The sequence below is a fragment of the Clarias gariepinus genome, chromosome 4 (assembly GCF_024256425.1).
Source record: "Clarias gariepinus isolate MV-2021 ecotype Netherlands chromosome 4, CGAR_prim_01v2, whole genome shotgun sequence".
Taxonomy (NCBI): domain Eukaryota; kingdom Metazoa; phylum Chordata; class Actinopteri; order Siluriformes; family Clariidae; genus Clarias; species Clarias gariepinus.
In genome coordinates this window covers 3,705,224-3,808,938 of record NC_071103.1, presented here as the reverse complement: position 1 = coordinate 3,808,938, position 103,715 = coordinate 3,705,224, and the positions used below count along the sequence as shown (strand labels likewise).

General features: G+C 38.7%; 2 protein-coding genes across 3 annotated transcripts; one reads left to right on the top strand and one right to left on the bottom strand.

Moving 5' to 3' along the window:
- The first annotated feature begins 3,189 nt into the window (after positions 1-3,189).
- Positions 3,190-14,999, top strand: atg9b (autophagy related 9B). The gene is made up of 15 exons (XM_053494967.1): positions 3,190-3,264; positions 4,033-4,189; positions 6,062-6,109; positions 6,200-6,260; positions 6,403-6,573; positions 8,601-8,742; positions 8,847-9,595; positions 9,749-9,902; positions 11,157-11,336; positions 11,466-11,711; positions 11,799-12,037; positions 12,259-12,361; positions 12,511-12,595; positions 12,772-12,932; positions 13,418-14,999. Exons 2-14 carry the CDS (start codon positions 4,081-4,083, stop codon positions 12,918-12,920), a joined length of 2,436 nt encoding a protein of 811 aa, XP_053350942.1. The 5' UTR covers positions 3,190-3,264; positions 4,033-4,080; the 3' UTR covers positions 12,921-12,932; positions 13,418-14,999.
- Positions 15,000-17,096: 2,097 nt separating this feature from the next.
- asic1c (acid-sensing (proton-gated) ion channel 1c) lies at positions 17,097-99,693 on the bottom strand. Of its 2 annotated transcripts, XM_053495460.1 has the most exons (12): positions 98,557-99,693; positions 38,089-38,239; positions 37,494-37,621; positions 33,885-34,035; positions 33,709-33,765; positions 32,543-32,696; positions 31,269-31,360; positions 31,099-31,178; positions 27,893-27,964; positions 25,646-25,698; positions 25,404-25,439; positions 17,097-20,264 (listed from the first exon to the last, which is right to left on the bottom strand). In XM_053495460.1, the coding sequence occupies exons 1-12, from the start codon at positions 99,118-99,120 to the stop codon at positions 20,186-20,188; spliced, it is 1,617 nt and encodes a 538-aa protein (XP_053351435.1). In that variant the 5' UTR covers positions 99,121-99,693; the 3' UTR covers positions 17,097-20,185. The 2 variants fall into 2 exon arrangements, with proteins under 2 accessions (XP_053351435.1, XP_053351436.1); XM_053495461.1 differs by lacking the exons at positions 25,404-25,439; positions 25,646-25,698.
- Between the last annotated feature and the right edge of the window lie 4,022 nt (positions 99,694-103,715).

Here is a 103,715-nt window from a genome sequence, read left to right as displayed (position 1 = left end):
CTACTCCGGTTTGACGGTCAGGAGGTTATTTTATTTAACTGCCGCTAGAGGGCGGAAGAAGGTGAAGGTTAAAATATAATTATTAAAACTATTAACTATTATATTAAATATACTAAAAATCCATTGCAGGGCACACACTTACCCCCACTTACATACACACACATACACCCACTTACACACTATGGGCAATTTGGGAACGCCAATTAACCTAATCTGCATGTCTATGGACTGCGGGAGGAAACCGGTGTACCTGGAGAAAATCCACCAAGCACGGGGAGAACATGCAAACTCCATGCATACAGAGATGAGAATCGATTCTGCCTGGGAATCGAACCCGGACCCTGGCGGTGCGAGGCGACTAACCACTACACCACCGTGCCACCTATTATGAAAACTAACAAATAGATAAATATAATAATAATAATAATAAACTTTATAATTCAAAATTATAATAAACATTGATAATAGAGATAACGCTAAGTATTAAAACAAAAATTAAATGAAAAGAGACAGTGTCAGAATTAATTTATTTATCTACACATGTAATTGTCTAAATTTAAGACATTCATGCTGCGTTCGTATTATATGAAAAGACACTCTTACATTCCCCTCTGAATCTCTTTTTTTATTTTATTTAAGAAACACATTGTACATTTTCAAACTTCTTTGATTTTTTTCTGGCACTTCTAAATTATCCAATAAATCATTTATATCTTTAGATTTTTTTCATCTTCTTCTTTTCTTTTTCTTTATATTTCTCATGACTTACCGGTGAAACTTCTGAATCTTTTTCTGAAACTTTTTATTTATTTATTTATTTTTTTAATGAATATTCTGTATCTTATGAATTTTCTGAATCTTTAATCTCTTCTAAAAAATTTTTTGTTGAAAATTTTGGATCTCCCTTCTCCTTCTTCTTCTCCTTCTTCTTCTTCTTGTGTTATTATTTCAGAAACTGTGGGTCGACCAAGACGGAGCTGCCAAACACAAGGTTTTTGGTTTCAGAACAAGTAATAACAATTAGTTTACTGAACTTTAAGTGAAGTTATAGCAGAGTAAAGCACAGGCACGAGGAGGGAGAGAAAGCCCTCATCAGTGGAACACAGATAACACAAGTCACCATGGCAACAGGAGACAGAAAGGCTCGAGCCTCCTACTGTTCCATACTGGAGTTATAAATATTAATGAATGCACAATGTGAGTATACTGTATATTTTAGATAATAAAATGTCCAGGAGACAGAGACCTAGTTAGAGGTTATATAATAATCAGAGCCTCTAAGCGACACGCAAGAAGAATACATATCAGAAAAAGAAATTGTATTGCAAATTTTATTTTAATCATCATCATCATCATCATCATCATCATCATCAAAACTATCACACAGACACAAGAATAATGCATAAATAAGCTTTAGACTGATGCTGAAATTTAATAATTAATGAATATTCCGCTAAACCAGGTAATAGCAATGATTTAAGTCCCGCTAGATTAAGTTGCGCTAGATTTTTAACCAATCATAGATTAGATTTATTTAACCATCATAACGCAGAATGCAGCATTTATTGATCTCACACAGCTGGTTTATAGCTGTGCAATATATAAATGTCTTTATTATCATTATTATTATTATTGTTTACTTTACAAAAAATAAACAAATGAATATTTTATTTGTCACTCACACACAATCATACACAGTATGATATGCAGCGAAATGCTTACTACTGTTTGTCACCTAAAAAGGAAATTTAAGATAGAATAAGCAGATAGGAAGATTTTTTCTAATATTAGAAGAGAAAAATTGCACCAAGAAATAATGTTAATTTTAAAATCTGCAAATTTACAAATTTACAGTTGCAATAAAATGAAATTTGAGATAGAAATGTATAAAGGGCTCGCAACAGCGGACCGTCCGCTTTGCACAACAACTTTACACAGATTTTAGTCCGGCTGGTCTTTCTGATGCAATCTTCCCATTTTTATGCGGGTGTGGTACCGGCACTACATCCAGGGGCTGGGGTTTGGGAATTGGGTGGGAATCGAACCACTAAGACACCAGTGCCAGAAGTGTGTAAAATGTGTATATTAATCAATATACATTATGTCATAAAGCACTCTTAACAAATCTGAACTGTGGGCTGATATAAATAAGGTGATATAAATGAGTTCACTGAACTCTAAGTAAAGTTAAACCAGAGTAAAGCACATGTGCGAAGGGAGAGAAAGCCCTCATCAGTGGAACACAGACAACACACGTCACCATGGCAACGGAGACTGAAAGCCTGAAGGCTTGATAACAGTTTTGCAATAAGTTCTTTTGTCATTTTAGTAATTTTTTTGTTAGTTTTTTTTTTAATAAATTATAATACTCATCAGCATCAAAAATCCACAGGAGGAAAATTTTTTTTTCTTAAAAATGTGTAAAATAATTTTTATTTATTTAGTTTAAATTAGTTTTTTTTTGTGAGATCTTGCAAACCCAGGATGACTTGATACTTTCAGGTTTTTTAAACTAAAGAAGAAGAAGAAGAAAAGAAGAACGTATATATTATTATACAATATTTAATATACAATGTATATTATACAATATGCAATTTACAATGCATAATATCATACAATATATAATATACAATGCATAATATCATACAATATATAATATACAATGCATAATATTATACAATATGTAATATAAAATGCATAATATGACTACAATGTATTAAATTATTTGGAACGTGCAATTTATATGTGTATAAGAGAGAACAGATATGGTGTGTGTGACAGCAGCAGTGGTATTGTCCTCAAAATTGTAAAGTGCAAAGTTAATCCTTTTTTATTTCCTTCTATGTATTTTTTTTTCTTTCTCTGTAGGCTTAAGTTAAAGATTCAGAAAAACTTATGGTAAGTTTAAGTAAGTCTGCCAGTGAACTGGTTAGTCATGGACTATGTTGCCGTAGTAACTGACTTAAAAAAAAAAAAAAAAACTCCTCCAACTTTTTAGTAAACAAATAAACAAGCAAACAAACAAACATAAACAAAACCTTTTTTCTACTTTAACATTTAAGCTATTATTATTATTATTATTATTATTATTATTTGTTTAAATAAATATTTGCCTTCTGTGATTAAAAAAAATCTAATGATAGGAGAAAATGACGGAAGTGACGTCATCCGGACGTCACCTTGACGACACAGAGGTCTGTTGACATGTCTGTTTTTGTTAAGGAGAGAAAAGCACAACGGCACAAAAGCGCTGAGGTCCTGCTGGTGAGACCCGAGTTTTTTAAACATTATCATTTATTAAAAAATATATATTTAGGCAAATTAAATATTACAATCATCAAGAAAGTATAAAGCGTGCAGACTGAGTTAGCTGTTTGTGTAAACCGTATTGTGAGTTATTTCCCCAGCTAGCTGTTAGCTTACTCGGTTAGCCTAAAACAGGATGATTTTTATTAGCATTTTTTATATCTGTAAAGGTTTTAAACTAAAGTTAAAATGTTTAACGTTATCTCGAGTGTGTGTTTTTTATGCGTATTTTCATCTTTAATAAATCATCGTGTCATGCCGCTGGGATGCTGGTGGTGTCTGATTCGCCCTCCTGTTGCCTGTGTAGGTGCGCTACCTAGGCGTTATCCTTTGGGCTGTGTAGTGCACTTCGAAGTGGTGGAGTGGGGGGTTCAGGACACGGTCGCTCGCAATGTCACAGTTTGGGCTGGTTTGATATCAGATAGCTGTTTATCTCCAGGAGAAACATATAATAAATATAATAATGAAGTTCAAAGCATAGACATTGACATAGCATTAGTTTTCTATTAAACATGTATATATTTTAGCCTAGGATGAAACATGTTTCTTAGGAAAAAAAAAGGTAAACAGGATGCTGGAGAATATGACTTCATGTCCAAGTTATTTTTAAACCTCTGAGAATAAAGTTTCAGAGATCAGAGATCAGACTGGTGTTGGTCAGAGCTGTCGTGTAAATCACTTTTCATTCCATCGTCCTGGTTGTTCTTTTTCTTTTCCTTGCGTAAGGACCTGTGATGAACGACTGAACGTGAGAGAGAAAGAATGTGAAGAGCCATGGCTGACTTCGAAACCTACCAGGAGTACCAGAGACTAGAGGATTACGAGGAGGACTCGCCTCCGGGAGAGGAGGATCTGTTGATTCATGTGCCAGAAGGACTCAAAGGTATCAAGAGGCGATCATGGTGGAGACGGGGATCACCAGGGATCACCAGGGATCACCAGGGATCACCAGGGATCACCCAATATGATGTTATCATGATACCGCCATAGCGATTCGATTCCATTGCGATTCTATAAGTATCGGGATTTAGAATTGTAAAAAATATATATATTTAATCTCGACACTTATAGAACTGTAATAGAATCGGAATTTTTATATACATAAAAAAAATCAGATTTTATTACAATTCTAAACAAACTTACACTTAATTCGTTTCTACCACACGATGCTGCGCTGTATAAATAGATGCTAGAGCACTATCTGAAGGATCATACAGGAACTGGAACATTATACCACTTTTAAACGCAATGCGTGTGCAGTCGAACCCTGCGAAGTAACGGTTTAAAGTTCGTGGCCTCAATCATTGGTGGATTTCTCCTTAGAACTTAACTAAGAATTTTTCGTGGAAACCCCTGGAACTTTCGCAAATATCCTTCCCTAATTTTTTATGGCTTTTTTCCATGGCGATATATAATTTTTCATGCGTTCTAACACTAAACTATTAAGAACAATTAAGAACAGTATAATTCACTAATTTTGTAACATAAATATGAACGTAAATTCAGTAAAATTCCCATATAATATATGATACTGTATACATTTTTTGTGTACTGTAGAGAGACAAAGCACACAAGCACAAAAGAGAACACAAGGCAACCGTAGAGAAAAACGGGGCTTTGGATTTTGAATTATTACCATACAGTACTTTATACTAAGGAAAACAACAGCGCACACCAAAGAAAACGGGCTTGCATGAATTACAGTACATATACAGTATATATTTCTTTATGCCATGAAAAAAAATTTCCCCTTTCCTTATATCCCTCTTCTCGTTTTTTTTTTTTTTTGCATATTTGTCACATAACCATAAACTGAACCGGGAACCATAAATTCTGCGCTCAACAAAAAAATCCTGAAGGAAAATGTCTAGCCATCAGTTTGTGACCTCAAGTTCAAGCGCACTTGGGTTATGCAGCAGGACAACGATCCAAAACACACCAGCAAGTCCACCTGTGAATGACTAAAAAAAGAATCAAAATTAAGCTTTTGGAGTGGCCTAGTCAAAGTCCTGACTTAAATCCAATTGAGATTCTGTGGCAGGACCTTAAATGGTCCGTTCATGATTGAAAACTCTCCAGTGTGGCTGAATTGAAGCAGTTCTGCAAAGATAAGTGGGCCAGAATTCCTCCACCGTGATGTGAACGACTCATTGGCAGTTTCACAAACGCCTGATTGTAGTTGTTGCCGCCAAGAATGGGACAAGCAGATATTAGGTTTAGGGGGCAATTACTTTTTCACATGGGGACAGATAGGTTTGGACAGCCTTTTTTTTCCCATAGTAAATTCAATAATCATTTAAAAACGGTATTTTGTCTTTACTCTGGTTATCTTGGTGTAAAATCAGTTTGATGATCTCAATCTTTAAAATGTGACAAATATACAAATAAAGTCTTTATAGTGTACCGTTCCTTTTTTTGGAGTAAGCCAAATTCTTCTGAGGCTGGTTTCTGGTCCTATAAATATATCATTGAAAGGGTAAGTTCTGATATCTATATACTGTTTATAATATGAACAATAAAAATAGATTTTTGAGTCATATACTGTATGCATTGCCACACAAAAGAATTGTGATCTGTACATGAATTGACTATTTCTTTTGCTCCATTGCTAGTATTCGTACCAGATTTCTATATGACCTGCACTTGGTGCTGTGTGTCATGCAGCGGCGCTTTAATGTAGCGCTTATGTATGATTTCTTAATTTAATATTGAAATCTGTTTAATATGTTTGTTCTGTCTTCTTTGCTTTTTCCAGATTCCTGGCACCATATCAAGAACCTTGACAACTTCTTCACAAGAATATCCTTCCATTATGTTTCTTTACCTGTAATGTTTCATAAAAGCTCAGTTACTAGAAATCATGTTTATTCCTTAACCGAGCTCGTGTACATATATCATTTCCATCAGAAGAATGGATTCTCCTGTATGATGATGTCCGAGTTCTTTGAGCTCGTGTGAGTAGACCTTAATCCTCGTACACCGCAGCGGTTTGCCTACTTCCGTACTAACAACACGTGAGCTGATGAAGAGTTCAAATGAAAACCAATCAGATTAGAGAAGTGACGAGAAGATTCTCTCATCCTTTGTGTGTTGCAGGCAGTTCCTGTTTGTGGTCACGTTCACCACCTTTCTCTTCAACTGCGTGGAGTACGACGTGCTGTTCGCCAACCGGGCGGTGAACCACACCGGGCCGGGCATCAACCCGCTCGACAGGACCAAGGTCACGCTGCCGGACGCCATCCTGCCACCTGAGCAGTGCGCCGAGAGGTCAGACTGGCGCTTTTATCAGCCTGATTTCTAAAAAATCATTAGATTTAATTTTACATTTATATTTAATTTACGTTGCAGTTCCTTTAAGCATCCTACAGGTGGTGCACTAGTAACTACTGACACATTGGCAGGCACTACAGCGTCATGTGTGATTAGCAGCAGGAAGGTTATTTTGTTCTTAGCTTTGACACTGGAGACTCCTTCCTTAAATGTTAAATAAACATCTCCTTACTGGAACCATCACCACGTCAACAGCTGCACAGTTTTCTTTAGGAATTAAACGGCTGTGCGTTTCTCAATATTATTATTATTATTATTATTATTATGCCTAGATCACGTGTGGCACCTAACACGTCCCTCATGTAGCGTAATCCACCAACACCTTCTGACCAATCAGAACGAAGAATTTAAACTCGATTTCATCTTCATCACTTCACTTTTCACAGTCCAGCTTTCCCTTTTTTCCAGCTCCTTTTTCTTCTTCTCTGCGATATCCAGCCTGTAAATAAACACTACCTTGATTGCGACACCGGCCGAGGGAAATTGCTGTCTCGGGCCTTGCTATTTCTGTGACTCTACATGGAACAGATATGCTTTCTCAGAAGATCTGTTTATCTGGTGTCCTTTTTTTTTTAAAGTAGGTTGTTTATTGTTCGTCTGTTACGTAAGCACAGCCCCAGTGACCCCTTATTCAGTTCAGTTCAATTTAGTTTTTATTTATGTAGAGCTTTTTAACAGTGGTCATTGAGGAAGATTAAAATTATTAAAAATTATTGACATTTTTGACAGTTGACAGTTTAAAATGTGTGAGAAAATATGTCTAAATCGGAATGATCGGATCGGCCCTGATGATCGAGCCGAGGGCGACGGTGCTGAGGGAAAAACGTCCTGAGGTGGCAACAGAAAGAAACATTTATAGGAACCAGAATCAACAGGGAACCCATCCTTATTTGAGTGATATCAGATAGGGATTGATCTGTATCATACTGTGTGTTAGAAGGCTGGAAGTTCAACATAACAGATGTGTTTAAGTTAACATGAGGTCCAGTTTGGCTATTGGAGACTCTGTAGGAATTCCAGACTTGAACTATCAAGCGACTGAGTCACAAGTCAACCAGAAGCGGGACACCAGGACGAGTCAGACAGGTCCAGAGGTCAGAGGGGGTCTGGATCACTGGCAGCTCCGGAGTGACATGTGTAGCTTGACAGAGAGAGAGAGAGAGATAACAGTTCTGTATAGTCCCAGTCCCAGATGTATAATAAGGTGAATGTATATTTTGTGCAGAGTGTAAGCAAGACTCCGTCAGGACTATAACTATAACTCAAAGGGCTTCCATGAGTAGTTTGTTATTCCTACAGGTCATCCTGATCATCCTTTGCCAAAAACATGTTGGTTATCAGAGATGACGTGGTCTCTGTCCAAGAATAGATCGTGCCAGGGTTCGCTTGCGTTCGAAGGAATTCAAGAAAATTTCTAAGGTTGTGTAAAGTTCCAGTTCGCGGGAAGGAGTCTCCAGTGTCAGTGCGGGACGAAGAAGGACAAATGAGTTCGTTACCCGGTCTGGCGTCTTGTTTTGTTAGTCTCAGACACACTTACTCACTCACTCACACACTTACAAGTTCTTTCCTACTTAAATGTAATCATATTTCTTTCTTTGTTTGAATGGTTGCACAATATTTTATTAGCATGCACCCGGTTAACAACCCCCCCGCCCCCACACACACACACCCCTCTAGTGATAAAAGAAAGTGAGAGTTACTGCTGCAGAACAATTGAAATGTCTCCTGTGACAAACTGCTTTGGACCAACCTTTATATAGTTCATTATATATTCTTTATTTTTTAAGGTGCCAAACGCGAGACCCGCGCTCGCTCTCAGTGTTTACCGCGAGCGCCAGAGTAAAAAATATGAGCGTGGGCTGTAAATCTGATCGCCTTGCATAAAGTAACATCTGTAGAACAGTGTGACGGATTTGAAATAGATGAAAATGCAGCAGAAAAACATCTGCATGTGTTGCGTTCAGGATCCAAGACAACAGCTGGATCATCTTCCTCCTAATCATGGCTGCCATCTTTTGGATCTACCGGCTCGGCAAGGTGATCTGCAACGTGCTGAGTTACTGGGAGATCCGGCAGTTTTATATAAAAGCTCTGAAGATCAGCATGGTGAGCTCACCGTAAGGCGCACTTTTAATAAAAGACGTGTCCGTGAGATGATGTAACTAATTTGTTGATTTTTTTTTTTTACTTTATTTTTTTTCGACTGGCAGGACGAGCTGTGCAACTTCAGCTGGCAGGAAGTGCAGGGGCGCCTGATCAAGCTCCAGCGCGAGCAGCAGATGTGCATCCACAAGAAGGAGCTGACTGAGCTGGACATCTATCACCGCATCCTGCGCTTCAAGAACTACACGGTAGCTATGATCAACAAGTCGCTGCTGCCCGTACACCTGCGCGTGCCCTTCCTCGGCGACGTGGTCTTCCTGACGCAGGGCCTCAAGTACAACTTCGAGCTGATCCTGTTTTGGGGGCCCGGTTCGCCCTTTCAGAACAAATGGAGCCTGCATCCAAAGTACAAGCGGGCGAGCGAACGCCTGGAGCTAGCGCGGCAGCTGTCTCGCACCATCCTGCTGGCGGGCGTGGCCAACCTGCTCCTGTGTCCGTTAGTGCTGGTGTGGCAGGCGCTGTACGCCTTCTTCAGCTACGCTGAGGCCATCAAGCGCGAACCGGGCAGCCTCGGCACGCGCCGCTGGTCGCTCTATGGGCGCCTCTACTTACGGCACTTTAACGAGCTGGACCATGAGCTGCGCGAACGCCTCGGCCGCGCGTACCGTCCCGCTGCCAAATACATGAACGCCTTCAACTCGCCCCTGCTCGCCGTCCTGGCTCGGAGTGCGGCCTTCTTCGCCGGCTCGCTGCTAGCCGTGCTTGTTGCACTCACCGTCTACGACGAAGATGTCCTTGCCGTCCAGCACGTCCTCACTGCAGGCACCGCTCTCGGCGTCATCATCACCGTTGCCAGGTAAGAACTGGAAATCTGCTTATTTTAATCAGCATGTGTGTGTAATTAATGGTTTAAATGGTTATATATTTGTAAATAAACAGTTCGGCGTGTTGTAAGTGTAACCGGACCACCTGTGAGGACGTAACCTTGTGGCTTTGTGCTCTCCGTCAGGTCCTTTATACCAGATGAGCATATGGTTTGGTGCCCAGAGCAGCTGCTACAGTGTGTGTTGGCGCACATCCACTACATGCCCGATCACTGGAAAGGCAACGCTAACAAGAGCGAGACGCGTGACGAGATGGCGCAGCTTTACCAGTACAAAGCGGTAAAAAATATACAGCCAGGACAGATACGATCATAAAGCCAGATTCTCTCATCTGCCATTTATAGTAATGCAGCGGTACCTCGGCATACGAATATAATCCGTCACGGAGGCGAGTTCTTAAGGTGAAAGTTCGTATTGTGGAACGTATTGTCTCATAGGAAATAATGTAAATGCAGATAATCCGTTCCAGACCCTCCAACAATATTACCAATATTACAAGGGCTGTAGCTATTGAATATTTTAGTAATCAAGTATTCTACTAAAAATTAAATCGATTATTCGAGTAATCGGATAAAATGTACTTTTGCTTAATTAAACAGCAATGTAAAATATATAAGAGAAACAAAGATTAATTGGGTTTCTTTTTAGAAAAATCTACTTTTATTTTTTAAATGCATACAGCATTTTATTAAAAATGAACATCGTCATTATTCACAATAAAGGGAAAAGCTTAAAGTTGACTGAGATATATTAAGTGCATTACAGTGCCATACATTCTTATTTTAAAGCCTTTTCTCAGATGCAAAAACTAAAAAAAGCTATTTCAAATGACTTTAAGTATAAAAAAAACTAAGGCACATTAAAATAAATAATTATACAAAAACACTAAGTTGTGCACCTTATCTTTCATGACTAAAAGTTCTCTTCTCGGCTCGCTGATATTTTTATCGCTCCCTTTCATTTTGCAGCCCCGCACCAGAACGCTCCCTCAAATCAATACACAGCTAACTGTTTGCGTCTCCTTCCGCTTTGTGGATGATGTAAGCGCTTCGTTTTCGTCTGTGTTTACTGGCGGCTTGCATCCGGAAGCGCGCTGTGTCACGCCAAACAAATAATTGTGCAAACACATAACACAAGCGTTTAAAATTAATTAAAAGAAGCTTTTAAGTGTTTTTTGCAATCCAGTTATTCGAGGAATCATTTCAGCCCCAAATATTACCAATTTCCAACACTATAATCATGTTTTGGCACATTAATACAATCAAAACATTTAGAAAAGACATGTAAATTAAGTAAAATGTGAAATAAATAGACATTAAACCTCATGTAACTTTAATTTATGGTTCCTCTTGGCACCGGCTGCTTTAAAAACCAAACTGAAAGTGGCTCCGTTTTCTTCTTAATACCGTCCTTGATAACTGTCGAGAGTCATGGTGCTGTGTCTTTACTAAATCTTACGTTCTGTCGTATGTCGAGGTACCGCTGCACCGGCAATCTGCACTTTTACAATATTAGTAAATCATTTCTCTGCAGGTGTTCATACTGGAGGAGCTGCTCAGTCCAATCATCACACCCTTCATCCTCATTTTCGTCCTCCGGAGCAAGTCTCTGGAGATCATCGACTTCCTGCGCAATTTTACCGTCGAGGTTGTGGGTGTCGGCGACATATGTTCCTTTGCGCAGATGGACATCCGCCGGCATGGCAACCCACAGGTTTCACTTTTAATTATTATACAGTGAAAAATATGCAAACGTATTTTATATATATATATATATATATATATATATATATATATAATTGCACTACTTTAACACTGTTTATCGTTATTTCTCCGCTCTCAGTGGATGTCCGAGGGCCAGACCGAGGCGTCCGTGTACCAGCAGGCGGAGAACGGCAAGACGGAGCTGTCGCTGGTTCACTTCACCCTGAAGAACCCTCGCTGGCAACCTCCTCAAGACAGCTCGCTGTTCATCAGCCACATGCGCGAGAAGGTGCAGCAGGACGCCCAGGCCGGCCCGAACCCTCAGCTCCTGCTCTCCGAGGCTCCGCTCTGCACCTCGCTGCTTTCCAATGACTCCGCCACTGCTGTGAGTTATTATATCACACCTCTCAGCAATAACATTATAAAAACAAACAGAGTAACTCTGCATGACAAACGATCCTCTCCCTTTCAGCCTGATACCCTTCTGGCGAGTGTCCTGGCTCATCCGGTCCTCACGGCGTCCGGGATGCCGGGGTGGAACCGTCGCTTCGTCTCCCCGAGCAGTACCGCCTCGGCCGCCGCGAGCGTCCTAGCATCGCTGTCTTCCTCTCAGCAGCCTCACACCGGACGTGCGCGCTCCCACCTCCCCCATCCTCCGGTCCATCCTCAACACCACGAAGGCCCCATGTACCACAGCGCTGCCGCTGAGAGGTGCTCACATTCCACCAAACACAAGGACTCGCCAGAGTCATCACAACAAACTTAAATATTAAACAGCAGAGCTGATTAGTGTCGGTTCAGAGCCAATCGATTCGCTCTAATTCATGTTGAATTATTAGGGATTAAGTGTGTAATTAACACAGGTTATAGGTTCACCAGAGTTAAGCCGTACTGTAGATGTTTGATTAAGCTTGCTTCTCGTTACGATCTAGCATGAGCGCCAGTGAGACGAAGACGTACCTCCAGTCCAGCTCGGCCCTCCTGTCGGAGTTCGCCACAGCCGAGATGAGTCTGCACGCCATCTACATGCACGAGGTCAGTGCCGGAAAAATCCTACGCTGCAGCACCTCTCGTGGGTGTAGATCTGTAACACTCGCTGTGTTTTCCCCTGAAACGTGTCACCTGTCTGTACATGATGTACGTTATGAACCCTGAATCGAGATAAACGTCTTGGTGTCTCGTAGGTGCATCAGCAGAAGTTCCAGTGTCAGCGCGGACCTGCACACGTACATCCTCACGTCGGCCTAAGGGACTTCGGTGCCGGTTCTGGTGGGTGTTTGATTTTAAGGATATGCAGCAGCACGACACATATTAATAATATACAGTGTATATACGAGTGTATGTGTGAGTGAGGCACAGATACGTAGTTTACGTATTTTAGTATATCGTACGTTTTTGATCGTTTGAATAAATAAAAATATCAATCTCATGTCTTCCAACGCTAGTACCCACGCCTCAGATGCACCCGCCCGGCCTGACGGTGCCCTCGCCTCTCCGGCTGGGAGGCTGGGTGGAGGAAGAGGAGGAGGAAGACGAGATCAACAGCAGCTCTGCTCCACATCACACGAGTCAGACGAGCGGAGCGAGCAGCTAAAGTGCCTTAAAGGTACTATTTCTTTAACAACGCAGGTCTCAGATGTGAAGTGTCTTCAGATAAAATATCCCTCTTTCATATAATCCTTATAAAATTGCTCTATGTATAAAGCTTCCTCAATTTCACTCCTTTATCTAATGCGCTGTTTCAGTGTCTATTGCTGAGCCACGCCCCTTAGAGATCAGCAGAGCTAAAAAACACAAGCCAGGGGAGGCGTATCCTCTTGACTTATCATCTTATAACTACATACTAATTATGTTATACATATTACATAACATACCTTACAGTTACATAATAATAAATTACTATCAATAACGTGGTAATAAACTGGATAAATAGAATTTCCCACATCACAATTCTTGTACCTTACATGCATCATGTGTCATGAGTGTGTGAATACAAACTGCTGTTCTGGGGAACTAATCAGCAGCGAGTGACCAGCGATTTCTATTACGGTTGCTACATCATACCCAAACCTGCACCCTGGTCTTTTGCAGTCAGGAGGATCGTCGTGGCCTTAGTTCCATCCGAAGCTTCTCGATCAACCGAGTCGGATCACGGAGTCTTCGCAGCACTGGTCTTCCAGCCTCGAGGAGCCGCGGTATTCTGGATCGAGCGCACACCCACCACCTTCTCCTCGTCTGTAGATGCTTCATTTAAGAGGACACTTTTTTTTTGCTATTATTTTGTGTGTGTGTGAGTGAGTGAGTGAGTGACTGAATGTTCATTCTCAGCTCAAGCCTGTAGCCGGTGTGTTCAGCTCAGTAGGTTGTTTTCAGAAACATCAGATTGGTAACACATAGTGCGAGTGTTGGAAAAGGTTTTGCTAGGGCTTTTTGATTTTTTAAATTATTTTCTTACCTAATGATCACAAGGTTATTGCTGTGTATTATTTTTACATATCATGAGCAAACACGGAGAGCTACAAAGGGTTTGTGAATTTTACAGATTTTCACCAGGTTTGTAAAAAGCAAGAATAAGAACAACAGGACAGAAAAAAAAACAGTCTGTTTGGGTTTATCATGCGTTTGGTATCGTAACAATCGTTTTTTTTTTTGTGTGTGTTTTTTCTCTCTTCCTTGGACGCTTGAAACTTTCTGAGGCATCGGGACATCATGAATACTTTTTACATAGGTGCCGAGATGTACACCGTCACACGTCCGCTGCTTTATCAGATTTACAGTTTCAGTTCGTTCCCGTGATGACTTTCTAAGTGCGTGATGGTGAATGACTCAATACTTTTCCGTCCAATCAGAGTAGAGAATTCAACATCGCCGTCGGATAACTATTTTTCGATTTAGCTGAAGCACAAGCCCGTGCAAAGGTTTATATTTAACACTAATTCACTAAGATATTAAGTATTTTTATTTAACATTAATGGTGCTTATATATGACAGAGGAGGAGGAAAAGACATGTTTTTTTTTTTTAAGATTAAGACTTAATTAGCTGAGCGATAAATTCGCTAGATTTTAATCAAGCCTTAGAACTTTTCTTATCCTGACAAGCAAGATTCATTTTCTTAATGTTTCACTCTGCGCTCTGATTATTAATGAATGCCGGAGAAGCCGATAGGACGAACAGATGGCTACATAAACTTAATTCTCTCACAGCTGATAGGTTTTTACAAACCCACATTTATTGTGTCTGAAAAATAGTATTGCTTTAAAGTATGAGGAAAAACAGCACATCGCCTCTGACTTGTGTTTTTTTTTCTTTTTTGTTGCTGTTTTAAACATCAGATGCATTCATATTTAACACAGCCTGAAATACCTCTGCACATTCAACTAGGTAATGTACAGTATTTATTTTGGTGCATGAAAAGGTGTTAGCAGGAAATCGTGAGTCACCTGATCCGACACGTTTACACTCGACTCATGAAAACTCAAATTAAATGCATTTGTGAGAAAGACGTGATCGCTGACTGCTAGTGTTTATTGTCATGACCACTATGTAAGCAGTCGGAATTACGACTGTGCAAGGTGCTATATGTTTTGGTTGCTTTTAATATTTATCTTAGGTTTTTTTTTTTTGTCTGATCAAAGAAACACTATTTAAAAAATAAAGCAAATGAAAAACAGTGTCTGGAGTTCATCTAATATTTACTGTGATGCCCCAAAGATTTCGCAATTGAGCAGTAATGAAGCACATAACAGTGATTTGGTTGTATCATTGGCATAGTAATAACAAAAAAATTACACGGCAATTACACAATAATAAACTACAAGTAGAAACAAAATAATAACACAGTAATACGCAGTAATAAAGAAATTACACAGTAATTTCATTTTATTAATATTATTGCCCCCATCACCATGCTTCTATGTTACACGCATCATGTTACCCCGTCCCTACAACAACCCCGCTATCTCCCTATCAGATATCATATCGATATTAACGCCCTCATAACCTTGCTCCTCTTTAACTCCACCCCCTGACCGTTATGGGCTACATATCCTTTAGCTGCTTAAAGCTACATGTGTTATCGGCACGTAATTAATTCTATTATTATACCTAAAATAATTAAGCTGATGAAGCAAACAGTTAATTGCAGCCAACAATGTTTACGATTTTATCTAGTCCGATAATGGTCAACAGTTTCTTTTAACTGTGACTCCAGTCGCATTATAATTTCCTACAGTCTTATACCTGAACTGGACTCAATATTAACATAAACACATCTGTATTATTGAACCTCCATTCTCCCAACACGCAGTATGACTGCAGATCAATCCCTGCTATCCGTTATCACACAAATGAGGATGGGTTCACTGCTGAGTCTGGTTCCACTTAAGGATTCTTCCTATTGCCATCTCAGGAAGTGTTTACCCTCATTAACGTCGCCTTTGGCTTGTTCGTCAGGGACAATCTGATCATTTTCATTCATACACATTTTCTCAGACATTTTGTACTCATTTCCATAATTTCCATTTTTGCAACAATGACCTTTTTTTTTTTTTTTTTGTCTCCCTTATTTAGTTGTGTCCAATTCCTCCTTATGAATAAGTTCCATTCAGGGAGCATGTTCGTAAGTCGGATTTGTTTCTAAGTCCGTTAAAGTAATACGCCTTTGACATTAATATACAATGTAAAGCATATCGATCCATTTGACTAAATCTCTATTCCCTCTCCCCACACTGCCATCTGTCGGCAAAAAAGTAATTGCGCCTAGGAAAACAAATCTCACAGTAAAAGGTAACAGGGTTGTCTCTGCGCCAGGGACTGATTCACTGAAACCGGTGAAGCCGACTCATTTCTCCCGCACACACACAAAATATACCAGGCTTTAGACAGTCTATATATTCACTCACACACTAGAAATATTGTATATAATTGTATATATTGGTATCTGGTGCACTGCAGTGCCTATTTTTATGTATAATACACGTGAGCTACTTCTGTGATTGAACCGGTCCGTTCGTATCTGCGGAAAATTTGTAACTCGAATGTTTGTACCTGTATCCTGAAATAACCTTAAACAATTACCCCAAAAATAAAATAAGTACTGAAGAGGCCTAATATACAATTAAAAGAATTTGAAAAAAAAAAAGCAGTTAAAACATGGAACTTCAATAAAAAACCAAGAAAACCTTGGTCAAGACAGCAGGTGGGGTCTTCACTTGCAGCTCCATAGGTTTGATCCTAAAATTTCTTGCTTTCCACAGGTCTGTGTGGGCTTCCTCTGGGTTCCTCAATGCTGTTGAGAACATCAGATGATGGTTCCATCGTTTCTATATGATGCGGCAATGTTTACAGGAGATGGTGGAGTGATTTTGTTTGAACACGGGGTTAAAGGTTTTACCTGAAGGCCCAACAATGGTGGCGGGGTTGCAGCTAAATACCCTGACCCTTTGATCAGCAACACCGAGCCTCAACCACCCCTACATGGAAGAATACTAAATCCAAATAAACTGTATCCTGCAGAAAAAAAAACACTGAAGGGGAAGGGCAGAGGAGATGGAAGTGGTGAATTTATCATTTTTGCAGATTTGCTAAACATTGGGATTTTGTGTGAGTTGTTAAGTAAAAGCATAGAGGAGATGTGAATTCTTAGGAAGCTTTATACCTCGCTGTTTATCAAAAGAAAAAAAACTTTACATTAGCACCGTTACCACCTAATCATGCTTATGCTTATACACAACAGATGGAAAGACGGGCAGGAATGGCACTCGTTAGGAGAAGGTTAAATATGTTTATTAGATAGGTTCATTTACATTTCACAATTGACTCTTAAAATATGGTTACATGTGCTAGAAATCCTGTTCTATAAAACAATGTGATTAGCCAGATGCAGAAGCAAAATGTAAAAAAAAAAAAAAAACAATGTTGTTCTTGTTCTTTAAGTGTGTGATAACATTCCTCTGTCTCAGCTCGCAGCATGTGGAACGCCATCGGATAAATCTTTCATATGCAGAAAATTTGTGCATGCAAGCAAAGAAAGGAAGACGCCTTTGGGAAACCTTGTTTTGCTGTGTATACTCTCAGCTTGATGCGATATGAGCAGTGTCCCGTGAAAGACGCAAGGTTTAAGCTGTCCTGAAGGGACGTTGTATCATTTATGAATAACCGCGTAATCTTGGCTTTGACATAACCCGTCACTAAAATGAACTCCTTTTCTATCGTTACAGGATGGATGCACTGCGCGGATGTTTTTGAATTGAACTCGTTTCATGAAAATGCGATGCGCTGAAACCTGAATCTTTCCCGCGGCCTTCTGGAAGTTTTATATACCGTACCAGAATATATCATAGAAACGATTAGAAATATATGATGCATATCAAAAGTAAAACGCGCCTCAGAGAGATCATGACTGAACCTGAATCTAATCTTTTCCTTCTGACTTTAAGACGTGAGGGTAGTACATTGGTTATTCTAATAACACATGATGCATATTATTGCACTTATATACTGTACATGTAATGTAAACAGACAAACATATTTCAACCAGAGGAATAAATTGATATCCACATCATTGTTTACTCCTTCGATGTCGACTAGGCTTGTGTTGATAAGTTTTTACATCACGCTAGGTCAAGTTAGAATACACAGCATTGCAAAAATTAACAGCCTATATTGTCGTCTTATTGTTGGACCTCATATTTCCTACAACCTCTCAAAACCATGACGTAACGGTGACTTGGTTATTATACAAAGTTTTTTGCTACTCAATCACAAACTCCACTAATTATCAAGAATGTTAGCTAAGAACTAGCTAGCAGTTATATCCAACTATAGCTGTTTAACAGTTATACTTACCTTTACCCTTATAGCTTTAACTCTTGACACTGGAGAATCCTTCAATAAATGCTATATAAAGATCAACATATCACCCTTTTCTTGCTGTGATGCGGAAACCTCTGGTTCCGAAAACTGATTTCAGTGCGTAAGTGCCAATACATGCAGTTCCTCGAATGACCACTAGGTTCCTAAAGTGACTCAATGCCCATAGACCTCTATTTTAACAACAACAAAAAAAACAGTCCCCATAGCTAAAAAGGGGACTGGTGGCTCAGTGGTAGGTATTTCGCCCGGCATGCGGAAGGCCTGGGTTCGATTCCCAGTCAGTGCCCAAACCCCAGCCACAGTATGCAGTGCCGGTCCCAAGCCCGGATAAAACAAATGGGAGGGTTGCGTCAGGAAGGGCATCCGGCGTAAAAACCTGTGCGGACTGGGTATTCCGCTGTGGCGACCCCTTGCCGGGAGCAGCCGAAAGACCAACAACAACGGTCTCCATAGCTAGACTTCCCATTCCTGACAGCTGTATGATGGTGAATTTGTATGTAATTTATTATTTAAAATTATATTAATCCATAAACTTATGCATGATTATGTGAATTACAGCTGCAGTATAACTTACCACAAGAAACGTACTGTATGAGCTGACACAGGATTACATGTAGGGTTCAATCAAATTGAAGGTACTGTAACGTTAGCATAGAAATGATAGTTAGCCACCTTGGTATTTTTGCTAAAGCTAAGCTTGTGATGACTGAGGTACAGTAGTACCTCGGCATACGAACGCCTCAAGAACGAAAGAAGTTTGAAAAACATTGCTTCAGTGTATGAACCATTTTCGGCGTATGTGCGATCGAGCCAGTTGCGTGTATTTTTGGGAGCCGTTCAAACCTTGTCCGCGTCAGTGGAAAGCCTAGTGAAGTACGGTTACAATTTTTTTCGCATTTTAAACAAGATTTGGTTAAGACATTGCACCATGGGTCCCAAGAAGAAGCAGCTGGTGCCGAGGAATCATAAATTAAGGCTAAGTAAAGTTTAATGTCTATTTGTTTTATATTTTACTTCATATTCAAGTCTTAAAAATCATACTGTATGTTTACTGTTATTTTAATAGTTTTCATAAGGAAAAATATGATTATAGTTTTGGAAATTGGTAATATTGGTAATATTTTTGAGGGACTGGAACAGATTATCTGCACTTACATTATTTCCCATGGGAAAATGCGTTTCGCAATACAAATTTCTCATTAAGAACTTGCCTCTGGAATGTATTAAATCCGTAAGCCGAGGTTCCTCTGTAAGTTGGTGTGTTGCAAATAACACAGCTCTGTTTATTCTGCGTCATTTGACCATGTATGGATTTACTGAGGTTTAGGTGGCGTCAGTGGACGGTTTGTCCAGTTCTTAAACAGTCATTATTTCTATGCTGCAGTTCTACATCATCAATCAGTACCTACTGACCAATTAGAGTCAAGACAGCGCCGTGCTGTCTACAGGGTTAGCCGATGACTGAATAACCCAAACAGAGTACGCTAGCTAATCAAACAGTGACATGTCTACATTAACAGTGTTAAATATCAGCGTATATAAAAATTATCAGCACAAGCCTAGTGTTTAAAGACAGTAAACGCTGATGCCTGTTCACGCTCACTTAGCGCAGCGGTGTGCCTTGTTCGGTTTACTTTCAGTAGCAGCCTTAATAACCCAAGTTCACAGTTGTGTCTGAAAGCTTTGAAATCATTGTGTGTTCGTCGATATTACAACATGAAAACAAACAGTTGGTGCTGTTGATACTGCGTTACGCTAATATAACCTGAGTATTTGTTTTGGAAAGTGTTGCCTACTTGTACTTTTTTTTTTTTTTTAATGGTTATTCTGTTCAGGGTGATTTATTGATTGACCAATCGATCTAGTCTTCACATAGTGTGTGTGTAGATATGTACAAGTATACAAGTCGGGATCACAGTTTGCCGTCCGGCCGCTAATTGTCCTCGCCGCCTGCGTCGTCAACAGGCGAACTCCTCGAAGTTGCCTAGAGTCGGGTGACTAGGTAGCACGTTCGGCGCGAATCCGAGGCTGTCCGAGTGACTCCGGAGGGTGTCGCATGTGCTCTGGAAGAGAGGGGAAACGGGGGAAGGACGGGAGAGATGTTCAGATGTGCCGGAGGATGCGCGATGAATTGATAGCGACGCCAGGAAAAGACAGGGCAAAACGAGAAGGGATGTAAAGTAAAGAAGGTTAATGAAAATTTCAAAAGAATATATAAAAAAAACAACATCCATATATGGAGTGTGAATTAAAAAAATATATATAAATATGGCAAGCAAATTATTGTAGAATACATTGAGGTATAAAATGGGACAGCATGGATAAGTATAAATGAAAGGGGAAGGGGGGAAAGACATTCTTACTTAACTCTGGATGTTATCAGTATTTTTGCTGAACATTTGATTAAACCCCCCCCCCCAAACCCCCACTGGAAAAAATTAAGGACTAAATATTTCCTTAATCTTAACTCATCGCATGTAGACCTGTGATGACACCACGAATAGATGCATGTAGTGATGTTATTAGACACAGGTTCCATCACAATGTCTCGAACAAAGAAAACTAACAGCGTCTGACACTAAGCGCTGCGGCTCTCGTACACAAGTGCATGATTCGCAAAAGTGCTAAACCAACAAACGCCCAGACAACAATATGTATATTTATTTTTAAACGTTTTAGTTTTTAAAAGGATTGTGCATCAAATCAAGAAAACTGTGCAAGGAGTTTGACACTTGTTGAATCGTGTCTTTCAGGCTCAAAATTTGATGCATGGAATATAATTTCCCCTCCAGACTTAATGAGCAAAGGATGTTTGTCCTAAATGGTCATTTTATAAGGTACAATTATCACATAGGTGGCATTATATAGGAATACAATTTTGAAGATGATGACTGAAACCATCACTTTCTTATTACTAAGAAAGTCATTGCTTTACTGAGATAGTTCAACTTATTCGATTATCTGTTGGTGTCACACGGCGGTCCTTTTCCTTTTGGCGCTCCTTTTGATGGACTAGTTACTAAGATTAATTTACAACAAGAAACGCCTATACCGAAGATAGGTCTATAATAGATTTTTTTAAAAGCCTTGCGCAAGTCTTTCCTTGTTTTGTATTTACAATCTAGAATTATGATTATGTGTCCTAATTTACACAAAACTGCACATAGTAATGAAATGGTGGGTAATTTTTAGAAGAATGCCTTGCAGTTTGCTATAAAAGCAAATCAACTGTTTCGCTATGACAAAAGCACCCTAAGCTCACGTTTTCCACAGAGAAACACGGTGGTGGTAGCATCACACTGAGAACGTTATCCTTTGGCAACTCTCAATTGCTCTTCTTTTTGTTTAGACACTTGCATTAAGAGAACGCGTCAGCTGGTAGGAACAGGTGTCGATATAATGAGGGTATATAGAGGGTATATTGCATACATGAAGGCTCGTCACATTAGACTCATTTTACTATGGTGGTGAATACTTATGCTATAACAAAGTTTACATTTTTATTGGTAAATAATATTGCAATATATCATACCTTTAACCCCCACTTCAATATTATGAACCATTTTGTGTATGGATTCATGATATATAATCCCAATTAAGTATTTAATCCCAGGTTACAGTACTAAAAGGTGTACACTTAGGGCAGAATTGGCATGTGTATTAAACTGGACACTGAGTGTACATGTTGACACACACAGTAAGGCAGTCTGTGAAATGTAGCACTGAGCTAGTGAAATAGTGCAGCAAACAATTCTTGCATTAGTGTCAGTGCATGTAGACTAAAAGGATGAGCTCCACCAAAGAAGGCTATGATCAGTAGTTTTTTCATGCAGGCCTCTAATGACTGGCATAAATCAAGCAGAGACGTCAAAAGATTTGGCAAAAAAGACATTACTGGTTTTATGATTAGTACATATATTTAGTGCAGTCATCTAACACTTCTTTGGAAAAGATTAACCATGTGACGTCCTAAATATAAGGTTTGCGCTATAAGCATCATAAATAAAATAATTGAGTTTAATAAAATGCACTAATCTTGGATGTCCCTGATATACTGTAAATAGTAAAAAATGTAATGCAAAGGTGGGCCTAGCTTTTATACTAACTGAATCTTCCTCTCTGCAACGGTACTACTCAACATGCATATGTCATATACAATATATCACAAGCGATGCATTTGCACCACACAGTTGAACCCATATTTAATACTAAATAGAATTTAATTCCACACTCATAATCAAATTTTTTTTACATGTTACTGTGAAGTGCGCAGAATAAAGGCGCGAGGTTGCGTTTATTAAGCAGATTTCAATTGTACCCTCATAAGTGCATATTAAACAATGTACAGCGCTATCTGTTGACTTTTGAGATGAAGTAATGATTTTTTCAAGGTCAACTCTTTTAAGATATAAGGGCATTCTCCATTTAAATTTTAAAGTAGCATATCTTCTCTTCCCGATTGCGATGAAACAAAGCCTATATGTCACCTCAAGCTCGGCTAAATACACCTGTGAAAACCACATTAAAATTCGTTTAGGGCCCCCAAGTGGAACAGCGGTAAAGTTCTATTCCCAGGTGATGCTGTAGCCTCTCGCAGCTGAGGGCCTAGAGAGAGCTGATTTAATCCAAGCAGGAGGTTGGACCACTGAGACATGTTTTTTGGACATTTGATGCCTCATAACCTAGATAAATCAACTGCTAAAATCTTCATTTAATTTTCAGCTGAGCATCTTTTTGAAGCCATCTTCTGGGCTGCCCTTGCATCACTACACCCAGGCTATAATATGTCTCCAGTTTTACCTAGGGATATCAGTGTGTTATTGATATGACCCTAGGAGCAACAGTTTTATATTTCGCTGTCCTAGGAATACTTGGTTAAACTACAGAACATCTGGATTGACCTCCATTACCAGAAAATGCCTTCAGTTTACTGGACACATGATTGTCAAAGCTATTGGCTTAATTATTTTACTATCTACCAAATTGTTGCCAGTTTTGGCTGAAGCATTCTCCATTGCCAGATACAGTATGGCCAACGAAATGAATAGGATCCACAGGACATGACAGGACTATGCTTTCACTTGAAATTATATGAAAGTAGGGCAACCCTGACAAATATGGAGTGGAAACCGGCAAAGACCTTCAGTTTAGCCATCAGCCTGCAACATCTTTGAAGACCAGAAAAACCACATGTGACAACCCCTACTCAAGCAACATAGATTTTTTTGTTCTCAACACATGCTCCAAGCAGTGTATTTTGGAAGAAGCACACTGATGTCCAGAAGAACAAAGATGGACACCTTTTGCAGGTACGACATAAACCACCAAAGGTCAGTTAAGGTCTGCTTAAAACCACCTGAACAAACCATCCTATGGAATCACATATCTATGGGAAGTAATGAATGTTTCAAAATTCACCTCGAACTGTTTGTTTATTCAGAGATGTTTGAGTTTATTTAGCAGACTTTTAGCCAAGACACAGACCACATAAAGTACCACACACCACAAACACCAAATCCCTTAAGATGGAATCGACTGGCGAATACTTCCCAATGGTATAGAGGACCAAAAAAGTGTTACACGACCAACCATGGTCACACATGGCCACAAAATCCAAATGACCATTAGAGACTCTTTCTGACAACACTTTCGACTTTAAATTCTGGTTCCCATCCCTATTTAGGCATGTATGATGTCATGCAGTAATCCTTAATTTTATCCTTCTCACCTGCACATAAACAATATGTCATGCTAGCAGCTAAAATATGACCATGAATGCCCAGATGTACTGTCCTTCATGGATGTCCTCATTCTTTTCAACTTTTTTGTGAGTAATCCTTTAACTGCCTTATGGGCATTTTTATAGACATGGCATCTGTTAGCTTTAACTAGTCCATCCATTTTTATCGATGACGCTGTAATCGGTTATCTGATGACAACTACTAGAGCTGCAGCTTGCAAAAATGAGTAATCAGACTGTGATTGCTCCTGGAAAGAAGCCCAAGAATTGGCTGGCTGATACAGCAGAGCAATGAGTCTGGGGGTTGGCAGTCTGCCACTGGATAGAGACAATCTTTACAGATGCCTCCTCTACATTCTAGGTTGTAGCGTGGTACTACAGGGGAACTGGGTGTACCTGACCCCCCACCCCTTAAAAGTGGTCCGTCTGGACTGAAATATTGTCTCGTCCTTTCAGATGTAATCAGGACTGGACCAAGATCTTGGCTCTCAGCATGTGCCACAGAATCTCCACAGTTGAGGCAATCTATGATGAACCTTTTTACCAATCTTAGGTTAACATGACAGATATGGTTCTCCCAGAACCCACAAGTATGGAATGAATTGTTGTATAAATTCTTCTCTACTTAAAACTCTTCCCATCAAAAAAGCAAATTCAGCAACTAGGACCAAGTGTTTGTGGGCCGAAGATGCCGTTTTTCCTGAAGGCTTCAGACAAGAGCAGGCAAACTGTCCCAAATGGATGGCAAAATCTGGTATGCACAGCTTGCCCATTTGATTTGAGGGTCAGGGCCCTGGGACATAATTACCAGCTGAGGACTGCAGTCCAGGAAACTCTTCTCAATACCAGAGCACATGGACATTGTAAGTCTCCCGGCTAAGGTGTATGGCAGCCATTGTGGCACTCTACAGTTATGTGGCTGGGTCTCATCACTGCCTTTGTAAAGGAGGCAAGGTGCCTCTTAACACCATAGTTTCCATCCTGGTTTCAGTGAGGATAAGCCTGCGATGCATTCTTTTTGCTGTGCCTGGTATCATTAAGTGACTTTGTGAATCTTGGGGTGCATGTGCATAAGGAAGGATCGGGTTTTCACAAAATTCGTTGTGTGTTAGGTAGGATTGTAACAGCATTGTTACATAGCATTATATCCAAGGTGAAATACCACAAATACAGACTATTTAAGTGCTACGCAAAGTATGCAAACAAGCAAAAGTTAATACTATTGGTTGCATATATGTTGCAGAAAGTCTGTTTCCCAAAAGCTTCATGGCTAACAGATTTGAAATGACAATATGTTTAAAACATGGTAATATAATCAATATGATAAACACATTTTCCATACCTTCTTTAACTTTTGGGAAAACCTTTGGGAAAGAGGACTGCTACAAAAATAGCCAAAAAAAAAAAAAAACCACCAAAAATGAGGCAAGACTAATCCATTCATAGCACAGATTTGCTTTACCTGAACTTGTGCAATGCATCATCTCCATCGTGAAGGCTACAGGATTTGAAAGACTTTCCTTAGAAATGCTTGGAAACCGTAGTTTCCTGGACCAATTTATTATTACAGGAAACACACAAAAAGGAGCCTCGAAAAGAAGGATATTTAAAGGGTTGAAAAAATGAAATGCTGATGAGAATGAGTTATAGTTAGACAGATTAAGAGGATGTAAAGTATTTACAGTATTGTCAATGGCCAGCTACCTGGGGGTATGATTAGGCGTGACACCAGGGCTGGTGGGGTTCTCAGAGTAGTCCTGGAAGACACATGATGGGGAGAGAGATGAGGATGACCACACCAGGTATGGGTTCAGTTCAGTTTCAGGTTCACAAGCCAAAGTGAATCCTGCATCAGGCCTCCATCCAAGTCCTAAATTTGCTGAATTGAACCTGAACTGACCCCAACCCTGGCCCAAAACAAAATTATACAATGCGGAGTAAGTAATGATCCATTTATCCTTTTTTTTTTTTTTTTAAACTGTGAAATTGAATAATGAATAATAGCATTAACATTAAGAATGCATGAGCAAGGCTTAATGCAAGAACTGGATCCTATGGAATCTGCTGGAAAATATAAAGGATGCGATGATAATTTTGGCTTATTTTAATATAGATCTTTTAAAATGCAATTTTAATTAGTCAAAATATCTGATTAAATATTAGTAGGTTAAACATTCGCAAAACCAAGAAATATGTTTTTATAGGTGACATGCAGTGGATTGGTGTAATGTGGATAATGAATCTTGGTATGAAACTTCAAAGTATTAAGCGCACACCAGCTACCAAGTTATAGTACTGTGCAAATTCTTTAGTCTCCTCTCATGAAATGAAATTATGTGAATTAAAGAAATGGGAACATGTTTTACAGTGACAGGTTGCAAAGTGCTTAAAGATACCAAAAAAAAAAAAATTTTATGTTCATTTACCAACCTCAGCAGCGACCTCATTTCCCCTGTTTTCTGTTCCAACCACTCAGTATTCAGCATCAGCAGTATACTAATCACCGGCCTGATCATCTGTCAACATCTGCACATGTTTCTCACCGGTTTGTGCCTTTGGTTGGATGATATTTTTATGCTTGAATGATTCATAGGTCACTGTGTGGTGCAACAAACAAAAAACATTCCTCTGAAACGGGACTGAAATGAGAAACAAAACTTGCAAAAAACCCCCACTAAAAAGTCTATCAGGAAGTCTGGAGAACTATTCCTTAAGACTACATTACTAAAAAAAATCTGTCTCTTTGGAAGCAAAATATGAAAAAAAAAAAATCGAGGGGTGAATCAAGACCTTTGCACAGTACCAGGTTTTATTTTTTATATTCCTGTCATGGATGATAAATGAGAACTTGGCGGGATGTGAAACTGCTTTGTTGGATCAAAAGTCAACATCCACAACGGACCTTTTGAAACACTAAATACCAACACACGCTTATGTTTATTTATTTTTTTTCTAGCTAACTGTCATATACATTCTAAGGTCTTTATATAAGATGATAAATTCTAGAGAAACATTCTACACCAAATGAAATCTCTCAAGCAGAAAAGCAATCATGGTCGCTCATGAAAGAGCTCCGTACAATTGCTTTGTGCGATTGTTTTGTAACGTAAGTCTTTTGCCATTGCATCGGTAATGTGTACCAATAATTTGGCACTTCGCTTCTTCTCTGTTTACGCAAACCTTGTATGAGCTCCTTTTTTTTTTTCGTCAGAGAAAAATTATTTTTAAGTGCTTAATCAATAATTGGGATGAAACAGTACTTACGTAAAACAAAAAAAAAATTACAGCAGCTTTAATGTAAACGAATTAATTCGTCACCCAAAGTCTTTTGCCTGTTTCAGTTCAGAGAACGAATAGAAAAACTCCCTAGAGAAATAACATGTGTATTTACGGCATTAAGTGTGAAGAGGATAAGACGACATCGCACAAGGTTAATAGGTTTGTATAGACATCTGCTTCCATTATCGTTGAAATACGACCTATAGGGAGCACCTCGTTCTGGGCTGCTGTCATTAATGAAGGAAATAATTTTTTAACACCTTTGCCACAGACATCTCTGCTTAATCACCCAGATTTCTATCACAAAACTAAACCAATCACCAAAATTGTAATTAGTTTTTCCTCACGTTATTGCACATGAACGCACAAGAAAAATGATTGGAACTTGGTAGAAGATAGTATCGTTTTACTAATTCAAGTGTTTCTTTTGACAAATTACCATGTTTTAATTAAAATATTCTACGCTTCCCCTCTCCCATAATCGGAATTTGAGCCAAAGACAAAAGAAATAGCAGCGACATGCAGCAACACAGCAATAAGACGCACGGTTCTCACTGCAAAAAAACAAAAACGAACAAAAAAACCAACCTTGCATTTATTTCTGTCATGTTATCTCAGCTCCACCGAAAGCATGCACATGCAGGTGGTGTAGTATAGAACGAGCTCAGTTACCAGATTGTCACTTGCACTCCGACGTGGTCGGCCTTTACGTAGAAAGTAGCCCAGCACTTTATCCTTAAACACCTGAGGAGACAAACAGAAGGGTGCACCACGTGTAACCCGTGACTCTATGATGAACTAGAGTGACGTCCGGCTGCCGTCCGGCTGCCGTCCTTGGGGGCGCTCAGAGTTAACAAACCCACACAGCTACTGTACCGCTTAGATCCCCGCTACATTATGTACGTCCACTAGATCGATCTTTTCACTAGCTATCCTCATTAACCGGAGAAACCCTCCACGCAGTTGTTAAAACATGGCTGCATACAGCCATGTGGAACAATTACCACTGAGAATGGGTCAACAGTACTGATTCGATAGATCAGGTCCCTTGTCATCCATTTCAGACTGAAGGATGCAGCAATCTGGGGTATCTCCAGGGTCTGTTCCGACGGATATTATCCTGGTGGTAGAGCCATGGTTTAGCCAGACTCTTGCAATGGCTTTATCACAAACCCTACTTGCATTTTCATTTGCAGATCCTGTAATTTATTGTACCCTTTTACTGCATCCCTAGCTTCAAGTGTTGCCTTTAGGATCTCTGTGCTTTTTGCGTTTTCCATCACGTCCGTTATGACCTTAACGGCTGGCACCTTTATACAGTACTAGTCAAGGAAATTGGTGGCTCACTGGTAGGCTTCTCGTTACCATGGAGATGGCCCAGGCTTACTTACCAGATGATACTCCACATTAAACCATTAGGGTTGCAGGGCACCAATGCTGCTGATCCCAAGCCTGGAAGGGTTGCATAGGGAAGGGTACAGTATCTGGTGTAAAATCTTTGCTAAAATCAACGTTGTGCAGATACAGTAGGATGATCCCAGTCATGAGTAGCCCACTCACTTTCTTGAGTAGTCTTGGCGGATGTAGTGGAAAATGACATTTCTTAATTTGTCTGAAGGAGGATCCTGCTTTACTTTTGCATTATCTTTTGACTACCTGGATGCCTTAAGGCCAGCGTTTAGCGCTTGTTATTAAGATCTCAAGTAGAAAAGTTCTGATTTTTTGTATTCTAGCAAGCAGCATTAAACTCCTGTTAACTTCTCTGATCCAGACCTTTTCATTTTTACCGTTTCTGCTGATTTAATCCAACAAAGGAGCTTACTTTGTTTCACAATGATTTTTTCCTTAGCTGTGTCTGCTGCTTGGGGTTGAATATAATGTACTTTCACAGGCTGCATATGGATTTCTTTACAGCCACAAGCCCAAGAAAAACAAGGAAAAGACCACCATGGTAGCACTCTAGTAGTCCTACAGGAAGTCCTGGAAACCCTTATGGGTTGGCTCCATGTTTTCTCATTAAACTTTTCTACTTGAATAAACTTGACATGATGAATGGGGAGCGATGCAAGCTTGCCTCAGAGCATTGAGGTAATCAGAGGATAATGCACTGCATCATGGGTGCAAAACTAAAGCATGATCCTTCGTTCTGCAAATTGGACAAATGAAGAAATGTTATTTTGCATGACATCTGCCCGAACAGGTGACCAAGCTATTCAGGCTAGGATCACTCGTTTTTAGCAAAGGTTTTATCCCAGACACCCTTCCTGATGCAACTCAAGGCTTGGGATTGGCACTGTGGATGCCCTGCAACCTCCCTGTTTGAGTGTGGGGTATTGGTTGGGAAGTAAGCTCTGGCCATCCTCATGGTAGACAAGAAGCCTACTGTGATAGAAATGCCCTTGAATAGGATAACGGTGCCAGCCATTAATGACATAATTGGGCTTTCTATGGGGACAGAGATCCTAAAGGCAACATTTAGAGCTATTGGTGACACTACAATTCAATATTTGGTTTCATCAAGTACACCTTAATGACTTGCTCAAGTCTTGCCTCAAGTTTCCACACTTGCCATAATAACTGTGTTTTTATAGTACAAGTGTGATTCAGATTATGGCTTTGACTGGCCCCTTTGGACCACTTAAACTGTGAAGCCAGTTCAGTTCAGGGAAGCTTTAAACTTAAAAGATTTCCCGATAGGTTCCAGCAGGTCGAAATACTTCTTGTAAGCTTGTAACAAGCTTTCCACACCTTGAGCCTGAAGGGTTGGCGCTCGTTCAGAGATTTTGGTTGTTTTTTCTGCCGATCATTCCGTTGGGCATTTGTGTGGCTTCTGTAGTAGCAGTGTTTGTACAATTTGTAGAAATTGTTGATTGATGCACATTTCTTTTAAAGTGGTTTTTAGCTCCTGTTAGTCTGGCAGCTCAGTTTGAAAGGATGGCAAGGTTTGAGTTGATCTTGAGTTTATACTGCTTCTCTTTTTCAATTAAGAACCACAAAGTACAGACAGGGATTTTCAGACACTTTTATCTTTTTTTTTTTTTTTCCCATACCGCTCTTTTGACTTTTTCATGCCTTTATTTCTGTCTGGTTTGAAATGTTCTTTGCTTCTTTTTTAATATGAGGCATAACCGATGAACCTCTCAGACATATTGGTTTTTAATTCTGACAAGACGAGAAAGAAAGAGGCCAATGAACTATTTGGCTTCTTCATGAAGCTGCGATTAACTAACTTAATTAATGTTTGCCAGAAGGACTGCAGTCTGGAAATGTGTGCATTGCTCGTATTGCATATTAATCTATTTCCCTAAGACTTTCTACACATGATTTAAGAAAATGCACTGTATTTAACACCAACATGTATTATTCATAATTAATGGCTAATAAAAAGTCTTGTATAATACATCATGCCAAAGAAAAGTAAAATGCATATTGTATTATGTTTAATTATGATCGCTAACTATCCTATTCATTTAAAAACTTTTTCTGTCTATTTTATACATCTTTTTCACTCACTAAATACTATAAGTAAGGCTGGATGTATTTTTTTTAAATCATATCATTAAACCAACAATGCTTGTAATATAATAAAAGATAAAACACTGATTAATAAAATCGATTTATTACTTTACAACTTTAAACCAAATCTTATTTTGTCTAATACTGTTATGATATTTTTCAAACATGCATTACATTAACAATTTATTATGGAATATATTAAATATGTGCACTGCCATAAGATGCATTATAACATTAGATCATCTTCCTCATATTTCTTTAAAAAAAAAAAAATTTCTGCTTAATTCAGCTTAAAACATTACCAAAAATCTGTTTTTAGTGCAGCTTAATTTTTTTTTAAAAGAGACAGAAATGCACCGTACCTCATACAAATAATCAAATATTTCCAGTATCGTCAGGACACTAGCTCCTATAAACAGCCCCATCTGCCCACCGATGTCACCTGAAAAAAGGAAAGTTACCCAATAGCAAATGACTTCCATGGAGATTTGAATCAGTTAAATGCTTTTCTTTTATCCGTAGTACATCTCACCAAGCAGACCAGCCACTTCGTATGCTTTCTTCTGCTCGATCTTTTCATAATTCAGGGCCTCAAAAAAGATATCCAGGACTAAAATGTTTTCTCTGGAAACGGAAACACAGGCAACAAAACAAAGTGAGTGACTCGTTGTCATGGGCTTTAGCGAAAGCACAAGGGGCATTCGAGTCAAACTGGGACTTTTGATTGCACAGAATAACAGAACACAGTTCTGAGAGTCAAAACTCTCTTTATTTCTCTGTCTAATCTCCTGCTATACTAATGCACTTATCCCAGTGTTCCACTAGTGCTTGGACACCATCAAGGTAGAAAGATTTCTCAGTGTCCAGGAGGCATGATCTGAAACCTGCATGCCTGCCAGGAACTCCTTTAATGCTCCAAACATGTGGAAATGGCATGGAGCGAGGTCAGGACTGTATGGGGCATGTGACAAGCCGAGTTCCTGTAATTTCCATGTGGTGTTGGTCAATTATTGTATGTACAGTTCCCACAGATCCCACAGATGCGTCTCGTCTGCAAGTTGGCTATTTTTAAAGATCCTGCTTTCCACTTGCTGAACCTTCATGGGAACGACTGCAGTGAGCTCCGAGCCACCTCAGCCGGGCTCCTCAGGTCATTCAGGGATGTACGGTCTTCTTTAAAATGTTTGCACCATTTAAATATTTTACTGGGGCTAAGAGTCTCATCACCGTACTGTGCCTGAAGTCTTCTGGAAATGTCAATCGGTTTTACGCCCTCCATAAATTTCGTCCTAAGTCCCGATTTGACACGAACGCCTCTTTTAAATCTGAAACACCAAGATTACTGTTCCTGGCTTATTTGTAGCCCTTATTTATTATACATTCAATGGCCAGATTAATAGGAACACCTGGACACTAATCATCCAACCAACCAATCAAGCCTCAGATTTTGGACAAAAGCGAAATATGGTATTGAAAACTCCAGATAATGAGAAGTTTATGAAATACTTAAAGAGCACCAAACACACAGAGAGAGGTTGCATTTTACCCCAGTGTGGTGTTAGATGTGAAGCACTTGACCTGAATCTGCATGATTCCATGTGTTACTGCTCCACTGGTTGATCTGATGTTGAACAGATCTACAGGTTTTCCTAATAAAGTGGTTGGGCAGCGTATTCATAATATTTCTCACACAAAGTTCTAGACCAGTTGTGTTCAATTTATATGATAAAAATATGCAGCTTTTCTTAAAGAGACAATCTTAAAAGACAGGACCCGGTTTGTATCTGAAACTGGCTTGTCTCATACCCGATGTACTGCTCTGATTTGTTGAACTTCTTAGCCAGGTATTTGGCCGACGCTTTGCTTGGTATTTTCACCATGGAAAGCTCCTTGCCGTAGCGAGTCATGTTGCATGGAGTCTGGCACACGCAGTAATTGTTGTCTTTTTCAACCAGGAAATCTGTGAAAACAAAGATTAGATTTAAATGAATCAATACTGAATAATAAGATATCTATGTAAATCAAAAGAATAGTTCAGTCTGTACGTTGGTCAGAACTCGCTCTTTCAATGATACCTTTATGTTTTATACAGAAACCAGTCTCAGAAAGATTTCTGTTTATCTGTCTGTCCGTCTGTCCGTCTGTCTGTCTGTCCGTCTGTCTGTCCGTCTGTCTGTCCATCTGTCTGTATGTATGTATGTCTGTCCAGCCAGATAATGTCACAGCATCATGCAAAACTGGCTGGAATGACATCATGGTAGCATGATGTCAGCATGATGTCATCCCAGCCATTTTTGCGTTTTAAGACAAAACTTCGTCTTTATCTGATAAATTTTTGTTTTTTTTTTCATTCAAAAATGAGTGAGTAAACATCAAATCATCATCAAATCAAAAGTAAACATCAAATAAACATCAAAAGTAAACATTTAAATAAAAATCAAAAGTAAACATTTAAATAAACATAAAATAAAGGAAATCAAGTTAAAAAATCTAATTAAATAAAAAATAAACATAAAAATATAAAATAATAAACAAATAAAATAAAAAACAAAAAATATCAAATATCAAATCAAAAATAAACATCAAATGAAAAAAAAAAATCAAAGTAACCTCAACAGTAAACAGCAAAATCAGTATTTTATTTTAAAATAAATGAGTAAACTGTCAATCAAAACTGTAAAACTGTGAATCAAAATCAACATCAAAAGTTAACATTAAACTTAAAAATTAAATACAAAATTAAATAAAAAAATACAGAAAATGAACATCAAATTAAAAATAAACATCACATTAACATCAAAAGTAAACATCAATTTAAAAACAAACATCAAATTGGTATTTAATAATAGAATAAATAACTGCATGTTCAGGGTGGATTTTCCATCTAATTGTCTGAAACAGTTTTTGTGATTTAATAGAAAATTGTGTTTTATAATTCTGACGCTATATTAACCATTAACATGATCTCTTACCCAAGGCAGGGTCTGCACAGTCCTTGTACTGTTCTGGTGTGCAGACAGTGGACGTGCCTAATAAAGTGTTAAAAAAAGAAGTAGACAATTACTACAGCATTCTTAAAAAAAATCAATAAAATCAGTAGATCTGTGTGTGTGTGTGTGTGTGTGTGTGTGTGTGTGTGTGTGTGTACCTGGCATATGTACCATCCTGCAGTTACAGTTCTCCAGCAGATACCGGGTTTCACAGTCGATCCGACACGCGGTTATGCTGTAAGTGGAGAAGTATTCCGAGTCCAGGGGATTGGATCTGCAGTCGCCCCACGGCGGTGGAAGATACTGAAGCTGAGATACACCACACGGTTTTATTCATTAATGGTGCAAACATGCTGTTAGATAACAAATCAGTCATGAGCAGCCTAGCAAAGGAAAAGACATTCGCTCAATGGAGACATCGCGAGTACCATTCGGATGAAGAGATGAAGATTAGTCGAGACAAAATGGAGACAAGGAATGCCACAAAGCATGCTGGTAAATGGTGTTGACTGGGACGTGGAGAAAACCAGAGATAAATGGCATGAGAGTTGCCACTTTAGCCTTGTAGCTAAAGCACGAAATCCTCCATAGGGTACAACTCAGGATACCTGATTAGAACTCGAACCTAGTTTGTGTGTTTGTTCATTTATCGCTTTCTAGTCAAGTCTACTTGCTGATTGGATTAGTCTCGTCATTCTGCTAGAGCAGCCTGGCCTTATACAGTAAGTATGGCTGAAAGTAAAAGCAGGGGTTAGATATCAGAGTATACGTAAACAGAAACACCAAAACACAGACCAGGCAAACACATGAGGAGAACAAACCAATGACATGACGCAGGTGGAGAACGAAACAGGACCAAAACCCAAACTAAACCCAAAGAAACGCAAGTGAAGAATGAATAGCAAGCATAAGCCAGGTTTGTGTTGCTGCGAGAGGGAATTTGCAGGGAATTATCACGTTTTAACATACAGTGACAAATAAATGTGTTTGGACGGCCTCCGCAGTTCTGTCAGTGCCTGCTTGAGCAGGAAAAGATTAAACCATCCTTCGCATCCGCTTCGCATCCTTTCGATTCCTGGAATGCTGCATCACTGATAATAGGACGCGTGTTCTTCACCTGATGTGCCGTTTGGAAGCTTTGCATGCCTTATTGGATGCGAGCAAATGATGCAAAAAGTGCTAAAGATCGACATATGGACCTCAAGCAAACATTTAGCAGAGTAGCAGACACCATAAGGAAAATTATGGTTTTGGTTGTGTTATGGTTTGCTTTCTGATCTAAAGACCATAAAGACAATCTTCTCCCTTGTTTACACTTAATGCATTTTTCCAGATGAGACGATATTGATGTTACAGTATCGGATGGTGAATGTACCAACCGGGACCGTGCTCAGGATGGAATGGTTCATAGACACATAAAGACGGGCTGACTGCAGGGTTTATCATAACAACTCGCTTAATTAGGACGAGGATAAGATTTTATCCCTTTTTAATAGTGTAACAGGATGAACACCAAGCATAACGAGCCAACCTGAGATAAATATGAGAGACTCGTGTAAAAGAGATCTTGTATGCAAGGATGTCACAGCGGGCCAGTAAACACTGTCTGCCAGAAGACGTGTCTGTAATTAGGAGGCCGGGATGGTTATAAGAGAGGAACTGAAAGTTATAAAATAACTTAGAGGTTGACGGAGGGAGAGAACATAAGGCTCGTATACAAGGTGCTAGATGCGTGAATGGGATGAAGGATAGCAAAAATGTACAGTTTTTGTTCTCGGCCAGAAAACAATGCAGGTATCGATTTATCGATGAATAAGAGACCTTAAGTTCCAATGAGGTCGTTTCCACAACAGTGCATAATAAAACTGCAGCAGAGAGGGTTCGGTTTCTACAAGAGCGTTGGAGCACTAAGGCCATTTTTAATCAAATGTCTTTCCTACTGACTTTCCTACTGTCCCTCAATTAAGACGGACTTATCAATGCAATGCATTATTTTTCCTCTTAAACTGAGAGACAGATCTCCAGGCACCTTCTGGAAGTGGATCGGATCACCACTCACTACCCTTTCATCTTTATTTTTTATAAGGCAGGATGTTCCTGAACGTCAGAGAGAAAATTTGATTTCACAGAATAAACACGGGTTTGGTCCGGACATTTTCCACAGTCTCTGAATATCGTGACTTGTCTCTATTAGACTGTGTGACGATGTCATTGTTCCTCTGTGTCAGGAGTATACAGTGAAGATCTTCTAACAACAGGCCTGAGCGTAAAGGGATAGTTGTTTTTAAGTCTTAAATCAAAATTGAGGTAAGTACTCTACATCACCAGAGGTTGTTATACGTTTTCTTGTTCTGCACACCGACAGAATGTGATTACAATATAAGTAATTGGGGACATATTCGACAACCTTCATTCCAAAAATGCATTGCAAAGTTCAGCTGAGACTAATCTGAAGCTTCTGCAATCTCACAGAGCTAAGAAAGTTGGTATCTTTTAAAAATATACTGTATTTAGTATAAATTTATGTACAAAGTTATCCACGTCTGTTTAGGGTTTAAGAACGAGCAGAAGAGGGTTGTGGAATTTGGCCCTGATTATTTACATTGTACTCACAGTCTGGGTGATCAGTGTGCAGAACAGGAACATTTATAATGAACAAGAGTATGTATTGCATGTATTTATATGCGCTTCGATTTTAACTTAAAAAATACTGGAAAAAACCCAAACGTTCCCTTTAAAGGAAATGACTAAGATCTACATACTGTACTGTTGGCATCCTGTTAATCATTATTGGGTTTAGTATATTAGTCAGGTGGCACGGTGGTGTAGCGGTACCCCAGGGCCAGGGGTAGCTCAGTGGTTAAGGCATTGGACCACGGTTCGAAAGATCCCAGGTTCAAACCCCACAACCACCAAGTTGCCACTGTTGGGCCTTTGAGCCCTTAACCCTCACCTGCTCAGATGTATAATGAGATAAAAATGTAAGTCGCTCTGGATAAGAGTGTCTGCCAAATGCCTAAATGTAAATGTAATGTAATGGTTAGCACTGTGGCCTTGCAGCTCCAGGTTTCGATTCCTGCCTCCAGGTCTGTGTGTGTGGAGTTTGCATGTTCTCTCCATGATTGGTGGGTTTCCTCCGGGTACTCCGGTTTCCTCCCACGGTCCAAAGACATGCAGATTAAGCTAACTGGCATTAACAATTTCCACATAGTGAGTGTGATGGATTTTCGTCCAGGTCGTACCCTGCCTCATGCCCCAAGTCCCCCTAAGCCAGGCTCCAGGGCTCACGCCACCCTATACAGGATAAACACTATAGACAATTAGTGATATTATTTTCTGCCTAATATTAATTAGCTTTGATTGTTTTTCCATTGTTATGTTTATTGGATTTCTCCATGAAATGACTATCGTGACATCAAACTGTGAGATTTAGAGATGTTCATCAAAAATGTTAAAGCAGGTGACATTGTTCTGTTTTGGATTCTAAGCCATTTTTTGGTGAGTGTAATTCTAAAAAGCGTTTGCGTCTAAAATCTTTTTTGGGATGGATGGAAATTTAGTATTAAATCCTCACATAACTAAACTCTGAAGACTTTTTTGTCCTGCTCGCCATAAAACCAAGCGTACCACCCAACAACTACGTAATTCCCCTCGACTCTGACCTGAAGTCATGCTTTTTGTCTTTGGTTTTCTCCAGGACTAAATGAACTAAAGGTGTTCGAGTGAGAAAATGGCAGGTTATGTGCAATAGGCGTAGCATTAGGTACCAGTTGCTGCTGACAAGACACAAAAGTTTGAAAACCAGGGGCCACACCAAATCCCAGCTGGTCTATGAAGGGCGGTTCATCCTGGCTGTGGATCTGGACTTTGATGCCCGCTTCGTACGATGTCTCATCTGTGGCGGGATGTGAGAGAAGACAGACAAAAACAATCATACTTTAAAGATATACAGTCTGGGCTAGAAGGAAATCAGCCCTAGAATGGTTTCTTGCATCATCGGGTATCTGACATGGTTACTAACAAACAAAACCTCACGTCGATGTCTGTTCATCTTTAAAAGATAGAACCAGGCTGAATCTTTAACTGAGAGAGTCTAAGGATAAAAGAAACAGTACGACATACAGTATTAGTGGTAATGTAAAATTCTCCACTCTGATTGGTCTGAAGGTGCTTTACCAGTAGTGTTGCAAATGACAGTAAATGTACAGTAACTTGTGTGGTGGACTCTCTACCTAAACAAGAAGTTTGGTGTATTTTTGGAAGGAGTCTCCAGTACAAGTGCATCAATATAAGGCTTGATTTAAAGCTGTAAGTGATTGAAGAGCTGCTGTTTATACACATGATGGGCTTTTCGATATGTACCTGTGTCTCCCCACACTGGCAGGTACTCATCTTGCTGAATATCCAGCATTATTTCCAGGCCATTTCCTGTGCCGCCTTTTAACGTCGTCAGCAAGGGGTTTCCATCCAGGCCCGAGTTGAAGGTGTAACACTTGCCATATCTCGTATAAATCTGGGGAAGAATAGACATTAATAATAATAATAATAATAATAATAATAATATTGATACTACTAATCCATGTGTGCCATAATTAGGAGGCGAAATTATGTTTGTTTAATTGTTATAATGAAGGTTGTGAAGATATACTACATGTGCATCCCCATTAAATCAAATAAGATCAATAAAATATCCATTGCTTAGCAGATAAAAAAAATCCCTTCTTCTTTTATTCATTTTAAAGTGATTCAAAACCAATCCTTATGTTATTAATCACAAATCCGTCACGCTGAGACAGCCGAGCTGAGCGTCACGGCTTCCCGATCAAACCGAGTCACTAATGAGCGACGCTCTGCCTTTACCTTTAACGAGACCCAGCTGAGCTTTACCAACCGATCCTGAGCAGCGTTTTAATGGCGTGGAGAGCTTTTACTTCTGCTTTGTTCCTATTCACAGCCATTTATAAAATGTAAAAAAATAAATAGCGCTGAAGAGAAAATAAAGTGGTGATTTGGCAGGTTGTCGTTTGCTAGAAAATAATGACTGGATGAAAATAACAATGACACAAAACCATAATAAAAAATTAGATTCATTCTTGTGTAAATATATTGTTTTTTTTTTATCCTGATGGATTTGAACACTATCGCAGAATGCGAATAAAATAATAATTAAAAACGTTGTCCTGGAGGTAGAGTTGAGATTTCGATCTCATTTGTGCTAGAAGAATAGAGAGATGTTTAATTATTCATGTCTTTTCCACCCAAGGAAATTTACAGGGTCTTCTTTCGGTGCAGACCGGCATCGTTAGAAAAAGCAATAACGCGTTTTTATTGGAAGGGAATAACTAAAATTAAGATTAAGAACCTTACAATTAAAAAGATCTGATGAAACCGCATGAAAACACGGACCAGAAAAATCTCACGTCTAGTTACTTTTAATTAATTTGCTTGGAAGTTTATAAAAACATCTCTAATTGAAAATTGCAACTTCAAAAATCACAGTATTTTGTGCAATCCTTTCCTACCACAAACTTTCCGAAATATTTATTTACAGTGGGGTTTTATATATATTTTTTAGTTTTCTGTGGCAATCTGCCGCGTCCCACTACACTGTCGTTGATTATTTTCCTATAACTGCACAACACATTCTCAAGAAAAAGAAATGATATACATACTGGAGTAAAGTTTTTATGCGTGCAGTTTTCTCCTCTGAATTTGCACTCCAGAAGCATGTCCTCTAACTGGTGGCCCAGTCTGCCAATCATCTCCGTGGTATTGAGTTGAGTGTGGGGGGGCGGGACATGGTCGGAGAAGTCCAGGAGACGCATCAGTCGCTCTTTGTGCCGGCTGTGCTTCAACATCGCCACGCTCTGCCTGTTCACCGAGTGGTTGGCGTGCATCATGTCCATCCAGTAGCCGCTGTAGTAAAGGTCTGCCCTGGTAAGGCTAGACACGCGAAAGAGGTTCTGGTTGCACAGCGTGATGGCGGGAAACGGCATGCTGTTCGCCCACACCATATAGATCTTCGTGACGACGGGGAAGGAGAGGAGGTAAAGCAAGCGGTTCCAGGACCAGATGAACAGAAGCACCAAGCAGACGCAGATCGCCAGAAGCCAGAAGAAGCGCTGGGGTTTGGATTTGTCCGTCGCAAGAACGTACCTCAACCCGTGCACCTTGGTTCTGAACACGAACGCCAACGTGATCTTTGCGACGTTGGACTTTCTGTGGAAACACACCTCCTGTTTTCTACAATTGTTGATGGGTTCTCGGGTCGTCGTGAGCGTCACCATAGTGTGACAGGTTCACAAGGTACACATGGAGACTGGGGTTTTTAAATTCAAGCTATCAAACAAGCAACTCGACAAGTGGCACTGCACTAAAACACTTCAAGATCAGAGCTCATTAAGCTTCGATTAGGACGCTACCTCTAGAAATAAAAAAAGAGGAAAACAGTACGTACGTTACCGAGCGTAAAATTTCCTACAAGCGTCCTAAACCAGGCGAGTACCAATCCATTAGTTTTTATATTTCTAGCAGCCCCAGAGGTTCCAGATGCCATCTGCGCTTCAGATATTCACATTTCTTCCTTTCTCTCCCCCCTACACCTGCTCGCTCTCGAGAGAAAGACAGTGTGTGGCTGCGGAGTCCCGCCGCTTTCCTTTTGTGAGATGGAGCCCAACCCCTCGCTCCCTCCCAGATTGGTCTATCGATGGACGTGCAGCAGGGGTACCCATCCTCTCTTTTCAGCTCCTTGTTTATCATCACAGCAGACTCATAAAATGCCTTCATACTGCGTCTAGTTAAAGTGAAAGGAATTTTACACCTAGTGTAGAGACTTAAAGGAAGATCTAATTACCTACTGTAGGGTCATACTGAAATATTTTGTGGTATGTTTAATAATTCTGGTAATAATCCCTGGTTTGGTGCTGCATTGTCATTACTTTGGTGAGACGTCAGGATTGCGGGCCACTCTCACTTCAATCTACTTGCTAGCGCGGCTCACGGCAAGACCTCGTTCTCTCACTTATCATTTTTATCGATGTTCAGAATCATATTAATGAAAAACCTAAACACTTGATTTAACTTGGAGTTCGATTTAAAGTTACGTACGTGACCAGTGAGACTAAATTAAACTAGTTAAACGCTCTTTTAAAAATTCAATGTTCCTTTCTATTTTCATGAAAATCTCAAAAGGGCTCATTAGGTTTTTATTTCCATCTGGAAACTGGTTTGCCTTGTACTATAATTTTTTTTTCTTTACAGCCATGCATATATTTTCCTGTAATGTTATTTATTTATTTAATTTGAAGTTATATATGGAAATACTGAATGATTTTGAACATAATTATGCAGACATGATAAACATATATAACAAAATTGGTACAGCATATTATATGGTGCCTAAGACTTTTGCACAGTACTATATATATATATATATATATATATATATATATATATATATGTTTGATTAGAGTGTACGGATGAGGATGTGAGAGAGCTGGACAGACCAAAATATTAAAGCACCGCTGCATCATTCTCTTTAGGTAAGAAAAAAAAAAAAACACAAAGTGAGGGTTAAATCCCAATGGACTACCATCAAACCCCTCAGGTGGGTGATTGTGGGCATTGTGGGTAATGCAGGAAACCATTAACCAAATAATTTAACATTTTATTTAAAATAGACATTTAAAAAATCTTGACCTAGGGGAAGATCACATTTCTTTATCATACATATTTAAATAATTTAATCATTTAATAAAAATTATTTTTCCCCCTATTTTTCTCCCTAAATTAGTCATGTCCAATTCCTCCTCGTCACTAGGGGGCTCCACATTAAGGCTACTACTACCACTCAGCCGGGAGGGCCGCAGACTATCCTCACATGGCGTCACCGACCACATCTTTTCGAACTGCTCGCTCACGCACCGTTAGGGGCGGTGTAACACACTCGGAGGACAGCGCTATCCGCTACCTCGTCGTTGCGTGGGCTCACAGACGCCCCTGCCTGGCCGTAGAGCTCTATTTAATGTGTAAACGCTGCTGTTATTGTCATGTTTATTCTATTGACTAACTGTTCAAACTGCATAATTACAAAGTATTTTTGTAAAAAGATTCACGCCACATTCTAATCTCTGCGTTCTCTCTACACTCGTATCATCCTGTAATATCCACCAGATACTAAAACTGTTTTATTGCATCATTATGAAACCAGGTTTCCAATAAACAAGAAATCGTAAAATGGCTGTTAATTCCAGAAATTACGTTTGGAAGTGTGCTGCGTCGATGCTGCCTATCTGTTACGCGCCGACTGATTCCTATTAAAGCTGAATATGAGCCTGCGACTTTATCGCGCACTATAGAAACAAACGGCAACGTGAGTAATAAGCACCAGGGTCCGGCCTGTGTCGAAGGCTAAGTCCCGCATGGCTGGAATGGCATCCTTAATTCAGTCAGCTCTGTTACCACCGGGTAAGTGCGATAGACTTTTTGCAGCATGAAAAATTGATCTGCTCCAGGTTAGTGCTGTCAGTCTCCAGATTTTATGTAACTGGTTTCCCTGTAACTGATTGTTCTGTCAAGCCACAGCGCGCACACACACACACACACACACACACACGCATACGCACACTTCTTCCAGGGAAGCACACTGTCTAGCAGTGAAAAATGGTAAGTTCTAGATTCTCATTAACCCCCCTCCTTCGCCACACACACACACACACACACACGAGTCTCTAAAACAATAAGTCAAATCTGTAGGAGTCGTGTGTTTAAAAAACAAAACAAAACAACAGAAGATTACAGCACACGCTGCTGGAGCTCTCATTTCTGACGGGTAAGAAAGTGCTGATTAATCCTCTAAACAGCCTAAACACATATCTGATGTTACGAACATGGAGAAGCTTCATGTAAAGGTTTACTTCCTACCTAGGGAAGGAGTCTCCAGTAACAATGTTTTCTAACAGCTGCATTTAACTTTGATGGAATAAAAGGAGAGGAGTAACGAAATGGCTGTTTGCAGCTGCTGTAACGTGAATACACACCTTCTGAAAGGTCCAAACCATCTAACCAATCAGAACAAAGCGTTCTACAGAACAGAGCGTTTCCCATCTTATGAAGCCAAGCACACGCTGGCATTGCTACAGACAGGAAGGGCTTGTGCCGGTGTATGGCAAGAGAGAGGACGAATCCAAAACCTCGAAGTCGGTCCTGATTTTTTTTTTCTTTCTAAACTGTAAAACAATACTGAAGGTGTTTATCCCAAATATACAATAATCTCCTTTGAACATCTATCTATCTATCTATCTATCTATCTATCTATCTATCTATCTATCTATCTATCTGTCTGTCTGTCTATCTGTCTGTCTGTCTGTCTGTCTGTCTATCCATCCATCCACTTCATTGATTTTAATTTGGTTTCGTTCTTCCTTTCTTTGTTTTCTTTTTGTTTTCTTTTTCTTTTTTCTTTAATTGTTTCTTTCTTTCATTCTATCTTTCTTTCTTTTTTATTGTTTTCTATTTTTCTGTCTGTTTTCTTTCTTTTTTCATAGTTTTTTTTCTTTCTGTTTTCTGTATTTCTTGCTTTCTTTTTTTTCTTTTCTCTTGAATCTTTTTTCTTTCCAAATTTTCCCTTTCTTTTATTCTTTCATTCTTTCTTTCCTCGAATCTTTCCTTCTTTTTTAAATAAAAAAACTGACTAATGTTGTTGCTTAAATACCTAATGCCATGTGTTATTTCATTTTGCCTAATAATTTCTATCTATCTATCTATCTATCTATCTATCTATCTATCTATCTATCTATCTATCTATCTATCCATCCATCCATCCATCCATTCATCCATCCATCAAGCAAAAAAAGGATTTTGAAGATTTGGTATGACTAGTTGGTCATGATTTAAATTGAAGCTACACTATGACAGATGTAAATATATATATATATAAGTCAGACCCTTCTTGAGGTTTATTCTCCATCAGGTTTTATATTTCTGTGTAAGGTTTCTGTATCTCGTGTATCATAACCCTGTGTTTAGCTGCTGGTGAGCAGGAGGATGGGGGACGGCAGGGGTGTGAGCACCTACTGGCCTAACACTCCACACCTCTCCATAACTACACTGGCACAGACATAAACCCGGCGTAAAATCACTGTATGGAACTGGCACAACAATCAAACCTACAGTAGTATGCTAGGTAAAAAATAAAAATAAAATATAAAATATACATAAAAAAACTGCACATTTTTAAAGTCCTGAATTGTACAACGTGACAAAAAAAAAATTAATTGAAGATTGAACGTGGGCATCCAACCAGAGAAACATAATTCTGGGTAAAAACAGGGCTAAGGCAGGAGGGAGATACGGTATATTACACACAAAGTTCTTAACGCTTTTGATTTTCACTTACAGCATGTGAGATCATTTGTAATTAAAATATTGTGTATGTCTCAGAATACTAAAAAAAGGCTAGACTAGACTACTACTACTACACATTTGGACTCCATTTCTACAGGCAGTGACACTGACAAAGTAGTGTGTGTGTGTGTGTGTGTGTGTGTGTTACTGTAATGAGTGTATCAGCTAAAACAGCTTTTCTGTAACTCCAAACACCCAAGTGTTTATGGTTTGATACAGTACAGAGGTAAGAAACAGACCTGGATGAAGGAATAAAGGTGTCCTACATACTTTACATGGAGAAAGATGACCTCTGTTATCTTACTGTAGAAATACAAGGCAGATTAAAAAGACAGAGGTGTGTCTAAAACCGTCTAGGAGTCAGGATCTACAGTATGGTGGTGGTTCTCCCTTTGATGGAATAATGAAGAACTGAGACACTGTGACAATTACATTAAGTCAATCTCTGGAGTGTTGAACCTTGTTTTTCCAGACCTCTGCAATTCGCCCTGTCATGCTGTCAATCAACTTCTGGGCCACACCCTGACTGATGGCGCAGCCCATTCTTACATAATCAATGCTTGGAGTCCCAGAATTTGTGGGGTTTTTGTTTGTCCACTCACCTCTTGAGGATCGACCACAAGTTCTCAATGAGAGAGTTTCCTGGACATGGACCCAAAATTCCAATGTTGTTCCCTGAGCCACTTAGTTATCACTTTTGCCTCCAAAGTGCCAGGAGCTCCATCATGCTGGAAAAGGCACTGTTCATCAGCAAACTGTTTTTTGATGGTTAAAAGAAGTTGCCCCAGGAGGATGTTCTTGTATCATTCTTCATTCATGGCTGTGTTCTTAGGCAAAATTTGGAGTGTGTTCACTCCCAATTTTGGGAGTGTAAGGAGGTGTAAGGACTGATGTAGTGCTCACCTTTTCTTCTCAGGACAAGTTTTTTTGGATGCCCCAAACAAAAGTAAAGAGGATTCATCAGAAACAATGATTTTACCCCTCTAGTCTGCAGCAGTCCAATCCCTGTACCTTTTCCCCAGAATATCAGTCTGTCCCTGATGATTTTCCAGGAGAAAAGTAAATTCTTTGCTGCCCTTCTTCAAATGTATGTGCGCTACCATCAGAGGATCCTATCACAGGAGGCTTAGGGCACACACACCAGGAAATTTGGGGACACTAATTAGCCTAATCTGCATTTCCTTGGACTGTGGGAGGAAACCCACCAAGCACGGGAAGAACATGCAAACTCCATGCACACAGAGACAGGAATCGGGTCTGGCTGGGAATTGAACCCGGACCCTGGAGGCGTAAGGCGACAGTGCTACCCACTACACCACCGTGCCGCCTTCTTTCACCAAAAAACAATTTAAGCAAAAATCTTTACAGATCATTTGCTTCTAGAAGCTTACACCAAGCTTACATAAATACTCATAAAGAAATTTGAATAATTTGCATTTTAAATAATTATTGTTTTTTAGTGAGACAGTATAATGCTGAAAAATGTTGCATGTGTAGCTTCTTTGGCGCAGACATTTTCTGTATTATATGTATAACAAAACAATTTTTGGCCAACAATTTTGCCATCTCAGGAAGTTTTTCCTCGCCATCGCCGCCCTCGGCTTGCTCATCACAGACAACCTGATCATTTTGATTTATACATATTTTCTCACATTTCCATCATCTTTTAATTTTGTAAAGCTGATTAGCGACAATGACGAGTGTTAAAAGCACTGTATAAATAAAATTGAACTGAATTGAATTGACTAGAACTTTGTCCATATCCATATCCATAATAAGCAAGAATTCAAAACAAGACCTGGACACAACCATGAAACGAGCACACGATGGAGCAGGGTGTGGAGACGGGGCTTAAACAGAAAACAACACGTAGTGCTTGTCGATAGAGGGGAAGTCTTAGGCACTTAGAAATTGCACAGTTGAAAAAGTGTGTTAAAGTAAACTGCTGCTGTTAGAGAAAAAACACCTTCTGACCAATCAGAATTAAGAATTCATCAGCGCTTCACATCAGCGTTGTGACTCAGGCAGCGTTTCAATCAAAGACTGTTTAAATTAGCTTTGTAAAGTGTGTAGACAAAAAGCTCCGGGCGAACAAAAAAAAAAAAAACACTTTGAGGTCATGAAATGAGGTAGAACAATTCTATCAGAAGGTGATCGTCCAACATTATGAACAACGTCAGCGTTTTACATCGATGATATCGCAGGAACAAAGAGCGAAGACGCGAATCCAATGTCACGCCTGAGCCGTGACAAACCGACTGACGCCAAACGCAAACCTTGATGATATACTACAACAAGAGGTTTTTTTTGTTCGTGGTTTGTGTAAATGCATTTACAGAGGATTAGAGTAATATCAGAAGTCATAAAGTCAAAAGTTTCCCAGCCTTGAATCCAATTAAAGACTCCCAGGATCAATCATGGAGCCGCATCCTGTATAAATTCTGTTCTTACTGCGATTTGGCCAAAGGCACAGATCGAGCGCTTGACCGTTAGCATTAACCACAGCGCTAATTAACCAGCCGCTGGAATACGGAGCCTTTCACACTGTCCAACCCTCAGACTCTCTGTCTGTCTGAAAGAGATTATTATCTCTGTGGGACTGGAGGGAAAACAGTGCTTGGATAACATTTAAAAATAAATAACACACACACACACACACACAAAACCCAGACGTATAATTAAGTATGTTTTGCACAAACCTGTTTTAGTAATTCACTTTAGAAATGAAGCGCTGCTTGATGATTACTGATTTATTAGGATTACTTCACGCTAATTTTCATTTAAAGATTGATTGTGCGAGTCTCTAAAGTGCATTAAGTAAGAAAGAAGAATATTTTATTAATTCATTTATTGAGATACATGCTTTTTCTGTTTTTTTTCTTTTAAAGAGCAATTACTGAACACCACATTGTGCTTTTTTAATATTTAATGCACATGTAATAAGAGATTAATCAGCACCTTTTAACCAATCAGGTCCAGTGGGTTCTTCAGAGGTTCTGCGGTGTAAATGTGGTTCTCACACATCGTCTATACTGTACGCTTGATCCTGTCTACAGGGTCGCAGGGGGCCTGGGAGAACTAGGGCACCCTGGATGGGGTGCCAATCCATCACAGAGCACACACACACTCACCTCCCCGAGCATGAGAAAAAAAAACCCTCCAAAAAGACAATTAAATACGCACTATACTGTACCACTCTATTGTTATCATTCATGACTGATTCTTTGTCTGGGTAATAGCGCTCTCTGGTGGTCGACTTCATGTACACAGGTGGAGAAAAACATGAGCGTTGTCTGTGATTGTTTTGCTTATAATTTTCTAGGCCCACTGGTACAATATATCCAGTGTCCAGATGTCTACCAGTTGTTTTTTTTTTACTTTAAATTAATGAGGCATCTTTCAGACAGCTGTTTATTTCGAGCTACGCCTTCAGTTGGTATGACTGCTAGTTTCGCGAGGCCTGTGCCAATTCCCCATGACGCTGTGTCTGTAGAGAGAACGTTCCATTTGTATCAGGGAATAACATCTGTGGCTTCTCCCCTGCCGCAAAAGCCGTCATTGTGGCCTCGCCAAACGAGAGCGCAGGAGCCGAGTGAACCCTATCAGAGGAGAACAGAATGCTTCTGTCGCCCGGTGAGGTGGCACGTCGCCTGCAGACACACTCTGTCGGAGAGTCATCCCTTTAAAACCCCTCTCTCTCTCTCTCTCTCTCTCTCTCTCTCACCCTCCTCCACCCTCCTGGCTGCCAGGGCATGGATCTTGTGAGGGTGTGTGGAAATAAGAATGAAGGGACATTTAAATTAGAAGTGTTAAGAGAGTAGTTAATTAGTGCAGCACGTCTTTAGAAACAGGTGCCAAATTGAAGTCTCAGAAGAGATAAGATGAGATGAGACGAAGACGCTCACAACTCGAAATAAGACATCGGCGATGAACATGATACACGACCAAATGTGAGAAATAGATATCGATCGAATCACACTTTCAGGCAGTGAATCAAACGGCTCACAGCTGAGCCCAGATGTTTAACGTCTCCTTTCTTTTTGCTGTAACATTAAAGCATCTATTGGTTTATTTTAGAACAGACCTCAAGGTTTAAATCAGTTCTGATTAGAAATAACATACTATATGTATATTGGCCAAAAATGACGCTTTTAATGATATCTTTACGTTTCATACATTAAAGGACCTGAAACCAATTTTCTGTCCATCTGTTTGTCTGTCTGTCTGTATGTCTGTCCAGCCAACTTATGTTACAGCATCATGCAAAACTGGCTGGACAGAATGTTATGAAACTTTTGCAGTACTTGGATATCTGCCTGAAGTTTTACCTGCACCATAAGTGAAAACACTTATGTCTTTGGTTCAGGCTTGATCTTAGGAATGCAATAGTTGGTGCCCATTTGTTGAAGATACAGTATTTGTGTGTAGTGGCTCTTGATGCACTGATTCTAGCCTCACTCCACTCCTGGTGAGGCTCTCCAAATTTACTCAGACTTGAAATAGAATATAAGAATATTGAAGCGAGGAGTGAAGCAAAATATGACAATCCATCTATTGTCTCTACCGGTTATCCTGTGTTGGTTCATAAGGGGCATGGAGCATATTCCCGGGAACACAGGGCATGAAGCAGGGCACACCTTACATTTACATTTAGGCATTTGGCAGACGCTCTTATCCAGAGCGACTTACATTTTTTTATTTCATTATATATCTGAGCAGTTGAGGGTTAAGGGCCTTGCTCAAGGGCCCAACAGTGGCAACTTGGTGGTTGTGGGGTTTGAACCTGCCCACCCATTGCAACACACAAGCAGTCAAGAACCCAATCATACAGTTCAGCCTACACTGCATGTCTTTGGACTGCTGAAGGAAACTCACCATGTGTATGAAGAACAGGTACACTCAATATACGCGGACCGATAAGAGATTTGAACCCTCACTCCTGGAGATGCGAGATGACCATGCCACTTTTACAAAATAATGCATATTATTCTAAAAAGCCTTTTGTAATTCAAGCACACAAGAGATACAGTATGTCCCGTCTTTGCTGCAACACATGAAATCCTAATAATGAGACATACAGTACAGTTAGACACCCTTGTTTGTTTTTTTCTAAGTAAGCTCAGTTTACACAGAAGATTTGGTGCAATGCTGGAGAAACACCTCCCCCCTATTGGCCAGGACCAGATTACCATCAGTATGAGAACGGTGCAGACAAAAGTAATGCTAGACACAAAGTCACTCTGATCCAAACGTCAGTCATTTGTTATTCAAGCAAACCACTGGCCACTTTATTAGGAACTGGAGAGCACGGATGCATTGCCGCGGTGATCCCAGATGATTGACAGGGTCAGCGAGTGCATGCCCCTCCCACCAGCTCTCTTGATTCTCTTTTTATTTCTTATTTCAGTGACTTTTTCTCCAGAAAGGATCTACTTGTTTATCTGCAAACTATGTTGCAGTTATGCTTATTCGTCGACTCGTTAAAGACCGTTCACAAGTTTTGGCTTTATTATTATTATTATAAAAAAAAAACTTATTTAATTTGAGTGTGCAGACTTTTTATTTCCACTGTACTTGGCATCATACTTTCGAATCTCTAATAACCGATGAGCTTCGCTTAGTGAATTCATTTTGTTGTCGCTTTAACAAAGCTTATTAGAACCAGCCAAGAGGAGACAGATTAAAGACGGATGGATCGGAACAATCTGATTGATGTTTTGGCGCAAAATCAAATTAGGAGCCTAACGCAGGGAGTAATCATGAACTCTAAAGTGGCTCTTCGATGCGTGTGGAACACGTTACCCTCATCTTAATTAAAACGGCGGAGGCTATTAAGAGCAATTATGGTTTCGTTTTGGGGTGGGGGAGGGGCAGACGTGGCAGACACCTACAGTATCTCAAGTCCAATCTTTCTCAAGGTGTGAAGTACGTCTATTAGATAAAGTCAAACACTGACTGCGGTTAAACCCCAAGTCTCACACCAATAAATCTCAGGCAGATAAAAGTGCAGCTTCGCTCCCAGAAGTAATCCCTTGACTTAATCTCGGCCCAATCACAATACACTGTGGCTAAGATTCAATTTAAGGTTGAGGCAAAGATCAGTGGCTGAAATCACACCATCAAATGAATCAAATAACTTCAGGACAAGGTCTTGCGTCCTCAGGTGCCACAGCCGTCACGTGTGGAAAGTTAATTGTCTATAGGAAGAGATTTTTACTTTTCACAATTTACTGTGATGTCTGTTTCTTTTGTTTTTATTTATTTATTTATTTTTGATCTAGGAAGTGACATCATATTTTAAAATGTATATTTAATTCACTATAGAATGTTATTTAGTTTAGTTTTTTTTTTATCAAAAAATACATGATTTTTAATATATCTTTAATATATTACTACGAATATCTATTACAATAACAACAATAATGCATTCCACATGTAAGATAAAGGTTACCAACAACTAAATAAACTGCAAACATTACACATCAAATATATTAGGCAGGGTTTAGGTGTCATCAGATTACTTTAACGGCTCTGGTTAAAGTGGTAAATGTCCTAATGGTGGCTTGGGTGCAGTTTCACACACACACACACAGATCAGCTAGAACATTTACACCACAAAACATTAACACGTCAACGTCAATTGATTATCAATTATATCCTAGTAGATCCTTCTGACAGGATCATGGGCACCCAAGAGACCAAAAGCATATTGGTCCAGTCCAGTCACAGATTTCTGGGAAAAGTCACTGCTGGCCAGGATAGAAAGACACCAGAACACTCAGTGCACCAAAGCCAGCTGCACACAAAGCCTGGCCTCCAAACAGCCCAGATTCCAAACTAATCAAACACCAATGGGATGCACCAGTCAAATCTGATCCACAAAGGCCCAGACACCACAGCACACCCACGGAAATCATGTGGAGTCATGCCCTGAGGGGTCAGGGGTGCCCGGGTGGCACAAGGGGAACCTACACGATACTCAGCATAATGTTTTGTATTGTAAGGTGATGGCTGATCGATGTATTAACATTCAAATATGTTACACAATATGCTTCAAAATATTATTCTATTTTCTCAAAAGACTTGCTTTTAAAAGAGTTAATGGAATGAAACTTTTAATATTTTACCTGTCCGGTCTTGTCTGACTAACTACAATCGGTTTGTAAATGACTGTGCATGCAAAAGTATGTTGGTGTCCCTCAACTGTGTCCACTGTCTTTTTTTCTGTCTATGCTACTTACTGCATAGATACCTCTGTACTACACCTATACATGCAATACAACTTACAGCGCATGATATCTAGATCAACAATCATTAATCAAACTGTTTCTGGTTATGATGCGAAAAAATTGGAAGCTTTTAAAGGTGACCTCAGTCAGGGACTCATCACTGTTTTGAAAAGCACTGGTGATTAAAGCAGTACCGACTTACTGCTGATCTCAGATCAGGGTTGTGTCTTCTTGTTTGTTCAGCTCGGTCTCGGTACCGCTTTTGATATTCTTCTAGAAAGATAAGAAAAGTTTGCTGGAGTGAAGAAAACAGCTGTGTCCTGGCTCAGGTCTTATCTGACAGACTGTTATCAGTCTGGAAATGTTAGTCAGGCCTTCACAGTGTTCCTCCATGCTCTGTTTGTAATCATCATAAACATACACCTTTTAAAAACACAACAGGATAAGATCCTGTCCATAAGATTTTGCACTCTGTTTATAGCGATACATGATGCTTGATACATGATGAGATGAGCATTCTGTTATTCTGATGCTTCTCATACTCTGGACCTGCCTCCTGTTCCGTCAGTTTTGCTTGGAGCTATTTACAGTGCATCGCAAAAGAATAGGATATTGTGTGTGTGTGTGTGTGTGTGTGTTGTTTCAATTTCAAAAATACGTGTTTACAGCTCATGAAAAACAAAAATCCAGTATCTCAAAATATCATATATTTCAATACATGTTTGAGTAAACTGGGAGAGCTTCACAAGGAGTGGAGGGAGGCTGGAATCAGTGTATCAAGAGCCACCACACACACATTTTTATCAAAATGACAGCAATTGGTTGCATTCCTAGTATCAAGCCTCTTGTGACCCAGAGAAAACATCAGGAGCCTTAGGAGCCCATTTGAATATAGAACTGGACCATTGCTTTTTTGATGGATGTAAGCATGGATTTAGCATTTTCTTTGGAAATAAAGCAGGAATAGTGAAGAGGCACAGAAATCCAGTGTAAGGTTTCCACAGTTGGTGATGGTTTGGGGTGACATCTCATCGGCTGATGTTGGTTCCAAAGTCAACGCAGCTGTCTACCAGGAGATGTCCAGATATTTTATATCACCTTTTCCTTCCATCTGACAGGTTTTATGGAGATGCTGAGAAAAATGACCTTTTCCACCAGGACTTACTGTAGCACCTGCCCACAGTACCAAAACTACCACTAGCTGGTTTGCTCATCATGAAATTAATGTGCGACTGGCCTGCCAACTCACCTGACCTGAACCCTATGGAGAATCTATGGAGTATTGTCAAGAGGAGATGAGAAACACATGATCTAACAATACAGATGAGCTGAAGGCTGCTGTTAAAGCAACCTGGTCTTCAATAACACCTCAGTAATATTACAGTCTGTCTGTCTCCAGGCAGTAATTGGTGATAAAGCAGCAGAGACCTAGTGTTAAGTGCCAAAATGAACGTATTTTCGGAATTTCTTATTGTACATCCTTTTTAAAAAATATCTATATTTTAGGAAATATTCTACTATTTTAAGACAGTGGAGTTTTGAATTTCGAGGCCTGTAAGCAGGAATAATTAAATTTAAAGAAAAGAAGTCTTCATTTTTTTACTTTATGTGAATCAACAAATGAAATTATAAATATTATATAAATATTATTATATATAAGAAAAATATGGAAGAAGAACTACTGTAATAACAAATATTCTCATGTGTTTTATTTATACCCATTATACTGCAATAATGAATAAATCCACTATCTAGTCTCACTCCAACAGCAACCCATACATCTGAATATACTGTATTGTAACTGTATACTGAGTTTATGAAAATGTAAAAAATAAAAAAATGATAAGAAAAAACAAAACTGCATTACAGGCAGTATTTTGTGAGTAATCAGTGTAGGCTGCAGAGAAAATAATAATTCCAACAATACCCATGACCATTAAATGAATCATAACTCAAATGGCTCTTTATCCCACACCAGCTCTAGAGAAGTCTGGAATAAAAGAAACTGCTGGTCCTCCCTTTTGCCTGGGTAAAACAACAACAACAACAACAACAACAACAACAGCCGGTACATTTCATATTTAATTTATATAAGATTTATTTTACAGCTTCTTATTTTTTTCTGATGCTTAAAATACAGAATCAGCCCCCAAAAATAATTATACATACTTTAGGAAAAGAAAGATGTGTATTATATTATTATAATATTATTTTTTTGTCTGACTCTGTATTTATTATTTACAATAAATAAATAAATAAATAAATAAATATGTCCAACGTGTTGCCTAGTCAGATGCTTTTGTTGCCTGAAAATCTTATTAACTTTATTACCAGGCGGTAGCTAAGAAAATAATAACATATGGTTAGAAATTAATAGTTAATGATGTAAATGATATACAGTATATATTGAAATAATGAAAGCCCCAAAGTGAGATATGTTGAAATAATGCTTCCACAAGGCTTATCTAATTATAAAGCCACATGCTGAAGCCTGAGTGTGCCGAACATGGCATCCCGTGGCAAAGCTTTCACCATGTATTTTATTAGCTGAATGTTATTTGCTGTTGCTTATATTATAACGTGTTCCATTGTGTGTCATGTCACCATTCCCTTTCGCGTTATTGACTTCTATGTGCTGTAATGGTGAAAGACAATATCCACTCTCTGACTCTTAGTTACCACTGGACATGCTTTCATGCGAAGAATGCAATTACCCCGGGCTGCTCAAAAGACAAATGCATTTCCATTTAATTAAAAGCAGCACAACCTTTAACTCAAAGTGGTACTTCTGCGGTGCGGTCAGAAACAAACAACATCTGGAAATGAAATAAGGCACTATAATGAGCATCACCTGCAGATGTCTCTTCCACACATCCCCCTAAACTCGGTTTTAGATAAACAGTCCGCTTTCTGGAGGCACGTCGGCCCCCACGGCGACACACTCGCATGTGGAAAACAGTGATTCATGCATTTTTTATTTCTCCTTGCTGCTGAAGTAGAATCAGGGGCTCTGATTCCTGATACTCAGCTGTAACGCAATACCTGGTCACCACAAGGGCATGGCAGGGTTTACTACCCACATAAAAAGCTGCACTTTCTACTCGTGAGGGGGTATTTAGGAAGTAGGTTGTGATGTACAACCTTACAGCGAATCCAAGGTGGCCTGTGGTTTATAAAATGCAAGCTGGGAGTAAATTAAAAGATAAAAGATGCCTGATAGGAATTTATTAACAGACAAGTACACCATTTTATCTACATTGACAGCTATGACCTCATCCCAGTCAAGCTGCCAGAACTCGAGAAGACCAAGTGCCAGGGACAAACTGACCATTTTGATTCATACAAATTCACATTTCATACAAACTTAAATAATTCTTTTGACTATGTAAAGCTGCTTTGCGGCAATGAAAATTGCTAAAAGCGCTATACAAATAAAATTGAATTGAATTGAATTGAATTATCGGGAACAAAGCTGACTTATTTTCAAGCCCAAGGCGTAGGGATGTATTTGGGTCATTTTAAATAAAGTTATATAGAAAAATATTGATATACATCAACTAATTATTGCAAGTTTAAACTTGGCTTGATAGCTAAGTGCTTAGCACTGTTGCCTTGCACCTCTGGGTTCGATTCCCGCCTGTTCTTCTTGTACTTGGTGGGTTTCCACCTCTGGTTTCCTCTTACAGTTCAAAGACATGCAAATTAGGATAAGGTGTACCCTACCTCATGCCCTCAGTCTCTTGGGATGGGCTCCAGGCCCTGGTATAGAGTAAGTGAGTAATGACAAAACTCAACATCAAAGGTTAACTTTTTTATATGCTTTATACAGCAAGAGAACAATAAGCCTATAGGCTTCACCATTTTCTCTATTTAAGACACTCCCTGTTCTGGATCACAGTGCTTTAAATTAGTTACAGTGAAACCTTGGATTGCGAGTAACGTGGTTTGTGAGTGTTCCGCAAGACGAGCAAAGATTTTGAATAAAATTTGACTTGGAAAACGAACAAGACTTGGTTTACGAGTACCGAGTATCATACATCACGCATGCGCATCTCGTCTCCCCTGCTGGGTCTTAGTGCTCGTCTCCTACTGGTATAATCAACATCCGTGCACGCGTGTACTGTTTACTATAACACTGTGACCACGTGTGTGTGTAAAACATTTTATTTTGTGTTTGAAAGCGCGTGTGTGCAGCGCGCGTGTACTGTTTCTTAAAACACACGTGTGTGTGCGCCTGTAAAGCAAAAGAAAGTCTCATTAGTAGGTTAAAAATCTATTTTCCTCCTCTCTATCATTATGTGTGTGCGGGCGTGTAATTTGACACCATGCTGCTTCACACACTCTTTCTCTCTCTCTCTCGCCTTTAGTGTGTGTGTGTGTTTCACACACACTAAAAAATAATAAATATTAAAATATAAAACTGTTAGCGTTTCTATTAGTATTTGGATTCTATATAAAATTTTTCATTCTAAAATTAACTTCTGGTGCGTGTGTGTGTTTTTTTTGTGTCATAGTGGTGTACTTATGACAAAGCATACAGTAAGCATACATTAAGCCTTCCTCTGTCTTACTAGAAGGAGCCGACACAGATGGTTAAATACAAACAATTATAAGTGTAATGAAAGAAAAGGAAGGTCAAGAGTTTTACTAAGAAGCAGTATGCTGTTGTCTTTGCGTAATTTATAAACTGTAGTGATGCTGAGGTTGAGAAACCAAAAAATGTACCAACTTACAGATGTTTCAGGCACAGTGGTAAAAAAAACCCAAAACAAAAACCACCAGGAAAAAAAAAATACTTTATTTGGATTAAATCTAATTAATTTCCATAAAAGAGCACTTGACACAAACACACACACACACACACATTCCAGATGTTGATTCCAGAATGATAAATATTATATAGAATCCAAATACTAACAGGAAATCTTCCAGTTTCATTATAAGATTCCCTTTTTTACAAGACCACAAGGAGTCGTAACACTTTTCATATTCCAAGTTTCATATTAATAATAACATCAAGATCTGAACGCTTGCCTGAGATCAGTGTCAAGTGCAAAAGCTAGACTTCCACCAAGGAGGACACAATCCCCACTTTCATTACTCAAATCGCTGGTGCATTTTATTGAATCGCAAACTTTCTACCACACACGCTGCCGGAGGTGAGAACCTTTAGCTTACAGAGGACCTTCAATCACTTTTAGATGCAATATAAGACATTTATGCTCTGAATTTATTGTTGCTGTAGTGAAAAGATATTGGGGTCAGTGCAAGCTTTATATATCTTTGACTCCGAGAAGGTTTTGTATTTAAGCCGCTTTGATTTGCCGGTGAACATCTCTGCTGCTTCTTTATTTTTCCCTTTTAGTGTGAGTCATAATTTATAGTTGCTTAAGATTAATTTATAAGAGCTGAACGTACATGAGCTCGGAGACTTTAAGTCTTCTGATTAAGAATCTTGATTTTATTTCATATTTGTACAGTCAGTGGAAACGTTTAAAAGAAAAGCAATAATTATAATTCACCACTCACTGTTGCACTTTCAAATTCATTACAGAGAAAATTTATGTATGGTTTTAAAAACGATTACTTACCCAAGTTTGGACCTTTGGCCATAACTTTAAACATTTTCTCAGGTTGTTTTTATTTTAAGCACTTATTTTCATGAAAAAGCCAAATTTAAATAATTAAAACAACAATTTTAAAGTAAAAAAAAGACAAATTTATATTCTATATTTAACATAATGTAATAAATAGCAAAGAAAATTGCTTACATTTAAAATAAAAACAAACAAACAAACAAACAAACAAACAAATGCCTTTAATAAATTAATATGAAAAATTAAACAAATCAAGGGGGGGGGGTTAGTATTATTACTAAGAATCTCAGAAATTGAACATAATTTGTTACTGTTTTTTTTTGCTTTTTTAATTTATTTTATTTTTTTCATTGTTGTGTATAATTATGTTTAGTACCTCAAATGACTTTAATTTTATTTTACCTGAAACATTTTAACCTAAAATATTTAGGTTGAAATGATGAAATGTTAAGTCAAAAATAATATCATCTTCTGAAATAAATTAAATTTGTAATGATGACAAAGCATTAAGTTAAAATAATGACTAATAATGCTACACTACTTTAAGATAGTAAGTTTAAATAATATATTCAATAAAAATAACTAGGTTGATGTCATATCGGCATTGCAATAATGAGTTACAAAAGAAGCAGTAACGTGAGGTCCAGATTTTTCAGCGTGCTTTATATATATATATATATAAATATTACTGCAGTATGAAGGATCCTGTGGGTAGCACTGCTGCGTCTGGAGCTTCCTCTGAAATCCTCCCAAAAACATGCCAGTAGATTTAGATTAATGAACTAATGTTATTTATTTTGTTTCGGTTGTGGTTAATAATAATGGTAATAATGGAAGAATTGGGGTCAATACAAGGTCAAATGTCCTTGACCTTGGTCAGGAATACAATAGGAAAGTTCGAAGCTAAGAATTCAATCATTCTTTAAAACCAGCCAGTGGCATTTGATGAGTGAAAAGACGAGCAGCCGAACCGACAACGCTCTTCCTGTCATACTTACTGTAGTGAAGTTTTCTGCTCCACAGTCCTTGCCCCGGTATTTGCAGTCCAGGAGCATTTCTTCGATGTTATGGCTTGTCCTCTGCACGAACTCCAGCATGTTAAATGTCTTGCTCGGAAAAAACTTGCTGTCATCTACCGGTTGTCCAAGGGCAGCCATGAAGTCATCAAAGTCACTCTGTTCGACACCGAGAAGCCCCGCCATCCAGAAGAGATCATTCCGCTGCATCTGGGAGCGGCGGAAACTGTTGTAGTTGCAAAGGGTGATGGCTGGGAAGTACATCACTGGGCTGTCCATCTCGTCCAAGATGGTGACATGAGGATACCGGTAATACTCCATGATTGCTCCGGCTACTTGGTAGAGGAAGATGGAGAGTGAGCTAGTAAAGGCAGATGCCCAGAGTAAGCGCCGGATGGTGACTCCACCGGGAAGGAAGATGTGGCTGACCCCATGAAGGGTGCAGTTGGCTCCAAAAACTGTAATGTCTGATGGCCGAGGCTCCTCGACCTCTTCAGGAGTGCCCATGTTTCGACCGGAGAACCTGGACGGATCCTACGTTCCTAACAAAAGGTCCTTGCTGCTGCAACTTGTCGCACGGACTGAGCAAGGACTGTGCGAAACACTAGATACCCACCCTTGTGCATTTTTGAAGGGCATTTACAGGGCTGGGGTTGAGTTTCTTTAGGGACTACACATGATCCCCCGGTGGATCGGATAGATGATGAGCACGAAGGCCAATTGGAAATCACATACAAAATCAATACGGGCTCTAAATAAATCTAATGGTGGTTTTAGAGCATGGGCATCCATTATAATTCATTACCATGTTTCCTTTATAGGATTCATTAAAGTGTTTTAATGGTATGAACCGAGGAAAATGTTTGCTTCTGCAAAAATGACAGTGAGTGTATAAGTCTGGCCAAAGCTTTCCGTGTCAAAATGCTACCGTAGACCATTATGTACTCCACAACCAAACTAGCTTGAAATCCATTATCATCTCAAGTAGTTTCCAGAACGGTTTTAAAGCTTTGTTGAAGAAAAGTGTTATTGTTCAGAGATCGCACTAAACAAAAAAGCTTCACAGTTGGCTGCAGAATGAATAGGAAAGGAAGAACAGTAACAGTCTTCTCATACGATTCATTCTAACGTTGTTTGGCAGGTTGGCATTTGCCCAAATGATGGACCTCCATAAAGATTTAAGCATGGAAGGATTCAGCATCAAATCAAAATCAAAACAAATACTTCAGGATCACATACACTGCTTGTCCAATGTCAACCAAGACCATTACAATTCTTCCTACTCTGTCTCTGCTATTCACTTTAATGTCGTAGGAGAGCGATGGAAATGATTAAGCAGTATATCAGTCTCCTAGGCACTTTCCAGCCTGTTCTGGGTGTAGATTTCAATCCCTAATGAGCAAGTCAGAAGTGTCAAGGAAAAACACTAAAAATCCTGAGACGACATAAGGAAAAAATCAGACTCAAAGAGAAATCATCATCTTCTGGTTGACACTCTGGATAGTACGACTATGAGTAATTACAGCATAAATTAAGAGCAAATTGTTAATAAGAGTCCTGGAATGAGCACGTCTTTATGATTACAGCAGCAGTTACAGTATAAGAGCTAAAAGAAGTCGTTATCTTACTGCAAACCGCTCCAGGAAAAGTAAAACTTGTCTTGTCTCCACTGAAGCCATTATTTTGGTTTAAGTTCAATACATGAATGTTTAAATGAACATTGAATTATAAGAAAAACCTGCGTCTAAGCAGTTAAAAAGCAACAATGAATTCATATTGAGAATGACTCATTTTTTTAATAACTGATTTACTCACTCTCTCACTCACAGACGTGACGTCTACAACACTTTATCCTGTATATAGAGTCACAGCAGGATAAATTGGTGTTGATTATGAGTAAGTGATAATCATTTAAATCATTAAAAAAAATAGTAATTCTTGTTACTTTGGAGCCTGTCCCAGGACATTTAGGACACAAGGCGGGGGACACCCTGGATAGACCGCCAATTTATTGCATAGATATATACACACTCTATGGAACTACCAATTAGCCTTATCTTAGCATGTTTCTGGACTGTGAGAGGAAACTGGAGAACCCAGAGGAAACCCACCAAGCACACGGGGAGAACATGCTACATCCATGCACACAGACCTAAGGCGGGAATCAATCCCGGACCCTGGTGGTGCATGGTGACAGTGCTAACCACTACACCACCCTGCCGCCCTGATTGACTCACTTCTACTGACTAAAATCTAAAATTTGGGTAATGGGGTTGAACTCCACAGTTGATTTTATAATATGATTTAAATAAAAGATTACGTGTCTTCTTCTTCTTCACATGATCTTCAGGAAAAAAACAGGAAACTACTTCCTGTTAACCATATGATTTGTTGAAAATTATAAATATTTATGTATCAAGGTTGAATAAATGAAACACATTCAGAACGTGTAACACGAAACTTGTGGACAAGAATGCTTACACATATGATTTGAATTTAATACAAAATAATAATAAAAATAATAATAAACGTTTTCATGAATATAATAAAAAGTTGCTGAAAAGAAAAAAAAATCACCCTTTTACGTTATATATTAGTGTTAGGTGTTTCGCCTCCCATGCGGATGGTCCGGGTTCGATTCCCAGCCAGTACCCAACCCCAGCCACTGGATACAGCGCCGGTCCCAAGCCCGGATAAAATGGGAGGGTTGCGTCAGGAAGAGCATCCGGCATAAAACCTGTGCCAAACTTATAAGCACGGATCAGATGGTCTGCTGTGGCGACCCCTTGCTGGGTGCAGCCGAAACACCAACAACATCTGAAACATTTGTTGTGAAGGGTAGTTTACCCAAGTTAGATTTTTTTTCCCCTTTTACACTACGTGGAAATGATTTAATAAATTCCTCTATAAACATATTTCTCATAGTTATCTAACCTCTATATCAGAGCATTTGTATCTCTCACTCATGTATGGAGAAAGCATGCTGTCTGTAAATTGGTGCATGTGTCGGTTTGACCCAGACTGCTGGAGGATATTAACACCACAAGTCATACAATGTTTTTCTAAACGTTCGCACTGGAACGTTCGTCCAGGTCATTGCATCCACGGTGATTTTTGCAGAAGCTAATGACTAGCCAGGTTTCTTTGCTTTCCTTTGAGTTGTCATAGAATGTTTTATGTCATAAACGCTGGCTTTTATTTACGTCCAACATTCCTTTCTCCCCCTTCCCTTCTCTCATCTGTACAGTACGCCAATAATAAACTCAGATTTTGAGTGACAGAGCTGTATCTCGATTTACTTCAAGAAATCTAAGATTACATAACGATTTGTGAGCGTAGTATCAGATTATCCGTATCATCAGAGACGAACAGTGAGACATGATTCTCCATAAGGTGAAACATATTTTCTAGGATCTAATTACAAAAAAAAACAGTCAGGTCAGGTGCAGTCTGGTAATGTGAGCATGTAAAAAGAGACAAATGCATCCAGTAAGGAAGGACAAGAATTCAATCGAGGACAGAGCATTTAATGTAATGTGTTAATGGAAAATCTTCAGACAGACGACTTCCCATCCAGCGATATACAGGGTTAAGTCAACACCCGAGCGGATTTGCTGAAATTCCCTTAAGGCACATTGCACACTGAAGCGCCTCTTACTTAAAACCTTGATTTCACACAGCTTAGCTAGAAAACATACTAAAAAGTCACAGGGGATTACCTGCATTTGAGATTTAGTCGCACCCTTGGTTTATTCTGCATCTATGCTAAAAGGTTTATTAATGAGCTCTTATCTGCTGAGCACGAGTTTATTCTCCTTATAGAAAAATGGCAATGGCTTCAAGCAGGATCATATATTCTCCAAACATATCCTGCACCTGAATAATTTATATGTGCAAATTAACTGTGCGCCCGTTGCATGTGGAAATAAATCATGCTTGATCACATGAAAAAAAATGGAAAAGCAGAAAAAGAAAAATTAAGTTCAGTACATGTGAAATATGCAAGTAAATACATATAAAATAAAAAAATATGTAAAATACAAAGATGTTTGTAAAAAGTAAACTGGTAGACCTTGTGCAAGATAAATATTATTTAAAAATTAATTCATAAAAAGAAAATCACCTGCAAGCAATAAGACATATATATTTGAAAAAAATATTTAAAATAAAATGTAAGTAATTAAAAAATCATTTACAAAAAAACTAATCGTGTAAAAATTACATGTGAACATATGATGACAGGCAACAAAATTTTAAAACATAACATTTAAAAATTTAATTACAAAGTAAGCGATTCATGTAAAAAATCTCTCTTGTGAAATAAGCCGTGTAAAAATCACATGCGTAAGATGAATATGAAAAAAAAAATAGTTTAAAAATTATATGCAAATAAAAATAAAAGGTGAAAAAACATTTGAAAAATTAATTGTAGAAAACTTATAGGAAAAAAAAAATTTAGCGCCTTTAAAACGTTATTTGTGAAAGTAAAGGTTTCCTACATTTCGAAAATCAGATGTGAAAGAAGAATAAAAAAGAGCAATAAAAATGAGTAAAAAAATTAATTATGTGTATAAACACAAATCGTGTTAAAATCACACATGAAAAACAGCGGTAACCGGTCAATACGGGGCGCTGGGGTGCCGCCCCCTTAAAGTTAGGCCAAGAGGAATGCTACTTTAACATGTAATTATTTAACATAACAATTATTTATTTTAAGTGTATTGTGTTATTTTAAATGTATTGAATAGTGAGTGATGTGGAAGCCAGCTAAATATGAGAAGAAATTCTGTAATTCCTTTGCTAAAATACCCTAAAAAAAGAAAAAAAGTTTGGATCAGATCGACCTGATCTTCTAATTAAGCAGCAGTCATGTGATCACGGGCCGAGCTTACACCCTGTGCTTTTCCAGCACGTTTTATGGCTATTTACAGGCGATTATTAAAAGTTTATTTTAATTTTGTTTGCGGCCCCCCCTCCCAAAACAAAGTTGCACTGGCCGCCACTGATGAAAAACAAAATCTGCCAAGACATGCCTTACATTTTAAACATTAGATTTATGATGTAAACAAAAATGACCTGTGTAAAAATCATGTGATACTATAAATGAAAGTGTTAGCAAAAATGCAAAAAAATTGCACTTTTTTTGTAAAAAAGTTTTTTGAGTTTTAATGCATGGATTGTTTTTACATGTGATTTTTTACACTGTAAAAACAATCCATGTATTTAAAAAAATTCACATGTAAAATTAAAAACGTACAAGAAAATTAAAAACTTACAAAAGAAATTACATGTGGAAAAATGTATTGTCCAATTTTTTTTATTGTACATTTGAAACTTTAAACACTTCCCAACATGTATCATATTAACACGTGAAAAAGAAATAAATGATTTTTTACACATAAATTAAGTCAGGCTTGAGCTTAAGCAGCAACAGTGCTCTTCATCTAGAACAAATTTTCCATGCATGACTCGAGCCGATCACTGAAGCAGCACCGTGAGAATTCGCACATACCAGAGACGCTAAAGCCATTTCCCCTACATCAGCATTTTCTGACTCAAATTTCCTTTTCCCCCTCTCGGACAGAAGACATGAGAGAAACCCCCCTGCATATACACGTGTTTAGATTGCTGATCTCTAGAGGGCCTCAGTTTCAGCATCACACCCTCTGATCACTGACATGTAGGAAATGTCAACGCAGGCCCCTAAACCTATTCAAGCCGATGATGACTCGAGTGCTAAGGAGCCAGAAATGATTGTGCAATGTGCACGCCAGATAGAAATAAAGCATAATATCGTTAATGTACGACCTCTAATCAGTTTAATTAAGTTAATATGCTAAAGTTTTGGCATCAGCCACCAATATCAGTCAACAACCACAGCAAATTATTATACAGTGTATTATAGCCTGCTTGTTAATGTAATAGCTTTTCTAGTACATCAGCACATGTGGGGCGAGACCAGTGCCAGCGGATCAATACTGCCGTCTGCTGGCCACCGCAGCACAGAGTCAGTTTCGGTTCTTCCAACCTTTAATGAAAAAAAAAAAAAATCATGCATCGTCTCACTTGTGATCAGGTGAGTAATCTGGGACCATATATGCATTTCAACATGTTATGACGTGGAGTCAAATACACAAAAGTGACATTAGGTCTGATTCAAATACTTTGAAAAAGTATTTGCCCCCTTACTAAATAATTGTTTCTATATTTGTCACACTTAAAAGATTAAGATTATCAAACAAATTTTAATACATACTGTATATATCACACAAAGATAACCTAAGTGTAATCACGTTACGGTCTTTTTTACAGGTGGCACCAGAAACACACGGACACAAGACGAGGTCCTAAAAGGGGTAAGGAAAAAGGAGGGAGGAAAGAAGTGAAGGTGTGCACGTGTGGGTCCGGAGGCAGTGCATGTGGGCACACGGCTGGTGAAAGATGGCAGGGGACAGAGTGGCAGAATGGGGCATGAGAGGGTAGCCTTTCTGCATTCTCTTTTGGACAACCCCTCGGGAGTCCCTCTTGATGTCTGTTGGCTGGGCGTCTTTCCTGTCTGGGATCAGATGGGGACGCAAAAGCAGGTTCTGAGCAGGAGTAAAAGTGCTGCGGGAGCTAGAGCAGTTCTTTTCACGAAGATCTAAGGACAGCATTCTGGCCTTTTAAAATCTTTGGGACGCATAACATCACACCACTCGCATGCCAGTCTTTTCAGCTCCATCCTGGACCCGTACCTCGATTTAAAAAAACTCGAGATTCATTAACATTAATTATCGGCAGTTGGCCAATCACAGACACACATCCTTGACACTAAGGAAATGCATTTTTTGCTGTTTTTAATGATGATTACATTTATTAAGGGGGAGAAAGCTGCCCAAAAGTACCTAGCCCGATGTTAAAAAGGAATTGACCACCCCCCCTTCTCAATCATGAATTAACTATGATTTTTGGAAAGCTGAGTTAAATTTCACTTGCCACACCCAGACCTAATTACTGCCAGACCTGTTGAATCAAAGATCAAGGAATCACTCACAAAAAACCTGCCTGACGAAGTAAAGTGTGCTAAAAGATCTAAAAAAGCTACAGGATCTAAAGAAATTCAAGAACAGATGAGAAACAAAGTAATTGAAATGTATCAGTCTGAAAAGAGTTACCAAGACTTTTCTAAGGCTTTGGGACTCCAGTGAACCACAATGAGAGACATTATTCACAAATGGAGAAATTATTCCAAGGTCACAACAACCACTTATCCAAGATAAAAGAACCCATTAAAAACCTGAGAACAACATCTAAAGACCTGCAGACCTCACTCGCCTCAGTTAAGGTCAGTGTTCATGATTCAGCAGTAAGTAATATATTGGGCAAAACATTCCAAGGCGGAAGCCACTGCTGGCCAAAAAGAACACAAAGCCTCGTCTCAAAAATTCGGCGAAAATAAATAAATCTTGATTTTGCCCAAGACTTTTGGGCAAATGTTCATAAGACAAAAGTTAAACTTTTTGGAAGTTTTTACATGTGAGATAAAACTAACACAGCATTTCATGAAAAGAACATCATACCAACAGTCAGACTTGGTGGTTTGATGGTCTGTTCTTGCCTGAATAGCCTCTAATGTGGATAAATTAAAACAATTCTGCAAAGAAGAGCGTTAGAATTATAAGTAAAAATAAATGCAAAAAACATGCATAACAAATATAATTAATTTAACCAACACCAAAATATAAGAACCATATGTAACATTTTACATAATACGCAAAAATATCACTTAAAAAACTATTCATGAAAATACATTAATCATGTACAAATTGAGTTTCAATGACACATGGATCATTTAAAGGAAAAAAAAGAATATTGTAAAGATAAACAAATTGGGTGAAAATTATTGTTAAAAAGTTTGTTGAAATATTGTAAAACATCATGAGAAAATTAATAAATTATGTAAAATATATTATAAAAATAAATGAATCAGGTGTAGAATTGTAGACGTCCTGTGAATCTAATATACTTGAAGCACACACGACATGTTCATTTTGTATTTTATGTTTCTCTTTAAAAAACAATTAAATACTATTGAAAATAATTATGTGAAATATAAATTTTTTTATTTCATATAATAATTTATTTCATATAAAGATCATGAAAAAAATGTGTGAAAATTAACAAACTGGAATTTTTGAAAATAAATTAATTGTGCAAAGATCACATGCAAGAATAAAGAAGTTTAAAAAGCACAATTTTTGTAATAAAAAGATTTGTCATGCAAAAGAACAAATTAGGTAAAATCATAAAAATAAACAAATCATGTAAAGGCAACTTGTGAAAAGAAGTAAATATTAAGCAAATTGTAAATATTAAACTAATTGTGTAAAAATTACATGAAAACTTATGAATAAATAAAAATTTAAAAATAAATTGTGTAAAAAGTTCTGTTAAAATATAAGTCAATTTAATTGTTAATAAATCAATTACGTAGGAATTGCATGTGAAAATAAACAAATCAGAGAATGATGTACATTATATTGCCAAAAGTATTGGCCCTTCTGCCTTCCCATGCATATGAACTTGAGTAACATCCAATTCTTAATCCACAGTATTAATATTAATATGATGTTGGCCCCACCGTCTTTGCAGCTATAACAGCTTCAGCTCTTCTGTGAAGGCTTTCCACAGGGCTTAGGAGTGTGTTTATGGTCAGACACTGGTGTTGGACGAGAAGGCGTGGCTCGCAGTCTCCGCTCTAATTCACCCCAAAGTTGTTCAATTGGGTTGAGGCCAGGAGAGTCTAGTTCTTCCACACCAAACTTTGTGCAGTCAAGTTCATGTGAAGGCAGGTGAACGTTTACACACACACACACACACAATATGACAGAATAAGCAGCTCAGTACAATGCTTGCTCTGTATGTATCTCCTGGATGATGGAGCCTCCTGACTACTGAACATCAGGAAATCATCAGAAAGCACAGTAAGAGAGAGAGAGTGTCACAGACTAGCATGAGCAATCACGCAGAGCACAAACTCAGATCACAGGGGCTTCTGCAAAAGGTCGCTCACATAAACACGCGGCTACAGCACCTCGAAACTAATTAACCAGCATTTGAAAAAGAAATGAGGTGACTTTTCATCCCTATGAGATTTGTAGGTTTGAAAGGGAACTCATTTAAAAATAAAAAGAGCGCATTTTGAGAAGGCTTTGTGCGCTGCTACTGTTATCGCGAATCATTTTTTTGGGCACAAATGGAGGTTAAAGACGGTTAAAGATTGCTTTCATGATAGAAAATATTGCACTGAAATTTTATTTTATTGAAATTTAAATTTTAGACCCAACAGCAGAACCCCCCCCCCCCTCCCCACACACACACACAAAAAAGCTTAAACTTATTGATTGAAATTGTTGACTAAAAATCCTAGCAGGCAGAAAACAAAAAATTAACAAAAAAAAATGGTACATCAGGGAACGAGAAGAAAAAAATCTAGTAACAAAAAATGGAACTCCTATATTTTGTTACTGAAACAGAACAAAGCTCCGCCCACTTTCCTTCTATTGGCTCACAAGACAGATAGATTAAATTCACCGAACAAAGTTTACTGTGATAAATTTTGAAAGTAAAAGTATCTACTTTTTGACTTGGCTGAAAACCCCCCATAAATTTCAGGTTTCTTCCTTAAAACCCCTGAATGCTGTGTAATCACAAAATCTCAAAATGTTCTATGGTTTGGCCATTGTTTTTTACTGCTTTCTTTATTTTTTTACCTAAACATTTGACTTTTTTGCTTTCCTTAACCTATACCAGACCAGAAGGTGGAAATGTCACTACTGTTCTATCTTCTGACTTTATCTCGATGGCGCGCTTTGACAATTAAATTCATAAACCAATAAGAATACAAGTGGGCGGGACTGCAGTGTTGAACTCTGCATTGAATTTTGTAATAATTATATGACAGTTACAAAAAAAGAACAACAACACTTGGTAATGAGAAAAAATGTTTTCAGGAACATAAAAATTATTAAAATCTTTTAATGTATGACGGTGCTGACAAAAGTAATGCACTGAAAAGTTTGTTATTTGTACAAAATGTTACAACTGGGAGGCTGTTCCCAAAACAAGGTTTTATAACACACACCTCACTGTTCAACAGTATATACAGTATGTATTAAGTTTTTTTTTAGAAATAATAAAGTTTTTTCTTATTTTCAAAAACAAACAAAAAAGATTTTTGTCCCAAGTTTTAAAAATTGAGAAACGACACCATTATTACATAGAAGTTACATTAAAAAAATTACAATAGCATTTAAAGTAAAAACCATTAAATAATTAAAAAAATTACAAAACATTTAGAAAAAAATATCTCATAAAAATATGTATTATGTAACCATTCCATAGAAATATAAGAACTATATATGGAAGGCTGTATAGTAGGTTAGTACTGTATATAAAAAATGGAGGAGCTGCTCTTTTACGTTGGCTCACGCTGCACAATTCTGCCTCTTTGCTTTCATATTGTTTGGTGAATATCTTAAAGAACCCCTCCATGCATGGAATTTGTGGTTATTTATTTATTTATTTATTTCACCTGCTAGGATTGTCTTGTTCACAGCATCACCACTCCTATATGTATTGCCGATGCTAAGAAAAACGAGGCTAAGATTCACAAGCCAAGGTTTTGTGAACCAAAGAAAACAGCAAGTAGTGGTGTGCTCAGTTGGGAAAATGTTAGAATGAATGAGTGACTATTTAAAAAAAAAATACATTAAACAGCTTTCCCCCTCCCCCTTGTTTCTTTACCTTTCCTGTTCACAACATTACCAGATGTGGAAGGTGGAGATGCGGCTACAAGGCAAGGAAGGAGCGAAAGAGGGAGAAGATGAAGAGAGAGAGAGAGAGAGAGAGAGAGAGCGCGTGAGGGAAAGAGGAGCTTATTAAATGGAAAGGCAGGTAGGAGTGAACATATTCTACCGACTCTAACTGTCTGCAAGGGGCCAGGCAAACAAGCACACAACCCACACACTCATTCTACATGACCTGCGAGTTTTCCAGGGCCATCAAAACAGATCATTTCCTCAAGCACTTCAGGAGGAAGGCGAAGCTCGAAACGCATCACACAGCTACGCGGCATAACGCGTAGGACTTGTCGTGCCAGCGGTGTTAATTTTAAAAATACGTACCCAACACTGGGTATAAATCTGCATCTAATAATGTTAATCCATTCCCAGATACTTATGATTAACTGTAGTCATTTGACCACAAAAGCCCAAGCGGTTTATAGCGTTAAATCCTTTTTACAGAAGACTCCACGTTTCAGTCGAACATCCCGAGGTTTAGTTTGGTGCTGATACAGTTACTCATGAATAGTCCCTGGCCTTTGTGTTCACACTACATTCATAGAAATGAACTGGATTCAATAAATGGAAAACATATGCCTTGTAAGTTCTTATTTTTTACCTACCATAACATACAATCTGGTAAAGAACCGCGGAAAATGTATTACCATTTATATCTAACTTTATTCCACACAAAAATGCCATAAATCTATATCTACTTTGTACAGCTGTTTTCTTATTGTTCTTTATTTCTTCATATATTTTCTATATTGTGTAATTTAAATTTTATATTTTATTTTATTCTTTCTTAGTTAAATTTACCTTTTATTTTATTATTCATATTTATTTCCTATTCATAGTCTTTTATTTTAAGGTCACGAGCAGTTGTCTAAGCAGTTCACTGCATATCGTACTGTGCATGACTGTGTATGTGACCAATAAAATTTGAATTTGAAAATATTTGAAGGAAAAAAGAGTATTTTTGCACATTGCTTTGTTTAGATAATTTTCAATTATTATTTTTTTTTGTGTGTAAACACACCCACACTGACATACATACACATGTTTTTGAACATTTATTACCCTAGATGGGCAAGGAACCATATATGGTAACTTTCTTTAACTTTGCAACATAAAAAAAAAAAAAACCTAAAAAAAACTTACAAAAGTCTTGGAATAAGTCTTGAAATGTACTTCAATGAATGTCCTATAAAGGGTTAACCTTTACAAAAATAAACAAACAAATTAATAAACACATAAAATAAAATTAACAGTAGTACATTTTAAAAATCAAACGTTTCCAAGTTATAAAACAAGCTGATCTGATGGCCCTATTACCGTGACAGTAGTGTTCTCCACTTAACCATGTGCACCCTTTCTGGAGAACATTCAAGACTTTAAAGATTGATAATCTGTAAAAACTATCCTTGGGATCCAAACAAACAAAAGTGAGGCTAGCTTGAGGAAATAGCTTGTTTTACATATGAAGATGTATAACTATAAATATGTTTATACAGTACCAGTCAAAAGTTTGGATACTCAAGACCAGTGCAGTTTTTGACACTATTGATCATAGTATTCTCCTTCACAGATTAGAAAATGGTAGTAGGAATTAAGGGAACGGCCCTCTTATGGCTCAGATCCTATTTGACTGATTGTTATCAGTTTGTAGATTTAGATGGTGACCATTCCTCATGTTTTCAAGTGGAGTTTGGTGTTCCACATGGTTCAGTTTTAGGCCCACTGCTTTTTTCCCTATACAGTACATGCTTCCTCTGGGCAACATAATTCGTAAAAATTGTATAAGTTTTTATTGTTATGCTGATGACACACAATTATACGTTTCAGCAAAACCAGATGAGAAAAAACTGTTTACTACAGTTGAGCAATGTCAGGAAATAAGAGATTGGATGTTAATTAATTTCTTTCTGCTTAATCCTGATAAGACAGAAGTTCTAGTCATAGGACCACAAGGAGCTAGAAGTATGCTTTCTCATCACACTGTGATTATAAATGGCCTTTCTGTTCCATCAAGTGCAACAGTAAAAGACCTCGTGTGATTATAGATTCCAGCCTTTCATTTAAAGCACATGTGGATAATATTACCAGGATAGCATTCCTTCATCTCAGAAATATTGCCAAGATAAGAAATATATTGTCACCAAACGATGCAGAAAAACTAGTTCATGTTTTATCACCTCTAGGTTGGACTATTGTAATGCCTTACTGTCTGGTTGTTCAACAAGGTGCATAAACAAGCTTCAGTGAGACCAGGACGCAGCAGCGAGAGTCCTCACTCGAACCAGAAGATACGACCACATCACCCCAATCTTATCCACATTGCATTGGCTTCCTGTGAAATTCCGCATTGATTTTAAAATACTACTCTTGATATATAAAGCATTAAATGGTCTCGCGCCGCAGTATCTGGGTGACCTGCTAGTGTCTCACGATCCGCCACGCCTACTTCGATCAAAGGATGCAGGCTGCTTGTCAGTACCACGTATTATTAAAAGTACAGCTGGGCGCAGAGCTTTTTCTTACAAAGCCCCAAAGTTATGGAATAGTCTTCCAAATAGTGTTCGGGACTCAGACACAGTCTCAGTGTTTAAGTCCAGGCTAAAAACCTATTTATTTAGCCAAGCATTTTTATAAATAGATTAGCCTTAGGTAAAGGAGCAGATCTGGGGGACTCATGGACGTAGAGTATTATGGTGAACTGGTATGTTTAGATGCTGTCTTCCTCACTCTCATTGATCACTCAGGTTTGCTGACGGTGAGGTGATTGGTTGCTTTACATCTCAGGGAGCCCTCATGTCTGTGTTTCCTCCTGGCTCTCCCTTTTAGTTATGCTGTCATAGTTAGTCCAAAAGCACTAAATATACATTCACCTTATACATTGTTCGACTGTGACCATACCTAACTGCCATCTCTCTATCTCTTTTGCTCTCTCCTCTTCTTCTCTCTCCTCTCTCTCTCTCTCCTTTTTCCTCTACCTATCTCTCTGTCGAGCTGTATATGTCGCTCCTGAGCTGCATCCAGACCTCCTCTGCCCTCTGGACCTGTCTAACTTGTCCTTGAGTCCTGCTTCTGGTTGGAGATCTCATCGCATGGATGCCCCGTGTGGTCTGCCTGGGATGCGTGTGGTGCCTGGGGATGTTTCCACTTTTCCACGAAGACGGTCCTGTCCTCAACTGATGCAGACAGCTGTTCTCTGAGGACCTGTTACTTCAGTCGCTCAATAGTTCAGGACTGAAATTTCCTACAGTCTATTTTCAAATTGACCTCCATTTAATTTAACACATTTCCTGTTATACTGAACTTTCAGTCTCACATAGTTTTATGCAGATCAATCCCTGATATCCGTTTTTACCCAGATGAGGATGGGTTCCCTGTTGAGTCTGGTTCCTCTCAAGGTTTCTTTCTATTACCATCTCAGGGAGTTTTTCTTGCCACTGTTGCTGTCATCCTCGGCGTGCTCATCAGGGCCAATCTTATCATGTTGATTTATTTGATTTACATTTCATACAGACTTAAATAATTTGTTTGATTGTGTACAAATAAAATTGAATTGAATTAAAGCCCGAAACTTTAAGTTCATTTAGAGTCACAAGCCTCAGAAATCACCAAATCGTGTCAAACCTTTGACTTCTAATAAATAAAAGTTGTAATTTATTTTTCAGTCGGGGCAGAGGAACTTGGATTGCCAAATCACATCTGTTTTGAGGAACACATTAGATACCGTACGTTGCATAAACACCTAAATCAGAAAAACTGCTAAGACTCATGAATGCAGCGCTATTAGAATTCAAAAGAAAACAAGCTAATCAAAGCCTAATGAACGTGACATGACCCTCAAAACAGTCGTTAGTTCAGCTAGTCCAAACAATGACACATCCGAGACCTGTTTTAATCACAGCTTTGTTTACCACCCTGACAAAAGAACAAAACAAAAAAACAACAAGTGCAAACCGAGCGAAACGAAGACGTGACAGATAATTTGGGACATTTGGAGTTAATCACAGGCCCTGAAATTGGAAGTGTGCATCTGAGGGAAAAAACAAGCGCTTCACTTGTCAGTCTAAAGAATGCATAATGTTAATTATGCCACTGAAATAGCTTCTACGATGTCCTCACTTCACCTTGCACCGTACATTATACGCCAGATAAATGAGGAGACGGAGATGCAAAGACACCAGAAAATTAGAGATATAAAGTATGAATACAGATTTAAGCAAAATCAATCGAATGGCTAGTACTTTTGTTTACCCCATAATAGGACACCTTCACGGGGTCACTGCGTACTTCGTGCTTCATTCTAAAGTCGGGCTAAAGCCGTGCTCCTTCTCTCTGTATGAGTCACCTAAATTAAAGTGCCCTTATCTGTTCCTCTCACATGGAGCGCAGTCAAGCAGCTCCCTCGAGCCAAATTTCATGAAGATAGGCCTGGAAAGGAAATTTTATGGAACGATGACTTACAAGCTTTCATGTCTGCAAACCATATCTATACTGCTTTACTGCCACAGTTATGTACTGCAAGCGCTCATTTCATGTACATGATTGGCTTTGGAAAAAAAAGAAGAAACATCTCTTTTAGTTAAGGAAGACTTTGGAGTTTGTCGCATGCAAGCGTTAACGTAAATGTGTGGTTCGGTTCGGAACTGCTGTCAGAGCTTTAGGATTTAAGAATTCATGTGTAAAGAAGAGAAAGAAACATAAACGAGCTGACATTTTAGAGCTGATACGCAGGTTAGACCGGCGACTGGAAACTAAAACGAGTGTTTACGTGTCACGGGAAATGATACAGGAGGTAAACAGAAACAGAGCTCAATTACCGTTACAAAGGCGGTGGAGTATACAGAGACATGTTGTTAGAGGTTAAATGCCAATTAACGGTGCGTCAGATATACAGAGATACAAGGATGAGCAATTTTTTTTTTCAGAGTAGCACGTCTCGAATGAGTTTGGAATAAATCATCATATTCCAGCTTAGACAATGTATCAAAAGTTCTTGAAAATAATCACGGTGCAAGTCATACATCGCAACCGACTCATAACCATGCTTGTTTATCCATAATGATGTCTTCTGGGAGTCGTCAAAGCCACACCGATTCTCCTCAAGATCATAAAGTGGCGGCGGAAACGAGACCGTTTTACAGAACAAGATGGATCCTGGGGTGCAAACACTCACCACACTAGCAGTGCAGAGAATCAATTACGCCATAATGTTGTTCAATGATAGCTTAACCTGCATGAATGAGAGTTCAAAGGGTTCCAAACCATATAGTTTGTGCAAACTGATTCAGATCCGCACACCACCGTGTCAACGTATGCACAGTGTTTATACAGTAAGGATACAGGATGTGAAAGGTTTTGTGTCAATATTGACTGGTATTTGGAACTCTTCCTAATTCCCTTCTCCTTGACTAAGGTGCTTCCCCTGTTCCAGCAGTTCATGCTGCCACCACCGTGCTTCACTGTGAGTCTGGTGTCTTTTTGGTGACGTGCAGTTTGGTTTTTGTGCCAAACAGTTTAACCTTGGTTACATCAGAACATAACACAATTTCCCACCTGCTTTCGGAAGACTTTAACTGTGTTTAAAGGGTACCGCTCCATATTGTTTACGCACCATGATTCAGATCTACTGTACACACCTTCCTATCAGCATATGCACAGGATCAGTCAGTCCAAAAGTGAAGTCATGTATTAGAAAATACTGTAGGACATTCTGGATCAAGTGCTGTTCTATAAGAAGCTGAATAATGAGACTGGAAGTGAGATTACATGATTCGTTCAATATTTATAAAGTAAAAGTGTTTAGACACTGGTTATGCAGTTCAGACCTACAATTCTTTCAGTATTAATGTTGGAAACTATAATTTTTTTCGGTCAATTACATCTACACGAAGCATGCACGTCAAAGCAGGGCTTGGCGTCTCACTATGTACATCATGAGACTATCTCAGTAAAACGGAGAGAGCTTTCTCCCTCTGTAAAGAACATTTTGACACTGAAGCTAAGATTTCCAGATCGCATTGTCACCTACGATGGAACTTGGGTGCATTGTTTCAACATTGTAATTGTTTCAGATGCAAACAGACTCTCCACATCTCTCAAACAATTCTGAGCAGCTGCTTCCGCGGGTAAAGTTCCTGCTAATATTTTTTTGGACAAACGTGGCATCTTATGTGGACTTTTTAGCAAATACTGCTGTCAGATTCTATGAGATGTGAACGCTCTAAGGGGAAAAAAAAAATGTCCTGGTTTTGTCACCAATAGGTGTTGGGTTTTTGCAGGAATCAATGCATGACGTCATATTTCCCGCCACACCACTTGCACATTATACAATAGAAACTCATGTGGGAGTTATTGCCGTGCCCACTGTACTGTACAGTCCTGACCTCGCAGCAAACTGTTTCCACACACCTTGATGGTGTCCAAGCACTAGTGAAACACTGGGATAAGTGCATTAGTGTTGCAGGGGATTATATAGAGAAATAAAGCCAGGTTTTACTCGAAGAACTGGGTTCAACTTGAACGGCCCTTGTAGAATAACACATTACCTTAAAGGCATGATCTGTTATATGGATTTAATTTTTTTAGTTATTAGAGATCCCACTGATTGTGACCTCATATAAGCAAATCCCCTCCCCCAGCGCTCAATCTTTAGCTCTGTTGTTCTCTGGTGGGGCGTGGCACAGCAGTAGCTCATTAACATAGACACTGAAACGGCACATTTATAGCACAGAGGAATGAAACACGGCATTTAAGGTAAAAATAATAAAACAGACTGATGAAGGAGATTGTGTTTTTTTCCATTAAAAAGGGAAAACACTAATTAAATAAAGACTCCCATGATATGTTAATGAGGAAAATGTTGAACACCGAACCTCTACAAATCTAACAGAAGTCTAATGTACTGCTGATGGAGTGCTATATGATCACAAAATGTCACTGGGAAAAGCTCATGCTTTGATTGTTAATGCAGCTCTGATTACATCACTATACGCTCTTTTTCTCTGTATTATTGTTATTGAGCATTTTTACATCAATAAAAGCACCAGCGCGACGGGTGCTCGCAGGAAGCTAAGCTGATAAACTGAAATACTCTTGCCTTCACAGCTTTCCGTACACAGTTCAGGCTCGAGAGATAAATTGACTTCACGCACCACTGATTATCAAGCCTACAGCGTGCGCTTGGGGCTCGTTCATCAAGACCTCCCGAGGCAGGACCTCTCCACAAGCGAGAAGGTTTTGAAGCGCGGCCCGCAGTAGCAGAACGACGGTTCTTCTGTCAGTAGAAAGCTCTAACAGGCTCTTCCTCAAAGCCGAGGGTGTAGATTTCGCCTCACTGTCCGAAGGTTTATTTTTGCCACAGTACTGACAAAAAACAAACGCAGTTTAGAGTTTGAGGTTTAAGACCATGCGGCGATAATATTGGGCACCTTTGTGAGCAACACCAATCAGCTCCAGCTATCGTTTATATTAAGTAAGATGAAAATAAACTATATTAGACACTAAATGATTTAGATTACAGTGATATAGCCTACAGGTCACCCATTGTGCATGTTTTTTATTTACATGATTTCACAACTGTGTTGGGAAAGTTCCTCATATTCAGACTCTGGTTATGTTACTCAGGTTTATATGAGCCAATTTTCTGGGAGCAATGTGATTATTTCAGTCACCTGCATCTACTGTAGTGAACGCCTGACGGTTGTCAGAAATGTATGAAATAAAAACGTCTGAAATTGTGTTTTTCAGCAGTGCAGAGATCACCACTCATACAGAGAGAGAGAAAATTCGCACAAAAAAAAACATCAAACAAAAAATACTCAACATGTATCTGGTATGTTATTATTACTGTATATTTCTGGATGATTAGCCATATTTATTTATTTATTTTTTTTTTTTTACAATTTTAACATTGCATTTTTAACAACATGGCTTTAGTAAGGATTATTTATCAGGTTATTGAACATGAGGTGATCTGGAACATTGCATTAATTTGCATTTTAATAAATTTGAGCTCGATTACACAGTAATGAATTCGTGAAGTGTTAAATTTGTTGCTATTAAATCGTAATGCGAGTGCGACTTCAGCGTTTCGAACCCTGCTCATATTTTTGCTATTTTTATTAGTCTAATAAATAATATGATGTCTTTTCGATATTCTTTTGCTAATTCAAAGTGCCCTTTACATTTTTTTTTATTGTTTTGTGTTTTGAAGAAAAATCTGCCTGAGCATTCATGTGCCAAGCTAATTGTTAAATTGTTTAATTTTACTGTAATTAAACAATAAGCAAGTGTAAAAATGTTAGAATTGCCTGTGATGAACAAATATCCCTGTTTGAATTTATGTTGTGTTGTGATTTTGGAGTCAACAAGTCTGGTAAAAGCCTAAAATTAAGGCCATATTGTATTTACAGTTTTAGCTTTATAAACAAACCAAGAAAAAAAAAGGGACATTTGGAACTTCATAAACTCACTTTTTGAGTCAGTACGATGCTTAGACTTTCATGTCACAAAGGGGAAAAAAACAAACAAAAAAAAAAACAAAAAACAATTTTCTAAAATCGATCCTCTGCTTTTATACTCAAACACTGACAGAGCAATTTGCTTGCTACAATAGATTTGAAGCTAGATATATGACAGTCTTTTTTTTCCCACAGAACCGCGAGACACTATCCAAAAAAAGGAAAGAAAGAAGGAAAGAAAAGAGCTGATGAGGCAGACAAAAGCTCTCTCGCCATCCTCTTTGTATCTCCGCAGGTTTTTCTTCTCCACGGAACAAAGATACCGACGGTTGTTGTGAGCACAGAATGGCTGAGGAGTGAAACAAGGCTCTTACAGCGCACGCTCTTATGAAGCTAAAATGATAGCGCCAGAGCTGGGTGAAATCTATTTGCATGCCTGGCGCGTGCTCGTCATTACGGAACAGGAACTCGGCCGCTCGTACATCTACTTTGAGAAACCACGGCATGCTTTGTGCAGTAAAAAAAAACAGATTTTCTTAATCAGCGAAGGCAATTTTCTTCATGTAAAGATAATTGCGAGCGTTTATTAGAAGAATCTCTGCGGCTGCGGCGCTGTTTTCACGTTGCCTTTTGTTCAATCTGCGTTGTATCTAAACCACAAGTCTTTTAAATGAGAATCCAGAGCTGTATGTTTGTCTCATCGATTTGATAAGCATCAGGGACCACAGCAGCACGTCTGATTTCCAGCAGCGCCGCTTCCTGCTTTCCCAGCCGTCTCTTGGGGAGCTCACAGACTCCGAATACAAATGATGTGTGATATTTAAACGGCTGTAACATTTGCAGAGACCAAACAAGTTCACGCTCTTACAGGTCTCTGTGTGTGCCGACAAACACATGCATATTACCCTCGTCTAGGCTGGCCTGAGGGTTCAAAACATTACCATGTCATTAAGGACTGAGGTCCAGGGGGCCGTGCTCTTACAGAGGAACAGCAGCTAACCTAACTCGAACGTTAAAATAACTACAACCCCAGGAAAAAAAAGAACTGGTGACAGTATGGAAACTATGGCAATAAAAAGGAAAGGATTCATCTTGCAAGGTCTCGCATCTGAGATGAACAGTGACACACTGGAAATGTGTTTGTGGTCCGATTCAAATAGTTTTTCGATCAACAGCCATCATGTTCTCTGGGTCAAAGAGGAAAAGGACCTTCCAAGCGATTATCAGCGTCAGGCTTGAGACTCAGCATCGGTCATGCTATGGGGATGTGCCGGTTTCTGTAGTATGGGGTAAATAACAAATCTGTGAAGGCAATATTAATGGAGAAAAATATGTTGTTGTTTTTTTGGATCAACTTATGCTGCCATCCAAACTCCATCTTTTTCAGTAGACATGCTTGTATTTTCCAGCGGACAACACTACACCGCATTCTGCTCGGATTACACATACTGCTAAACCCAGAGTACAGGTGCTGGACTGGTCTGCCCGCTCCAGTTGAGAGTGCATGGTGCAGTGTGGCCACAAAGACCCCGTACTATTGCCCAGCTGAAGACCTGCATGCTGGAAACTCCCAGTAGCTAGACCTGTGTCTTCAGTTCCTTCAATCCTTAAGAAGTGCTATAAACAGAAATGGTGATGTTAAACAGGCAACTGTCTCGACTTTTCGTTTTTTAGAATGTTGCACCCTCCAGATTTGAAATGAGCGTACAGTTTCAATAAGCAATTACATTCACATGACGATTCATCAAATAATGAGGACTTTTCAATATAGGACGAATGGAAGAGACTTTACAGTTGACTCCTTTTTGGCGCTATTGCCAAGTTCCATACTGTCCCAACTTTTTTTAAATCAATGTTGAAGGAAATTCGCTGCCAGGTGGAAAAATAAAACACTCCAGGATGTGCTATTAGAGACTTCTTGATCTTGGCTCACAGAGGAGAACCTGACGTGGTTTTGTGTCTTGGGCTTTCTAACAAGCTTTTCTGCTCTCCGAGGTTGTAAAGAATGATTATTTTCATTACCATAAGCTTAAACCAGTGTGGCCATTCTCATCTCATCTCTCCATTCATTGTCGTGAGAATTTCAGGAGACCGAAACTGGCACCGGCTCTTATGCCGTGCTCAAAGTCAATTTCCATCCATTATGAAGACTGATACGAACATTAATTAAACGTCTTGAACTGCACCTACAGGACATTAAACGCTGGCCTGCTGCCACATGATTGGCTGTTCCTATTTGCAGAGCACTCAAATCAAACCCATAACGTATCTTCCTCCTCCTATAGCCAACCTGAAGGCTCGTCTCCATTGCGCTGTTAATTCTATCTGTGCTCAGGCCTGTAGGCATTAGATCATGACAAATGAACTAAAAGACGTAAAGTGTGTAACTTTGGTTAATGCTTTTCGCTGCCACAGAATATGAAACATTAAGTCTGTACCTCATTTACATTCTCGCTGAAAATAATCTCCCTTTAGGCCAGAAAGGGCTGACTCAGCAGTATGAATGGGATTGACTTGCGCCCAGGAAGCGGCGTTCCACTACAACGCAGTACGAGACATCACTGAGGGCATCAATCTGAACGCCTGACTCATCTAAACTCGTTGTAGATTTACGTATATTTATGCTCTTATTATTGTTTTATTGTTTTACACGCTGGAGATACAAGCATCACTCTTTATAAAGGTGACATTATCCAACACATTACCCGTTTTATTTTGGAAATTTAGTCGAGATCTGAATTTGCTGGAATACAATTTCATTGTGTCGTGTTGTAGAAAGAATCTGTAGATTTTTCATCAATACCTCATCTATACTTTTAGTGTAAACTTGGTGTAATTGTACTTACTGATATTTGCCCCTAGTGGTGAGAAAATAAAACATCTCATATTTTACACCAATAAAAATCTGATCATGTGAATATAAATGAATTATGTAAGAAAAAATGCAAGTGTGAAGTAAAAAATGTTTTTTTTAAATGTTTGTGCTAAAATAAATGAATAATGTATAAAAATAAATTACATGATAATTAATCTGTGTGAAAAATAATCATGTGAAAATAAATTATTTGTAATTACGCATATTAGTAAAATGTAAAACAAAATAATGTTTTTTATGTATTTTATGTTATACAGCATTTTACTTATACATTGTTAATTTTGTATTGTGTTTAGTTAATTATTGATTATTTATTTAAAATTTATTACACATTGTGCCTTTAAAAAAATCTAGCAAACAGTGAAAAACTGGCTCATGTTATTGGTTTTACCTTACAACCTTTTTTCTCTCTTAATTCTAATAATAATAATAATAATCTTTAATTATCATTAAATAATATCATTAATTATGATTAAAAATAAATATCATTTAATTATCATTATTTAATAAATAAAAATTATTTAAAATAATTTTATTATCTTAGCATACAAACAACCCGCCTTAACAACAGAAATTTGTCTCAGCATACGAAGCATTATCGACATATGAGCGTATGGACTGAGCTGAACTGAACAGCGGTTAAGTTGTGCGTACATACGGGAGACGTTCAAACCTTATTTGCATTAGTGGAAATCAAGCAAAGTAAGTTTACATATTTTTTCGTTTGTTTTTTGATTTTGGTTTAGTAAAGACATGCAGTAACATCATGAATCCCAAGAATGTCATCAAGGACGGTGTCAAGAAGAAAAGGGAGCCGTTTTCCCTTTTGGCTTTTAAAGCAGCCAGTGCCAGAAGGAAGTATAAATTAAGGTTAAGTGGGGTTTAATATCTATTTATTTCATATTTACATGTCTTTTTTTCATGTTTTGGCTGTTTTCATATGCAAAAATATGATTAGAGTGTTGGGAATTGGTGATATTGGTAATATTTTTGGGTGGCTGGAACGGATTATCTGCATTTTCATTATTTCCTATGAGACAATGTGTTTCACAATATGAAGAACTCGTCTCTGGAACAGATTGAATTCCTCTACAAAGGAACCACTGTAATAATTATAATAATAATAATAATAACAGGTCCTATTAAATAAAAAAAAAACACACAAAGTGTAAATTCCTCGTTAATGTCTAATGATTTTGTTTTCCAGCACCAACACTGGAGACTCCTTCCATAAACCTTAATGCAAGCCATTACTATGGAAACGACATTGTGCTACTGTACAGATGTGCTACAGTCAGGGTCGCAGTTCTATAAAATTAACCCAGGACTTCTCATCAATCCGATTCACTTTAGAACAGAATTGGCTGTTTATATCAAGGAATCAATATTTTGTGCTAATTAAAGGTCTCACGCAGCAACAACAGAGAGACTCGAGGCAGCGGTATTTTCCTTCTGTGTGACAGAAAACTAAGGACGGACAGCTGAATGTGGCAGCAGGATAAAGTGCGATGACTAATCTGGATCTCTTCTCTCTATAGGCTGCAGTAACATATTCTTGTCTGCGTGATTATAATTGCAGATACGGGGGATCTGCTGCAAACGTGGGTCTGAGCTCTGGATTACTGCAAGGCTGGCTACAGTTTCCTCGGTTGTGCTGTTCTCATGGCAACATTGGGATGCAAGCTGTTTAACGTGTGGCTCTTAACCTCAGCATGGGAGGCAATAAACAGCTGTAAATGCCATCATTCCACACAAGCAAAACAAGCAGTTTTCCAAAAGAAACAACAACACTGAACCACTGTGTACAATATCAAGAGGATTTGCGCATTAAGCTGATGCATAATGTTTACTTGAAAGCAATCCATTTTAATAAACAACCCACACGCTAAGACTTCTTGATCATCACCATCACATTCTGCACATCGCTTGTGGCTGAGATATATCTTGCATTAACAAGCTTTTCCACTGAACGCTTGGAAATTAATGAACGACAGGGCGGCACGCTCATCCTGGAGTTTTTCGACTTTCCTGTAACAGTATGTGCTCAAGGAATTTATTCCACTTCCATAACAAATTTGCTAATTTACTGCAACAAATTATTATTATTTTTTTCAAAGAACTATGTCATACCTTTGAAATCTGATTATAGGTGCAAATTAATTCTTATTATGAGGGCTACAAACATTCAGTCTTTTACCAGATGAACTTTTGGAAAAAACAAGCAGTTCATGTCAAAGAAAAAAAAATAAGAAGAAGAAACCTCATTTAATTCTTTAAGGGGTGATTGTTAGATACTTTATATCTGGTATTTATGGAAATGTTTATTAAATTATGTTTATCTCCAGTGTCAAGTAAGGAAACTTCAGTGTGAACATCTTCGACATGGAATTATTATATATATATATTTTTTGTATTTGTATAAACGAAATATTATAAGAAGAAATAAAGTGAGGCTGGTGGGGAAACAATAAGAAACAACCAAACAAAAAAAAAGCTTAACATTAAATGTAGCTATAAATGGATAATTAATAAATTTTATTCTTTAATAAATAAAATTATGTGCTAATTGGAAAATTATTATTCATTAAAATTTCTGTTACAGCACCACCCTGTGAACTGCGTCTCTTAATTGAGTCAGGTGTGTGTGTGTGTGTGTGTATGTGTGTTATGGATGTTAAAGCCAGGATCCAAAGGACATCTTTCCTGGCTGCATGAAACACACAGTTACTACCATTAAAGCTGTTTAGGTCCGATAACCTCAAATTAATTTCACCTCCATCATGTTCACGAGTGAAGAACGCAAAGGAAGACTATATATATATATATATATATATATTTTTTTTTTTTTATGCTAAAAGCCTCTTGGGGTACGTCCTGTCCAAATCACCTTATCATTGCTAAATATATCTGAGACTAAAACCCTCTTTAAAAAGCTGTATTAAAAAGACAGCCATCTGTCCCTAGGACAGCTTAGAACGCCACATGATGAAACCTTGCCTCATTTATAATCCCATTAAGACAGCCAGAGGTGAACGCAGAAATCACTGATTAATATCACAAGCTGTTTTTTTTTCTCCTACTAAAACTGGAACGTGTAAGTCATGTAAGCATAGCTAATGATAGTGTAGCTCGGCGTCTTTATCACGTTCGCCGGATCTACCCTTTACAGGCTTTCCGGATCGTAACTGACGAGTGAACAGTACAGGCGTGGGGGTGGGGGGTGTTTGGGGGGGATGTTGTCGTCGCTAAGGTTCGATCCTGAGCTCTGGTTACTTTCTGTGTCGAATTCCGCATGTTCTTCCTGTGTCCGCTTAGGTTTACAAAAAAATTGCTTGTTGGCAGTAATTTTGTATAAACGGGTTTGTGTATCATCAGATATGAATTCCCGAAAAACATATTACAGTATGTAGCTTTTGGAGTAAATTACAGTGTCATGTGCAAGTAATCACATAATCGAACAAAACCTCAACGAAGCCTAGAACCCATAGGTGCACTCGTCTAAACATTTGTAGTTTATATCCTGGGTTCTTCAATCTCATGTGCAACATTAATCCTCATTGTTACTGTGTAAATTCTATATCAGAACTTGATTTCTGCTACTCTCTTGCTACTGGTTGCTGCATTCTACGTTTGTCTTATCTTATGTGTGGTTTGTGGTTTTACTTTTGTTATTCAATTTCATTCATTACTTCACTTCATTGCTTGTATATTGTTTATTGCCTGGCACAAGAATTTCCTCCAGGATTAATAGTCTTATCTTATCTCATATTAAAATGTATTATGTCTCATCGGGAACAAGTAATGTTTGTGCAAAACCGATTAATGCTTGCAACTGCATGATTTGCACTGTATTGTAACATTTACATTGTATTTCTTTATTTCGCTTCCACTTTACCAAGAAGACGGTCCTGTCCTCGGCTGGTGCAGACAGCTGTTCTCTGAGGACTTGTGACTGTAGTCTCTCAATAGTCTAGGACTGGAATTTCCTACAGTCTACCTGATCCTCCAACAACGAACTGGACTTCATATTAACTTAAAACATCTCGTGTTAAACTGAACGTTTAGCCTCCTGACACTCGGTACGACCGCAGATCTATCCGTTATCACCCAAGTGAGGATGGGTTCTAACCATTTTTGATACATAAACATTTTCGCACACATTTTCTACTAATTTCCATAAATTTCTTTTGATTCTGTGAAGCTGCTTTGTGAGAATGACCATTTTTAAAAGCGCTATATAAATAAAATTCAATAAAATCAAATTAAATATAATATTTGATTCTAATGTACTGCAATTTCAATTTTAAGGCCACATGTTCATATATTAGTGCACCACTTAGATATGGAACACAGACAGTTCATTGGATGAGAAGGTGTTTAAGTCTATGACAGCTGCTTATCAGGCCCCAATGCTGTTGGTGTCGTTTCACACCAATTCGCACCTCCCGGCTCTAATTCACACCTTGAGACACCACTGTGACTTCACTATCTTCGTGGATTTCATAGGTGTTAAAACGTCTACATACACTCACCAGCCATTTTCTAATAATACTGGGTTGAGCTCTAATGAGACGCGGTTCTTCATGGCATGGACTCCATAAAGATGGTGGAAACATTCTTTTGAGATTCTGGCCCATGGTGACCGCATTTACAAGCACATTTTGTCACAACTACTCACTCATGGTCTAATGTCCAATGGGAAAAAAATGTTGACATTCATTGAACTCATGGTCAAGTTCATGGAACCAGTTTGAATCAACCTAGGGAACTTTTACTCTAGATATGATTGATTTGTACCGTGCCCAGGAACAATTGCTCCTCCCTCCCTTTCTCACCGGACGGCACTCACGTTATTATTTACTCTGTACACGGATAACTCCAATACAGCAGATGGCAGTATGCACCTACAGTAGTTGGTTTGAGAGACACCATTAAACCCAAAGAGAAGAATTAAACAAAGAAGTCAATCTTTACACTATGCCTAATATTATTGATATTTTGGGAAACACCTTGTATGACTTCCTACTTTATCAATTATGGCTACGTAGGTCAGAGAGTGAGATTGTGGCATACTATGTGCACACCACATACAGCACCAATGATGTCACGATCATGTCTGTGCTCAGGTGTGACTGCCTTCCATATCTGATTCGATCTGTGCCAGACTTGAGACCACCTTTCCCAGCAGACTCGGGCATGGCGTGGAAAACTTGTGATCAAAATGAACCAGACTTTGGGGTCAAGTATTGTCTGAAACAATCCTGGGGCCCTAATGTGTAAACGGCCCTATGCTTATACAATGAATAAATTGTAGCCATAAAATGATGCGCAGATACTCAGCAACAAGGCTTGCTTTGGGATCAAGAGGTGAAGAAATCATTCCCCACACCATTACACCACCAGCAGCAATCTGTACTTTTTTGACGCAAGTCAAGCCTGGGATTAATGTGTTTGGCTCCAAAATCATATAATAGAAAATTTCTACCTCAAGGCTCAACATGTTGTGTATTATGAGATATTTGTTCTGCTCACCCCAGTCGTAAAGAGTGCTGAACCAATCTGACCATCGGAACTGCCTTGAACCAATCTCATTATTCTTCTTTGTCAGTGATTGATCACTGATTGGAGACCATCAGTTTATGAAATACTCAAACTCAAAAGTGACTCAATATGCATGTTCACATGCACAGCTATGGTTATAGCACAACCAGGCCAATCAGATTAAACAGATTACTGTCCGTTTCCTAGTGTAGAACAATGGCAGAGGAATAGATCCATTGACCAAAGTATGCTATCACTCAAACGTTTGGACACACCTAATTTCCTGATTTTTATTTCTTTCTTCACTGTAAAACAATGCTGAAGGCGTTTATCTAAAAAAACACAATGATCTCCTCTAAGCAGTTGATATTGAGATGTTTATCTGCTACTTCTGCTCTGTAAAGCTTCATAATGGCTCTAATCTGAGGTCTTCATGAGAGAAAGTTTCATCATGGAGCTTGATGGGTTTAGCAAAAACTGCTCTGCTCCAGAACTGCTTCAGAACAGCTGACCTTCGGGTCACGTAATTCCATTTGGGTTATTTCATTGTTTTCAAAAAAAGAAAATCCAGTATTGTTCCAGAATGTAGAAATAAATCACAAAAACAAAACACTGAATTAGAAGGTGTGTCCAAACCTTTGATCGATACTGTATATCTGACTCCACTAGGCTAGGTGGCGATGTGCCCCCTTTTAGCTGGTTAGTATTGTATTCCTGTATTCCGGTTGCATGTAGAGCGGAGAAAGCATGGACAACTTTACTGCGCTCTACCTTTTGTACGTACTGCGAACTTCAAATTCTGATTATGGTGTAACCTAAAAGTTTGATTCATTAAATGGAATACATTTATCTTAATAGCCCAGTTTTAATCAAACTATCACAACGTCATGAAAATGACTGAGATCACGGAGATCCCCCGCGTGTTGATTAGCTGAAGCTCCTCACTGCTAGATGACTGGCTGACTGGATGAGTGCATGAATAAGCAGTCATACAGGTTTTCCTGCTACAAGTAGCCAGTTAATGAGTGTTTAAATGTGAGAAAAATTTCTTTGCAATTGTGATTCAGGCCACTATAGTAACTGACACGATAAGCACAGTGTATACCGTTAATCCACGTCTTTATATCCCGGCATAATGATGCTTTACAAGCTTTTCATGCCTGGAGCTCGCTGCCAGCAGAAATCTTCCTCTTCCAATTAATCAGAATTTCTCTGGAGGTCTTGCTGCGCTGTCTGCTATCTTTCCTCCTCCATTCAAACATTTCTCACCCCCCCCCCCCACATCAGCCATGTTAATTAGAACTTTTACAAATGAAATGTCAAACACTTTTTTTTTAAAAAAGGTGATGAAATTCAATGTGGTTAAACATGATTGTTTTTGAATTCTTTACTCTGATTGGTCAGAATGTGGTGATTAACTTTCCATAATGGCGGCTTCGACTGTGATACCGATGGTTAGGCGAAAACCTAGGTTTATACTAATGCCCTTCTAGTAGTGCATTTCATTAGCAGTACACCCCAGATGTAGGAACGGGTTGGAATGAAGAGATATTTTTGGACCTTCTCAGTTAGGATCCGTTTGAAACCCCTTGCCGAGATGCGATATGTTTTAAGATCACAGATGTGTCAGATCCTTAGCCAGATGCTTTACTGAACTTCTTAGCTTTCTCATTGTCTGTGGAATGAGACCCACATTTTCCCCACAATGCTCATTATGCCTCTGACAGGAGGATAAATAATAATGTCCTCAACATCACATGAAACGGTTCAAAACATGAAGAAAAACATTGCCACAGGGAGACAGGGTGTTTGCACACAACGTCTTTATTATCTTTGTATGATAAGGACCTAGTGTGAGACAGGAATACTACAGGTACAGTAGGGAGGAAATAATCAAAAGTGAAGGGGGCAGAGGTAGCTCTGCGTTTAACGCCCTGGAAGGTCCCAGGTTCAAACCCCAGCACAATCAAGTTGTCCCTGTTGGGCCTGTAAGGCGAGGCTCTTAACCTTCAACTGCTCAGATATAAAATGAAATAAAAATGAGGTCTGCCAAATGCCATGAATGTGTGTGATGACCCAGAGTTATTATTACCAGCTCTAAGTTAATTATTTTCCTAATAACTTTGTGTCCTGAAATGTTTTATTCCCCTTATATCAGAGCAATTTCCCATCAATGATTGTATGTATTTATGAAAGACACATTATTTTGGAAAACATTCTTGCCTTTAAATGAACATGTTATCATTCATATTCCATGTTAGAGCAGAGAGAATAGCTTTTCCATTTCTAGGCTCTCTTTTGGCACATTAGTTTAGGCAGAATTGATCGGGTCATCGGTTCAAGCCCCACGTCCTTCATGCTGCCACTGTTGAGCCCTAACACAAGGTCTCTATCACTAACTGCTTGAGGGACAATAGATCGTCACTTTGATCCTATTGTACAGGTATAAAGCTTGAAATTGCACGAGGGACGTTCAAGTTAAACTGGGACTTTTGATTGTGCAGAATAACAGAAACACCTTTTATTTCTCTATAGTATCCCCTGCTACACTAATCAACTTATCCCAGTGTTTCACTAGTGCTTGGACGCCATCAAGGTCAAAAGTTGTGGTCAAATATCTTGGAGCGAGGTCAGGACTGTATGGGGACGTCTCAATAACTCCAAGTCAAGTTGTGTAATGTGTAAGTGGTGTTGGTAAATGATTGTGTGTAGAGTTCCTACAGACAGATCCGTCTCCTTCGCAACAAGTCATCCGCAGATTTTCTAAGACCAGGCGTTCGTCCCACTTTATGTTCACGTGAACGACTGCAGTCGACTCTGAACCACCTCAGCCAGGATCATCATTCACTGACATAAGGCCTTCTGTAAAACGTTTGCACCGTTCAGATGTTTTACTGCGGCTAAGAGTCTCATCACCGTACTGCGCTTAAAATCTTCATGTCAGTGGGTTTGACTGGATCACATGTTTGTTTTTCTTTTAAAATATGCTGAACACCCAGAAAAGCATCCACCTTGTGAAAGTTGTTACTATAGCACGGTAACATCTTACGTGTACATTAATATAACTTTTGCAGTCAGAACGAGTGTCAAAAGTGCTCTTAGAACACAAGACAATGCTTCCTGACCTGTAAGAAATTCAGCAGTGCTGTGGTGTAACAATAGTTAAGCCTTACGCAAGAATTGGCTGCTGCAGGAAAGAAGAGACTCAAAAGACCCGACACCTGCCATCTTGGAGAAAATGAGATGAAAGCCGAAGTTCATCTTAAAGAGGATGGGCTTTAAAAAATAGTATCCCTATCTGAATAGTAATGGGAGGATCTGTGAGAAAAACTGTTGACAGAGAGCCTAGAGAAGTTTGATCAGACTTTCGGAGATCTTTTTAACAGACCGTTCTAACAGACCAAGTAAAAAAAAAAAAAAAATAAATAAATGAGTGGTGGCTCATCCATAGGGGCAGACAGGGCATAAACCAGATATAATCAAGTCCAGACTCATAATTAATACTCATTAGTTCTTCTAAATAAGAAATTATTTTACTAAATGTTCCTATGAGAGGGATAAAAGCTGCTGCACATTAATTTGCTCAATGTTGTGCTATAATTTACTAAATGATAACTGAATATTGCCGTAATGTTTTTGTTGCACCTAGTTGTTGAAGATGGAATTGTGACGAGCAGAGAACAATGAATAGAGATCCACTGGGGCGGGAATCATGCTGCCCCATGTTTGCCCCTCAAATGTTTGGCTCATGGGGGGTGGAGGGGGGTAACACAGCTATTGATATTTCCTCTTGTGATTTTTGTGAACACAACATAATTATTGTTTTCTCTCTTTTTTTTAAGCCTCACATACTGTATAACTGAGCAAATCTTACCTACTTTCATCAACCACGATCAGGGCGTATTTGTATACTGTATACTCAAGGGGAGAAAAAGTTGCCGCTTATCAAATTTCATTTAAAATGTCGACACTCAAAAGCATATTAATTCAAAAATAGGTCAAGATCAATCCATCACTGTGTGTAGTGTGAACATCATTTCATCCAGCGAGTGCTGCCGGGTTAGGATCCGAATCCCCCATGTCCAGGATAAAGCATAAGATTCATCAGGAATGAAACATAAAAGGTTTTTCACTCCAAGCATCACTCTAAAGAATGTTTTCTGACATCCCTTATTCTGAATTATTGCACATAAAGGACGGTTTAAAGGCTTTACACGGAACAATAAAAGTGTTTCAAGGGCCAGTGAATTATTGTTGTCTGAAACAATATACCTAGTGGCTTATGATATCTGTCGCTTCTGGTAATAATTCAGGAGACAAAGATGCAAGGGGGCAAACAAAATGCTGAGACAGAGAGAACGAGATGGCGATAAAAAGCTTTCACAGTGTTTAGGATATACAGCAAGGGCTCTTCAACTCCAGTCCTGGAGGGCACGGGACACAGAGTCTTCTGCTCGTACGCAGCTGATTCGACTAATCTGGTGATTGCCAGGTTCAGTGGGTGTGTATACAGTAGGTTAGGTATCAGTGAATTGCAAACCAGACTGGAACACTGGCTCTCCGGGACTGGATTTGAAGAGCACTCATATACTCTGATATAGAGTGCGACATTTGCACCACCTTCACAGATGCTCCTTCTTCATCACATGGAATAATCCAATTATACTACAAAAGTTTTCATTTTCAGGCCTTTTTAACTGCAATATTTAGCTCACTTTAATTTCTAAGAGCAAAGTTCAGCCTCCATTCACGAGTGCTTTTTCAAACTTTCCCAGAATGCACAAGTATTCACAAACCGAATAATTGATATTCAGTTGTTTTGATATAAAAGTGTTTGATTAAACTTACAACTTAAAATTACTTTAAAGCCATTAGACAAGGAGATCAAGCGCGCACAGGAATCAACACGTAATCCTCAGGGGTAAACACTGGAGCCGTTCCATTTCCATGCATCCACAGCGCATCCGCCTACTTACAACAAATACGGACGGCTAATTGAAATAATCCATAGTCAGATACGAACAGACGGCGAGAGGGAAACAGAAAGAGAGATGTTCGCGAGAGCGATGGCTCCATTTTCATGCATTAACCCATCACGATGACGAACGGCTTTTTCGCGCAAGGTGACACCTTTATTCCATTAACACAGCACTTATTTAAAAAGTTGAAAATGACAATAAACATCACCCTACCCAAGGTAATGAGGCTTCCCTTCTAACTCAAACACATTCAGGAGATCTAGTCATTATTTTTAATAGCGTGTGCCAACAAGTCCATACGTTAATGAAGACGACTGATATAATTATAACACTTTACATCAATCTCGAAATCACATTCTGGGGTCTGTCTAGGTTTTGCACCATAAACATACCGTCACCCAGTGACACCTTAAAGGCATTTTAAAAGTGAACCCATATTTTTTCTAACAGCCAAATAATTAACCCGAGGCCTGTTATTGAGTGTGACATTCTTCGATATGTATACAGTTCTTGGCCATGATATTGGTGAACCATACAGTATGGTGGCTGAAGTTAAAATTCAATAATCAGGCCAACTGTTATGGCAAACATTATTGGGTATAATCCATATATCAATCAAAAAAAGTTGGTCAACCTACAAGGCTTTTAAAATCAATATGTACAGTAAAAAATATTGTTCTCTCTCTCTTACTCTCTAAAAATCTTAGATTTAAACTTGAAATGGAAAGTTTTAGCCTGAAATGGAAAGCTACTGCACTATATAGGGTGTACAATCACTTGTTTCACACACCAAGTAGTGCCCTTGATCAAGGGTTAGAGATGGATTTGGGATTCAGCCTTTTGTTAGGAGCTAGTTAGCGGCAAACTGAAAAACATGTATGGTTCACATGCGTTTCGACTTAAAAGCGATTACTATTTAATCTACAGCAAGTCAAGCGATTCATAGGAATGCCTAATAAACCATGGAGGTGGTGGACAGTCCTGAGATACATATGAGATTTACTTTATATTTCCAGCTCCAATTCTGGGTTTAAATCCCAAATAACCTGAAATGGAAAGCTACTGCACTATATAGGGTGTGCAATCACTTGCTCCGCACACCAAGTACTGTAGTGCCCTTGATCAGGGGTTAGAGATGGATTTGGGATTCAGCCTTTTGTTAGAAGCTAGTTAGCTTTGTAGTTGTTTAAAATGACATAATGTTATCAGGTGTTTTCTGGTTGAAAGTGCTTCCGTGACTTTGTGGGTTTTTTCGCAAGCAGCTGCTCTGCTCTCTCATCTTTCCAGTACTGTGGACAGTTCGGACCTATTTTTACCCCTGCTGCGACCGACAGTTAGTGTAATTAACAGTTATTAGAACACCCAGGACATGGAGTGATGCATAGATTTTAAAGTTCAAATGCTGTTCTCGTTTATCATCATCAATCACGGAATGCCTCTGGTGCAATCAGGGCAACAATTAAACAGTGTCTCCACAGCCCCGCCCACTTCTCTTGTGTTGGCTCACAAGACAACACCAACAACAACAATCTCTTAGATCAAATCTGACTGTGAAAGCAGCCATAAGGCAAAAAATTTGTCTTGAATGTTTCATGTCCTTCAGTAAATTAGCTGAAGAGAATTCGATAGTGAAATAAAAAATTATCATTTCTTCTTATTTGTACTGAATATTAAATCTCCCTGGCACAATTAGAACTACTGTACTGTACGATGCTTGAATTGTTTTTTTTTTCATAAGCAGAACGAGGCATTCTGACATCCTGTCAATCAAATAAGCGGGTTGTGTGTGATGATGTAACAGTCCAAATTTTAGAAAAGGAACTCTTCCTTAGAAGATATTTTTGATAATCGTATTTCTTGTGACATTTTGCTCGTTAATATTCTTAAGGTATATAACAGTGAAAAAGCAGACGAGTTGTTCGGCTGTCAATCAGGCGCAATTCTGGATGAAATCCACAATTCTGTGGTGCATGAGAGCGCAATAAAAAAAACAACAACAACAACAAATCCACCGTCATGACTTCACTTGACCCGTTACTTTCACTTTTGTTGCTGCTTCACACTTATACAGATGTGTTGGAGATGAAGAACAACAAAAAAGACACACAAGTGCTTTTTAAGTGGTTTGTTTCGATAACTTATAGAATCAAACGCTCCACTGAATCTGTATGGATCGCAGACGGGAAAAGAAAAACAATACAACAAGTCGAGCGATTCACAGGAATGCATAATGATGCACCGGAATGTACCGTGACACCTTGGCACAACCCTCAGCACAGCAGTGAATTGTCAACGCTAATTCGTTGGATATTAGAGGTGTGAAGCAAACACATTTACACATTTCTCTCTCTCTCACACACACACATTTTCAAAGAAAATAACTAATTAAGCACAAACGTGTGCACGCATGCATCCAGCAGTTAGAGGCCTGTGCGCATGCTACCAAAAACCGGCTGCTGTTGTGTCATCTCAGTGACCTGGCAAGTGTTTGTCATTATGCACAACAAAAGCAATTACCCATGAATGATTTGCTTTGGCGATGCAAAGCCTTGTTGCCAGGCAACACTCATGTAAATGAAGAAAGCTTGATCTCAGACTAAAAAAGTACAGGGACAGTTGAGTCGAGTGACAGAGACAACTTTAAATATAGCAACGTGTTTATATATAAAGTGATTCGTGAGCTGAATGGTGTGGGATTTTTTTTTCTTCCTAGAATTAGTTTCAAAATAGATGATATTTAAAGCAAAAAAAATGTTTCATTGAAAATGAAAAATAGTTTTTTCAACCAAATCTACAAAACCCACCTGAGATCTGACACCCACCTGACATCTTGGCAAGTAAAAATCTCTTGAATCTAGCCAAATCTATCTATAATTTCATAAAATACAATTACAGCAGAGAAATATAAAACTATAAAGCTTATTTCTAATCAAAGTATACTAAAATGTTAGGCAAAAAACTACTTTTTAAAGGCAGATAACTTTGTTAGTTTTAGGAATTTATTTTCTGTAAAAAGCAAAAATTTTTCATTTACACCTAATATACATCTAATTCAAAGATAGATTCAAGAATATTTCACTCTCATTTTTGCAGTGCTTGGCCCAGTACTAAAGCTGTAAATCAGTAAGGTGACATTAGTAACCATCATATTGCTTACTGAAGTTAACTTTTTACACTATATGTAATGATTCTAGATTTTCACATACAGTAAGATCCTGAACATTCTAATTCGATGAAAACAAATCACAGTAGTTATGTGTATTGTACCAAAAAAACACTGCAATGTACCAGATACCAATATTTACAATTATATACAATATTTTCAGTGTGTAAGTGAATGTTTAAAATGTCTAAAGTCTGATATTTTATAAGTGTATATTGAATCAGTCCAGGACCACAATGATAAAAAAATGTCTGTCTGGTAAAGCTGCCTTGATGGTTAATAATCCTAATTTCGGAAAATCCTTAACGACTTTACAGTCCAATACAGCTCCAAGACAAAATGGAGCGCTGGATCACCAGGTTTCCATTGCAATTTGGAGGCGCAGTCTTGCGAGAGTATAATACGAAACCCAAAAACTACTGTTTTTTTATGCTTTACATTGTATATTTTTTTGTCAATGGTGTATAAGACCCACTTTGACTTATGAACAAATCCAACATATGAACGTGCTTCAGAACAAAACTCGTTCATAAGTCGGGGACTTACTATATTCCTAAAGCTCTGTTTTTAGGCACTGTGTGATCATTAATTCTTTCTAAAATTATAACAAATAGCTGGGTAATCAGATAATCTACAGCAAAAAAAAAAAGGTGGGCATTTAACCAACTATATTTATTATTGTCACAGTTTCACTTCTTTTTTTTTACTATATTGTCTTTAAATATATATATATATATATATATATATATATATATATATATATATATATATATATATATATAAAATCAAAGCAGTTAAACAAATGTTTAAAATTATACTATTCTAGCATTATCACTATTATAATATATATAGGCCACCATATTGCTTACTGGAGTAAACTTTTCACATTATATAAATCATTTACAATTTTCACATATTCCCAAAGACCTGTGTTTTTTTAGACACTGTGACACTTCATTAGACACATAATTAATTATTTTTTTAAAATATATTAATTATTTATTTTTATTTTAAAACATGACTATTAGTTTTGTTTTTTTTTTACAGATAAAAAGGCAGTTTATTAACAGTTATACATGTCACCGTTACTGCTTAGCGAAGCTACATTTTGTTAAAAAAGTAAAAATATAAAGGAAAAAAACTCTTAAATCGCATTTGTATGGACCAAATGTAGCGATTCTACAGAAACTGCTGATTCAGAATATCCGAGTGCGCAGCCTGGAAGCTCGTGTCCATCAACAGCTCAACGAGGGCTCTAGCTTAAATTGAATAGAGGATGTGATGTTTATGGTGGTTTTTGGAAAAGAAAGAGCCTGGCTTTGAGTAAAAAAAAAAAATATATATATTCGGATGCAGATATGAAAAGTTTGTTTTTTTAAATGCCATTTTCGACAAAGTTATGAAAGGGAGGATGTTTCGTTGATGCAAAAGAAAATAAACAATATTTTTCCTACAGTACAGTGTGGAGCTGAATGTAAAATTTAGCCTACTTCTTACAAACAGTCTACCTCTTTGTTTTCTTCCCCCAAAACACACAAGTATTAAATTTTTGTACAGCATCAAAAAAAAAAAAAAAAAAAAAATGAACATACTCTGCCTGACCAAAAAAAAAAACCCTAACGTTTCTTGGATCGCCTTTTGCTTTGATTACGGCTGTGGCATAATTTTTGATAAACTTATACTACATCACAGCATTTAATTCTCCAGGACGTTGTGAAGCTTCTAACTGGTGTTAATGTCTGGACTTTTGTGGCTGCCAATCCATGTTTTTTCCTAAAATGATGTTTCTGGAACCATTATTGACTAACTTAGACAATGAATCCTAGCATCATCATCTTGTAATATGCCCTGTGCCATCAGAGAAGTAAAAACTCCATTGAGGGAAAAACCTGGTCATTCAATACATTGAGGTGGTCAGCAGACTTCATTTTATTGCCACATAACGTTGCTGAGTCTAGACCTAAGCGACTGAAGCAACCCCAGATCATGACACTGTGTTTAGAGGCTTGTACAGTGGACACTATGCATGATGGGTACATCAACAGGCAGTGTATGATGCTAGAGTGGGATGCAAAATTTTTAATGATCATTTGTATTAACATTAAAGCATGAACAAAATGAAACAAAATTAACAAGCAGTAATAAAAATGGGCTACTCAATTTAATACATGCTATCCTGAGCAACACGGTCAACGTTTTATTGTCAAGCTGTAAAACAGAAGAAAAAAAAAAAACACTGAGAATTTTCATTCTGAGAAAATTTCAAAAATATTCACATGTTCAACAGGAAGTTTAACTTTCTTGGAAAAGTCATCAAAGGAAAAAGAAAATTATTTTCTTTAATTATAATATACAGTACTGCGTTATGAGGTGGCTCGGTCTTTAGCCGTGAGGTTCAATTCCCGGCCAGGTCTGTGTGCATGGAGTTTGCATGTTCTCCTCGCCCTTGAAGGGTTTCCTCCGGGTGCTCCGGTTTCCTCCCATAGTCAAAAGACATGGAGATTAGGCCAATTAGAGTTCCAGGGTGTACCTCGCCTTGTACCCTAAGTCTCCTGGGATAGACCCTGTATCCAGAATAAAGCGGTATAGACGACGATGAGTACAGATTATTATAAATGATATGAAAGTAAATGACGTAGATTAAATAAAATAAACGAGAACGAATGTTTTCCTGCGACAGATCTAAAGATTTTAAAGAATTAAATAACTGGTTGTGTATGCAGCGACCTCATTTCCCCTCTCGTCTGTTCCAGCCGCTCAGTATTGAGCTTCAGCAGTGTACTAACCACCGTCCTGATCATCTGTCATCATCTGCACCTGTTTCTCACTGAGTCAGGACTTAAGTTAATTGACTCTGTTAATGCTGGAGTGATTTATAGACCGCTGTGTGGCTTAACAAACAAATAACATTCCTGTGAAAGTGTCCAGGTACGGACAAAGGAAACAGGCCTTCAGGAAGCCTGGAGAAGTATTCACAACTACATTAAAAATGCAAGAGGGTCTGGAAAAATGTGAAGGATGCTGTCATTTTATTTTAGACTTTTTTTTTTGCTTGCTTGCAAGGATGTCACTCAAACAATATGTTTACCCAAACCCACATACAGTATGTAAGGACAAAATGCAGCTTGTCAAAAAATAAAATAAAATAAAATAAAAATCAATATCCCGTTGCTTGAGAAGAATTTCAAATATTTTGATACATTATATAATAATTTAGATTCAACACTGAATCATGACGATCGACCTTCTGTGCATTCCTGTTCCAGAAAATGCCTTATTATTGTTAAAAATATAACACCGTATTCGTTTTTATCAGCGTGCTAGCCACAGCACTGCTTTCAGAGCAGCTACTGCCGATTAAGCCTGTGGAGTCTCATATGGTACCTAATAGCTCTGGCTTCATAATGACCCGCAATTTCAGTAATAACCTTCCACTACTATGTAGAGTTCCTGCTCTCACTGTGCAGTGTGTCTCCATATAATGAGTAATCACATGATCAGCGCTCTCTCTACTACTTCCATTCATTATACTCATAACGCACACCTCGACACAGAACATACCCGGGAACGGAAATGCAAACCTGAGTCCCTGAACGACTTTATGTAGTACTGGATAATTATTCACTTGTAAGAAATAAATCACAAAGGGGGAAAACAATGACCGACTGGGTGGTGCGATTAAGCAGGAGTCTGCACTTGAAAATTTCTCACGCACTTAAAATAAATTACAAATCGTACTTTTTAATGTCGAACGAGCAAGGACAGGTTAGTTCTCAGTATCACTTCAACAGCTTTTATTTTCCCTCCTGAAAGCTTGTCTGGTTACCGAGCAATCAGAAAACGCAAATTCTGTCATCCAGAAGAAAAGTTAGGCTGTTACAAAGTGCTGACACTGGAGACTCCTTCCCAAAAAAATTTTTCTATATAAAAAGAAATCTTCAAAGGGAAAACCTAACCATCTTAAACAAATGCACGCTTTTTGTATCACTCTTGCCATCCAAGTCCCTGCAAAAGAGCTGGTCAGATCTCAACACCTTCTGACCAATCAGAAGTGAGAATTCATCAGCGCTAATAATCTATAGTGTAGGTGACGGCCATAACTTATTGACCGACTTCAACTGAAACACTGGTACACTCTTGTGTACATGATTTTGTGCTTCAATAAATAATAATAATAATAAAAAAAATTATTCAACATTCATTCATTCATTCATTCATTCATTTATTCATCCAATTTAATTTATCTGCCACTGAATCAAGGTGTAGCACGGATCTTCGTTTTTCATTTCTTGCCAAATGTAACAAAATAAAAATCCAAATCCACAACATACACATATTAATGAAGTCAAGTGTATTTGCTTGTTTTTACTGATGGACAACCGTTGAGTCGCACCACAACGACATCAGTTCTCATAGTAATATGATCCGTATAATAATAATAATATTAATTATTACTATTATTATTAAGCATTGATTGATAGCATAAACATCTGATAATTATTTAAACTTTAAAAAAAAGCAAAATGTTAAAACATCTTAATTTGTGCATTTTAGTCTCACTCCCATGACGGTAATTAAACTAGTCAGGATCGAGGACGCTCAGAGCAGCTGTCGTCTTTTTACTGTGTTTAAAAAAAACAAAACACACACACACTACAAGCTTTGCCCATTTGCATTTGACACACTCTAAATGAGCAAAACAAACATGCTGAGATCGCTGACAACTCACTGTGGTGAAGTTGAAATGGTAGCATGTGTCGCCTCGGAAAGTGCACTGTAGAAGCATGTCACTGATGCTGTGTCCCGTTCGGTTGTAGAAATCGGTCATGTTGAACTGCTTGGGCTTGAAGTTGACAAAATTGGCCTTTTCCTTTAGAGCAGCGAGCACATCTGGGTCTGCCAGGTGCGGGTTTGCGATCTGGTAGTTCTCGTTCAGCAGGGCGAGCAGTTCTCCCACGTGATAGAGATCGTTTTTGGTGATCTTGGAAAAGCGGAACTCGTTGAGGTTGCAGAAAGTCACCGCAGGAAACGTGAGGTTCGGCGCCGCCACCTCGTCCAGTTTGGTGACGTGAGGAAACTCAAGGTAGTACGACACGCGGTCCATGCACACCAGAAGCAACAGCGCGAGGGAGCCCAGAAACGACAGAGTCCACAAAAAGCGACGGAACGTCATGTGTCCGTAGGCGAAGATGTGGCTCATGCCATGCAGCGTGGACGAGTTGGCGAAGGCTTGCAGGTTCGAAGGCCTGATGCTCTCGATGCTGTCCTCCGACTCTCCCTTCATGGCCGTCATGGTAAATCAATTCCTAATCGGAAGTTAAGGAGTAATCGAGATGAATTGCAAAGACATTAGCGTCAAAAAATGCTGCACATGATCCAAAGTTCGCCTCAGATCGCAAGCTGCTCTTCTTTTAAAATGTGCCGTCTATTCAAGAAGAGCCCAAGCCTGTGAAATCACACGGTGCACACTGAAAAGTGCAAACAGGCAAGAAATAAGGAGCAGCACACCACGCTACACAACCATTCAGCGTCTGACTGGACCGTACCTCACTAAGCCAGGAGAGCTGGCTCTACATCGCAGTGTTGGGTTTATGAATGGGGAGGGAAAAAAAAATCATCATTCAACAAGAAGCTGTTGTGAGATATTCATTTTTCTTCCCTGGATCTTCCTCACATTCCTCTTAACACATGCAAATGAAGTGCCACCGACCTCCCCTGGTCCACCTCTTGCGTTTGTCAGTCAAGTCTTTGTCGCCTCGTCCCTCCAGGATCTACGACGAACGCAGAGGGGCTACCTCTAGATGCTGAGAAAAGCCAAGCTCAAGGTCTCTCCCAAAGCGGCCAGCGTTTTCCTCCAGATCTGCTCATGTGGATTTGCACACTAGTGCCTCAATCCTTTCCCTCTCTCGTGCAAGCTCTGAGCTCGCTGGCTCGTTCCCCCTCCCTCTCTCTCTCTCTCTCTCTTTCTCTCTCTCTCTCTCTCTGCTTCTCTTTAGTAGTCAGAATCCATCCCACTGCTGAGCTCCTGCTTCACCAGTGTGTGTGTGTGTGAGAGAGAAAGAGAGAGAGCGAGCAAGCGATGGGGGGAGGGCAGAGGGGGCTTACACTCAATACATTGTCTCCGGATTTCACAACAGAGAATCGCAGCCTGCAATCTACAGTCTGGTTGCACAGCTACAGGTAGTCGCCCATCGGCATGCGAGATTTCATCCTCGTCAAATCTCCAGAGCTCCGTTCGTTCCACTTCCCTACAGAAACCAACCCGTCAGCCTTATTCTTTTTAAAAGCAGAAAGAGGATGAAAGGAGAAAGAATCAATTAGTGGCATTTATGCATGTACACGGGGAATACGGAAGGAAATAACGGACAAAATGTCGACACCCAAAGCATTTTTTTCCCTCTCAGAAATAATTCATACCGATTTTCCAGCGACCAAATTTTTTAATTTATAAAACAATTACATTGTATTTTATTACTACGTTCTTCTCTATGTACTGTATTACTATTTTTTTTGCATCGATTTATAGCTGGTTTAGGTTTGTGCTTCAAGATTCACCCTACATCCCTCAACAGCCCAAAGCTGAAAATTACCGTTCAGTGTCTTTATTTGTTTAAACGTCTCATCTTTTATTTCTTTAACAAATTAACATAGATCTCAATGTCTCAGAGCTCCCTTAAAAGTGTTTATATTAAAGCTCCAGCTGAAAGAACTTTCAGACAAAACATTTTTCTATACCTAAAACTCAATTTAGAGCACTCCTCCTCCAAATGTGCCATTTCAGTGTCTATGTAAATGAGCTACTGCTGAGTCACAAAGATGTGAACAGCCCCCAGAGAACAGCAACGTGAAGAAACAAATTGGGGGAGGCGATCTTCTTATATGATGTCACAATGGGGGGGGGGGGGGATGTAATTGGCTTGTGGTTAATACCAAAGTTGTTTTTTTTTTGCACACAAATACTGGAGACCCATTTCTAAAATTGAATGAAAAGTTAATTTAAATAAAAAAAAAAAGGTCCTACACAAACAAGATTAAAAAAGATCATAGACAAATTGTCAATTAAAGCAGAAATGTAGAGGTGTGACACTTTACCTCTAGCAGAGACACTGGGAACTCCTTGTGTAAATGTTAAATAAACATATCCTCATTGAAAGTGTCATAACCACACACACACACACACACATAATCCCTTTGTGTAGAACACCAGCTACAGAATGAAGTCACATGGTTCCACTTCATTAGGAGAAAGGAGTCAATAAATCTTGCTATATCAATTTACACTTGACCAGTAACTTCCATTGTCATTTGTTCTCTTCCAGGAAATTTAGTCTGCGTCTTTACACGACGGTTTCATTACATTTCCACGTGCTGTAAAATGGCAAACCTCATCCTGGTCAAAGTAAGCAGTAAATAGTCATGGATAAGGCAAGCCCATTGGATCTGTTGGATAAACTGTACAATAATTCAATATAAAACACGTTACACTTTACTAGAATCATACAATCATTTGTAGTCGCATTTAAATAAATCATCTACAACCCTCCAGACAGTTCTTGCTCTGCTTAGTGTCAATAAAATTTGGCCTATAACCCTTAAGCAGCTGACTGCCCTTCAGAACCCAGTTCACCCATTAAGGTTAAGGTGACTCACGAATCATAAAGCGCTAGAAAAACGATCAGGTTTCTATTTCTTTGTTGGTTATACAGCATATAACCTGTAATCAGTACCTCTGGTGACAGCATTATTTTCCAACCTACTTGTAGATCATGAAGAAGAAATCAACCCATCAAGCAAAGGGTTCAGGAGACTCCTTCAGTAATGTTTGAACTGTGGTTTAACTCGCTGGTCCATATAACTCCAAAACCATGGACTAGCTCATTGGGGAAAGCAAGATTTCGAATTGCACCAGTATGAGTGTTTGTCATTCCTTAATTTGTCTGAACTAATTGGTATAGTGGTTTCACATATTGCTCTTTTCTCCATATACAGTCACACGCCCATCTCAATTGAACTATACAGTAACAGTGTTTTTTTTTTAGCTCTATTGATCAAATAAAAAGGACTATCACAAACTTTGCAGGAACTCTGCAGCTCATCGAGCTAAGAAAGACCTACAGTAGCTCACTCCATAAGACTGGTATAATTCGACTGAGGTGGGGTTGTGACTGACTGTGGAGCAACGGGCAATATGTGAAACCAGTCCAAAGATTAGTTCAGCCCAATTCAGGAAGAAACCACACTCAAGTATCTGGTGCTATTTGAAACCATGTCTTTCTACATTATCAAATCAATAATACACAGATGGTGTCACTTAGGCTGTGAGTGTAAAGATCATTGCCTCCAGCTTCACTGCAAATCAACACTGGACATCTTGCTCATATTGAGGGGATCAATATGTCTTAAAGATTTGCTGACTTAGTGGCAAGACATGTCCCACCAAATCACCAAATGATTCCTGGGACATCGTCCCTTCTGCCAAATAATGTTCTGTTAACGTAGCGTCAACTATGGAGCAGAACATCACCAAGGCCCTTTAGCATTGGTTCGGAGTGGTTTCTTAGGGTCTGTTACCACCAGGTTTTAATATTCATCTCAGAGCAGAGCACCGAATAAGCACAGCTGTTCACATCTGGCTTTATGCATGTGCCTTCCTCTGTGACCGTTTCTGATTGAGGAAACGCAGTGTGCAATTTATCAGCCTGTGTTGCATTTGTTTTCAGGCAGAAATGCTGTAAACAGTTATGTTTACACACCATCACCTTCAAAATAGTCCACTATTGCAACAATATAGCACTCCCAGTGTTCCTGCCACTCCTGGAATATGTCCTGGAAATCATCTTTTTTAAGCATGTCAAGCACCTTATGCGATTCGCACTGGATCTTCGCAATGGTGTAAAAAATGGCGGCGACGATGACCAATGAGGAGAGTTTGGGGACAGGATGCATCGTCATCGTGGAGCATCCAGTTTTTCATGCTACACAGATTCAGTCTGGAGATGAACTACTGTAGGCAGCAACACGCCACGTGTTCAAATCACACGTGTGGATTGCCTGGATTGTTCTGTATGACACACCAGCAATGACAGCAACGTGGTCAGAATGGCACCAGTTGCACAGCTCCTGATATACATACAGTAAGGACAATGCCTTTTGGCACACTGACTTATAAAGGTCAGTGCTCCCAATGACTGTGCTGCCATCTGTAGGTACGTATGTTACCAGAGGTGTCAAGTAACGGAGTACAAATACTTCGTTACCTTACACAGGTAGCTTATTTATTTAAGTAGAAATTTTGCGTATCTATACTTTAGTATGGAGTAAATTTTTTTCAGCCGACTTTTTACTTCTGCTCCTTACATTTTCACGCAATTATCTGTACTTTCTACTCCTTATATTTGAAAAATAGCCTCGTTACTCCTATTTTATTTCAGCTCGTCATTCAAAAAACAAACAAAAAAGAAACATCTGGATAAATCGGATGGAGCGAATTTGATTGTGGTTGGATGAGAAGTATAAACACACCATTCCAACACCCTATTGGTTGGTACGCGATCCATCGAAGGATGTCCGTGATAGAGACTCAAGATTCGAGCGAAATGTCGCGAGGAAGGTAACAGCACCAGAAAGGTAACAGGAATTATATATATATATATTTATTTACATGTTTTTGATTAATCACTTGGATTAATCCTTCATTCTGACAGCACTAATGTTTATTGTAGACGACCATACAAGGGTAATTGTTACTAAGCCTGCCCTGGGTGCACTAATTTTCCTGTATGTTGCCCTCACAGATTCCTGCAGCTAAGCTTGGATGTACATTTACATTCCAATGAAGGTTACTGATGACACGCCTCTGATGTTTTTTGCACTATTAAAATACTTATA

Excerpts from the sequence above, each read along its gene's own strand:
- atg9b (XM_053494967.1), top strand. The coding sequence starts at position 4,081 with ATGGCTGACTTCGAAACCTACCAGGAGTACCAGAGACTAGAGGATTAC. Across the intron at positions 4,190-6,061 it reads TGTGCCAGAAGGACTCAAAG|ATTCCTGGCACCATATCAAG; the intron begins GTATCAAGAGGC and ends TGCTTTTTCCAG. Across the intron at positions 12,596-12,771 it reads GGACTTCGGTGCCGGTTCTG|TACCCACGCCTCAGATGCAC; the intron begins GTGGGTGTTTGA and ends TTCCAACGCTAG.
- asic1c (XM_053495460.1), bottom strand. The coding sequence starts at position 99,120 with ATGACGGCCATGAAGGGAGAGTCGGAGGACAGCATCGAGAGCATCAGG. Across the intron at positions 37,622-38,088 it reads GCCAGTGTGGGGAGACACAG|ATGAGACATCGTACGAAGCG; the intron begins GTACATATCGAA and ends ATCCCGCCACAG. Across the intron at positions 20,265-25,403 it reads GATGCATTGCACAAGTTCAG|AGCACATGCGACACCCTCCG; the intron begins GTAAAGCAAATC and ends CCTCTCTTCCAG.